Raw genomic sequence first — 134,033 nt, 5'->3', positions numbered from 1 at the left:
GGTTATATAGCTAGTCCCGTAACCTGCGTGACTCACCATAGATGTAAAGTGCCTTGTACAGAGACTGTTGTGAGCCTCTTGTTGAATCCCGTGTGGTATAAAAAGATTATTGATATGAATGTGTATATGTGTACATGGATGTATATATGTATCCAGGGACGTAAAGTTCAGCGCCCATAGCCTTTCCTCGTAGCTCATAACTCTCAGTTCTGGTGGAGAGCTAGTATCACAATTAATATGTTTGTCCTGCACACCTTCCCCCATGCAGTGGGGAGCGTTGGATAGGTTACAATCACTTAGTTACTATCTACAGTTAGCAAACTGGGGATTTGGCTAAGATTTCTGGTAGCAGATCATTTTGAATGAGATATTTGAACATTTGAACTCTGGTTTCCCCTCAAAACGCATAAATCTTTCGCCTTTTACTCTTGAACATTTTGTTATTGAATTGTCTCTGAATTCACGTATCCTTTCGCACTCCATCACATAGTGACGGAGAGTGTGCGAATAATTTTGTTGACACAGTTTACATTTGGTCAGGTCTACATCAGCAGATAATAAAAATTCCCAGAGATACTTATAGCCAAGTCTGCTAGCCGAACAGTAGTAACATCTAGGAGTTTGCTGATTTTATTGAATGATCCATAGATTTGTGGCTCTTTTTGCATGATAGTATGATGATAGATGGAATTACTGGTGCTTATTTCACTTTACCTCTGATCTACAAGATTTTAAGTTCTTGGTGTCTTTTGCTCTCAGACTGCTTATAGGCAATACAAGGTTATACTTATTTTCTCCATTAAAGGCAGATTATTTGGCTAATTCATCAGCTCTATCATGCTTTCGGAGGCCAACATGTGCTTGAATCCACATGAAATGAACTCCGTTACCATCATTAATAATTTTGTTGTATTTGTGTCTAGCTTCAGACACGGGCATGTTATTAGTGGAACCGCCTACCCGCTGAAGCCCTAAGCGCCAAAACCCTGTTGGGTTTTAAAATGTAACTTTAAAACATCCTCAGGGCAAATGGGGACTATTATTTTAATTATTATTATTATTATTAGTATTAGTATTATTAGTAGTAGTATTAGTAGTCGTAATAGTAATTATTTATTTATTTTTTCAAAGTGGGAACACTAGAGAAAACGTTAGAGTAGGAGGCGGCATCAGGGAGCGACCAGCGCATCACAGCAACAGTCTCACGCTGAGTCACGGCTCCTTCCCGCACCTCTTAAACCCCCTCTCCTCCTACAATAAAGTGCAAATACAGCCAATCAAGACGGGAAAAAGGCTCGTGCAGGCGCTGAAGGAGGAGTGTGACGCCGTTTTGAACCAGGAGGCTGCGTGGAAGTGTTCGGATTAGGGGCCCCCTTCCCCACCGGCCTCGTATTTGGCCTCTGCGCACCCTAGGCAGTAAATTTCGGACGGATGTAAAAACCAGTTATTGCGTGTGATCCAGTGCCTCGTATACTAACTACACACCGAGATATCCACCTACTCTGCCACTGGGTGTGGCCAGTAGTTGGATTGGTGACCATCACAAGACGACCCACTCGGGGCTGGCTTTGGCAGGAGGGTCAATAAATCAATTGTATCCAGAATGGTTTAATAATACTCTGGTAAGCTTTTATAGACTCTTTGGCTTTACTAATACATATATTATTATGCCAGATGAATGTTTCAAATTCTTGAATAGCCCAAATGCTTTAGTTCAATTGACAACATTTTCTTCTCTTGGAATATACAAATATAAATATTTATTCGGGTAAAGTACATACATACAAGGTGAGATACAAAAGTTGATGGATTTATAGATAGAGCTAGTACATACAATGCCTAAAGCCACTATTACGCAAAGCGTTTCGGGCAGGAAAAACACTAAGACTAAAACTTAATACTAATTGAGATTAAGCTATAAATTGTGCTGAGAAAAAATAAGAAAAAAAATGAGAAACGGCAGGGGAAAGCATGGCAGAAAAAAGCAAAAATACAATTTGGTCAACAAACATATAATTGATAATTATATTTTAGAGACAAAATGTTAATGAAAAAAGGTTGTTGGGCAGTTGAACTAAACCTATATGAACTAACTAATATATGTGGCAGCTTGTCCTTTCCTGAACAACTTTTTATACAGCTCATTTCATATTAGTTTACAACCTTACTACTGTAGCCTAGGCCTATATTACAAAATTAACATTTATCTAAGTTGCCAAAATATAAAGATTGTGATTCTGGCCTATGTATATATGAGGAAATTAAAATTTTCTGCACAATTTGTGTAAACTTAGGGGTGACCCAGGGGGACATGTGCACTATGGACAATCTTGAAGTTATCTTGAGATGATTTCAGGGCTTAGCGTCCCAGCGGCCCGGTCCTCGACCAGGTGTCCTTTTGTTACACACCCCCAGGAAGCAGCTCATAGCAGCTGTCTAACTCCCAGGTACCTATTTACTGCTAGGTGAACAGGGGGCATCAGGGTGAATGAAAGTCTGCCCATTTATTTCTGCCTCCGCCGGGAATTGAACCTAGAACCTTGGTACTACGAATCCTGAGCATTGTCCACTCGGCCGTCACCCCCCTTACATTACATGAAGTAATATAACATTTGAAATAAAATGCAAAAAACATGCAACTGTGGCAAAAATGGTATGCTCAGTATCCATGAGGTATTTTTTGTCGAGTTCCAACTGAAGTCCTGTTTTCTAGTGAAAATTAAGCTACCAGATCTAATGTAACAATACCTGTCCTATTCGACACGAATTCTCATGCCTACTTCACTCTGGCTCAACGTTGATGATGAGTGGATATCCGGATACCTGCTCCATCTGGGGACTGTTGCCTAACAGTGGGATTTGTCTCATTAACAATGTTATATAAACAATGTTATATATTGACAATGGGTCAATATATAACTGCTGTTCTTGTTGTCTTAGATTCAGCTACTAGGAACAAAAAGTTCCAAGTAGCACAGGCTATGGTTAGCCCGTAGTGGATACTGCTGTCTGGCATTCCTCTTAAACTGTATGCTTTCCGATGTCTAGTGCCTTTACTGTCTGAGGTTGCAGGGATATAGAAAAATTTTGTTTGTTTTCCTATTTTCTGGTTGGTTCTTCGGGTGGGAAATTGGTGTCTTAATGCTAGCTTAGCCTGGCGATGCCTAGCTGGTTTTTGACGGGTTCCTGGTATGCTCACAGGGTGCGATGGGCATCTGGCTCCTGCTCTGCTGGAGATCGCTGACGAACATAGATGAATTTTGTCTGGTTAGGTTTAGAGTATTTGAGGGTTATGATTTTTCTGTTTGGCTCTGGCTTTATTTCGATTATCCAGAGTTCACAGGATGCTTGACGCATTATCACATGGGGTGACAGGGTGTTGAGTGATAGTCCAGAAAGTAAGTGAAGGTTAACAGACAACTAGAAGATTCGCAGAAATAAAGAACAAAAATCTGCCTAAAAACTCTGCAGATGAATCAGAGAGGATCTAAACTGCTTGATACCTGCTTGATGGGGTTCCTTGAGGCACTTCTTGGAGGAAACAATCTAGTTTCCTCTTGAAGATGTCCACGGTTGTTCCGGAAACTATTGGCATCGCCTCAAAGGTTTCAAAATATACTAACAAGAAAGGCGATGAAAGAGGTATCAAATAATATTTACAGTACATGGAAAATACTGGCCAGGTCCCAAATTTGCAAGATAGTCTGTTATGGATTGGTCCCTTAAGCACCCCCTCGCTCGAGTTTGATGGGTACTCGTTGTCTTTGCTATCAGACAATGATCATTCTTTCCCTGCCATGCTGCTTGCTGGGTTGGTGATGCCTATGATACTAACTCCTGTGAGATATGTTCTCACTGGGTCTGTGTTTATGGATTCTGCTTCCCTGCTACTGCTTTACCAGGTAGGTTTACTTGAGTTAGGTGTTTGCAACATATTAATCCACTGGATGCCCCAGAGTTGGCCTCTATGGTGTTTAGGGACTTAAAATTGGAGGTGTTGGTGACTCCCGCCTGGACTAAGTCCACACTTTCTCTTCCTTCCCCTGCAGGTGTGGTTCTTGCTTCTGATCTTGTCCATCTTTCCCACAGTTTGGGCTCCGTGGCATCTGAGGGTTTCGGAGTCGAGTCTAGGTTTAGCTCGGGGTGTGGTTCGGCCTTTATCGGAGGTGGTCCCATGCATGTTGATGGCAGAGACAGTTGAGCCCTCTGGTCCCACAAGGATTTTGGGGCATTGGGATGGTGGTTGTTAAGCCTTCTTGGGGAGGACACCTTCCTGTCTCAGGTGTTGGGCAATGACTGACTACATGGTCTCATTCCTCCCCGCTCATTCCGACCGGCTCCCTTCCAAGGGAGCCGGTTGGCCGAGCAGACAGCACACTGGACTTGTGATCCTGTGGTCCTGGGTTCGATCCCAGGCTCCGGCGAGAAACAATGGGCAGAGTTTCTTTCACCCTATGCCCCTGTTACCTAGCAGTAAAATAGGTACCTGGGTGTTAGTCAGCTGTCACGGGTTGCTGTTACTGTTAACCCTCTTTTTTTTGGGAGGTGGTGGTGGCATTTGATTTGTTCTGCCTTGAGTCAACAGGCCATGTTGGCCTGTTCTTCAGATCAGCTTGGTCTCTTACCTTTTTGGCCACCTCCCCCTTTTCTCTTCTCTTTCCTAAGGATGGTGTTGCACAGGTTGTTTCCATGGCTGCTTTTCTTACAGCCCCATTGATCGATTGTTTTCTTAGGGTTCTGCCCCCTTTTGGAGGCAGAATGGTTCTGAGGAGATTTCCTTTTTTGCTTGATGTTGCAAATCATGCACCACGGAAGGATTGTTCTGCTTTGGGTTCATGCTAGCCCCTTTTGCGATTTACTTCTTTGATGCTGCCATGGGGAAGCATCTGACTCATTTTGCCAGCTCCTGGTCCTGTGATTCATAGGTCATTTTCAATGGCCTTCGGTGGAGCTGGTCAATTCCTTTTTTGTATTTGGAGTTGGGCTTTTTGGGTCAGTCCTCTTTTCCCTGTACTACATTTGGTCAATGCAGGTTGGTTGAACTTGGGGACATGGTCGAGATGGCTTTGTCACTTCATTGTGTGTTCCACTTGTTCTGGTCCTGAAGAGGGATTCGGCAGACTTACAGTACATCCTCACTCTCGGGTCTGAACTGCTTCATTTTCCTGTCTGACTTTCCACATGAACACTTGGGCCCAAGTTCCAACCCAAGTTGGGCCCCAACCTGTGCCCAAAACGATATGCATACTAGTGGCTGTACAAGAATGTAAGAACTCTTGTATTGTATATATAAATAAATATATAAGTAAAGTTTCCTTACTATCACAACCTGGAGCTTGGATAGTGTCTCTGGACTTTCAGGATGCTTATTGGCATGTCCCAATACATCCCAGGTTTAGGGACTAGCCAGGTTTTGTTCTGGGACATAAGGTTCACTGTTTCAGGGGTCTTCCCTTTGGCTTGAATCTGTGCCCCCCCCCCCCCCCTCCCCTTTATGTTTACCAGGCTGGTGCAAGTCATTTTGGCCCAACTACATCTGTTAGGGGTTCATGTGTTTGCTTACTAAAATGATTGGTTGACGTGGGACCCAGTCAGTTCATGTGTGTCAGTAGAACAGAAATCTGGATCTTTCTCAGCTTGCCAGGTTTGGGTTCCTGGTGAACTAGGGGAAGTCCCAGTTGGTTCTGTCCTAGGTTAGGAATTGACAGGGCCTTGTTTGGGACTCACGGTCAGCATCTCTTTGTCTCCCTTGGGCAGTTTTGCTCTGCCTGCATCGTCATTGCCATCTGGGGTTGCATTAGCCCCAGGTGACTTGCTTGCTGGTTGAGCAGTTGTGCAGGGAAACCTGAACTTTTCCTGCATTGTCTTTTCTCTGGGCAGGGTTTGGCTACAGGCGTGTTACAGGTTTCTCTGGTTCTGCCCTTTCCACCGCTTCCAGTGTAGGAAATATTCACCTCTATTCCAAAGGAAATAAATGCGAGTTCAAAAAGACTAAAGCAATGCTGGTAGTATAAAAATCTATTCCTTCCAGAGTACCATAAACTAATAATAATAATATTATTTATAATAATTATAAAACAAATGCTAAATTAATCCTGTTTATAAGATTGGTTAAATGAGCTAAACAAAATTGTCTTAGCTGTTATGATGAAAGAGGCAGTTATATGGACTTATTGAAGTAAAAGTTCCTTCCTGGAACTACTAAATATTTAATTGGGGTTGGATTTAACATCTACATTCGCTGACCACTGCTACCAACTCCCTGTGAATAGGATTTTATAAAGCGACTTGATTTTTGAGATAATATGTTGTTTGGTGGGGCACTAGTTTGTAATTATCTTTCTAGTTTAATCCAATAAAATAGTCAGTAATGTTTTATCCACAGAAGATTATTATTATAGTACTGTACTGTTATTAATTTGAAATGTATATTGACAATCAAATCCTGATTAAACACATTGCATGGAATTAATTATTTCATTAATAAAGATAATGATTTGAATAATGACACTGACTTATTAATGTATTTTAATTTTCCATCATGACTGGGCTACTATTTAGGGTTAAATAGTTAGTGGTTTGGCATCCAATGGAAATGATACCAAATCTAAGGACAATAACAACCAAAAACTGCCCTGATAAGTCGAAGTCTGGAAGCCCCGAGTCTGTGGATGCAACTTGCAAGCTCAATTCGCTTGACTTCGAGCTGGGCTTGATATTGTGATGTTAACTGAGATGAGTTATGGCGTCTTAACCACTGTACTGCGCTACCTGTGGTATCATGGGAAATGGAGGGGGTGCCACCCTACATTTTATTTTTATTTTATTTTATTTATACAGTATATACAAGAGTTCTTACATTCTTGTACAGCCACTAGCATGCATTGCATTTCAGGCAAGTCTTTAATCCTAATTTTCACACATCCCCAGGAAACAGTTCGTAGCAGCTGTCTTAACTCCCAGGTACCTATTTACTGCTAGGTGAACAGGCTCATCAAGGTGAAAGAAACTCTGCTCATTTGTTTCCGCCTCTGCCAGGGCTCAAACCCTTAGGACTACGAACCCCAAGCGCTGTTCACTCAGCCACCAAGCCCCCAGTGACGTTTGTTTGAATAGCGTAAGATTCGAAACTCCTGCGGGGCACACGGGCTCACATCCTGTTCTTCAGGACTCCAGTAAGCAGATACCATTTGGAAAAAAAACAAAAATGGCTGCATCCTTCCTGACTGAGAGTACCTCAGTACTGCCAGAGCAACAAAGGCTGGTGCATGCAGCTGGAGCTCACAGTACAGATGTACAAGTCAGGGCCACACCACCACTTAATAATCATGAATAAAATGAGTAACTGCAATTATTTTGTGATGATAGTGTCATAGGTGATCTTGACTACAATAGAAATTGTGTACAAGGTTCACATATCAGTGAACTTACTGCTAGTTATGATGCTTACAGCAGAAGGCACACAGAAGGCACTCAACCCCTGCAAGTACAATTAGGTGAGTACATTCACAGCACATAGCCGAGGTTTGTGAATGTACGCATCATGCAAAAAGACCTCGTGTTCCTTTAGAAAATAATTTTGTGGAAAATGATTCATATTCATGATTTAGTCACAGGAATCTAATAATAATAATAACGGCAGTGTTAGAAGTAATAATAAAGACGTACTTTGTATATTTCTGGGTAATTTGGTGTGCCAGGTAACCTCAGCTGCTTGAGTCACCTGGTTATAATGTGTACCTCTATATGTACTATGCTAAGATTTCATTACCACACATCAGAATTACTTTGTGGTGCTTTACAGTTTATAAAACATAGATAAATGTATATAATGTGTGTGTGTACTGTAATAAGAACAAAAACACTGATCTTAAAGTATAAAATGTCATAAGATAGAAGCACCATATTTTTTTGCATAGCGATGTTCCACACACACATTTAACTATACAAATTCCTCAAAATTACACTATTGAATAATATTACAGCAAAAGACTGAATATAAAATGATTAAAAGATCTTGAAATAATAATGTAAAAATATATTTGGGGCAGCCCCTACCACACTCAGCTGTCAGGTGCTAGGCTGACCTTAAATTCGTTGTTCTGTGTGTATAAACTCACAGCAGACCATCTCGGTGGTTTGTTATGGTGCACAAAAATGCAGATAGTTATATAGACTGTAATTGAGTGTATGTAGTGTAATAACAGCGAAAGCACTGTTTGATCTCGGAATATAATATACATGTTAAGGCACTGCAGGTATTTCCGCTTATGTTATTTTTCCTGTCTATTGTAAACTAAGTGTCAGTCACTATGGTATATTTTTCAATGCGTTACAGTACACTTTATTAAATAAATCATAATGTTAAGCTCTACTAGCACTTGAAAGTCACAAGATATCTTGTGTTGTTCACGGACACTCGATAGATCTTAATAGCCGACTGTGTGTGTGTGTAATGAGCAGTTGGAACTAGAGGGTAACCTATCTGCTACTGAGCAGATTGTGTATTGGTTGGTGGCTGCTATTTTGGTGAGGATGATCACAGATTCCTTCTCTCTTTGCCTCTGTGAAGGGACCAGGTTTTGGCCTTGATTCCAGAGGAGGATTTGTTCCCCAGTAGGCTCTTACCGACTCACAAATGTCTGATGTGACTGTATAGGAGAGGAGCTAGTCAGAGCAGCTAACAACAGAGAGCCACCTTGGACCCATCTGGAGGCGTTTCATTTCATTCAATGCTGATTTTCCTCTTCGCATTTAGTAGTCTTGACACTCATCCAGGGTTAATTGCATGTAAACCTCTCTTGCACTACCTATCAATTTGCTCTGTTCCAGATCATCCTGTTCTGACTGGCCACTCTCTCAAAGTCCCCAAGCATTCAAAACAACAACACTCCTTATTCTATTATAGATAGATATCTTGTTACATGTAACTTACATGCAAGTTAATTTCACTCATCCAATTTGTTAGAATTTACTGCAGTGTCACTACCCAATTAGGTGGTAGATTTCAAAGAATGTTTCCCAAGTAGACCAGAATCTGTTCTACCTGAACTCAGTCTGTAGGTGACTTGAACCTTTCTACCATATCTCGTAGTGAATTTTGCAATGTGATGTGTTCAAACTTATATGTGGATTACTCTGTGTATAGATGTGCAGAGGCTCTTTGTCTCTTTCCATCATAGAATTTAATTGGATATACTTCACCCATTCAAATCATATTGAAACTTTTATATCTGGAAGGATTGTAATTACAAATAATTGAAACAGTATAAGGTTAATTTTGTTTGATGTCTTATGGCACAAAAAACTTTTGTTTGATGTGTTATGGCAAAAGAAATTGAATATCTTAACAGATTACTGATGATGTTTTCTTTTTTGCAGCTCATCTCAACACCAGAAATGTACATTGAATGTCAACACCCAATCATAACCTCCAGCATTTGACAGAAATACTGGATGCATATGGTATAAAAGATTCCAATGATGATGCGAAGCATATATTAGAAATACCACAAATGCAGTATCGGCATCCTGCATCTTGGTCGTTATTTTAATCTGCTGTAAATTACATCTAGTTCATGTAAGTTAATTTCACTCATCCAATTTGTTATAATTTATTATACTATCACCCACTGAAGCACAAGTTTACGCAGTCACCACATTGACATAAGACTTGTATCCTAAAGGCCATTATGTTACATTGTGTATGTAGTTTGTTACATTTAATAGTGTTGTGATAGCATTGAGATCCTAACTTTGTCTCTGTACTTGCTAACATCAAATAGTTTTGTTGTTAATTTTTATACAGCTGTGTAAACCTATTTTCTCCATGAAACATTTCTGATCCTCATGAATATTCTTCTGTTTTCATTTTTCATTGGCTTATTCATGATTGATTCATAATTGAATGATTCTCAGTATGAGAATGATAAAAATAGGATTTTGAAGAAAAATACGAGACTTAGACGGCATTAGAATTTTGACAAAACTGAATTTATTGCATAAAATAAACAATATGCAAGCAATGTATCACTTAAACAATTAAGGATATATAATCCCATTCAGTAACTACTGTAGTTTTCATTACTAGAAAAATTTAGTAAACTATTTGTACTTTCATTGAAAAGAGAGCCTAGGCCCTTCATGGTAAATCTCTTGAAAATTTATGGTAATTGTTATAATTCCATGTATTGTTCATGTATTTTATGTACTGTGAAATGTATTAATTTATTTTGTACAGAACACATGTGAATGTTGACTTTAAATATAAAATTATTTTGGCACTGAAGTGTAGTGTTGAAAAAATAATTATTTTGTATTCAAAGTTAAGAGATCTTTCAGAAAAAACATCTTTAGTGGAATATATAAACTGTGTATTTATATATATATCTATATATAGGTGACATCCATTGCTCAGTATTTCAAGTCTTCTTATAAGTTATGCTTAGTAATACATGCCAAAGTTTGTAGATGAGAGGAATAATATCAACGTCAAAATATTCCTAAGAAATATAATTTAGCATACAAGTAATTTAAGGCAGGAAATTGTTTACTATATTGACATTCTTCATGTCTGCCATAGAAGCCAATTTAAGAGTCCATATAGAAGAGAGAACATATTTATGTTCAGAATGTCCAAAATTCTTTTCGAACAGCAAAAGTCTGGCAGCACACATGAGGTGTCACCCTGTCAAGAAGCTATATCCGTGTCCAGTGTGTCAGAAAATTTTCAAACACAGTTCTAAGTTAGCTAAACATAGTGTAGTTCATACAGGTGAAAAACCTCATCAATGTTTAATTTGTGGTAAAAAGTTTTCATTCAATTATGAACTTGTTCAACATACAAGAATTCATACAGGGGATAAAAGATATCAGTGTCCAGTGTGCTTGAAAGATTTTTCAAACAAAATTGCTCTAGTAAGACATAAAAGAGTACATACTGGAGAGAAGCCATATCATTGCTCAATATGTCTGGCAGCATTTAAACAAAATGGTCATTTGCAGATACACATGAGACGCCATACAGGAGAAAAACCATACCAGTGTCCAATATGTGAGAAAGGTTTTACAGTAAATACTAATCTAGTAAAACATATGAGAGTTCATACAGGAGAGAAGCCATATGAGTGTTCAGTATGTCCTAAGGCATTTCCCAAAAAAGATACTCTAATAGAGCATATGAGAATTCATACAAGAGAGAAACCATACCAATGTTCTGAGTGTTTGAAAGGCTTTTCAAGAAAATACAGCTTAGTATTGCACAGCAGAACTCATACACGAGAGAAATCATACCAGTGTTCAGAGTGTTTGAAAGTTTTCTTACAGAGAAACAGTTTAATTAAACATTTAAGAGTTCATACAGGAGAAAAACCATTTCAGTGTTCAAAGTGCCTGAAAGAATTTGCAAAAAAGGCTTCTTTAGTGAATCATATAATCATTCATTCAGGAGACAATCATAGTGTCCAGAGTCTAAGAGCTTTCAGAAAGATTTCATCAAGCACAAGATGAGAACTCCTGAAGAAAATAACCAAAGGTAAATTATAAGTTGTTATTAAATATGCCATATTTGCACTAGTGTAAGTGAATTACAAAAACAATCTCTTAGAGTTCAGCAATTTAATACTTAGGTCATTAAATATTTTTAGGATGTTTACTATTAACACACATAATATTCAGGGCTGCATACACTTTGAATGTTAAATCTGTTTAAAGGTAAATATACCTGTGTTTCATAAGATAAAATTACAAGCAAATGATATTTTTTAAAACTAAATATATTTGGCATTTGGATACAACAATTAAAAGCCGTCAAAAGGAGAGAGATGTTATTTGAATTTTACTCAAAATGTGATTTAGAACAAGAAGCAAAATGTTATTAGCACATTAAATAGCAAATTATTGGGAGAACTAAAGAATGTTAATTAAAGAAGAGAAGAAGAGTGGTATGAATAAACACATTTACAGTAGAATCTAAATTGTGAACAATGTCAAGTTTATGGAGACCTCATGAAACATGGAGTTCAAAAAAATAATGATAAAGAACTTGATGGAGACTTGGGTTCTAGGCCAATATTGAATATTGGTACATAAAATAAATTATGTATTTAATGTAAAACATAAACAATGACAATATAGCTCTTAAAAAGCAGAATAAACTTTGCTGATTTAAGTCAAAGTTATTTTCTTTATAAAAAAATAAAAAGAGTAAAAGGAAATTGAAGGGGTATATGGTGACATTATCTTCTGTTCAAGAAACAATCAATGAGAGAGAGAGAGAGAGAGAGAGAGAATGATGATGCTAGGATACAAGTATTGAACATTTATGTAAATAACAATTTCAACCACACTACATGGAAGTGTTTATTTCTAAAATAGTGTGGAAATAAACACACTATTTCCACCATAAAATGTGGAAATAGACGATTTATATGACATGGGCAGGGATCACTATGCCTTGGACCTAAGCAGTGGCTGGGTGAAGTATAAAATTTCAGATGGGCAGTGGTTTGCTGCCTCTGAAATTTTTACTATTGTAGCCGTCTAGAGGTAGAGCTCTTGCCTAACACTCATGGGGTCAAGAGTTTGAGTTTCCCGGAGCCCAAGCGAATGAAATTTTCTGTAAATGCTTCCTCAGTAGCTCCTTGATGCTTATGCATTGTTACTGCTAAGCCAAAGGATCATGATAGGCATCTGACACCCACACTGTTGCAGTGAGACATAGAGCCAGAATCTTTCTCTTCAAAGCGGGGAGATCTTGAGGATCAGCAGTCGACGCAAAACTGAGGAAACCACCAGAAAGGTTAGGTGAAACAAAAATCTTAGGACTTGAAAGAAAAGGAAGGAAGAGGAAAAGATAACAAGCAATAATTTGCTGTAGATGAACAGCCACACTCATTTGGTATTGTTTGGCTCAAAGGCTAGAACCTACTTCCTGTTTCCTTATCCACAGTGTATAGCTTTTATTTTGATCCAACTTTAGACCAAGGTTCTGTTCCATGGTGGTCAGCTTGCTCCATGAGGGCAAGTTGGGTTCTCTGAGGAGTTGGGTTCCTTCTCTGTGGGGTCAATCCTTTTTGAGTCATCTTGCTTCTAGGTAGTGTGTTGGACTTTCTTGCCACCACAAGGCCTATTTGTGATGAGATGCAGTTAGTTGTATGGTAGTGTGTATGTTGTGACTGGTCCTGGGTTTGGGATATTCCCAAACATTTCAGGGTTGGTCTGGGACCCCAGGATTACCTTCCACTCACCAATGCTGGGATCATGTAGTGTGGACCCTGTTTTGTGTTGTATGAAGTCCTCATCATCATTTTCTCTGTTTTTCATGGTTCAATCTCCTCCTCCTTTGTTCAAAGTGTTCAAGTGAAATTGACTGTTTTAAGTCCATCATGGACTTGATTTATCAAGCCGAAACTGAGGAAGAAAAGGGAATAAACTATTATAGAGTAAGATTGGTGGCGAGGTGCAAAAGGATGAATGAAGGCATGAATACCTGCTCAGTGACACCCAAAATATTTATTCTCTTACAGTTTTGTGTTATTGTTTAGGTTATTATTATAAATTTGGTGTAAAATTATTTACAATTATTTATTCTAGATTATATATGTTATATAAAAAAAGGTGTATTGATAATAGATTATGCATGACCACTGAATATACAATGGTTTATGAATATTTCAACATTCCTTATTTATTTGTCATCATGGATAAAGAAATTGAAATGTGCACTCATGATCAGTCTATGTAACTGTAAAAGTAACACAACTTTTATACTACACTGTCAGGTAATTGCAATTAACTCAAAAAAATAACACAGGAGCAAAAGAATTATTGTCTTGACTGATGGGAGGTTGGCCGAGGTGTGATCTGGTTGGTCTTCTGATACTTTGGCTTGTCCCCTGATAAGCTCTACCCACACACTGCTTATGTGTTCGAAAAAAAAAAAATCTGAGATTATGTGATGCATTTTAGCATAATCAGAATGTTGACTGTTGAAGTATGGGTGACTCATTTTAGCATCATCAGAATGCCTAAGTATTAAAGTATCTTGTAGAACATTTCAGTAAAGATTCCTGTCCTCTTGCCTCTTTTTCTTATGGTTCAACACTGCTTGCTCTTAAGAGAAGCTTGTCCTCCTTGGCCTTCCTCCTACCACCATAATTGGCGGTGGAAAATGGCTCTGGCGAGGTTACATATTGGCCATTCAGGTTTAACTCACTAGCACTTAATGGAGCATTGTCCTCCTCCTTATTGTCCTAACTGCATTGTCCCTCTTCCAGTCATGCACATCCTTGTTGAATCTCCTGATTTTCAGGACTTGCATGTACAGTATCTTCCTTCCTGTCTGTCCCTCGCCATCACTTGGCCTTCGATAGAATCCTTGGTGAATCCGATATCTTTGATATTGCTCGCCTTGTGAGCTTTTGTTCTTGTATTGGCATCCTTTAGTGATATTTGGCACCTTTTGATTATCCTGAAACTGATGGTGCTGCATAGTCTTCCTGGCTTGGTGTCGCCTTTTGATAATTACTGTACTTAATCAGGATGGACCAAAACGTTCTCGTTTCTCCATCTTCTGATATGTGGTTTGGTCATCATCTTTCTTAATCATTAATGCCATTCTTTTCAGATAGATGACCTAATGTCCTGCTCTTGTGTTTGTATATTTAATAGTATTTCATTCCTTTGATTTAGTTCATCAAAGTACTATTCCTATATGGTCATAGTGGCGTGGCACCTTTATTTTCTAAAATGCATTCCCATTTTTTCCTTATAAATTGGAGTTTATTTGTCCATTATTTGATTGTGCTTAAAGTGTTATTGCAAAGCATGTTGAATGCTTACTGTATCATTGCTACTGATGGCTAATAGTGTAAAGTCAACTTGTATTAGGATGACAAATACTGAGCCATGTTATGGAGAGTAACCATCACATATTTGCAAGGTTACGTTTCTACAGATCACATGAAATGTCACGTGGTGAATTCCATTGTAGAAAAATTTAGGATTCCATTGTCTTTGACCTAGAGATCATTCATGTAAATGTCTGTGAATATCATATTAATATATCTGTTGATTTTCATTTTATATTGCCTATATTGATCCATTAGCCACTGTCTCCATTCAACCTGTCCTTCTACAAAGAATGTCGCTTCACTCGTGTGCGTTACACAAGGCCAAAAATTGTCATACTAGAAAGTGAAAGCGGCTCGCAAAAGAAACGTACTGTTCCATTTTCTGTTCTCAGGTAGGTTAGGAGAGGACAGTTTAAATTGGCCATTTTCTTGACGTTGGTAAACCTTAGGAGGACGGGCTGCTCCATTGGCTGTGTTGAGGATAGGAAACACAAGACTTGATATCATATCTTCTGAAGGAAATTTAACATAAGACAAGGGGGTTTTCCCCAGAAAAAAAAAATTTCCCACCACAAAGTCATTATACTGTACTATTTTCACAAGTTCATTGAAGGATACCCTATTGTTTCACAATAACATCAAGGTGATAATAACTTACTTCATAGATAGTGGGGCGAGACAGGAGCAGCTGATGTGCCACACTCTTGAAAGATGATGGGAGTGATATCTTCTCAAATTTATCAAAACCAATCTGTCCCCGGAGACCTCACAGTCTCACATCCAACCAAATGTCTTGGTGCTCACAGGCACGGTCCATGCCACAAGGATTCATAGATTTAATCAAATATATTGTGTGCCAACCAATTTCAGAACAAAATCTGCTGTTCAGGGCATTGCACTGTGATGCACTTGCTATAAGATTTGTACTATTTTAGTGTAATAATTGTTAATTTTGCACTGCATAGAATTAATGCAATAATCAATAACCCATTAACCACATCATTTGATGATGGATTGACCAAGTGACGAGTTAACTTGAACACGATGATTGACTGGGAGTAACTTACTGAGCAGAAACAGGTACAGTAGTTGCAAAAGCATGGGTAATTTTAAATAATTATATAAATAAAATATAGTAATAGAGAAATATGAACAACCAAATAATCAGTTGGGTAATATAATATATTTTACAGTTAGTTCTGACATTAATTTAGACATGTATTATCATAATATTTCCAAATACAGTATCTGCATATGTTGAACACCTTTTACTACTTTGAAGGAATTATAAAATATAGTACTGTATTAGTTGTCACTACTTTTCTTTTAAATATCTTAATATATTCTAATAAGTATTAATTGTATAGGATTGTAATACATTGGCATTCAATTGTGTAGAAACATGTCTCCAACTCCATGCTGGAACCTCATGTCTAAAAGAAACATTCACAAGAACCTTGCAGTAATATGTGAGTAAAACTCGATGAGTTCTACATGCACATTTAACATTGCCAAAAACTTTTGTACGTTCAGTATTTACAAAACTAAAAGCTGGCAATAAATTAACCATAAATAATCATTATATACAGTACATTACATGATCACAAGTAAATATGTATTTCATGATTGTCCATTAACCATAACTAAATTGTAGTTATGAAAATTGTTAACAGCTACAAGTAAATTTTTTTTTTTTTTTTTTTTACACTACATGATCACAGTTAAAGATCATTATATACATTGCATCATTGAACATTATTTAAAAAATGAACATATTACAATTATTTTCCAGATATTTAGCGGTGTCTTGTCATTTTTATATGCTGTCGGACTTGTATGTATTGTTTACATGACTTACTAAATACGTTCATTAATTTTGACCATAGTTATTTTTGGAGAAATGTTTGACTCGATATATTACCTTTATCGATTGATAAAAATGTCCACACATTGCGGTCCCTATTATGTCATACAGAATTTAATATATATGAACACCAAAACTTATTGTATTTCTCTCCTTTTATAAAACAGACATCATGGCCACTGCTTCATTAATAATTTTCTACAAAGTTTTACGTTCTATTCCAGAGTGTTATAGCAATATAAGTGAAACTCTACATATTGCCTGCCAAAGCCATAAATGCCCAAACACTCTTGAATTCTAAAATACAGCTGGAAAAAATCATCAGGGCAAATGGGACCTTTGACAAGCCACCAGCTTCCTGTCCCCATCAAGGCCACTAGAGTGTTAGTGGCTCCTCAGGTAAATATTATAGATGAAAGTCAATGGAATTATAGTTTGTCCTCGACTTCATAATACTGTATGTAGCATCCTTAGAAGCTTTATTGCTGTTCCCGATGGTAAAATGCACTAGAAAGATGACCTTAGATTATAAGAGTGGGGAGATAATTGACTAAATATAGAATAAAGCCATAAAGCCTCCCTCCTTACTCACTGTATACATATATTATTTTAAAATCTAAATGAGCTAATCGATACTATAAGAGTGTGTGAGTGTGTATTTGTTCAAAGTTGGAAGCTACACAGTTGGGGGCCAGCCTCACCCTTATTGGCAGAGAGAGAGAGAGTGGTCTGAGGTAAAGGATGAACATAGGCTGGTTGGTGGGGAGGGAGGGGGGGGTTTGGCAGAATTCAAAAGGGAACAGGATGTCGGTGCTACATTCAGAATGCCATGACAATTTTTGCCACGGCCCACCACAGCTAAATATTTTCAAAACTTAAAAATTGTTTAGAGTAATATGCACCATTATTCACTTATCTTGTGAAAATTTCCAGTAATTTGCCCATACTCGCACAAAACATGCCACTGATGGATGGGTAGAACGTCTAACAGATAGATGGAGAAATAGAGGGATGGATAAATAAATAAGACAGATGGACAGGTCAGAGGCAGACCTGAGCAATGCTGAGTACCCTCTTAGTATAAAATATTAAAATACACTTCAAATAAGAGAGGGAGCACCAAGTGAACCACACAATTATTATGAAATATGGGATTCAAACAAACCGGCAAGATGTGCATTACATTTATTTTGAAAACACAGGAAATGGGACATAACTGCACCTTCCCAGTCTCTTAGAGAAACTGAGGTAAACAACCTCGCAACTGTAAGGTGGGTGGGTTCCTCAAGAGCACAACCACACCACCTCGGATATGTCACGCCCAAGTCGTGTGGGGGCTATGCACTGGAAACGTACTTAAGAAATTCTCTCACACAACTCGACAATGGCAAATAAAACATAGCAATTAACATTGACAAAATATCTCCCACTTTGGTATATATTTTTAACTGAAGACAATTAGTTTAATAAAAATAAAAGATTCACTTTACATACCAGTCATTACAAGGTCTGTGATGATTTATCTAAATACTGTAATCATGCTCAATAAAATCTGATGAGAGTAATCAAAGGAGAGAGAGATATATAATGTTATTCACTGATCTATTCTCATCTTACTGTATTTGTGCCTGGGGATCTACAAACTATGGTCCTGGTGGTACAGTCGGGTTCGTTCTCAACTCACAATCTGGAATTCTAAGTTTGAATCCTGGCTGGTACAGAAATGGTTGGATGCATTTCTTTTCACCTCATTCACCTGTTCACCTAGCAGTAAATACGTGCCCAGGAGTTAGTCAGCTTGTTGTGGGATTGCACCTTGGGAAGGGTCAGTAATTCGACTGTGTGGGGGAAGGGGAGACCTCAATATAAGTGTAATGAATATAGGCTTGCTGAAAAGACTCGCCCAGATAAAGCTGTAGCAGGCCATTGTATTAACCTTTTTAATGACAATGTGATGTCTCACTACAGATAAGTGTTGAAACGTAGAGAAAACAAGTCAATAGACAGATTCTTAGTAAGACAAGCAAGCAGTGAGCCAAAGCCCAGGTCCTAGTGGTATGCCTGCAAAGAGTATTCCAGAAATGTCATCACTGCCTGATGTTATAATGGAAGGGGACTCGCCTTCCAAACACTAGCACCTCTCCTCCTTCCCCTTCCTCTTCCATACGGCAACAAGAGTCCTTGATGAAGGTAAGGTACCTATATAGTAAAAGATGTGAGTGGTATTCTGTATAAAATGTATTTTTAAGTTAATATTTTTGGGCGTGTGTGGAACGGATTAATTCAACTTACATTATTTCTTATGGAAAAATTTGTTTCGGTTTACAAATTTTCAGTGTATAAACCTGATCACGAAATGAATTAAATTCGTAAACCAAGGTTCCACTTAAAAGCACTGCATACACTCTCAGATGTATTTAGTATCTATAAAACTCTAAAGTGTAATAATAATCTAGACTTCAAATGCTACTTAGATAGCTGTTACTGCAGCCTTCTTACGAAAAAGCATTTAAGATCAGAAACAAGCAACAAATCATCACTTGATATTCCAAATGTATCACTAGATCAAAGCAGAAAGTGTACGATGCAGACAAAGGCTTTTAAATTATGGAAAGACCTCCCAAATGCAATAAAATGTTTTCCTATTCATTTTAAAAGGAAGAAATACCTAATTAATATCATGCTTCATAATTCTCACATTTCTTCATTCTAATTAGTCAATTTGAGAGTTGTTTGTGTAAACAAGAAAAACTATTTGTGTTATAGTTATCTCTAAAACTTGAATCTTAAATAAAGTAGTATATATTTTTCATCATAAATACTAAGGAACTACTGTTTCTTAGAAATACTGTGTTGTGTACTACTGTATATGCAAAATTTTCCTTAACAATTTACATGTACAGAATTAGCTTGCTTCTCATATTGTATCAAGTATTACTACCTCATTTAGTGTCGGGAATTAGCCCAGACTCTGACCAGGCATTCTGGTTGGTGGTCTGGTCAACCAGGCTGTTAGATGTTGCTATTCACATTTAAATTAAAATTAAAATCTTTATTCAAAAGAATTCATGCACAAAGAACATATAACTAATGTACAATTGTTGGGACAGGAGTTACACAAACTAACGAAGCCACTATTACGCAAAGCGTTTTGGGTTAAAGTTTAAATAATTTGGAATAAAATTATTTCAAGGTGTGAAGGGGTAAACATTTACTACTAAAAGAGAAGCTAACAAAAATTGAAAAAAGCTCAAGAAAAATAACAGATGAATACAATAAAAACAGGCACATATAATAAATAAAAAAAGACTAGAATGGATAAAGCAATGGTTAAAACAAGGACAACAAAGAGGCATGCTAAATGGGAATGAATCTGATTTGGAGAAATGTGGCAAGTGGGGTACCACAGGGGTCCATTTTGGGGTCAGCCCCATTTTGTCATATACATCAATTACATAGATGAGAATATTACAAATCACATCAAATTGGCAGATGACACAAAGATTTGTGGTGAAGAGGGAATGATAATGATGTTGAAGCCTTAGAGAGAGATCTACATGAACTGCACAAATGGTCAGATGACTGGCAAATGATTTTTAATATCAACAAATGCAAGACCAAGCACATGGGGTATAACAACCCATGCCACAACTATCAAATTAATGGCATTACTGTACATTACAGCAGATTGGTGAAGAAAAGGACCTTGGAGTCGGAATCAACCGATCAATGTAAGTTGCACAGCAGGTAAAGGCAGCAATAAAAAAAAAGGTAACCAAACACTTGGAATAATCAAGCAAACCTTTGACTAGTCAAGAAGTATCAGTCAGGTGCATTTCTCAAACAATCTGAATAGAATATTTTTGTAAAAACTCCAACTGACAAGGTTACTGCACAGTAATTTCAAGCTGAAGCTAGCCATTAACAAATACAATACTTTAATGAGAAGTTAAACTTCTCTTATACTTCCAGAATGCTACCTTAATGCTTTAACACTCAGTCTAGTAAGATTAACATGGATGCTATGTCTCTTCCTACATTAGGGACACTCAATGAGGTTTATCACTCATATGCATTATCTGACAATTTGTCAAATGTCCAAGATGATTCAGTCTTTTCCCGCACTCTACAGGCTCGTGTGGCCTCTCATTACATCCATTTATAATACAGTGGCACCTCGATTAACGAGCATTTCGAGTAACGAGTAAGCCACTCGCAGAACGTTTGTCTCTACTAACGAGCTTTTCCTCGATTTACGAGCATTTCCGCTGGTTCTCGGATACCTTTTACGACAGTTTTGTTGTTGTTTCGCAAGATGAGTTTTCCACATGACGAGTTTGGTGCCGGAACGGATTAAACTCGTTAATCGAGGTGCTAATGTAGTTGCTTAGCCATAATATTTGTGGATTAACTTCAGTGCATTATTTACTTCACAATCAAGTGTAAACAATAACTTTTAAGCAATGTTCTTTTATTTTTCAAAATATATTTCTGGGTTATCTTCATTATCAACAGTTGACTATAAACTTACCTGAAATTGTATTTAATATTTAAAAGAAATACTAGCTTTTTAATATTTTTTATTTCTCATACTACAAACCCAACATTTTGTAGATTAGAATGCAACAAATTTGCTTGTATAATGCCTTTGAGCAAGTTTTTTTTTTTTCATACTTGTCATATTTTCAGTTGGTTTAATGTTGCTTTGTGAGTCAAGTTGCTGTTCATATAAATTCTTTTGGCTCGCAGAACTGTCACACGATGATCACAATGGATTGAGCTTCTCCCAGACATTTCCTATGAGAAAGTAATATATAAAATCAGCATTAAATGAAATGATATGCCATTTTCTGGGTGAGCCCCAATGGCTCCCTGAAGGTAACATCTCTATTGTGTGTAATGTCAAAAAGTTACCATCAGTTGTGGAGTTTTCTGGCCTGATGGAGACTCGGAGCCAGAACCTGGCCTCCTCACAGAGGCGTAGGGAACAGTGGCATTAAACTTTTTTTATATGCCACCACCAGGGAAGGCACCCCACAAAGTCAGCAAAGCAAAACAGACCACACTTGGCTACATTCTATACCTGCAGACTTGAGAACGGCAATAGAACTCGCCCAAAAGTAGATAAACAAACAACCAAAAATGTTTTGATCCCGCTCACATTTGGTTACCCGCTGCAAGTCAGTCAGTTCAACAAATGATGTGAAGCACCTGACTTCCTGTGAAAGGGAGGGTGACAGGGAGCCACTGGGGCTCGCCCAGAAATTGGCATTTCATTACATTCAACGCTATTTTCTGGGAAAAGCTCCATGTAGCTATCTACCCACAGAGAAGAAAAAGGAGGACAGACCAGGGAGGAGGGAGCACCGCAGGTAACAGAACGAAGACGAGATGGCCGGCGTAGAAAGCTAACCCAGAGCTACCCAGGGAAGCTGAGCTACAGGAACAAGAACACAAAAATCTGGCTGCCAAGATCTATGGTTGACTGCCAAAAATCCCTGCACCCGAACACCAAACCAGGACATAAAAGCAATGAACAACTGAGAGGACAGCCAATGTGCAAACGTCACAGGCACAAGGGCAGACTGCAAGTCAGAGGGACTGAAAACAAGGCAGACGACTTGAGAAAGATGAGCGTTGGAACAGGAAACCAAAGAGACTGGAGGAACCCCCAAGGTATCCATAAAAGCAAAGCATAAGAACATAGACCGCTGTAAAACCACTACTAGGCACAAAACAGGATACAACTCTGGCTGGAATAACAAAACAACAAGAACCATAGGGACCCCTTTGGAAACCAAATGACCCCACTGAGCCAGAAAGAAGGAGCAGGCTGGAAATGAAGAAAGTGACCACCCGGACCAAAAGAACAAAACCACTGGCATCGAAGGAAAGCCTGAAGCACCTCCACATGGTAGCTAGAAATCAAGAAGACCTAGAAAAAAAAAAGTCTCAAGAAAAGAAAACCGAGAAAGAGAGAAAGTGAAGAGCAGGAAAGAGGGAGCACCCAGTCCAGAGACCAGACTGACCCTAGTGGCACAAGAACAGTCCAGAGGGGAAACAAAACACGAAATAACTTGCAAAATGGAGCCGAGATAGTGTTGACTGTATGCAAGCTGCAGCGGCTCTGCCAGTGCCACACAATCCAAGGCAACAGTATTGGCATGACATGCTGACCAAAAAAAGAACGATGATGAAAAGGGATGATACAACCAAGAATCACGTATTAACGTCTCAACAAACTCTGCAGGCAGAATGCCTTCTAAGTGCCTATGCAACACAGGGGGGGGAGAGAATACCCCCACACCAGCAGGACTATATGCAAAGAGCAGAGGAGACAATCGACCTACTAGGGTACTGCTGGCCGACCTTCAACCAGAGGCGCACCCCAAGAACCAGGATTGAGCCAACCATCAAGGAGCCAGAAACACTCGACTTCCATGGCCCTAAAAACCAACTGGGGCAGCTCCAGTGCATCCAATTGGGCACATAACCTGGACCACTGTAACCCAGAGAAATGAAGACAAAGAGCCATCTGGCAACAGGAGGGCTGGGAAGAAGAGACATGATGGGAACACGCCTCGCACGACTCTGGGTTGAAGGTTTCAGTGACTCAGCAGGCAGAGGTAGGGCTTATGAACATCGTCCATGGCACAGACAATGTACATTCTGAACCTCACAAATAGCAAGGAAGGGGTCAACAGGTACAGTATACCCATATGGACCACTGAACCCACTGTGGATTTCCAGGGCCTGAAAGCTTGAGCTAAGCGGGGAAACCCAGTCACAGGGACACAACACCGGTCCTCTAATAAATTAACCCAGCCTAGACCATTTGGCTAGGAAATCCTACCTCGGTGCACTGTGGTGCAGCTACGAATACCTAGTGATGCCCCACCAGCCAAAGATGTTCCAAACCGAGGGAAATATGGAGGGTGAAAGCCCCCGACTTGCCCCAAGGCGAAAACTACCACATGCGAGGTAGATCTTCTAAAGAACGTCCCTAAACACTCCAGAGAAGAGAACCTCTGGCAGTGCAAGGGAAGCACTAGGAAGTACACAGGGTAGGGAACTCTCAACACATGCAGCTCCAAGTGCACGCAACTCCTGGCCCACGCACACTGGAAGTAAAAGGAACCATTACCAAGGCAAAAGAAATCCAAGAAAAATCAGAGCCCAGAGTGACTGTCGCAATCTGACACATCAGAGGAGAGCTGACCAATTCGCAGCCTGGGAGCCATGAGCTGCTCATCCCTGTCCCCCAAACAAAGGGGAGGGTGGGTTAACTGAGCGCAAGCTGGATCAAAACATTTTAGATTTTTTGTTTATCTATTTTCAGGGAGCTCTGGCCGTTTTCGAGTGTACTGGTATAGGAAGTAGCCAAAGTGCCACTGCTCCCTGTGCCTCTGTGAGACCAGGTTCTGACTCTGGGTATATAATAGGCCAGAGAACTCTGCAGCTGACAGCAACTTTTAGATTTGTAATGTCTACAGACAGGCACAAGGAGCTCACCCCATAAATATACTGTACATATATAAATATAATATGCAGTACATATATCTATATATAAAAAAGCATGTTTATCTGTGTATGGGAATGGTCATAGAAGAGATGGGGGTCAGATGTGCAACTACTCAAGTGTAGTTACACGATGAAAGCTATGCTTGTGGTGTTCCCTCTTCCCGGTAATCTTAGTCATATAAGGCTTTGAAACTACTGGTCGTAGCATCCCCAATGTGTCCTGCTGTGATGAATGGTATATAAAGTTTAGCTTTTGTTGTTATTAATGTAAATGTTTCTCATAGTTAAAATACTAGTTTGTTTTATTTGTGTTAAATTTTATGTTTCATTTGTAAGTGTTTGACAGTATGTAAAGTTGAGCAAGAGTAAATGTGTATACTTCGGTGTGTGAAAATTTTTCCCACACGTTTTAATGAGAGTATTGTCCCTGCCACCCACAAGGAGAGAGAAGTCCGAGACTACACACACAGGTTGTGCGAGCTCGTGAGGTGCCCACCTCACTGTGTGAGGTTATTGACCTCCATTATATCTGAGTGACTGGAATACTGTCGTTAATCTGGTGAGTGAGAAATTATTCCTTGGTAGTGTATTGTCCCATTTCCTGTGTCTCAATAAATATAATGCATTGCATGTCTGTCAGCATCGTTTTCCTTGCCTCCAGCAGCCTTGACCTAGCTACAGCACTGCCATCTGTTGGTGTTGAGTCGGCCCTGGGTGACTCGACAGTTTCCTGAGCAGTTGTGTGGGAACCTGAACTTTTCCTGTGTAATTTTTCCTTTGGCAGAGTTTGGCTTCAGCAGCTATTCTGGTATCTCCATAGCAGTTCCTTTTACTGCTGCCACAATTGCTAGGTGTGGGCTCAGTTGGCACTTGACCAACTGCTGAATTGCTAGCCTCCTTGGATTTTTTTGGGTTCGGTTCCCTGGTGCCTTCTTGTACCCTCAACTTGATGTCTTTACAGATACCTCAGCCCTGGGTTGATGCTTTGTGACTAGCACTCACCAGGCCAGCCAGGGTCATTGGTCTTCTATTTTCATCAAGCACACAGTACGGTGCGGGAGTCTGCGACTATGTAGTGTGCACTACGGATTTTCTGTATTCCCTCAGGCTCTGTGCTCTTACTCCATTTGAACTGTTTTCCTGTGGTTTATTGTCTCAACCATAGGGAGTCACTTCGGTCCTTGGCTCTTTAGATCTGGGCACATCGAGTAGCTCCTATACTGGGTTCTTGCGGATCTCTTGGTTCTCTGTGTTGTTCACTTTTATGGAGTGTCCAACGTACTCGTGGACGATCTGTCTGTTCCTTCCATTGCCATGGCGTGAATTGTTGATGCCACCTCCTTCCTGTGGCTTTACGAGGCAATTGAACATCCCAATGTAGACCTCTTTGCATCAGCATGGAATCGGTGTCTTCTTTTGTACAAGGCTCCATTCTCCAATCGCGAGGCTCTCGCTGTGGTGCCTTTCAGCTGGACAGGTCGAAGTGGGGTTTCAGTACCTCTTTACCGCCGTCCAACTGTTGCTCCAGATCCTGGCCAGGTTGAATCTTGAATAAAGGTTAAATCTTAGTAAACACACACAAATAAACGCAGGTCAGGGCAGATGAGTCCGAGCAGTGTGAGGTAGCTGACACCACATACTCTCCCTCCAGTCTGTTTACAAATGCTTTGTTTCTATACAAAGGATTTTAATGGTAAACATCACATTAAGCATAAATCTAGTTTTCTTTACAAAATGTCTCGGAGCACAATTCATGGATCTAATGGTACAAAACAGGGAAAAACTTTCTTGTCCAATGAGAAGAAAACTGACCTGGTAAGAGAAAGCTGCATGTATTTATTCGCTTGCCAGGTTGACAAGAATTTAGCACGGCTTACATCATCATCTGTGATATAAAGAAACAAAAAATATACAGTATTAGGAAATTTCTTCAAAGTAAAAGTCAAAGTGCAGCCCTAGGCAATAATAATAATAATTCAGTGTCGGGGAACAGGCAGGCAGTGTATGTTTGTACATGTAAGGCTTATATCGAGATTTCTCCCTTTCTCCCTGAGGTTGAATTACAAACCCCCTGCCCAGGATGCAACCCCACAACAAGCTGACTAACTCCTGGATACTTCCTTGCTGCTAGGTGATCAGGAGCATTAGGTGATTGGAAATGCGCCCAACCATTTCTGTACCGCCCGGGATTCGAATCCAAAATTTTTTATTGTGAGTGACGACAAACTCGAATGTACTGCCAGGACTCTATTAAATAAAATACTGAAATCTGCTAAGCATACAAAGTTAGACAAATTGATATATAAATGGTTCACAATGCATATATATACAAGGACCACCCATTTCAGGCTATGCCATTAAATGAGTAGTTTAAATGCTTGTACCAAAGCTAAGCATTGCACCAATGCACAAATCATTGGTGCAGTGCCTTAAGGCCAGTGCTGCTTGATTAGCTATATTTAAAGGAAGGAATACTACTACTAATAGGAGATTGCTAGTGAAACCTAATGTGCAGATGTGGAAATGCTGAAACACCTAAGTATACATCTTATCAGTATATGATAAACCATTCATCTAAACCAGGCTCCAGTGATTCACGAGCATCCAGAGATCAGGACCAGCAAAGATCGGGGATCTAGGATCACCAAAGTACCCAATAAAACAAATACAGGTAGAATGCAACAAAACAGACATGGTAAACATTTACAGTACTGTCTATGTAAACAATCATTACCTGGCCAAACCACTGGTCTGTCACTCGTGTGCATCACCAGGTGGCAGTGCTGCCTTGAGACCATACAGTGGGCCCAGATATCCCTAGTTCAAGCCTGGGAGAAATGGTGCAGTTGTTCCCCCACCACACTGTCAAAGGACCCTCCCACAAGATCCGTGGTTAGGGCAACAATGGGCCGCATGTCCTACACCCACAATGCCCTGAATGCTAAATTGAGAATTGAGCTTTCTCATAAAAACCCAGCTCAGCAACTGAAAGGCAGCCCTACCGCTGCAAACACTCAGGAAAACTTTAACCTCCAGACACGGACACAAAAAGGGCATGGTAAAGTTGAAAACCAAGGACCATTTAGAATCCTAAATCTGCGATAGCACTGCATGCCAACAAGTCAAGCAGACCACATAGATTATTGCCATGCATCCCTCAGGAGTAAAGTGCACAACTTGGGCACAAAATCCACTGAAAGGTCCCAAAACTGCAGCCTCGGACACAGACACCAGAATGTCCAAGCACACACAAGAGTTGGCCAGCAAATAGCTCCTACACAGTCAACAGGTGCAAGATAAAAGTTAAATACTTGGTTCACTCAGAAATCATCTGCAATCTGGGAAACAGCTGCAGCAGACTGATGTATAACAGCCATGTCTCAACATTACATGGCAGGGCTGGAGCAAATAAAGTTGTGTTTACCCCCCTCAAGTGCAAGTTAGGATACACTGTATACACATAGACTTGTGCAAAGAAACAGCGTTGAATGTAATGAAACGCCAATTTCTGGGCGAGCCCAGGTGGTTCCCGGAAGCTATTATAATGATTTAGCAGCCCGTCCTCCAAAGACCCAAAAGTGATTCCATGCACCCGCCAAACTCCCTGTTTATGAATGGAAAGACAGTTTACACACGACTCGACAGATTTTGTTTGAACACTTCTGGAACAAGTGCTTCACTGACGAATTTTGTTCCAACCACAACGCTGTGAATGCTTCACCCACGTACTACTAATACAAATAATCACCAACAGAACCTAAACACCTAACCTAACCTTACCTATGCCTATATATGCACAATATGCTAATATATTATAATAATAATTTATATTTGAGAAAATTCTAGTTTTGAATGAACAACATGTAAAAATTGATGAGGGCATCTGTGGGGTCGATTGCTGGATGTAATGGACTTGAGTCGAGGACGGGTTGTGATTTAGTGCCAGACTACAAGGTGCCATTAGATGCAAAGTTCTTATTGGCCTACCATGCACCACAAACCAGAACCTGGCCCCCCCTAAGAGTCTTGCAGGGAGCAGTGGCACTATGAAAACGTTTATTTGTAAATTTACTTCTGTCTTCCATCAAGAAAAGAAGGCACCGAGAAAGTCAGCGATATAAAACAGACCACCGCTTGATTAGAAATGAGACTGCAGCCTCAAAACAGCCAAAAGAGCTCCCTCACCAATGCAATTGAAAATTTGTGAAACTAGTGCGAGCTAGTTTACCCCACTTCCTCCCCGTTGTTTTGGGGGAGGATGGAGGCAGACCAGGTCAGCCAGCTGCTCCACCACCAGTTCTCATGATGATAGAAACCACCCCAATGCCCTGGAGAGGGAGGGTGTCAAGGCACCACCAAGGCTTGTCCAGAACTAGGCATTTAATATCATTCAATGCTGGTCTTCTGGCAGTAAACCCCTTTGTGGCTTCCTGAAGCTATCTACTCATGGAGCAGGAAAGAGCACTTATCAAGGAGGAGGAAGCACGGCAGGTATCGAGATGAAAAAAGAGGCCAACGGTCGCAACACATGACCCAAGACAACACAAGGTCGCTACAGATCAGGAACGTTCACAAGATATCACTGGCTGCAGAGATCCAGTTCGACTGCCAAAACCACCGTGCCTAAATCACAGCCCATGATATACAGTACGGTATAAGAAGAAAAAATATTTGTTGGGAATACTTTATTTTTGGCACACCACTGCTTTGTCACAATTAAGGCAGTGAAGTACCGGAATAAATCCAACAAGAACAATTTTAATACTTAACCTTTATTTTAAATATGGATACCAACAATTCACCCTGTTATCAAATGTGACCTATCCAAGTGGTCTTTAAACTATCATAAAAACTGGAAGTGAGAAACATCTCTGGCTAGGTTACATATTGATCACACAAGATTAACTCATGGGTGCTTACTGGACCAGAGACTTGTAATTACTTAAGTGAAGTTACAAGATGAGAGCTACGCTCGTGGTGTCCTGTCTTCCCAGTACCGTACTCTTTGTCGTATAATGCTTAGAAACTACTGACGGGTTTTGGCCTCCACCACCTTCTTAGTCAACTTGTTCCAACCTACCACTCTGTTTGCAAAAGAAAACTTTCTAATATTTTTTTTAGCCTTACTGTCAGTAAGTAAGTAATGACAGTAAGGCATTTTCTGTGCCTTATTGTTTAAGATGCACTGAACCACTAAGAACTGCTCAGCTCAACATGGAATTCCCTTATTTTGAGAATGTTCAGAATTTTGCTTTCCAACGAGCAACATGTCACTCGATAAAATCCTTGGTGAATTTGCCTTTGTTTCATATTACTCATCTTTTGTCCTGCTCTTATATTGGCAGCCTGAATAATATCTAGGAACTCTTGAATATTCTATAAATCAGTGTTATACAACCATACTGGTCTCCAAAATCTAGGTATGATATAGGTGTATTGCTTAATATTATGGAAACAAAGGAAGGTATAATATAAACTATATTATTCATGGTTATACTGCAAAATTCCTTACAAATGGATGATCAGTATTGCTGTCTGGCAACTGATGCCTGGGTGTCCGGACACTAAGATGTGCGACTAAATTCCGAATGTTATTTTTGGTTAATATCTGTATGGGTAGCGCATAAACAGTGTTTATTCTAGTGTTATTTTTTTAAGTATTTTTTCATATTACAGTATTAGCCAAATATAAATCTTTATTAGCTCATGTGTCGATAACCTTTCCCAAGTGTCCAGAAACCAGTGACTTCACCCAAGCAAAACCTTGCCAGAGCCTATTTTATAATACACTGTACAATATATTTCATAAAAATGGTTAAAATGTTAAGCATTATTACAATATAGTACAGTATATGTAAAAACATGCTCTAAACTTTATTTTACTCTGGAAAAATACACAAATATTTTTTTATCTAACTTCTACAAGAAGAGACCAAAATATGACAATACTACATACTATACAACTTTTCTTCCAACTTAAAAAAAATATGAAGACAAAATATGAAAGCAAAAATACTGTACCTTTGTAGAAAGTCCATCTGACAAGGTGATAGCACAGTATTTTCAAGATGAAGCTCACAGTTACCAAATAATACATTGGATTAGTGGGAAGTTATTGTCTTAACATGTATCTCATAGAATACTACCAAAATGAATGATGCTATTATGATTCAACAAATGTACACATCATATATATATATATTTATATAGTCATTAAAAACCTATTTGGCTACTAGACCTAAGTCTTTTTTTTTTATCTTGATACACTATTGAGGCTTATCACCTGAATGTGCTATTATGTGCCTTCTCATACTGTTACGATGACGAAATCTTTCTCCACATTTAGGGCATTTGTGAGGTTTATCATCTGAATGCACTAACAAGTGACTTATTATACCACTACGTTCTCTAAATACTCTCCCACACTCGGCACACTCAAAAGGTTTATAACCTGTATGCACCATCCTATGATTCTTCATAGATGCATGTCGAGTGAATTTTTTTCCACACTCTGGACATTTGTGAGGTTTATCACCTGTATGCACCACCTTGTGGGCTTTCAGGGATCCACTATAATTGAATTTTTTACCACACTCCAGGCACTCATAAGCTTTATCCCCTGTATGCACAAGCCTGTGGGTCTTCATATAGCTACTACTAAATCTTTTCCCACACTCGGGGCATTCATGAGTTTTATTATCCATGTGCCCCAACCTGTGGCGCTTCATACTTCCAATGTTACTGAATCCTTTCCCACACTCTGGGCACCTGTGAAGTTGATCAACCAAATGCACAAGCCTGTGAGTCTTCATATATCTAAGATGAGTGAATCTTTTCCCACATTCAGGACAATTATGAGGCTTATCACTTGTGTGCACCATCTGATGAGCCTTTAGATTTCCAATATTAACAAATGTTTTCCCACACTCAGTACACTCATGAGGTTTATTACCCGTATGTGTCATGATGTGTGTCTTTATACTTGAAACATGACGGAACCTCTTCCCACACTCTGGGCATTCGTGAGGTTTATCACCCGAATGAACCCTCAGGTGAATCATCATGTTTACACGACGACCAAATGCTTTTCCACACTCCGGACACTCATGAGGCTTATCACCCGTATGCACCACCATGTGATCCTTCAAATGCCCAAGGCGATTAAATCGTTTCTCACATTCAGGGCACTCGTGAAGTTTATCCATCTTTGTGCAGTTTGCTTCAAGGTTATCTTTAACCAATGACTGCAAGAGTTGTCTGGTGAAGTGGAGTGATTCCTGGGGAAACAACAGTCCAGCAAGATAATAATAATAATAATAAATGTTTATTCAGGTAAGGTACATACATACAAGAGATTTGATAGATTTATAGATAGAGCTAGTACATACAATGCCTAAAGCCACTATTACGCAAAGCGTTTCGGGCAGAAACGCTTTGGTCCTTCTAGTCTGCAATACGTGCAATGTTAATTCAACTTGTTCTTGCGAGAGCTTGGCTGTTGTTGCTGTGATAGCGTTGGAGAAACGCTGTCCTGTGTCAACGTTTCTTCTTCTTGGTTAATGATCTGTGCAATTTGCATAAAGGTTTTCTCGAGAGTGTGCGAGATGTGTTGTACAGGAACACGTCACAGTGGCACGCAAATGTTTTGAGTACATGCAGTTTGAATGAAGGGACACAATGTTGTTGTGAATTAAGGGTCGACGACGATCGTGAAGGGACTTAATGCTGTGCGTTGAAAGCTTTGTGTTGTGTTGACAGCGTCAGCTGATCGCTACCGATTCTTTGCTGTAAGATTCACGTTTTCTATGAATGTTTGTTCGGGTGATTTAAATAGTAATGAGAGATCAGTTGTGGGCTTGTTTTTAAGTCATTCGAGATACTTACCTGAAAGCCACTAATACTAATGACTAGGACAGGAAGCCGATAGCTTGTCAAAGGTCCCCCCAATTTGTCCTGAAAGTTCGAGGTCTCCTCCCTCTAAAAAGGGGATATTAATAGGATATTTAAAGTATCAACACAAGACAGAACACGAAACAATGGACATAAATTGGATAAGTTTAGATTTAGGAAAGACTTTGGGTAAATACTGGTTTGGTAACAGGGTTGTTGATTTGTGGAACAAATTACCATGTAACGTGGTGGAGGTGGGGTCCCTCGATTGTTTCAAGCGTGGGTTGGACATGTATATGAGTGGGATTGGATGGTTATAGATAGGAGCTGCCTCGTATGGGCCAATAGATCTTCTGCAGTTACCTTTGTTCTTATGTTCTTATATGTCTTTGACATATGTTGAAGAGCACTTTTAAGGTTGTTGTTTTAGATTTAGCTACTCAGAACGAAATGTCTATGTAGCACGGGCTATGGTGAGCCCGTAAACTTTTAAGGTAATAGGCTCATGTTTTATACTGATTCTGCCACGGTGATGTGTTTGAGCAATGGAGTTTTTACCTATATTTACCAGAGGGCCACTAACACTAACGACGAGGACAGGAAGCTGGTGGCTTGTCAAAGGTCTCCCCCCCCCCCATTTGCCCTGGTGATTTTCCAATTGGGTTTTAAAATTTACGAGTTTTGGCATTTAAGTCATCAGTAAGCATCGGTGGGTAGGCGGTTCTATATGTTTCTAACCTTGTCGGTGAAAAAGCATCTTCTGTTCTCAGTCCTTCATCGAGGTTGAGAGGTTCCTGGTTCAACCTTGACGATGAGCAGACGTCTGGACTCCACCTCCGCCTAGGAGCTACCGGATCACGTTGTTTTCGCGATTTTGGATTTGATACTACCGTTTGGCCCCATATTCAACGGTTCGGTTTATACGACGCCTGGCGCACTTATCGTCTTGGGTCACCGGATTACCTGCTTGATGGGGTTTTGTGAGTTCTTTTACTTCCCAAGCCCGGCCCGAGGCCAGGCTTCACTTGTGAGAATGAGGGCGATAGATTTGCGAGACTTGTGAGAATGAGAGCAATCTGATTGTTGTTAGATTTTGAACATTTTCTGGCTGGTTCTCCCAGCGGGGTGACGGTGTCCTGCGCCGGCTTGGCCGTGAGGTGCCGGGAGTTGGTGGGTCTTGGGCTCCTGGTGTGCCCTCAGCCGTGGTGGGCTCCTGGTGTGCCCTCAGCCGGGGTGGGCTCCTGGTGTGCTCTCAGCCGGGGTGGGCTCCTGGTGTGCCCTCAGCCGTGGTGGGCTCCTGGTGTGCCCTCAGTTGTGGTGGGCTCCTGGTGTGCCCTCAGTTGTGGTGGGCTCCTGGTGTGCCCTCAGTTGTGGTGGGCTCCTGGTGTGCCCTGAGTCGTGGTGAGCTCCTGGTGTGCCCTCAGCCAGGGTGGGCTCCTGGTGTGCCCTCAGCCGTGGGGGGGGGGGCTCCTGGTGTGCCCTCAGCCGTGGTGGGCGGATGGCATCTGCTCTGCCGGAGTGCAGAGCCGGTGCACTTTTGCAAACGCAAGTCACCAAATGACTTGTTTACGTTTTAGTTGGAGGATCGAGTTTTTGGTGTTGTTACCCAGTGTGTGGAGCAGGGCCCCGTGCTTGTCACCCTGAGGGACTCCTGGGGCTCTTCCAATCATGTGCCGGACTGTGCGTTTCTTTGACGCGAAGCATCTTAGTGATGCGCGTCTTCGTTTCGCCATTAGGATTTGCGATCAACCTTATACGGGTATGCCGGGGCGCATCCGATCTCACGATCGTCAACGCCCTAAATCAACAGCAACAACACTGAGGATCGTTGGATTTGATACCGTTGCTCCATGTTTGTTACAACTGACCTTTTGAAGAAAGTGTCAGGATCAACATCCTCCAATTTGTTCAGTATTTTAAGTTTCAATGAGATCCGCCCTGTCATGCCTGGGAAGAAATGACTTAGCTCTCGAATGACTTTATTTGCCTATTGTTACACTTTCTCCAGAGCAGCTATGTCCTTCTGAAGATGAGGTCTCCTTGCTTTGATAGTGATCCAAATGGGGGCACACCAGAGATTTATACAATTAAATCACTGCCTTCTTTTCATTAAAGTCAAAAGTACCCTTGATTATTCCAAGGGTTTGGTTAGCTTTTCTGACTGCTGCTCCTACCTGTTGTGCAACTTTTAGTGAGTGGTGGATTTTGACTCCAAGGACCTTTTCTTCATCAATCCTCTGTAATGTAATGGCATTGATTTGGTAGTGGTGCTGTGGGTTGCTATGCCCCACATGCAAGGTCTTGCATTTGTAATAACAGCCTTTAGCTTAAATCCTATTTTCAGGATATTCACTGACAACATCCTATATCATGGTTATGATGTTGAATGCAAATTTTACTACAATGTACCTAGAAATAATCCTCAAATTATGCTAAAATGTACCTGTTGATAATCCTCAAATTTTACTGTAATGTACCTACTAATTTTCTTAGAATTTACCTATTAACATTTTTCAATTTTGCTACAAATTACCTACTTACATTTATCTGTTAGATTTAAGGACCTGCTCGAAATGTTATGCATGTTAGTGGCTTTACAAGAATGTAAAGTCAATGCTATGTACCTTCATCAAGCCAATGTACCTTCTTGTATATAAATAAATAAATAAATCCCTAAAACTACAAACACAATACACTGTTTTTTCACCCCTTCCATCAGAATTAAACACCTATGTATGTTATCACAACAGATTTATTAAAAATTTACTGATGAGATATGGACACAGTAATATAACAAGTGTTCAAGAAATTTGTAAATGTTTAATTCAAAATAACTTGCTTCCAAAAATGTTCACCAAATATTGCCAGTTTACTAAGTTCAGGGAGTAAATATGGGTGATTGTAACATTTCCACCACTGCCCACTGGTTGGGAGGCGGTGTGCAGGATAAATATATCAATTATGAAACTAGCTCACCACATGCAAGTTGCTTATCTTGGAGACTACTTGTGGTCAGTTTCTAACTCAGTAATTGTTGATATAACACTATGCATTAAATTTTGTAACTAGCTCATCAAGACTTACTTGCTTAACTAAATTAATTTTGAGGCTCAATCCCTGACCCCATTATGTTCCTCTGCAACACTTTACACTACCATCCACAGGATAGGTATGGGGTGCATAATAACTAAACTAACTACGGCCAAGTACTTTAGGATCTAACGACCTTCCTGACCCCTATTCTCAATAGCCCAGACGAAGTTCACAACACACATTGCTAACGTCTCACAGCTCATGCCAAACAGCACAGAAAACACTTCTCATGAATTCTGGGACTACATCAAAAGATTACATGGCACCAATTCCACACAATTCAAATACCTCACACAACACTAAAAACACTGACCCAAACAAAATCATCACAGTTTTGAAGCATCACTGGGAAAACATTTTCCATCTACACCCTCCTTAACCCTCATCTACACTTTTTGTGCTTGGAAGGAAACTAGTTTGGTGTGGGACAAATATATTAACATTATTTTACATGTAGTTTATAGCTTAATTAACTTATCTCTGTCTAGAAATCTGACATTCATCTTGTAACTCATTTTGTATGCATGTATTTCCCTAAGTAAACATTATTATTATTATTATTATTATAAGTTACCAGTAATTGAATTACAGAAGTTAACTAAGCTATAATTCAAATCAAATCAAATGTTTATTCAGGTAAAAGTAATGTACATACATACAAGATGAGTTACAAACATTATATTGGATTTATAGACAGAGCTAGTACATACAATGCCTAGTTACTAAAGCTATATTGACAACAGTGGATATGAATGTAAAGTGATATAACAGAATGTATGAGTGGTCCATTCTGTGTCCCAGGTGCATCCAGCAGCTTGTGTAGGTGCTGCTGCACGATAGGCCAACAGAAGGAGGGGGTCAGCCTGGATGGTGTCCATTGCCCCCCTTAAGGAGTTGTGTGACCTTTATGTTCATACAGCTTGAACATAAAGGCTACTACCGCGAAGAAGGAGTGAATCGTACAATAGGCCAGCTCATTGTTAAGCAGGGACTGCAGGAAGTTGGCCAGCAAGTTGTGGGAGGGGAGTGCTGAGAGGAGCTTCAACGGCTGTATATACCTTGTTGCATAATTAGTGTATTCTCGGCCTTGTTGAGGGCTGCTGGAAGGCTGTAATCGTTTTTATTGTTGTAGGATATCAGACCTCAGGAGCACCACAACATGGTCGGCTGCAAGTTCGGCATTGCTGAGTAGAGTGGGTGGCAGTATCTGTTAGCGTGATAAAGCATCACAAACCCTGTTGGACTTCTCCACGTGTGTGGGCAGGAGTGTAATGTTAGTGAGGAGAAGAGTGAGGTGCCGGGCCCCGAGGCAGCCCAGGCCATGAGCAAGGAAAAGGGATGGTGACATGCCCACATGCCTATACAGTACTGTACTCGCTTGAGAAGGAGCTTGAAGAGTGGTGCTGCTGCTTTAGCTCAAGGGCTCGACACGACCTGACATGCTGTCAGTAGAGGTCATGTGCAGGGGAGGAATTATCATTAAATGGCACTTCCCTGACAACAGGTGGCATAGGTACCAGCACTGTGTGGGGTGTGTCGGTGCCACCTGCAGCTTTCACCCGAGCCCAGAGTGTCTGGAGCATATCCTGGTCATCTCTAACAAGTGCTGCTGCTTGGATGATGTCCTGCCTGGCCCCCACTTTCTGACCTGGAAAGTCGGAGCAGCCTCCACCTTGTAGCCAGAGTCATCTGACGAACTTTCTGAAGTGAGGGATGCAAAGAGGGGTGGCCTGGCCCAGCTCTTGGGCAGCTGGGTCCTCCCACTGCTTTGGTGCTGACCACAGACAGCAGCAGCAGGTCGAACTCTCTTCTACGCTGTGGGGGCGGGGCGGAGATATCGCCACAACATCGCCCCTGTAAGAGTGAAGATCATAAGGAAAAGTGAGCCAACAAGGGAACTAACTGTAAAATGGGCTAAGAAGGAAGGCAGTAATACTGTACAGACAAGGCAATATAAAAAGCAGCAAATAAAAGTCTGCACTGAAGATGATGGCAATGACAAATGCAGCCATAATGAAGGCTGCAATGAAGGGGGCATTAATGATGGCAATTAAGGAAGGCAGCATGGTGAAGGTTGCCAGTAGAGGTGCACCTCTACTTCACCTTCTACTTGAAGGTGAAGTAGAGGCTGCAAAGATGAAGGAAGCAATAATAAAGGGTGGATGGGCAGCAGCTATAAAGTAGGGGAGGGAAGGGGAAGGCAGCAATAATATGGCTGTGATAATTTGCAATAGAAGCCATAGTAAAAAGTTTGTGAATTAAAAAAAAAGTACAGCAATAATAAAGACTGAGGTAATAATGAGCAGGGTAATAAAAGCCATGAAATAAGAGCTGTGATAATAAAAGCTACAATAACGAAGGGTGAAATAACAAAATGCTGCAATAATGAAGGCAGCAAGAATAAACGGATTAAATTTGAAGACCGAGGTTACCATGTACATTAACTCACAATTGAGAATTCTGGGTTCGAATCCCGTTTGATAAAGAAATGATTGGGCATGTTTCCTTTCACCTCATGCTCCTGTCCACCTAGCAGTAAATAGGTACCTAGGAGTTATCAGCTTGTTGTGGGGTTGCATCCTGGGCAGGGCCAGTAATTCAACCATGGGGGGGAGGGGTGCCTGTGTATAAGCCTAACATGTACTGTATGTACCTGGCTTCCTGTCCCCCAACACAATGAATTATAATTATATGCAAAAATACTAGTATGTACATAAATTTTAATAAGTAAACTTTATTTTTACTCTGGTAAAAATATAAATACTTATATACAGTATATTGCTTTTAAAAGACAATACAGTATAAGATTAAAATATAACTTAAAATGCCACATACTGCACAACTTTACCTCCTAATGTAAAAATAATTGATCATTGCAAGGCATAATAATTGTTGTACAGTAATCCACAAGTTAGGAGTGAACATTAGCTAGTGAATCAAGCACTACAACAATTGACAAGTAAGTAATTATCAACGAAGGCACCAAGCCACAACAATTGACAAATGAAACGAATTATTCCGAAACGCTACGCGTACTAGTGGCTGTACAAGAATGTAACAACTCTTGTATATATCTCAAAAAAAAATGATGGTTGAAAGTACAGTACATGTTAGTATTCAAACTGTGTTCACACATCGAGGTAAGGTTAAAGAGATTAAGACCGCCTTAGTGAACCCAAACCAATGTTAAAGCCAAGAGGTCACAAAGAGTGACCCAAAGTTCTTTGAAACAAGGAGATGTACATTTAATCTGATTATACCCTCCTTTGGGGATGCTGGGTGTGGTGGTGGAGGCTGTAACTTGCTGGACAGCAGTCTTGTGGTAGCCACAGTTCTAGCAAGTTCTCCTCTATATCCATCAATGGCAGCGACGAAGTGAAACTGACCAAATGTGGGGACCTGATATGATCTTGTTGGGCGAGTTGAATCTGCAATATGTGAGTACTGTATGAGAGACTAACTGGGTGTGAAGTGGTGTACTGATGATTCAGAATTAGGGACTTAGGTGGAGGTTACGAGTTTAGGTGGTGACCAGGAAGGTCCAATGAGTTTATTTGTATGGATAATCAATTTAACCAAGTTGAGTATGTTACTGTGTTAATTACTGTATGTCTATTTTATATGATTAAATTTTACAGTAATTTGAAAATATAAAAGCAAAAATACCTTTGTAAAAAATTTCAGCTCACAATATGATGGCACAGAACTCTATTTTCAACATAATGCTCATATTTTCCAAATGGTACATTTTATTAGTGGGATGCTCATGTCCTCATATGTATCTCAAAGAATACTACTGAACTGAATGGCAGTGTTATGATCCATCAAACATCCTCACCATATAGTGCCTTTTAAAGCCAATTTGGTTACTAAGTGTATGTTGTAAGTTTTTTCTCAGGACACCATTAAGGCTTATCACCTGAATGCGCTAATATGTGCCTTCTCATACTGTTGCGGTGGCGAAATCTTTTACCACATTCAGGACATTCATGAGGCTTATCATCTGAATGCACTAACAAGTGACTTATAATACCACTACGTTCTCTGAATACTCTTCCACACTCTGCACACTCAAAAGGCTTACAACCTGTATGTACCATTCTGTGAGTCTTCATAGATCCAAGCTGAGTGAATCTTTTTCCACATTCTGGACATTCATGAGGTTTATCACCTGTATGCACCACCATGTGAGCTTTCATTTGACCACGATAACTAAATTTTTTACCACACTCCGGACATTTGTGAGCTTGATCACCAGTATGCACAAGCCTGTGAGTCTTCATGAATCTAAGATGAGTGAATCTTTTCCCACACTCAAGACACACATGAGGTTTATCACCAGAATGTATTATCTTGTGGCTTTTCAAACTTCCAAGGTGACTGAACCCTTTCCCACATTCTGGACAATAGTGAGGTTTATCACATGAATGCACAATTCTGTGACTTTTCATACTGCCAAGGTGACTGAATCTTTTCCCACACTCAGGACACTCATGAGGTTTATCACCAGTGTGCAAAATCCTATGACTCTTCATATTTGCAAGTTTGCTAAAAAATTTCCCACACTCGGGACATTCAAAAGGTTTATCGCCCGTGTGCACCATTCGATGGGTCTTCATATTTCCAAGATGAATAAATGTTTTCCCACACTCTGGACATTCATAAGGTCTGTCACCTGTATGTGTCATAATATGAGTCTTCAAACTTCCAAGATGACGTAATCTTTTCCCACACTCTGGACATTCATGTGGTTTATCACCCGTATGCACCCGTAGATGAATCAACATATTTGCATGACGACTGAACCCTTTTCCACACTCAGGACATTCATAGGGTTTATCACCCGTATGCACCACCATGTGATTCTTTAAATGCCCAAGACGATTGAATCTTTTCCCACATTCGAGACATTCATGAGGTCTGTCCATCTTTATGGATAATGCAATTTATATTAAGGTTATTTCCAAGCAATGAATGTAGGAGTTTTCTGGTGACGTGGTGACGTTTTCTGGAGACACAACACTCCTGCTGGAAGACTCTTCTTAATAGTAAGTGCAGTGGGAGGATCTTCTTATTCCTTGCTATAAGCGTAATTTGTTGTTATTTTTCTGCAAGGACTTTGTTGTTGTTATAGCGTCGGACGATCGTGGTCCCGAGTCGAAGGTTCCGTCTTTGTTAATGCATTGTGCAATACACCTAAAGATTTAATCCTCTCGAAGACTGCACGAGATGTTGTTACTTATGTTAGGCGAGGACACATCACTGGCAAATCAATAATATTTTTTTTAATGAATTTCACGTGAATTCTTGACAAATAATTTTTAGGGGTTGTGTCAATGGCGCAGGATGGTCGCTTATGTTGCTGTTGTTGTAATGTTCACGTTTTCTATGGCTGATTATAACGTTAGTTTAGTTCATTTATTATGCACCCCATACCCATCATGTGGGCGGTAGTGAAGAAGATTATATAATGGGCTCAGGGACTGAACCCCTCAATTCATTTAGTTAAACAAGTTACAATCTTGATGTGCTAGTTACAAAATTCAGTATAAGTCGTCACAATCATAAATGGGTTGGAGATCGACCACAAGTACAGTTTAGAAATTAAGCAACTGACATATGTGGAGATTTGATTGATGAAGATTAAGCCACCTAAAAGGTGGCACGGGCATGAATAGCCCATAAGTGATGGCCCTTTTGAGCAATTACCAGTATCAACAGATGATACTGGAGATCTGTGGAGATGCGACTGCACCCTGCGTGACAGAAGATGTCTCCCCCGTGATATATGGAGATGTTGTTGTTATTATAGATTCAGCTACTCGGAACAAGTTCCAAGCAGCACGGGCTATGGTGAGCCCGTAACTTACCTGGCACAGGAGCGGGGCAAGTAGCACGGGCTATGGTGAGCCCGTAGTGGACTTACCTGGCACAGGAGCAGTGCTGTGTGTGTGTATGTGGAGAGTTAGTGTCATAATTAATATGTTTGTCCTGCACACCGCCCCCCATCCAGTGGGCAGCGGTGGATAGGTTAGTCACTTAGTTACTACCTACTATAAAGGTAATTTAAATACGCAACATTTGTTCAAATGTAATCAAATTTTTGGTGGACTAGAAATATTTAGCCTATTTAGATTTAGAAGGCCTATTTGTAAGTGATATATACCAATATTAGATTTCAACGTAGTGAGAGAGAGAAAGAGAACGAGAGAGAGAAACGGAGACGGACGGGGAATGGGGGGGGGGTGGGAGGGAAGAAAGACAGACCCAGGCACTGCCGGATACCTCTTCAAGTGTGGGTTTATTTAGAAGGTATTCCCTATAGATGTTTATAGATGGATGCTATAGATGCATACTATAGATGTAGATGTATTCCCTATAGTTTATTTAGAAGGTATTTCCTATAGATGTATCTATAGATAGCTTACCCCCGCAAGGTAAGCAGTCTCCGTGGCGCAGTGGTAAGAAACTCCCTCCGCGCTTTGTGAGCGATTTAGCCTGGGTTCGTTTCCTGGCTGAGGAGGATTGACTGGGCGCCAATCCTTAACTGTAGCTGTTATAACCCTTGAAGCTCATAGATTCGTAACAGTAGCCTCTGTTTACCCAACAGTAAAATGGGTACCTGGTTGTTAAACGATTTGGCGGGTCGTATTCCGGCGAAAATTAGGATTAAGGACCTGCCCAAAACGCTATGCGTGCTAGTGGCTGTACAAGAATGTAAGAACTCTTCTGTATATAAATAAACAGTAATAGATAGATCGATAAATAGATAGACAGCTTTCAAATATTGCACCAGCAAAGTAATGGGGAGAGAAAAACTATACAGTATACATTACATTTGTAATTAATACTGGATGAATAGTAATAAATGGATGTACATTTGAGTGTATACCAGACAAAGTCCATTTAGTAGAATTTAGTCATTTTGTGTAATAACTTTTATATCTCATATTTCTAATTTAAAATAAAAAAATAAAAATGTTTATTCAGGTAAAAGTACATACATAGAAGATAAGTTACAAATATAACGTTGGATTTATAGATAGAGCTAGTACATACAATACTTAAAGCCACTAATACGCGTATCGTTTCGGACAACTCTTCATTATACTCGTGATCGAAAAATATCATAGTTTTGATATACAAGAGATGAAACAGAAACCCATGAAATAGATCAATATTCTGAACGTTCCAGATAACGTTCAAAAGGAGGCGGAGTTTCCAGCAAATACCTTCCTGTGATTGGCTTTGCGGGGAATGCCAACACTCTTTTTTATTAAGAAAATGTTAACTAAGAAATACGATCTATTGCACAACAACTTCCTTGTTGTTCAAAAGAACAACAATTTATGTTTTGTACCTGACAGAAATGTCCATCTAACTGAATAATTTAGTCTATTGAAGTCTCGTAGTTTAGTTTTAAGAAACCTTGGTAGTTCTCAGTAAATTATAATCATTAGTCTATGAATTATTATCTGTAAATATTTCAATTGGCTCCAAATTAAAATATATATAATAGATTATGCTCTATGCAAGTTAAAAAAAATGAATCGTCAATTATGTGTTACAGAAAACGTGTAACGTAGGGTACACTACACTACCGCACACAGGATGGGTATAGGGACCAATACCGTTCACAGAATGGAGGATGGGAATAGGGACCATAACACCCACAAAATGGGTATTGGGTCCAATACTACCAGCACATTTAATCTCTACCACCACATGCACCTTGTGCTTCCATATACCGGAGTTACATATACAGGAATTACTACCGGGACCCAGTGCTTTAAGGATCCCGGTAGAAAGGTCGGGTTCCTTCTCGACGCACAATCGAGAATTCAGAGTTCGAATCCCTGGCAGGACAGAAATGGTTGGGCACACTTCCTGTCACCTAATACTCTGTTCACCTAGCAGTAAAAAGGTACTCAGGAGTTAGTCAGCTTCTTGTGGGGTTGCGCCCTGGGCGGGGTCAGTAATTCGGCCTGAGTGTGGGGGGTGGGGGAACCTCGATATAAACATAACGTGAATGAATACATTGGGTAATATATGTGAAAAAATTATTAATTAATAATTACCAAAACAATCAATTTATTATATAGTTCGTGCATCCTGGGAATGGTCAGTAATTAGACCTTGTGGAATATACAGATGACAGCACGGAGACCTTGTGGGACTGAGCTCAGAGGACGGCATGGAGACCTTGTGGGACTGAGCACAGATGACGGCATGGAGACCTTGTGGGACTGAGCACAGAGGACGGCATGGAGACCTTGTGGAACTGAGCACAGAGGACGGCATGGAGACCTTGTGGGACTGAGCACGGAGGACGGCATGGAGACCTTGTAGGACTGAGCACAGAGGACAGCATGGAGACCTTGTAGGACTGAGCACAGAGGACGGCATGGAGACCTTGTGGGACTGAGCACAGAGGACGGCATGGAGACCTTGTGGGACTGAGCACAGAGGACGGCATGGAGACCTTGTGGGACTGAGCACAGAGGACGGCATGGAGACCTTGTGGGACTGAGCACAGAGAACGGCATGGAGACCTTGTAGGACTGAGCACAGAGGACGGCATAGAGACCTTGTGGGACTGAGCACGGAGGACGGCATGGAGACCTTGTGGGACTGAGCACAGAGGACGGCATGGAGACCTTGTGGGACTGAGCACAGAGGACGGCATGGAGACCTTGTGGGACTGAGCACAGAGGACGGCATGGAGACCTTGTGGGACTGAGCACAGAGAACGGCATGGAGACCTTGTAGGACTGAGCACAGAGGACGGCATGGAGACCTTGTGGGACTGAGCACGGAGGACGGCATGGAGACCTTGTAGGACTGAGCACAGAGGACGGCATGGAGACCTTGTAGGACTGAGCACAGAGGACGGCATGGAGACCTTGTGGGACTGAGCTCAGAGGACGGCACGGAGACCTTGTGGGACTGAGCACAGAGGACGGCATGGAGACCTTGTGGGACTGAGCACAGAGGACGGCATGGAGACCTTGTGGGACTGAGCACGGAGGACGGCATGTAGACCTTGTGGGACTGAGCACGGAGGACGGCATGGAGACCTTGTAGGACTGAGCACAGAGGACGGCATGGAGACCTTGTGGGACTGAGCACGGAGGACGGCATGGAGACCTTGTGGGACTGAGCACAGAGGACGGCATGGAGACCTTGTGGGACTGAGCACGGAGGACGGCATGGAGACCTTGTGGGACTGAGCACAGAGGACGGCATGGAGACCTTGTGGGACTGAGCACGGAGGACGGCATGGAGACCTTGTGGGACTGAGCACAGAGGACGGCATGGAGACCTTGTAGGACTGAGCACAGAGGACGGCATGGAGACCTTGTGGGACTGAGCACAGAGGACGGCATGGAGACCTTGTAGGACTGAGCACAGAGTTCTCCAAATTTAGCTAAATCATTTGCTCGTAAAGAGGAAATTTCTTACCATCTCTGATTGCTTCTGAGCAGCCTGTGGTCAGCAATATTCCCAGAAATTCAAGAAAATCTAGTTAACTTGAGGCAAAGATAAATAATGATTAATTAATTAAATTAAATAATTAATAATTAAAATTATTAATTAAGATCCTCTGTGTCTGCCCGAAACGCTGCACGTATTAGTGGATTTACAAGATTGTAAATACTATGCTATGTATTCTCACAAACCCAATGTACCTTCTTGTATATAAATAAATAAATAAAGATTTATAGTTCACCTATGGTATACACAGCTACCACCTATGGCTCTTTATTTTAGCATTTTGGATGATTTTTAAGGTTTAATAAATAAGATTGTAGTGAAGTCGTCAGTGAAAATGATAGCTGTTGACAGATGAATGCTCTCTTTACTAATATCGAAAGTTTTTTTTTTAGATATATACAAGAGTTGTTACATTCTTGTAGAGCCACTAGTACGCGTAGCGTTTCGGGCAAGTCCTTAATCCTATGGTCCCTGGAATACGATCCCCGCCGCGAAGAATCGTTGTTACAACCAAGTACACATTTTACTGTTGCGTTAAACAGAGGCTACAGTTAAGGATTTGCGCCCAGTAAATCCTCCCCGGCCAGGATACGAACCCATGACAAAGCGCTCGCGGAACGCCAGGCGAGTGTCTTACCACTACACCACGGTAGTTAATAAAAGTTATAATAAGTCAACATTTTGTGTCATGATATTTCAACTCAAGATTTAAACCACTATTCAACAGTGCATACTGTTGAAGATTAGCACTTAGGAGAACTCTTGGTGCTTCTCAGTAAATTATAATAAGCACTCTATAAATTATTACATATAATAATGATGCTGTTGCTAAACAACATTATATACATTAGTATATGCTTTGAAAATCTTAGAGAATGAATTGTATGAACGTTAACAGAAAACGACGCGACGTTGAAATGTCTATGGGGTACACTACTGCAAACATAACAGATAAAGGGTCCTCGACAAGGCACACGCTGTTTATGGGGTTTATTACCACCCAAAAGGATAGGTATTGGATCCAATACACCTGTTGGATAGGTATTGGGTCCACTACCACATGTTGGATGGGTATGGGGTCCACTACCACCCACAGGGTGGGTAGTAGTGGGTTCATTACCGCCCACTGGATTGGTATGGGGCTCACTACCACCTATTGGATGGGTATGGGGGGTCTACTACCACCCACAGGATGGGTATGGGGTCCACTACTGCCAAGAGGATGTTGAAGGTGTGTGTGGTGACTCCCAAGCTTCTGTACTGAAGTTAACTGAATCACGATGGAAATTATACTGGTGATTACTCGATTGATTGATTGATTGATTGATTGATTGATGAGGATTAAGCCACCCAAGAGGTGGCATATTCATAAATAGCCCGTGGATGATTACTTGCTTCTTGACTGATTATTGGATCACACTCACCTCATCATTCACTAGCAGGTTGGAAAGAATGTTAACTGTAATTAGGGAAGAGGTATGAGTTTCGTCATTAGTGTGTTACTCTCATTAAGCTAATGAGAGCTTGGAGCGAGTATATTATTTACATAATATACTCGCCATAATATATATTATTTACATAATATACTCGCCACATGCTCATATATAGTTCCTATGCTGCTAATGTTTACAGTTTCCCTGTGGTAGATTTACAGTTATTAGCTATCACCAGGCACCAACCCTTCCTTACGTCCCATAGTACCCGTACCATTGTACCCGTCCCATTGTACCCGTCCTATAGTATCCTAATCTACCCAACAACGTAACATAATTATACGTTACAGACATTATGTGACAGAAGAATTATGGTTTGCCCGAAACGCTATGCGTGCTAGTGGCTTTACAAGAATGTAAAATCAACTTCATTTCTATGTTCTCTCTGTTTCGCATATGTTCTCTCTTAACCCCAATGTACCGTCTTGTATATAAATAAATAAATATATAAGTATACCGAGGACAGGTTGCAGTCGAGGCAACCCCACTGATGACGTCAGAAAATAGGTTGCCAGGGCCATTTTTTTTATAATTAAATATAACTCAATATTTCAGGCTTTTTACAGCCTGAAATATTTTATTATCACTTTATTAACACTTCACCTTTTGGGTAGACTAAAGTTAAAGCAGAATGTCATAAGCAGGGCTGGTGTACTGAACAAAGATAATTTATTAAGTGCATGGAACCTTAAGTTGATCCCTTCCGGTGATTGGCTGTCGAGGTGAATGTCAACAAAGAGTTTCTACCAATCACAGGCCAGAACGGGAATTCTTCAGCACAACAACCCGCCTTGTGGGCTGCTGTTTGGCTATTGATAGTTCAATGTTTACGCAACAGATGGCGCCAGCTGTATTTTGTAGGCTGGCGTGTTAATAGTTTAATTTGTTGTCAACAGATGGCATAAGCTGTATCTTATTGCTCCTATTGACCAGCCAGTTGATAGTGTCCTTTTCTGCCGACAGTTTCTGGCGTCAACTGTATTATTATTACTTTAATAATAGTATTACTTGAATAATAATGTATTATGATTAAACACTGATCTATACGTCACGTAGCTTATGATAAGATTTTATATCATGTTGGTATTAGGTAACTTTGATTATCTACTGTTAAGTATATGTAAGACAAATGTAAATTTTTGTTTAGGTAATGATGATAGAGTTACAAGATACGAGCTAGATGGTGTTGAGATAATGCTTTTCCTAGTTCGTTTTGTTTTAAATTAAGACCAAGGGTTCATTATTGGGAATGGGTATGATATCTAGGGAAGCTGCACGGTATATGGCACCGTTATCCTACACCAACTCATCTGTAGCTTGACCCTTAATACTCGTTATTTAATGAGTTTATTGTTAGATTTAATTAGGAATCAACTTTTTTGAAGGCGAAGTTTCTACCAAATACCTTCCTGTGATTGGCTGTTTCGGGGAATGCCAACACTCTTTTATGAATAAAATGCAAACTAAGAAATACGACCACAACCTTGTTGTTGTGCAAGGAACAACAATTTATGTTTTGTAACTGACTGAAATTTCCATCAAATAAATAATTTAGTCCAATAAGGGGGCGGTGCATTGAATCATCGATGTTATTTGTGTCGCGGCAACCCCCACTGATGACGTCACATTAGGTTGCCAGGCTATTTTTTATTATACCTAATACATCCTGCAATATTTAATTATCACTTTATTAACACTTTTAGGTAATTAACACTTCACTTTTTGGGTAGATTAAAGTGGAAGCAGAATATCATAAGCACGGCAGGTGTGCTGAACAAAGATGATTTATTAAGTATATGAAACCTTTAGCTGATCCCTTCCTGTGATTGGCTGTTGTCAAAAAAGAGTTTCTACCAATCACAGGCCAGAATGGGAATTCTTCAGCACAACAACCCGCCTTATGGGCTGCTGTTTGGCTATTGATAGTTCAATGTTTATGCAACAGATGGCGCCAGTTTTATCTTGTAGGCTGGCTTTTTAATAGTGTAATTTGACGTCAACAGATGGCATAAGCTGTATCTCATGGCTACTGTTGTCTATCCATTTGACAGAGTTCTGTTCGGATAGTGTTCTTTTCTGCCGACAGATGGCATCAGCTGTATTATTATTACTTCCGAGCTCTCTTTAATAATAATAATAATAATAATTTTTATTTAGGTAAGGTACATACATAAAGAGATTTTACAAAGTTTGTTGGCTTTATAGATAGAGCTAGTACATACAATGCCTAAAGCCACTATTACGCAAAGCGTTTCGGGCAGGAAAAACATTAATGACTAAAGCTTAAAACTAATGGGTAAAAAGAATAAAATGTGTTGAGAACAAATAAAAAAAGAGGTAAAAGAGGGGGGAACATTGTTGAAAAACACATTTAAACATTTACATTTAAACACCGATTAACAAATCCCGTAGCTTATGATAAGTTTTTATACCATGTTGGTGCAACTGAAGTTCTGTAAATACTCTTTTTTTTATCTATTGTTGAGGATACCATCATATAACATTCTTTTTCTGATCAGGGAGAAAAAAGACACAAACAGTATGGGGGGCTTATTTATTAAGTAGAAACGAAACACGAAATTATAATAATAATCCTATGTTCCCCGGAATACGACCCGCCAAATCGTGTCCCCATTTTACTGTTGGGTTAAACAGTTAAGGATTTACACGCAGTAAATCCTTCCCAGCCAGGATACGAACCCAGGACAAAGCGCTCGCGAAACTCCAGGCGAGCGTCTTACCATTACGCCACGGGGATTGCAGGAGGGGCAACAACAGCACTTTCCTGCACCCTGGGAGATTACTCTTTACCAATTTTAATCCCTCCCTTTCCACCCAAGCCTCGGGACCAAAGAGCCGAAGCTCACTCCCTGCACAAGCACAACTATGTGAGTACAGTTTCAAATGTAGATATGATAGAGCCCAATAGGCTCAGGAATCTGTACACCAGTTGATTGACGGTTGAGAGGCGGGACCAAAGAGCCAGAGCTCAACCCCCGCAAGCACAATTAGGTGAGCAATTAGGTGAGCACAGTTAGGGGAGCTTGATAGCTGAAAGGACAGCGCTTTGGACTCGTAATCCTAGGGTCCGGGTTCGATCCCCGGTGATGGCAGAGCTTCTTTCACCCTGATGCCCCAGTTCACCCAGCAGTAAATAGATACCTGGGAGTTAGACAGCTGCTACGGGCTGCTTCCTGGGGGGGGGGGTGTCGGGGAAAAAAATAGTAACAGTTGATTGATTGACAGTTGAGAGGCGGGCCGAAAGAGCCAAAGCTCAACCCCCGCAAGCACAACTAGGTGAATACAGTATACTCGTTTGATTCGCTGGCGGTCGGTTACTTAACAAATATGTACTCCCCGAGTATAGGCAAACCCTAGAGTGGCAACACTCCATCAGACTATTCCACATTAGTCCAGTAACTTCATAATGGGCTAACAACAAATTCATTTCACCAAGTTAATAATAGAGGAATGACAGCGGCGAGATGTGTACAAATATAAGTATATATCAAGAATTATTCCTAATGTAAATTGAGATTGTGGCACCGATAGGTAACTGTGCTTAACCTTGGCAAGCTGGCAGCCCCGGCCAGGGTTGCCAGATTGGGCTACAAGTAGCGAATTGGGCTACTTTTGAGAGCCCCGCGCTCCCGAATTTTTTATTTAGCTACTTGCTACTTTTTTGGCTAATTTAAAAGCAAGATGGGCTAATCTGGGAAGCAGCACAATAGCTCGTGCTGCTTGGAACTTTTTGTTCAGTGTAGCTGAATCTAAAACAACAACACACACTAGGTTACGGGCTGTTTATGACCGTGCGACCACCTCATTGGTGGCTTAATCTTCACCAATCAATCACAAACAAAGAACAACGATTTCAAGTTCAACAAGCCACAACGTAGGACAGAAAACAGATGTTTTTTTCACCCATGTGGGGCATAAAAATGCACAAGTACCAAATCATTAACATTATCTTGGAGTCAGAATCCACCAATCACTGACAGTTGTACAACACGTGGAAGCTGCAGTTATAAAAGCAAACCAAATCCTTGGAATAGTCAAACGAAATTTTGACGAAGGAAAATGTAGTTATACAACTGTATAAATCTTTGGTATACTTCCACTTGATTATTATATCCATGCATTGAGACCTCATCTTCAGAAAGACATAGTTGCTGTGGAGAAAGTTCAACACCGGGCGACTAAAATCTTTCCCGAACTAAGTCAACTTTCATACCGGGAACGGTTGAGGGCCACAGGGACCAGACATGACAGGGCTGCTCTCAGCAAAACTTTTAAATTACTGAACAATTTGGGAGATATTGACCCAGAACACTTCTTCAAAAGGCTAGATGTAAGACCAACAAGGAGCAACGGTTTCGAGCTCAACAAGCCACACTGAAGGATGAAAAATATTTGTTTTCACCCATAGAATTATAACGTTGTGGAAACGCATACCCGCCGAAGCCGTAAATGCCGAAACATTGCTCGATAAAATCCCCAAAACAAATGGGAGGAGCCTTCGACAAGCCAGACAACCTTCCTGTCCTCGTCGAGACCACTAGAGAGAGATACCTGAATTTGCCCGAGGGCCACCCTCGAGTAAATTCAGGGAACCAGGGAACCACCTTCCCGACGAAGCCGTAAATAATAAAATATTGCTCGATAAAATCACCAGGGCAAATAGGGGACATTTGACAAGCCGCCGGCTTCCTATCCTCACTGAGAGATAGTGACCCTCTGGTAAATTCAGGTAAATCTTAGCTAATTAAATAATCCTGAAAAGTTTGCTTATTGAAGGCAGGGCTGTGTTAGCAGCATTATACTCTCTGAGCAAAGCAATGTTGCCCTCCAACCCAGATGATGGGCACTGAGACCCATGTCTGTGGACCTATACTTACAACCACGTTCTCGTCTGTGGACCCTCCCTACCTTGGTACGGCTCTCGGTCTGCTTGGTAGTTAGGGCGGCGTTTGTCTGGTTAGGTGAGGTCAAGTTCAAGTATGTTTATTGAGACAAGAAAGAAATACATTTTGTAACGTACGTTTATGTTACGTTGTTGGGTAGATTAGATAAACATTGTTTAGTGAGTTTTCATATTTATTTAGTAGTCTTGATTACAGTAGTCGGTTGGTAGCATTGTCGTAAACGTTCAGACGGAGAATTGGAGCAGAGCAGAGAGCTGAGTGAGGCCGGAGTCGCGGGGCTCTATGTGGGAGAGCGTGGCGGCTCGATTGGGAATTGCGAGTGTCTGAACTCGGGGAGCGAGAGCGTTGTAGCTGGATGCGGTCGTAGTCTGCTGTCTGCTCTGTGTCGAAGCTGTAGCGTCTTGGGTTGATTAGAACTGCCTACGAGGAGTGCTACATTCTTAACTGGAGATTGTACTGTTCGCTATTGCTCATATCGCTTGCTTATATGGTGATTACACCTCAGCTCCCTCCAACAAGATGAGAAGACTATTACCTGTAATTGGGGAAAGGATTGTAGCTTCTGTAATTAGTGCTAATTAGTTATGCTATTAAGATGATGAGATAATGGAGCGAGTATAAGTTTACTCGCTACAATTTCAAAGGGATAGAGTAGCTTAGGCTATTTCTACCCCCCTTAGGTGAGGTGTTTGTTTGCTAGGCCTGTGGGTACACAACGGGTCGGGCTCTAAATCAAGCGCCCGGCTCTTCGCCAGCCATATACACACAGCCCCGCTCCTGTGCCAGGTAAGCTACGGGCTCACCATAGCCCGTGCTACTTGGAACTTCGTTCCGAGTAGCTGAATCTATAACAACATCTTCGCCAGCGCTTTGACCTGCCGGCCGGGAAGGACTGACCGGGCGACAATCCTTAACTGTTCATCCAGCAGAGAATAGATTGTTTGGCCTATTTGCCGGGTCATATTCCGGGGGAAAAAATAGGATTAAGGACCTGCCCGAAACGCTATGCATGCCAGTGGCTTTACAAGAATTTAAGAACTCTTTTTATATATTAATAAAAATGTCATATAAAATTACATTGTCATATAATTAAAAAAAAATCCGCTGACGAATCATTTTGTGTGCGATGAGACTTGTATCTGGCATAATTAAAATATTAACTTAAATAATTCGTTTGTTAGACAATATATGATATTCAGATCTATAAATTACTTTAGAAAGGCCTATAAATGCATATATAAATATTAACTTACTCCTGACGCTATACGCTAGGAATTTCAATATGGCATTCAAATAATTTTAGGCAGAGGGTCTCTGGGTCGGTTGGTCGCTACGGGTCATCGACGACCACCCCGCTAGTCGTCAGGAAGCAGCGGCGGCGTGATTATGTCGCTCCCGTGTAGGTAAGGCTGATAATTTTTTTTGCTATCTGAGCAGTTGAGAGGTACGCATGAATATATAGTCTATTTCCACCTACAATGCTTAATGCATTATACATTTGTTCGCTATTATAACATTGAGTTTTTTTAATGTCGCCGTGGATTATTGCTTCCGTATTTTTTTTTTCATCCGGGTTGTGTAGTGTTCAAATGTTTATATTCCACTTATGTTAAATAGTCCGTCCTCTTTCGGATATTGTGGAAGATTTTGAGGATCATGATTTGCCAACATTATATGGGGTAGGATATTATATAGAATACACTTCCCAAGTGTTAAACCACTCGGTCGTCAGGCTAGGCTCGTTAACGCGGCAGTTGACGACCTCCTCCCACCTCCCAAGACGCATTTATTATCGACTTTCATGTACTGTGTATTAAAAATAGTTTTTATCGTGTATAAATTAATGTTATATTCTATGTTTAATTAGGCGTATAGTAGGTTCGGTATTTAGGTTCTGTTGGCAATTATTTGCACTTGAAGTATACGGAGGGTGAAGCATTTACAGTTGCCTGTCCTCAGGCCAGGCTCGCCTACGCCGCCGCCCAACCCAAAGCCGCATTCGTCAATTTTTCGCAGTACGTATTCAGAATTATTCTCGCGTATAAGGTAATATTATTTCATCAAGTTAATAGTTTAAATACTAAGTTTAGTGACAAGCGACATTCCATTGTACTGCAATAGATGAACAACTTTCCAACAGGAAGGAGCAGGGACACCCCTCCAGGAACTGAATTTACCTGAGGGCCACTAACACTAGTAGCCTCAATGAGGACAGTGAGCCGGTGGCTTGTCAAATGTCCCCTCCCCCCATTTGCCCTGATGATCTTTTCCAGCTGTATTTTAAAACCCAGAAGAGTTTCAGTGTTTACGGCTTCGGCGGGTAGGCGGTTCCACGGGTTTACAACCCTGTGGGTGAAAAAGCATCTCCTGTTTCCTGTCCAACATTCTGGCTTGTTGAGTTTGAACCCGTTGCTCCTTGTTCGTGTAACATCTGACCTTTTGAAGACATTGTCCTGATCGACATCCTCCAAATTGTTTAGTAATTTAAAGGTTTCTATGAAGTCCGCCCTGTCATGCCTGGTTTGTAGTGTTGTTAGCCCTGTGGCCCTCAACCATTCCTGATACGAGAGATGACTAAGCCCTGGTATGAATTTTGTCGTAAGACAAAGCTCCATAGCTCTAAGAAATGGCTCCAGAGCAGCTGTACGTGTCTCTCTGAAGATGAGGGTCTCCATGCCTGGATGCAATAATTCATGTGGGGACGCACCAGAAACTTATACAATTGAAGGACTACTTTCTTTTCCTTTAAGGTAAAGGTACACATGATTATTCCCAGGGTTTGGTTTGCTATTTTACTGCCGCTCCCACTTGTTGTACAACTGTCAGTGATTGGTGGATTCTGACTCCAAGATAATGTTGATGATTTGGTAGTTGTGACATGGATTGTTATGCCCCACGACGTGCAAGGTCTTGTATTTATCGACATTAAAAGTCATCTGACCATTTGTGGAGTTTATGTAGATTTTGTAGGGTTTCAATATGGCTTTCACTTCCCACTTTACCATAGATCTTAGTGTCATCTGCAAAGTTGATGTGGTTTGTAATATTATCATCTATGTCATTGATGAATATGACAAAAAGGGTTGGCCCCAAAATGGACCTTTTTGGCAACACACTTAGCACATTGGTGGGGGTTGGGTGAGATATTTGCTTGCTAGGCTTGCGATTACACAGTACTGGTCGGGCTCCGGGGGTGTGTCTTGTTGGGCTTCTAGTTGTTCATGGGCGGGCTCAGGATCGTGCATGGTTGTGCGCAAACAACACAAGGTTGTGCACCAATGGTTAATTGTGTACTAGTGCTCCAGGTTTGTTTGCTAGGCCTCTATGGTTGTATGTTTGCTAGAAATCCGGGTTTCTTTTTTCGTATAGAGCTCAATTTTTGTTTGGTATAGTAACACAACTGGTCGGGGTTTTGGTAACACAACTGGTCGGGGTCCAGTTACAAAACTGATGGGGCTCCATTTACAAAACTGGTTGGGGTCCAGTTATGCAACTGGTCAAGCTCCGGTTACATAATTGTTTGGGCTATGTTGTCATTTGGGCTTCGGGTTTTGCATAGTCGGGCTTTGGTTCGTGCATGGTTGTGCTTCAGATGTTGTTTGTTAGGTTCGTTCATACTAGGCTTGTGGTTAGACAACTGGGCGGGCTCCGGTCACACAACTGGTCGGGCTCCGGTCACACAACTGGTCGGGCTCCGGTTACACAACTGGTCGGGCTCCGGTTAAATAACTAGTCGGGCTCCGGAGGTGTCACTTGAGTTTCGGGTTGTGCATGGTCGGGCTTCGGTTCGTGCATAGTTGTGATCCAAAGGTTGTTCGCTTCGTTCATGCTAGGCTTGCGGTTACACAATTGGTCGGGGTCCGGTTACACAATTGGTCGAGCTTCGGTTACACAACTGGTCGGGCTCCGGTTACATAACTGGTCGGGCTCCGGTTACACAACTGGTCGGGCTCCGGTTACGTAACTGGTCGGGCTCCGGGGGTGTCACTTGGGCTGCGGGTTGTGCATGGTCGGGCTTCGGTTCGTGCATGGTTGTGATCCAAAGGTTGTTCGGTTCGTGCATGGTTGTGATCCAAAGGTTGTTCGCTTCGTTCATACTAGGCTTGCGGATACACAACTGGTCGGGGTCTGGTTACACAACTGGTTGGGCTTCGGTTACACAACTGGTCGGCGTCTGGTTACACAACTGGTCGGGCTCCGTTTATGTAACTGGTCGTGCTCCTTGGGTGTCACTTGGGCTTCGGGTTGTGCGTATTTGGGCTTCGATTCGTGCATGGTTGTGCTTCAGAGGTTTTGTTCGGTTCGTTCATGCTAGGCTTGCAGGTACACAATTAGTCGGGCTTCGGGGTGCACAAATAACTACCACTCGCTGGTTGAATAGGGGATGCTTAATGAACAATACACCTCAGGCAGAAAAAACAATTATGAAGTGTGCAACTACGGTCTAGTTGCAAACATTGCAAATAATCCAATGGATTATTGCAGTTGTATTGTTTGCACCATCTTGAGTCTATTCGTTGTCATAAGAGACAAAGCCCTCGCTGATAGATAATAATAAGATATACAACAGTATAAGCAGTGCGCTAAGCACGTCAGCCCACATATAATATCTATATAATAATAATAATAATGTTTATTCAGGTAAACACACACATACTGTATATATATGCGCGTGTGTGTGTGCGCAGAAATATTAATAAAACAATTAACATCGTGTAGTGTATTCTATATATTAAAATATATTACTTTGAAACCCGTATCAGTCACTAAAAAAAATTGGGCTACTCTTGTTACAAATTCGCTACTTTTTGACAGTCAGCTCGCTACTTTCAGCAATATTTGGATCTGGCAACTCTGCATGGCCCCGGCCGCCAGTCAGTAGTAAATTGGTGACGAGAGGAGGAGGTGCTCTGGCCCCTGGTTCGGTAATATCCTCCACTTGAATTATCTTTGTGTTCCACTTTATACATTGCTGTGTTAGTGTTTTACTTTGCAGTAAATGTGTATTTACAGTTTTATGTCTGTCAGTGTGCCGCAGACCTATTATGCTTCGTATGTCTTTTTTTAGTATTTTAGTTTAAATAGGTTGGTAATATGAATGGGATATTTTAATTTGAGTAATTGTTGTATGTTCTAAATGCAACCTGTCCTCTGGCTAGGCTCGTGCAAGCGGCGGTCCACCCCCCCTTCCCCCACCAGACACATCAATTTTAACATTAATCAATTTTAACATTCATCAATGTTATTTGCGTAATTTTATATTTGATTTCATAAACCCTATCAAGGCAATCTTAAACTCTGAAGACAGTGTATTGCTGATAATGACACTATCTCGAGCCCTCAGATTGTGACGTATAAGCCTTGTCGCCCTTTATATAATGCCTGGTCTTGCCTTTATATAAGAATGTTTGTCAAGTGGCAGAAAGTGAAGGGCAACTTGACTAGCTGAGCCGTCAATACAGATGTCCACTTGAGAAACTGCAATACTAGATGAATGACAGCGATCCTAGTACAGTTGACTTCGATCCTACATTACGGGATCCTGGGTTCGATTCCGGGCGGGACAGGAATAGTTGGGCACATTTCCTTTCACCTAATTCTATGCCTCTCTTCACAAATATATACATATAAACATGTATACCACTGTATTACGCAGTTGATTCTAATAGATTTTTCACCATGTCATATTAAGCACATACACCGTCAAATATTTTAAATCACATTATGAAAAGCAACAGTTAACATCCCTGACAATCTCCACATGCACTTCAAGCACAAAATATGTGATTGGTATCAGTTATATACAATTACCAATGTCAGTGTTTTATATGAGGACTTTGTTAATGAGGTAACATAATACTATGTTAAATGGTGCGCTCCCATTGGGATTACTGTATCCGAGCATGGAGACCACCTCTTCAGAAGGAAACAGCTACACTGGAGAAAGTGCAACACCGGGCAACAAAAGTTATTCCAGAGATAAGTCATCTCTCGTATCAGGAACGGTTGAGGACCACAGGGCTAACAGCACTACAAAGCAGGCATGACAGAGCGGATCTCATTAAAACTTAAAATACTGAGCAATTTGGAGGATGTTGATTCGAACGATTTATTCAAAAGGTCAGATGTACCACAAACAAAGAACAACGGTTTCAAGCTCACAATGTAGAACTGAGAACAGATGTTATTTTCATCCACAGTTATAAACCCATGGAACTGCCTACCCGCCGAAGCCGCGAACGCCAAAACTGTTAGGTTTTAAAATCCACCCTATCATAAAGGCAAATGGTGGGGGGGGGGGGACCTTCGACAAGCCGCCGGCTTCCTGTGCTCGTCGCCCTCGGGTAAATCACGTAAATCAAATGGGTGAAACCTAATTGGCCAAGAACAAGGCCAATACGGTCCCCTTGGCGAATTGGTAAGACACTCGCCCCGTGCTTTGCGAGCAATTTGGCCTGCGTTCGTATCCTAACCGGGGAGGATTGACTGGGTACCAATCCTTAGCTGTCGCCTCTGTTCACCCAGAAGTGAATGGTTGTTAAACGATTAAACGATTTGGCGGGTCGTATTCCGGGGAAAATTAAGATTAAAGACCTGCCCGAAACGTTATGCGTTCTAGGGGCTATACAAGAATGTAAGAACTCTTGTATATATAAACAATATATATATATATGACAGCGGTGGTTGTGTGAGCCACGCCTGCCCAAGGTCATGTCCATGCATGATCATGCACTTGTTGTTGAGCATTTCACAGCACACAAAACAACTTAATCGCTCAATACATTTATCCAAGCCAACTTCGCTTTCTGGGAACTGGAAGAGCAAACACAGTCAACACTGGGAACAATTCTTGCAGCATGAACGATTGCAAGATTGATATCATGCAATCGTTCAAATGTTGGGTAAAATTTACAAGATCTCCAAGCCTAATACTCCTCAACTTGCGTATCACTCGCCAAAGTGATTAGCGTGGATGAAGGCTAACATGTATGAAAACACACTGGCTTTCTGTCCCCCGAGACATTGAACTATTATGAACAGTCTCTCCAACATTTTAATTCTGTGATTGCTCTGTTATCAATTATTTCAGACCAGATAATGTGAGGTACTTTGAGCTATTACTATTATATACTATTATATTATATACCTTGAGCTATTACTATTATATACTATTATATTATATACTTTGAGCTATTTGAACTATTACTCACGAATATTAGAAGATAATCTTCCTGTACCCAGATTTTGCTAGTGGAAGCTAATAGATCAGCAGACTGGCATTTCATGTTCTCTCCTGATCCCATGTATGACAATCCATCCTGCGAGATGGTGATATTAGATGAACTTATAGCTAGTTTTTTTATCTACATTGTGTAATAGGGTAGTAGTACATTGCTGTGAATAACAAAGTTTGTTATTTAAAACTAAATGATTTGTTTTTATTGAGAGGATTATGTAATTAATATCTGAGAAATTTGTTGGGGGATATTATAATGTAATATAATATATATAACATAATGTTTTGAAAGTAAATGTGTATTTTGTGTGTATTGGAAATTTGTGTAGGTCCGTGACTGCTTATGACGTCACTATGTAAACATGAGCTGACTGCAGTAAGAAATTAGCGGCGGGAGTACACACATACACACACACATACAGATATATATATATTCGTCTTCCTTGGCTGTAAAGATTCGTACCAAAAGGTGATTGTGCAAAGCATTTGAGTGACAGTTGCCATGAGTTAAGAGGATCTTTAATTTCACCCTAGAGCCGTAGATAATATACAAAGTGAGACAAAATAATTTGTTTTGAAAATTCATTTTGCATCTTAAAAAAAGTACATTAGTAAACAGGTAATTTTTATCACAAGGCATTTTTTGTTTGTATCTAACACTTTATAAGCAAAAGGTCTTTAATCGAACCCTGGACCTGGGCAGGTGGGAAGACGAGTACACCGGTCCCTTGCTATAGCTAAACGAATTGTGGGGTTCAGTCCCTGAGCCCATTATGTGCCTCTGTAACCCTTTCCACTACCGCCCACAAGATGGATATGGGGTGCATAATAAATGAACTAAACTAACTGTTCGTCCCTGTTCATCAACAGTAATTGGGTTACGAATGCGGTTCATATTATTTATTATTATTTTATTATATATACAAGAGTTCTTACATTCTTGTACAGCCACTAGCACGCATAGCGTTTCGAGCAAGTCCTTAATCCTAAGTTCTCCGGAATACAACCCCTGCGAAGAATTGTTTAACAACCAAGTACCCATTTTACTGTTGAGTTAAACAGAGGCTACAGTTATGGATTTTGGCCAAGTAAATCCTCTCCAGCCAGGATATGAACCCAGGACAAAGCCCTTGTGGAACGCCAGGCCAGTGTCTTACCACTACGCCACAGAGACTGAGAACTCAGACTCCTGTAGCTAGCTCGCTTAGATAGCTCTACACAAGTCACATCAGTCTTAGGAGTTCTTAATGGCCTACTGGAGACTAGTGCCAGAACCTGGTCCCTATCTCCCTCCCCTCACAGAGGTTCAGGGAGTGGGGGGGATTATTACAATCACTCATGCCAGGTAACAATCAGAAACTCGGTTTTCACAGAGAGAAAAGAAACTATAAAGCAAATGATTCACCTAGCAGTTAGGTTGAAACCATTAGTTACAGCTTGCCACTACCGGGTGGAAACACCACCGGTAGGCCCAACCCCGTGTCAACAGAGGTTAGTCCTGTTGCTGATGTCTAGTCTGTGTGGACCACTTTTTGAGTGGTCAGCCCGTGGGCCCCAATTTCTAGATAAGTGTGTGCATCCTTTGGACTTTGTCCTGTGAGAGCCTTTTGCATTGTGTGCTGTTGCAAGATTTATTGATTGCTTGCTTCACATGTGCATTGACTAAAGTCCACACACGCCCCACTTGTTGTGTGGACTTTGGTCAGTTTTCACCTCAAGCTGTATGAGTTTGTGGTTGCCCTTCCCTCTGCACTTATTTAGTATTGCCCTCTACTCTGATACCGAGTCTCCTGGTGGGTTCTGGAGTTTTACCCTGAGAGACTGGCCTACAGTGTAGGATGGCTTGCCCAGGGTGGTGCAAGAGGTCTTGGACTTCTGTACAAGGCTATGAGGTTGGGGGAGTTTAGGGGTTCATAATTAAAGTGTGCTTGTACATATGGCATGCTGGTAACACCCCTTTGCAGCCACATTTATTGTCATCTGTATTCAGTGTCAGTTCATCCAGTAAGCATTCCTAGTACAGTACCTAGGTGTTTTGCTTGGTCCTTACCTTCAGGCCCTGTAAAACCATGCAAGTCTTTTGGCATGGTTTGCCATGGATCGGCCCACTGAGACTAGACTTGCTACTTGAAAGTTCAAGGAATGTCTGTCGTCATTGTTATATAACAATGATCATTCATTCTGTTTCTGCTATGCTGCCTGTTGGGTGGATAATATCTTCGACCCTGAGGCCTGCAAAAGTTTGCATTCACTAGGTCTCTATTTTTTTAGAGCCTCCTAGCTCAGAGGCTTATTATGCAGCTGCTGCTTTATGGGTTTGGTTTTCTTGTGTTTGCTGATTCAATGGATGCCCTGGATGGATGCTCAACACTATAGGGGCCTGGAGTTGGCCCCTATAGTGTTGAGGGAACCAGAATTGTGAAAAATATTAATAATAAATTTATAGAAGCAATAATGTGGTTGGCAAATAATTTCTCATGAAGAGAAATGGACAATATGGAAGGCATAAAGAAAGAGATGATTGGAAGCACATATAAGTTAAAGGGTAGGAGCTCTTTGGTCAGATTATGTGCATACATGAGGGAGCTGTTTGTGAGGATATGGTTTAATGGATACAGTAGTGAATTGTGACTGGAGCTATATGAAGTCTGGAGGAGGAAAGTCCACAACAGTAGCTGTAGATTGAATAATGAATGCACTTTATTTAAGCTGTAGTTCTTATTTACTCAATGCAAAATAATGTGCTTGAAAACTAGCCTATCTTTGATGGGTGAACACAATTGAAATCAGTGTCTATTGGTGAAGGAATGAATACCAACATATGGTATTTATTTGTGAATCCTAATGTATTATATTCTTTTATCCACAGGTACTACTGTATTTCAAGAATCGTCTCGGTACAGTATTGTATAAAGCTGAAAACTCCAAGCTTCCGAGCCATACTTCTCTCAAAAGTTGAAAATTAGGACTTGACCCCAAGACAATCAACTGTACTGTACCAGATCTTATTTTAATACAAGTAACAGATCTTGTTATACAGCAAGAAATTCTTATAATACATACAAAAATATACATATCGTTAACAGAATACTATATTTTTACACTAACAAATAACTTCATTACATAGTAAGCCCTCAATTGAAATGGAAGCATTTACTGCTATACGCATGGCTGTGGCCAAGCGACCAATCGTGAGCAATGTTATCGTGTATGGGCTGCTCTACACGGGTGCAGAGTTCTTCCAGCAAACCATGAATAATAAAGTTTTGGTAAGTTATATATATAATTTGATGTTTTGTGGTTATAATACAGTTATCCTTTGCACACTTTCAACATCACAACAATTAAGTGCCCTTCTGAATGACATCAATTTAATAAAAAAAAAAATTAAATCAAAAAGTTAAGCTAAAAAAATTATTTGTTGCCTTGAATTTTTTACATAAATAATTTACTGGATTCAGAAATTTAAAAAAAATAAATAATTTACTGGATTCAGAAATTTAAGAAAATAAAAGAGTATTTACTAAAATAAAATATTGTGCACTTGATTTAAAAAAATATTACTACAATTTTTGTAGTCCATTGTATATTTACTCTAAATATAATTATTTAGAGTATTGACTATAATCTGTAGCATTATCACCCGCTTCTCCATTTATCATGTTCACTATGTCATATTCACTATTTATCATGTGACTTTTATAACACAAGGATTATATCACATTGGCTTAAATGTTATCTTGGAACACATCTGTTTTATTCCAAAATATCACTGATAAAAATTGTGTAGCATTTTCATTGGACAGTACATTGGTTATTTACATTTTACTTCTCATTACCCTACAGTAAGATTTCACAATGTTCTTGGGCGGGATCATGTAAGGTCAGACATAATGACATGTAGGCACCAGTGCCGTGAAGATTGGGTGGACATAGAGGAACTGCCTTGTATGGACCAGTAGTCCTTCTGCACTAGTGTATTCTTTTATTAAACCAACCCAGAATGACTGATAAAAGTAAATTCATATAAACTTCAAGCATAATGCACACTTCTTGGATCCCTGATACAATTGACCTCAGACTCCTCAAATGTTGCCTGTTGACTTCCAGTCTGGGACCAGATTGCATTTAAACTCTTGACTTATTTTCATTCTTGAATCTTAGTTTCTGTAGTTCAGGGGGCCATACTTGTACTGGTACTGCGTATAGTATATAATGCTTTGCATGTACGTATATATTTATAAGTCCCTGATTGTATTATTGCCTGATTTCTCAGTTTGGTGCTAGTGGTGTACTTCAGTGGATTAGCTTAATGACCTATTCCCACTTCATTCATGGGTATTTGGAACATAGATAAGGAACATAAGTATTGCTCTGCATAGATTATACCATGGTATTCAACTTTATTCTTTTCATTTTGTATATGGGTGTGACCCATTCAATGTACCCAACAAGTGATGTCTAGGCAAAATGGTTGTAACCAATAATTTTGTTTATTTTGTCACCTGTGGCATAATTATGAGTGCTTTCCAACTGATAACCTAAAGCTCCTGGGTTCGATTCTCTTAAAGGATGAGATACTAAGGCACATTTCATTACTCGCAATACCTTTGTTCATGCAGTATGAGAATCTTCCCTGGGGATTAGGCAAGTGTTATGGATTACATCCTTTAGAAAGTCGATTGTTGTCCTAGGGCAGTGGTTCTCAACATATTATCATTATTATTATTATTTTCACCCCATGCACCCTTCTCATCACATGTCAGAATGTCGTTCTTCCCTACCCGCCCTTTCCTTTCCTTTCCAAGATTATCTGACTCAAAAGTTGCATTCCAGTATATCCATAGAAAAGGAGTGAGATATTGAACTTTATTATATGTCATTAAATTAAAAGTAAAGTGTGATAACCTGTAGATTATGTACAAATCTGTAAAATTGTAGTTTGTAGAAAGATCAATGTTCCAGCAGTTTAAGTTTGCAGTTTCAATTACCCCACTCCCACTGAAATCCTAAAATCCCCCCCCCCCCCCCCCTTGGTTGAGACCCTCTTGTCAGCTTTCCTGTCCCGACAGTGGGGAAATAATCACTTATATATCTTTGTCTGATAAGCTGACAGTTAGATTAATGATTGCCAAACACTCATGCCTTGGCACCCAGGATTTCTTCCTTGTGCTGTACCCAGTTATTGGCAGAGAGGACCTGTCACACAGGTCATGTTAGTGAGTGGAACACCTTAGTGATATGCACAACTCTCTTCAGTGCAGAATACTTGTAGGTCTCATGACTAAGTAGATCTTTTCTGGCCAGCCCCCACAGAAGCTTTCATTAGCTTATGCTCTGGCAATTACTGGACACTGGTCATCGAGGTATCTGCGAGATTTTCATTGCCTTACTTGGGACGAGGCCCTTGCCATTCTCTAAAAGATGGGGGAGTGTATTATGGGAATCAGTGATCAACCAAATACCTAGGTAAACTTCCTAAAAGCATTGAAAGACAACCATTAGACCTCAAACTCTCATTCAAATATGTTTTAAAAAGTGCCAAATTATGACAAGTGATTACTACTGTACTGCACAGGAAAAAAGTAGAAATCCCAATGATTGCCCCTTCAACTCGGGTGTATTTTTAAATTCAATTTGAACACTTAAAACTTCCCTAGGTGGCCAAAGACTACTTAATCCTATGGAGAATTTGTTAATTGATAGAATTGGTAATGAGGTGGTCCTCCTCTCACAAAGGTTCTTGAGATTACTTTTGACTGTGAAGGTGATTAGTAATAAGGGCATCCTATACACAAGGTAATTACCCAGGTGCGTAATTACCTAGTTGTGTGTTGGTATCGGTGGCTTGTACTCATGGGCAGACCTGTACTTATGCATTAGTGACAACTATTTGTACATCTGATAGGTTTATGGTCACTGTAGGTCATCTAGGATTATTTCTAGGAGGGGAGCCTTCAGTGACTTCCAGAAGCTAAATACCTGCCAAGCCATGCCTTAGGGAAGTTACACCAGGCCTCTGGAGACCCACTCTAACCTATTGGGAGCCAGGACCAGAATCTGGTTCCCTCAAAGAGGTAAAGGGAGCTAGTAATCAAAGATTAACTTCAGAACCAAGAAGAAACCTATGCACCAGAAAGTTCAGGTGGGTAACAAGGCAACTATGAGTACAGGTACCACAATGTAAACATACCGATCCTGTAGCACCAGTAAACCACTAGTTGGCAGCCAAGGTCACCTGGGGGTCCCTGCTATTCCACTTACAAACTGTCCCTGAAAATCTCCACTGACCCATAGGGAAGAGGGTGAACATGGTTGAGAGGGGAGTTATTGAAGGTCCCTACCAGCAAAGTGGGTTTAATTATATTCAACATTTGATTTCTAAGAGGGGGCCTTCAGTGGGTCCCCAAAGCTACCTTATAATGAACCCTTGTCAAAGGAGGCAAGTATCACAAGAATAGATGTATGCAAGAAACAAAAGATGTGGTCTTAATATTTTAGCTTCAGTTGGCAGCTTTGGTTTTGACCTTGGGCCTCTCCAATGGTCACGTTTCTCAGACTCTGTGATGTATGAGTTTTGGGACATTGGTTAGCCAGGTGCTTGGCCATTCTCAAGGCTCTCCATGGTCTGGCTGTTAGCATGGTTTGTTCCACCAGTACATTTATGGTGATCCCTCTTTTCCAGTATAGCGAGCGAATCGCCATCCGACTGCCTTCTGTAGCATCATGTTCCATGTTTGCTGGATGGTTTTATGCATCTCTTGGTTCATTTTCCTGGATCTCCAGAATGTCTGTTAACACATTACCTTCCTTCCCAAGTTCTGGTTAGGTTGGGGTTCAGTGTGAGCTACCGCTCCTACTACTTTTGACTCTGCCATATTGTTCTTCACCTAGCCTCCAGCGCTCTTTTCCAGACGGCCTTAGTTGGTCCTCTGATGTTGCCATTTTCGGGAGATTTACGACTGGCTACTTGTGCCCACAGTCATTGGATCTCTCTGCTGGGCAGGGATCTGGTTGTTTACAATTTTGTTTATCAACTGTCTGGCTGGCCAAGATCTGGGCTGTAGTGCTAGGCTGGCTTCCTTTTCTCTACCTTGATTGTCCTTGTTATGTACTGGTTTGTTATGTACCTTGTAATAGGATGGTCGATTGACTTGGTAATGGTCCAGGACGGACCAAAACGTCGTCGTCTCGCCATCTTCTGATACGTGGTTTGGTAATCGTAGTCTTGGCCTTAATAATGTGCAAAGTACACTTTAGTCCTGTCCAACAAAAGTAAACTGATCTGACAATTGCCTTTATAATGTGCTAAGGTTGATAGACCTTTGGGGTTTTTTTGGTGCCCAACACAAACCAAACTCATCATCCTCAGAGTGCACCAGATTATGATCATTGTTCCCAGTAAGTGACAGATGGGTCTCAAAGGCCTCGTGCGTGTTGGGCTGAATTTCGTTGATTGAGCTGAGCTCGGGAAGCCACTGGGGTGCCTACCAGAAAAGGCTATTTCATTACATTCAAAGCTTGATTTATGTTTTGTAAAGTTGCATTATTAGGAAATTCATCTTATCAAAGCTACAGCTATATTGAAATATAGAGTGCTGTTAATGCGTTATACTTTTATCAAAATGTTGGTACGAATGTGTGAAGGAAAAGGTGCAAAAGATGTTCCTTCATATGAGGAAAGCTCCAAGAGGAAATGGTGAATCCAGGGGGAGGAGAAATAGATTGCAACAGCAACATTGATGGTCATGACGTGCTGCTGTTGGTGTGCGTGAGATCACATTTGCAAATTTTTTTTTTAGTCATAATATTACAATGATTTTCAAAATTTTAACACTGAATTGGAAGCTATTAATGTTAAATACTGTACCTATTTATCATTTATTTTTCATTTTGTTTTGGTAACTGGTGAAATCATTTTCTAGATTCCAGCAAGCTCTACCCCGAAGCCATACGACACAGCAACAATAGCTCGTTATGGCATCATGGGAACCTGTGTATTTCCGCATACACTCTACCATGCGTATGAAATATTTATTTTTTTAGTTTTTGCTTAAATTATCTTAGCATTTTTTCCTGCCCTCAGTGCTCTTTCTTTTTTAATATTTTTGTTTGTATTCTTTTAGCATTAATCAACTTCCTAGAATTGTTTATTTTCAAGATGTTACCTTGCCTTTAGCTTATAACCCTGGCTTCTTGTGCCTTCTCCTTAAAGTTCTCTTCAAGATGTTACCTTGCCTCCAGCTTATAACCCTGGCTTCTTGTGCCTTCTCCTTAAAGTTCTCTTCAAGATGTTACCTTGCCTCCTAGCTTATAACCCTGGCTTCTTGTGCCTTCTCCTTAAAGTTCTCTTCAAGGTGTTACCTTGCCTCCAGCTTATAACCCTGGCTTCTTGTGCCTTTTCCTTAAAGTTCTCTTCAAGATGTTACCTTGCCTCTTGCTTATAACCCATATTTCTTGTGCCTTCTCTTAAGTTCTCTTAAAGATGTCACTCTGCCTCTGGCTTACCGCTCTAGATTTACAACCACCATGGTTGAAATCGTTGCAGTTATTTTATCACGAAGGCTTATACGAGGCCTGTATGTCTTTTCTTACGTTTCATTTAAGAAACAACTCTTACATGTATTTTAAGCATTTTGTATTAATTTACCTGTGTGTCAACAGTACATTTTTCATGACAAAGTAATGAAGATCACACACACACACACACACACACACACACACATATATTACATATATACTATATATATATATAATGTGTGTATGTAAGTGGAGGAATATATGTAGAGGAATATAAGAAGTATCACTTTTGTAAACAGAGTGGTAGACGGTTGGAACAAGTTGCCCAAAACGCTGCGCGTGCTAGTGGCTTTACAAGACTGTAATTACCATATTTGTATCCTCACATTCCTTATGTACATTCTTGTATATGCATAAATAAATAATAAATAAAAGTTAGGCGAGAACGTGGTGGAGGCCAAAACCATCAGTAATTTCAAAGCGTTATATGACTAAAAGTGCTGGGGAGACAGGACACCACGAGCGTAGCTCTCATCCTGTAACTTCTCTTAGGTAATTACAAACACTTTGTACAGTTTATAAAATATATGTGTGTATGTATGTAGATATGTAGAGCAAATGTAGATATGATAGAGCCCAGTAGGCTCAAGAATCTGTACACCAGTTGATTGACGGTTGAGAGGCAGGACCAGAGAGTCAAAGCTCAACACCCCCCCCCCCACAAGCACAACTAGGTGAGTATATATGCACACACAATGGAATCTCAGTATTCTAACTTAATTGGTTCGTGAAGGCGGGACGAAAACATAAATGTGCAAATACTGAAAAAGGTTTTCCATGAGGAATAATGTAAATTGGATTAATCCGTACCAGACCACAGCAATAAAAATATTAATGCAATAATTAAAATAAATAAATACTAACATAGTATGCATTTGTCCTACACTTAGAGTTGATGGCATATGTGGAAGGTGGGGAGGCAGAGGAAAAGAGATGTTATTCTTTGGCAGGGAAGTCCCCTACCATTATCACACCTTTATCAGGGTGACATTTGTCAAGAAAACTGCACTTCCTTCCCCCATTTTGCATACATTTCTTTCACTAGAGAGCTAGATTTAGGCATACCAAATTTGGTAACGAGCAGACAAACGGGCACCACTTTCATATTTTGCTATGAGGTCTTTTTTTCACCTTTATCATGGTTCTAACCATTTTTCTTTTTGTTTGGCTTTTATCACTAACTTTCTTAGGTGACATGGTGACTTATTTACACTAAGATTATTAAAAATAATCAAAATATCCAAGAGAAAAGTGTAGCGGGTTGTGCACTGAACGACAGCTGTGGCGAGACTGACACATCAGGGATGCTTGTTTACTTGTGCATGCTGAGCAAACGGATGAATACCAAACATGAACACGGCATCCGAATGCCAAAAAGTTTGGTTTAAGAGGCTTAATGCACCTCCACCTCAATCAGTCCAATTGAAAGGCATTCACCACAAGATCCTTACGATCAAGGAATGGAGCCACGTAGGAGCAAGGCGTGAAGAGGTTCACCTTGGAGCAACCGAACATCTTGCAGATCCAGTGGAAGGACGCATCATCAATGGTCCACTCCATAAAATGGGACAGAAGTGAGAACCCATTTGTGAAAACATTGGACCCACCCTGCATGTGAACTGCGCAGAGAACCATACCCTGAGAAACTAAAGCTGAACTACTCAGTGTCCAGCTCGCTTGAAGTGAAGAGACCCCCCCCCCATCCCCTTCAGTTCAGGTAATAAATGACTGGGAAGTAGATGGAGTGGACCCAGAGCACAGAGTAGAATTCTCTTCAGGGCATGCTACACAGCCACGAACTTGCACACCATACTGTGCGCCTGAAGAAACATACCCAACCTTGAGCAGCCTAGCCAGCACTGATCACAATGATCTAACCCAGAACCGAAGCATCTGTGAATAAATTGACTAATAATAGAGAATGATACCACAGAACCGAACCTTGAAAAGCCTGAAGAGGAAGCCGGCAAGACAGGAACCCAATGAATAGCAGATGGGGGGGTCAGAACCTGTCAGTCCTAGAAGCACCGAAATGGATGGAACTGGAAAAACAATAACAATACCTGGAGCCAAACTCTATCCACGGAAAAGACAATACAGTATAGGTAAAGTTGTGGCTCCCACATAACTGCTTAACTAACTGGCAAGTCACCCAGTTCGTTGCAGACGATCCAAAATCACCAATGACGGCGAAAGAAAAGCAGACAGTGTCCCGAATAAGGCCCTACCAAGTCCGAACCTGGGATGAAACCAACTGGGATTTTCGTCAATTCACCAAGAACCTGAACCTGACGAACTGGGAAAGAATCGGATCCCTGGCTTGCTGACACAGAGGCTGACTGGGAGCCCAAACCAGCCAATTGTCGAGGTAGGCCAATACACAAACCCCTAACAGGTGTTGCTGGACCACAATCCTCCACGTCAACCTGGTAAATGCATGGGGATCCTGTTTTAAACCAAAATGAAGAACCTTGAAGTAGTAAGCCTAGTGCCTAACACAAAAGTACAAGTCCCTGAAATGGTACCTGAAAATGAGTGGTCTTCAACACGGTCTTTAGGATCATCAACTGGTACACTCACATGACAGTTGATGATCCTGAGGGATCATCACCACTGCCAAACTGGCAGTGGTGGTGTTCAGTGAAATTACAATGGTGGTGGTGTAGGCCTCACCCTCAGGACGGTAACATGTGCATCTGTATCGCTATCTGTATCACATTTAATGCGAATAAATGCCATAACGTGGCATTTATTCACATTTAATTCCATCTGCACAGTGATGCTTTAAACTGTAAACTTACTTTATTCAAGTCTTCTTGAAGGACATGATCATTATTAAGTTTCTAATCTTCCTTAGTAGCTTGGCATCATCAGCAAACAAGTTTATATAATTTCAGAAAAAAATCACCATTGACATTAAAATAAATATGTAAAAATATCTTGGCGGCAACTGTTGCACCGTGCTTAGCTCATGGTAACCGCCATGGGACGATGACTCGAACTCTTGTCAATCCAGAGAATTCTTTGCTCCATCATGGCCAAAGTATGCCGCAATTTTTTTTTTTTTTGTAAGGTGAGGTGTTGTCGTCCATAAACAGGTGCGTAGCCTAGAGGTTAATGTGATGTGTATTTATATTTAATTTTAGAACCTCTAAAATTTTTAACACAAAATCCAGTATCCTTGTAAGATTTTGGTACTTATTGACTTAGGTATTGAAGAGCTGGTGTTGGTTCTCTGGTAGGTGAGACATACTGGCCTCGACTGTTGTCGTGTGGCCTGTTGGCCCTACTGTGGTCCCGAGTACGTACAGCTAGGCAGGCTGCTCGCCAAGTTCGGTGAGGATTGTGCTTACGCTATGTTGCATTATTCTAGTTGAAACTTGTGCATGTCATAGTAGTTTCATAAAAATATTACTACAGTACTAGGAGTTGAATGATACTCTTGAGGAATGTCGATACTAGAGGATTCTTTTGAGAGAGAATAAAGTTTAGAGTACATTTATGGAACATATTAGGCATATTGTACAGTATTTGCATTTAAGAATTCTGAGTATGCATTCTTTGTATTTTAAAATTTATTGTTAATTCAAGCTAACATGGATAACCATGTTCAGTACTGTAATACTAAAGCTTACATCAATGTAGTTTTTTATACACCACGGTATACTTGCTGTTTATTTAAGATAACAATGCATGAATATGTTTGTATTTCTCAAGGAAGTAGACACCTGGAATGCTAAATATCCTACTCTATCCTAGCACTTTAATACAGGTTAGAAGTTCTGTGAGGGCATCTGACCCTCACTTGATTTTTAAACTGTTAATATGACATTAGTCTGCATTGAAACATACTATACTGTACTGTACTGTATATGAATTTTCTGTATAAATATATCTTGACAAACTATGAACCAGCCCAGTTCTTTCACCTGATTTGAAATCCGGTTGATTTTTATATTCACTATTCTCCAGACACCTGATTATCGGCATTCTTGGTGGGCTAATAAATGTTATATTAGGTACACAGTATTGCAAACATAATGGTGGGAATCAAAAGAGATGCGTTTCTATAAAATAAGACTGGAAAGGACACCGTACATGTAATAGCCATAGAGATACTGCATTAACGAATAACTGGTGGCATCTGGAACTGCAGTGTGTGTGGACTCCATGACAGTGGTCCCTAGATAATTGATTATTTAATTAATCTCTTCTGTATTTGCCGTGACATAAACCTGAGTAGCGTTTTTATTATAGAATAAAGACCGTGGGTATCTACAGAATTGGGTAAACTATTATTAACTATCATGTAATGTTCGCACACTAACCTGACATGAGATAGCCTGTAGAGTAGTTTGAGTAGTTCTGTTTGAGTCGTGTCATGTCTCATGGTCAGCAAGATGATATCCAAGTGGTGAACCACATGAGAGCTGCATAATAATGACTTGCATTAACATTTCAGTCTATGTAGGAATTGCATTGGCAATTATATCACCCATGCTTTTATGGAGTGTCATATATATATATATAACCCATGTGCAGTATTTTTGTAATTTAACAAGACTCGTGTGGCAACTGGAATGTAGTAAACGATCCTCAAACCTCTTTTAATATTCATTTACACTACCTCGGCATACTGTAAGTGGGTGTAAGCTTATACAGTACTGTACTTTCATTTGCTTATGTAGATAAATGAGTGTATGGTGTTTTGAAGTGTGTGTTGTGTTTGTGTGCCCTAAATGTGTTGAGGCATTGTTGGAATGACTCCCTGGCACTCTTATTTTGCCCCAGAAAAATAATTTACATAATGTAAAACGTGCCTACAGTATTTTGTTATGCGGCATACAGTAGCCTATTGATTTTGCTGTAGAAACTTGACTTTAACTAGACTTCAGGCATTCACAGTTGATACTGTTTACAAAATTTAATACTGATACTGTATACAGAATTTAGTGCCTTTTTTTAGTGTTCTAGTCAAAGTACATTAAATATATTTTTGTGGTAAATATTTATTAAGAATTTATTTTGTTAAATAATTTCAGTTAAAAAAATTTGCCATTCTTTACAGGTACAAATACTTAGACTCAAAGTTTGTGGGCAAGAGTTTACGGATGGTGATGCCAAAACTTGCCGCAGATGCCCTTGTTATCACCCCCATTAACCTTACACTGTTTTATGTTGGTAAGTTATAAGGCATTACCTTTGTTGCATTCATTTTATGATAGTGTGATGTGTACATTAGAATTGTACTATGTTCAAGGTATTGTGAAGATTTGGATTTGCTTTTGTTACCACCATAGATGGTGATAAGCGCCTGACAGCTGGGTGGACAGCGCTTCGGATTTGTAGTCCTGAAGTTCCGGGTTCGATCCCCAGTGGAGACGGAGACAAATGGGCAAAATGTTTTTCACCCTGATGCCCCTGTTACCTAGCAGTATATAGGTACCTGGGAGTTAGACAGCTGCTACGGGCTGCTTCCTGGGGGGCGAGGGGGGTGTAACAAAAAGGAGGCCTCGTCGAGGACTGGGTCGCGGGGATGCGTAGCCCCGAAATCATCTCAAGATAACCTCAAGATCTCAAGATAACCATTTGATCAATATTACTCTGGGCTCTGTGAGATTCTGACAAGATTGTCAGCATGTGAAAATAATATAGTATAACAGTTTGAACCTTGGCAGTGGTTCTGGTGAAAAACCTGGCAGATGGGACATGTAAGATGGAAGTTAATAAATCGTTGAATTAGTTATACAGCCTATATAAATTCATATATTGTAACAAAATAATGAATATCATTAATAATATGCTGAGTAACTTGTGGTACTGTACCATCACTTTGGGCTTCATAGCCCTCCTTCCTTCTCAAATACTAGACCTTAACCTGCAAAATCATGAATCTACCTCTTTGTAGAAGTTCCCTGTATAATAAAGAGGAACTAGTATGCACAGCTCTTAAACTTGACCAATGTGGTGGTAGAGACCGGGTTGCGGGGACCTTGACCCCTGGAATCAATGCAAGGTAACCTCCTTCCTCTCATTTGGGGGGAGAGGGTGGAGGTAGCCTGGGGTCAGCCAGCTGATCCACCCTCAGTTCTAGATGAAAACACCCCAGACACCCTGGAGAGGGAGAGTGTCAAGAAGTCACCAGGGCTCACTTAGAAATTGGCAATTCTACTGTACATTCTCAATGCTGGTTTTCTGGGGGGAGCCTCCTGTGTCTTCCTGAAGCTAACAACTATAGAGAAGGAAACAAACGGGCACTTATCAAGGAAGATGAAACACTGCAGTTAACACTACAATATTGAGAGACTCGGCTGCAACACACGACCCAAAGCCACACAAGGGCACTGGGGACCAGGAACATTGACAAGATACCTGGCTGCCAGAACCCTGTTCGACCACCAGAACCCTGGCTCCCGAATATCAGCCCCAGTCCTAATATTGTATGTATTATATATACATACAATATTAGCAAAGACAGTCAATATAGTGGCATACTTATGAACATTATGGGTGTAAGTGTAGGCTGCAGGCTGACTTGACTTGATGACACTACATCAAGGCTAAATATTGTACAATGCTATTTGCTCTGTGCCTGCAGAATAAAGCTATTAGCTCTTGGACCCTGCCTTTCTAACCAATCTATTTTCCTCTATTATTTCTACACATTTCTCTAATACACACACATCCCCAGGAAGCAGCCCTTAACAGCTGTCTAACTCTCGGGTATATATTTACTGCTAGGTGAACAGGAGCTAGAAACTATCCATTTGTTTCTGCCTCAGCTGGGAATCAAGCCCGGGCCCTTAAGACTACGACCCCTGAGTGCTATCAACTCAGTCATGAGGCCCCCAAATGAATGCTGTAGTACTTGAATTGGTGCAGGTTAATGATGATAAATATATAATGAAGGAATCTACTTTTAATGTATTTTTATGCATTATATATCAACAGGTATGAGTGCCTTAGAAGGAAAAGAAGATTGGCTAGAAGAATGGAGGAAAAAGATCATCCCTACATTTGTGGTGAGCTTTCCATCTGTTGTGTGTCCATTGTAACTTACAATTGTTATACAAAGATGAAAATGTTGAGAGTTATACAGAAATGCACCAGGTCCTGAAGTATTTTGCTTGAGTAATCTTTTCAGATTTGTTGGAGATCTGTTTATACAGTATTGTCTTGCTGATACCTCGATAGCTAGTTAACTAAATAATTTCTGATGTGCAGTATAATATGGCAGCAATAATTGAAACTACAGTATTTTATTAATTTTGATGAGGGTATTTTTTGCATTATTAATAGCATTTCAAGAAAATTGCTTCATGTGTTGTGGGTCATGCCGTCTGCTGTATTGCTTCATATGTAGGTCATGCAGTCTGCTGTATTGTTTTATACATATTCATCCTATGGTGAACTGGCAAAAGTCCAGGCTTTTTACATCCCAGGTTTAGACTTGGCTGGGCCTTGTGGGACTCTTGGTCTTGGTCTACCACGGCCACCGCCACCACTGGCGCCACCAGCATGGGCGCCAACACCACGGCTTCCTTTTCTTACAATAAAAGTCTGTTGGCCAGGAGATGTAGCTCTTCTACATTGTATAGTAGGCTGACCACAGAAAGTTGAAGTGGAGGCCACGCTGTCGTTAGTGTCATCATGGCTGGGGACACTCCGGCATTTGGCAGGGCATGCTGCCAAGACACCAAATCTTCGTCTAGAAACACCACCACCACGATAGTCACTAACACTCGGTTCATCTATGCTACTTGTATCAAAAGCAGCATCATTGAACCCAGAAAATATGATTCTTGTATAAGGTCTTTATCTGACTTTGGGTCACCAACATCACTATCACAGCTCTCTTGAAACAATGTCTTGAATTTTAACTTCAGACAGTGGTTTTTCAACTGCACGCCCCACGGGAGAGTGGGAACTCGAAGCGTGTGCATCAGCCATGGTTACTTACTTGAAACTGAGCCTACCCGTGGCTGTGGGGTATGCTGGGAATTTTGCACAAAAGGGCTGATGTTCACTGGAGGCCTCAGGCTTCCATCTGGTACCCAACCTACCACGTGCAAGTTTTGAAACTTACGATATACTATAATAACATTTATGATATGTAAGGGGGTGCACCACCATACTCCATGATATCACAAGTTGCACAGTACAGTGGTTAAATATACGTCATTTTCTGCAGCTGTCTGAAAGATTTGAATAAGATTAGAGCTTTGCTCTTGTCCTCTATATTTTCTACTCTCATAAAAATCTTGTCATCTGCAAAGTATCTTTGAGGACTGAGCTTTTCATGGAGTATGGTCCGGATTTGATTTTATTGACCATTACTCTTTAGGTTCTGTTCTTTAGGAAATTGAAGATCCATCTTCCTACTTTGTCAATAATTCCTTCTGTGCATGTCTTATATATAACACCATGGTCACATTTATCTAACCCCTTTATCAAAATCTGCGTACATTATATCGCCATTTTTCTTGTCCTGCATGACAAGTCATGTGGTAGTGGTCAAACAATTGTGAGATAAAATTGTCCTGCTTTAATACCCATGTTGCCAGGGTTATGTAGATGCAGTGATTCCATGTGTTTTGTGATCTAATTTTTTACCAGTCTTTCAAGGATTTTTAATGCATGATGTTAGTTCTATTAGTCTATACATTTTTTTGCATCTACTTTACTTCCTCTTTGTAGAGTGGCATTATCTTTTATTTTTTTTTAAGTCCATCAGGGATAACATTACTGTCTTGGCTCTCCAAATGATGATTAGAGACTGTGATAGTGGTTTTCTGGAGGGGCCAACAGTGGCTCCCCGAAGCAAACTCGTTTACCTCGGATAGCTCTCCCCTCCCGAGTCATAATATCCTTAGGAGTCCTGGATGGCCTACCGGGAACCAAAGCTAGAACCTAGCCACCTTCCCCCCCCCCCCCCTCCTTCACAGAGAGCTGGGAATTGCTATGATCGCCCTTCACTGATAAAACATCCAGAAAAAATTGAAGCAATACAGACAATTCCAAGGTTCAAAGAAAGAAAAGCAGTGAAATGGCGAAATGACTACACAAACGATTCACTCAAACGAAGTCAAACTCTTCCTTGATACGGCTAGCCACCAATAGTTATTCAATATGGGTAGTTATCCCATAAAGAGCCAAAGTCAAGTCCTGAGTCTCGAGAGTTCTGGTACATTTTTTGTTTCCAAGGTTCTTATCCTCAGGGAGCTACTGAAAGACCTACCAGAAATGGGCATTTTCTTACATTCAACTTTTGTTTTCTTTGTTATATATATACAAGAGTTCTTACATTCTTGTAAACCCACTAGCACACATAGCATTTTGGGCAGGTCCTTAATCCTAATTTTCCCTGGAATACGACCCGCCAAATCATTTAACCAGGTACCCATTCACTGCTGGGTGAACAGAGTCTACAATTAAGGAATGGCATTCTGTCGATCCTCCCCTATCCAGGCCAAAGCACTCGCGTAGTGCCAGGCAAGTGCCTTACCTCTGCAACTGTGTGGTAAAGTCTTTGATTTTAAAGGCAAGGCCTTTAGGCTAAAGCCTAAAGGTAAAGCTAAAGCCAAAGTGAAGAACTCTTGACTTTTGTTTGTCACATGGTAAAAGTACACTTTTAATATACAAAATAAAATAATTTTTACAGTAGCACTAGAAAGGGAGAGAGAGAGCATGGGAGGTGTTCCTTCCTAGTATTTGTATAGTACAGGGGTACCTCAGTTTAAGAATTTAATCCATTCCTGGAGACGGTTCGTAACCCGAAAATTTGTAAACCGAAACGAATTTCTCCATAAGAAATAATGGGAAATGAACTAATCCGTTCCTGACTCCCCAAAAACTTCAAAGTAAATTTTATACCTATTTCACCCAAATCTTCACTACAAAAGTATGTTAAAGTTATTACTTGCTGATGACTCCTGTTGGCATATGGAAGATGGTAAGAAGGGGAAAGGAGGAGAGGTGTTACTGTTTGGAATGGGAGTCCCCCTTCCATTATAACATCAGGCAGTGAAGATTTCTCTGGAGTGCAATCTCTGGCATGTTTTGCCTGCATACCACTAGGTCCTGGTTGTGGCTCACTGCTTGATTTTCTCACAAGGAAACGTTCCATTGAAAATTGCTTTTCCCTTCTTTGCAACACTTGTCTGTAGTGAGGCATCACATTGTCATTGAAAAGATTAATGCAACGGCCTACTACAGCTTTCTCTGGGCGAGTCGCTTCATGCTTATGAATGATCTCTTGTTTTTCCTCTATGGTCATTCTCACATGTGATTTCTTGCCTTGACCCTTAGCACTGGCTTTCTTGGGACCCATGGCAAGATATATAATAACTTTTATGTCAAATAGCCAAAAATCTGAAAAGAAACTGTAAATCCTTGCAAAGAATTCAGGCGGGATAGTCACTGGGCGCAAGGCACTCGTAAACTGAGGCGCGATCGCCGTGCCACCACGCACTAGGTCGGCCGTATGCGTATCAACAAACTCGTATCCCGAGGTAAAGTTCATATCCCGATTCAAATTTTCTGAACAAATCAGGCTCGTAACCCAGAAAGTTCGTAAACAGGGGTGTTAAACCTAATAAGTTATTTGTTGTGAGTAAAACACTTTCTGCATCTAAATTTTATGCAAAACTCTAATTGCACGTGCCTTTCTGTTGCAGACGGCTAGCGTGTTTTGGGTTCCAGTATCTCTGATCAACTTCAGATTCCTGCCCCCTCAAGCACGTGTAGTATTTGTTGGTACATGTCAGGTCATTTGGGTGTCAATACTGTGTTGGTTCAAGCGGCAGGAATACTAAGCTTACTCACAGTTAACTATGTAAGATAATTCTATTTATGTAAAGGTAGGTGCATAACTGACATTCACTAAACTGATTGTGACACTAAAAAAAAAATTACCTGTTGTATATTGTAAAGTAGTAGAAATGCACTGTATTATTTCATGAAATTTGTTTTTTCAATGAGTAGTGGAGTTTGTTTGTCGCTGCTCCTTGTGCCTCTTTAGAGGGGGGGGATGGTGGCTCATGGTCCCCGTTAGGACTAAAAGAACTCGGCATCTGATAGTACTTGTTAGTTTGGCACCATAGTTTATGTTCTCAACAAAATTAGTAATTTCTTGGTGAATACTGTACCCTAGTGCAGTCTTAACATTATACAGCAGTACAGGTAGTGGCAAAAAAGTGGTGGAGGTTTTGTTGAGGGGATGGAATGTGTGTCTCGCAGTAAGCGCACTAGATCTTGGGCATTATGGTCCTGCCACAGACACATGCTGATGAAGTGTTGCTCACTTTGGATACAGGATAACAACACAGTCCAATATAACGTAGTTCAGCCCAGACGATAGAGCTCTGTATTGGCATAAAAAATACAGTAATGCCTACCGAGTTCTTCAATTGCTCAAAACAGTTTACTGTCTACCTTAATTTATCTGGCTTGACAGCTTAACCTATCCAAGATATAATACTGTGTATTAGTCCCAAAAATAGCTTATTGGTAAATGTTGGATTTTCTGTTGGTTTCCAATTGAAGAATGTATAAACTGCATTTAATAAATGGCCATTTAATATGAAGACAAAGATGAGATCATTAATTTTTGTGAACAATTCTTTCTTTAATTGTTTAAATTATTAAGATACATTTTTGATAGTTGCAGGCGATGAGTCACAATAAGGCTGAAGTATGTTGACCAGACCACACACTAGAAAGTGAAGGGACGATGACGTTTCGGTCCGTCCTGGACCATTCACAATTAACTTGAGAATGGTCCAGAACGGACCAAACGTCGTCGTCTCTTCACTTTCTAGTGTGTGGTCTGGTCAACATTTTTTATAGTTGTCAGTCTCAACTCCAAAACTCAGATGGTATATGTATTTCAGATAACTTGCAAATAAATATTCAAAACACTTTCTTTTATGACTAATCTTTATCATATGAAATATCCTTAAAGGTAAATAAATAGTGTTTTAGTTTAATATAAAAGTTTTTCAGAAATAACAATTGCTCATTATTATGCATAGTTTCTCATATGTTTCTCAGAGTATAACAGATGAGAATTGTTGCTGGAGTTTCAACGTTGCAGTTCATTCGAGTTTCAACATTTGCAAACTCCAGCCGTTGGGAATGGCTAGAGTTTCAATATTGCAGTGTCAGGGTCAAGTGGCTTTTTCCCTGGAAAGTACTGTGTTGGAACCACTTAACTTCCCCCACTACTGTGCACTGCAAATTAGGTCACTATCCTGTTATGCATAAATGAAAATCTTTTTCCATTCTATATCATAAATCATTTTTTTCTGGTGTGAAAAATGAAGTGCTAATCATTTTTAGTGAGGTAAAGAAATGCTTGAAAACATCAAATTCTGATCATTTTAATGTTAACTATTTGTAATATATTTCTCCTCATCACTAATATCTTCCAGATCAAAAAATTCCTTTAAATTTTGCATGGCATAAATAGTTCCTAGCATCGGATATCTATAAATGGATAGTGATGCACCTGACATGGTGCTAGTTGTTTTTAATAGTGCCCAAGAAGGGACCTATGACTTTTTTAACTTTTTCCCCAAAATGGCACATGATTTCAAGGTCTCTAATGTCATCTGGTATCCAGAAAGAATCTTTAGGAATTTTAAGTTTTTGAGGCACACCTATCTCCCACAGGAGATAGGTGTACAGGCCCATATCTCTTGAGGGCAACAGGAACAGTTAGTTAAATGTGAAAATCAACTGGCTTATAACAGCCTCCAGGCTTCAGCCGAGATATTCCTTACATACAATACACCCACAAGGGGACACCGGTGGAAATTGAGTATCCAAATGAGCCACAGACATTAGAAATATCTTTATTAGTGCCAGAGTAGAAAACAAATGGAATGCATTAGGAAATGATGTGGTCAAGGCAGACATACACAGTTAAAAATGTAGATATGATAGAGCTCGATAGGCTCGGAAATCTGTACACTGGTTCCCCGTAAGCACAATTAGATGAATACAGTGGGTTGCATATATCATAACAACTTGGGCACCAGTAATATCACATAACTATCCAGGAAGGTTTACCTGGAGAGGGTTCCAGTTGTTGTTCTACTCACAGAGCTCGACTTGTGATAACTTGGTCTAACAGGCTGTTGCTTGGAGCAGCCTGCAGGCCTGCATATCCACTACAATGCAGTTGGTCTAGCACTTCATGCAGAAACTTATTTAGGGTAATTGCTTCTTGAATAGTTTTTCTTCTCCATTGGTACATCCCTTGCAAATGAGATCCCCGACTCGTGTGAATGTAGATTAGTACCTCTCGGCCAGTTATCCTGAGTCTCTGTACTTGCAGTATCAACAAACTCTACAGATGTCAATGATATAATCATCTCACTTAAAACTAAATCTAGTAACTTCTCTGAGATAACCCAAAGTTATAAAAAAGTCTCAAGGCATTTAACTCTTGCCATAGCATTGGTCTACAACAACTCTCTTAAGCTCTGAACCTTCCATGATATTCTTAAGAAGGCCAGAGTAATCCCAATTCATAAAAGTGGCGATTTCTCCAAATTATTATTTTTATACCAGTTGGAGAGGATTTATCAACCCTTCCTACCCTTTCAAAAATATTTAAACTAATGTACCTGTACAAGCAACTTTATTCCTACCTAGACAAACAAAATATACTTAGTTCTTGCCAATATTGCTTCATATTCCCTAGAAGCACCAACGATGCTTTAATTCTTATGCTTAACATGCGGCTCTTGACAAAATGGAGTACCCCATAGGTTTATTTGTTGACCTACATAGTCCTTTGACAGTTAACTACAGTAAACTACTTCTCAAACTGCAACACTATGGAATCATAGATCACTCCCTTCAATACTTAATCCTACCTTAGTGATAGGCTCCAGTATGTTTTGGTAAATAATGCCAACTCTCCCACTCAGCCAATTAACATTTAGTGTTCCACAGGGTAGTATTCTAGGTCTAGTCCCCTTTCTAATTTACATCAATGACTTTCCTAATGCCGCTCAAGCACTTAAAGCCAGTCCTTTTTGCTGACGACACATTAATTTTCTCTCTAGTAATCTTAAACCGGGTCAGAACTGGACCTTCAGTCAGTTCACCAGGAACCCAAACCTTACAAGCTGTAAAAGAACTAGATCACTGGTAAGCTGATTTGCAGACTGTCTGGGAGCCCAAACCAGTCAGTTGTTGAGGTAGGTAAAGATATGAACTCCCAAGAGATGTAAGCAAGCCTCAACTACCAGCAGTAGCCTAGTCAAGATCTGAAGAGCCAGATTGAAATCAAAGGGTAGAACCTTGAAGCTGTAAGCTTGATGCCAAACAAGAAACCTTAATCAGTCCCAGAACCTCGGGTAAATAGTGACATAATAGTATGCACCCTAGAGGTCCAGGACCTGGATTCACGAAGCAGTTACGCAAGTACTTACAAACGTGTATGTCTTTCCTCAATCTTTGACAGCTTTGGTTACATTTATTAAACATTTTACAAGCATGAAAATTTCCAACATAACATCATAGTTGTTTATAACAACTGTTCTTGTTGTTATAAACAGCCTCTTGGTGCTTCGGAGCTCATTAACTGTTAAATAATTGTAAACGAAGCCGCCAAAGACTGACAAAAGATGGACAGATTCGTAAGTGTTTGTGTAACTGCTTCGTGAATCTGGCCCCAGGGACATTGTCCAGAAATCCACCCGCAACACCAAGCAAACCTGAGCTAAAGTGGTCACACAAAGTTCGACAGGGAATGATGAAGTTCAATCCCGAAAGGTCGAGAATGTACCATTGGTCCACTGAGCTCCATTTGGGACCAGGACCAACTGGAACACCCACCAAAGAGGAGGTTGACTTGACCACGCTCTAGTCCAACCACTTCACAGTAACAACGTGGAGCTGAGGGAAACGACCAACTAAGCACATGTGAAGCTAAAAGGGGAAAGGTGGATCAACTCCATCAGAGACCTTGAGGAAACAATTTGTAAATCCCACACATCATTGGACCCGGACTAGGCAAAATGAGCCATGCACCCCTCCACAGTGCCATCAAGGAGTGAACCATGAAAGGGTCGACACGAAGACATGTCAAACAAAGGGGGCATCAGCCGAAGGAAGCCCATGCCCAGGAATCCAACTTCGCTGGAAGTCTACGCTGACCAACAGCAGGCGAGACCCAATCCTGCTGAATCTGGACCAGACCGCTTCCAAGCAGAGTGGACAGAGTCCCTCTGGGGGTGGGGGGGGGGGGGGCAGGCACTGAAGGAAACAAGCAGTCCTCAAGTGACACAAAAGCACCGCCCAAGAATACCTGAAAGATTTAAATAATTTTCATCCATTCTATAATCTTGAGCACAGATTATGCCAGGCCCCCAAGGAAAAGAGAGGATTGTCAGCAAGCCAGGGCAAATCGGTGCCCTCGTACCAAAGCCAAAATGCAGAAGCAGACCCAAACTCAAAGAGGTTGGGTCCATAAGGGAAGCAAGGTCCTCATCCAGCAGGAGAACCTGAAAAAGGCCTGCCTATGGTGAAGAAGATGAAAGGTGGGATGATGAAGCCCTACAGAAATATGATTCCTTGGCATCGAAAGGCACATAGAAGCACACCCGATGAGGAGCCTCAAGGAATTTAGCTCGTACACAGAAAGGGGATACGAAACACTCCCCCCTGGAGTAGAACATCCTCAGGAGAGTGAACCAAAGTCCAGAAGCGGTTGAAGGGCACCCATATTTCGCTCCCACTAGATAAACGACATGCGAGTTTAAGAAACAAGTAGTGTATTGTGAAGACTATTATTAATGAACAGCGGATCCCCTATGACTCTGTAATATCTCCATTACTCAAACAACTAGGTATTAGCGATAAGTCATTAATGTATAATGACTTACTGTAAATACTGTATATAACCCTTGAAATAGAACATTCTCTGTAACTAGCTGACATTGTAATTATAAGGTGTGAAGGATAGATGAAATTGTTAATGTAATTTTTCTCCGTTGAGGTCTGATAAAGACTTTTTGTGCCCTCTGTAATTCTTTTTTGCGCTACCGCTCACAGGATGAGCATGGGGTGCACAATAAACTAGCCGCCTCTGGTGGCAACAATCAATCATGAACCCTCCTTGGGTACTCCCCTCCCTTGGCCCCAGAGCCTAGCTGTGTGCAGTAGAAAGCTCCAGATCCTTGGTAAAAAGAAATGGCTAAACTGTCTTCGACGTCAAAATGAATGGGGAAGCCCCTAAAGGCAGCCAAGCTAAATCCTAAAAGGATTCCGAAACCCTCAGATGGCCCAGAGCTCGGACCAGGGGAGGAAAAGACAAGACAATGGGCGAACCACGCCAGCAGGTACAGGAGGAGGAGGAGGGGAGGGGAGCAAACTTACAGCACGTCAAATTCACCAACCCCTCCAATTCCAGAACATCCATATGAGCACCAAGCCATGAACCATGAATATAGGAAAAGCGTGTTCACAAGGGCTGTAGAACCTGCTGTAGAACTGGTCTAGAGGCAGTAAAGGAAAGCTAACCAAACCCTAGGAATAATCAAGCATCCCTTTACCTTTAAAGAAAAGAAGGTAATCATTCAACTGTATAACACTTTGGTGTGCCCCCACCTGGATTATTGCATCCAGGCATAGAAACCTCACCTTCAGAAAGACAGCTTCATTGGAGAAAGTTTAACACTGGGAAACAAAAATAATTGCAGAACTAAGTCAACTCTCATACCAGGACAGGTTGAGAGTGACAGGGCTAACAACACTGCAAGCCAGACATGATAGGGCTGATCTTGATCTGACCCAGGTCAAGGTGTCTGATAGGGACCTTGAAGTCAAAATCCACCACTCGATAAAAGTTGCACAGCAGGTAGGAACAGCAATCAAAAAAGCTAACCCAACCCTTGGAATAATCAAGTGTACCTTTGACTGTAAGGAAAAGAAGGTAGTGTTTCAATTGTATAAATCTCTGGTATGCCCCATTTGGATTACTGTATCCAAGCATGGAAACCTCATCATTAGGAGGACATAACTGCTCTAGAGCAAGTGCAACACCAGGCAACAAAAATCATTCCAGAGCTAAGTCAACTCACGTATCAGGAACAGTTGAGGGCCACAGAGCTAAGAACACTGTAAACTAGGCATGACAGAGCGAATCTCATTGAAACTTAGAATATTGAACAATTAAATTAAATTTGGAGGATGTTGATCCAGACAATTTCTTCAAAAGGTCAGGTGTAACAAACAAAGAGCAACAGTTTTAAGCTCAACAAGCCACAATGTAGGACTGAGAACAGGAGATGCTGTTTCACCCACAGGGTTATAAACCCATGGAACTGCCCACCCAGCGAAGCCGTAAAGACCAAAACTCTGCTGAACTTTAATATCCAGCTTGAACAAAAATCATCAGGACAAATTTACCTGAGGGCCACTAACACTAGTGGCCTCGATGAGGACAGGAAGCTGGCAGCTTGCCAAAAGTCCCCTTATTTGCCTTGATAATCTTTTCCTATTGTACAGTAGTATTGTACTTTAAAATTTAAAAGTTTTTGGCATTCAGAGCTTCGGCGGGTAGGCAATTCCATGACTCAACCCTGTGGGTGAAACGGCATTTCCTGTTCTCAGTCCTACATTGTGTCTTGTTAAGTTTGAAACCATTGCTTCTTGCTTGTGTTATGTCTGATCTTTTAAAAAAAAAATTCAGATCAACATCCTCCAAATTGTTCAGTACTGTATTTTGAAAGTTTCAATGAGATCTGCCCTGTCATGCCTGGTTTGCAGTGTTGTTTTTTATAGCACCTTGGCCCTCAGCTGTTCCTGATATGAGAGAGCTGATATGAAATGAGGGGACCTTTGATGAGTTCCCGGCTTATAAGTTAATAAGTCACACTGGATGACTAGTGAGCTAGTGGCCATCATGTTGTAACAAATGTTTACGTGCACGTATTTGGTTGGTTAGACACAAAGTTTAGTGTTTTTTTTTTTTATTTATCTAGTATAGTCTTGGTTACAGCAGTCTGTCTGTTGGCAATGTAGTGAAGTGTTGCAGTAGTTGAGACGAGTCTTGGAGCAGGGCAGAGAGCTGAGTGAGGCCTGGGATAGCAAGCTCGGATACGGGGCGAGTGTGTAGAGCTTGGCGCTCTGAATGCAGGTGGAGTCGAAGAGCTCGAGTGCGGGACGAGAGCGTGGAAGCTCGATGTGGCTTTAGTCTGGTCTTCAGCTCTGTAGTGAGGCTGAAGAGATCGATTTGAGTCAGAGAGGAAATGATTGCTGTATCTTGGGCACATGCCCCACCCCCAAAGAGCTGCATGAGGTCTTCGAACAGTGATTATTTCTAAGAGTTTATCTGAAATCCACTAACACTGTCCTCGATGAGGACAGGAAGCCGGAGGCTTGTTGAAGATCTCCCAATTTGCCTTGATGATTTTTTGCAGCTGTACTTTAAAAGTTAACAGTTTCGGCATTTACGGCGGGTAGGCAGTTCCACGGGTTAATAACCCTGTGGGTCAAAGATCATCTCCTGTTCTCAGTTCTACAATGTTGCTTGTTGAGCTTGAAACATCAACTTGTGTATTTTCTGTAAAGTGTATCACATTGTAATAAAATTAATAAATAAAAATACCATATTGTATAAAATAATATAAAAAAGTAGGGGTGGTAGGAGAAGAAAATATTGAAGTGTTCAGTTGATACGTGATTAAGTTTGATACCTAACCAACCAGGCTATGATTCATACATCAGGCTGCGAGCAGCCGCGTCCAACAGCCTGGTTGACCAGTCCAGCAACCATGAGTCCTGGCCGAGAACCGGGCCGCGGGGTGGTTGAACCTCGAAATCATCGCAAAGTAACCGCAAGGTAAGCAAGGTTCAGTGAGAATCCACAAAATCTCTGAATACTCTTTATTCTCTTCTCATAGGATATGGGTCCCTACAATTCTACAATTGCACCAGAGGTGGTACCCCCTATTATTTATATAATATATATATATGTATATGTATGTATATGTATATGTATGTATATATATGTATATATATATATGTATATATATATGTATATATATATATATATGTATATGTATATATATGTTTATATATATGTATATATATGTCGTACCTAGTAGCCATAACGCACTTCTCAGCCTACTATGCAAGGCCCGATTTGCCTAATAAGCCAAGTTTTCATGAATTAATTGCTTTTCGACTACCTAACCGACCTAACCTAACCTAACCTAACCTAACTTTTTCGGCTACCTAACCTAACCTAACCTGTAAAGATAGGTTAGGTTAGGTTAGGTAGGGTTGGTTAGGTTCGGTCATATATCTACGTTAATTTTAACTCCAATAAAAAAATTGACCTCATACATAATTAAATAGGTAGCTTTATCATTTCATAAGAAAAAAATTTGAGAAAATATAATAATTCAGAAAAACTTGGCTTATTAGGCAAATCGGGCCTTGCATATTAGGCCGAGAAGTGCATTCTGGCTACTAGGTATGACACATATATATACATATATATATATATGCATATACATATATATACATATACATATATATACATATACATATATATATACATATACATATATGTATATATACATATATATACATATATATACATATACATATATATACATACATGCAAACAAGCCTGAATGGTCCCCAGGACTATATACAACTGAAAACTCACACCCCAGAAGTGACTCGAACCCATACTCCCACAACTGGTATGTACAGGGACGCCTTAATCCGCTTGACCATCACGACCGGACAAAAAGGAAGTGATAGCCGAGGCTATTTGAACCACTTCCCCGCCGGCACTCGGATGGTAATCTTGGGCATAGCATTTTATCAAATCACCTCATTCTTTGGGGCACACGTGAGGAACACAAATGCAAACAAGCCTGAATGGTCCCCAGGACTATATACAACTGAAAACTCACACCCCAGAAGTGACTCGAACCCATACTCCCACAACTGGTATGTACAGGGACGCCTTAATCCGCTTGACCATCACGACCGGACAAAAAGGAAGTGATAGCCGAGGCTATTTGAACCACTTCCCCGCCGGCACTCGGATGGTAATCTTGGGCATAGCATTTTATCAAATCACCTCATTCTTTGGGGCACACGTGAGGAACACAAATGCAAACAAGCCTGAATGGTCCCCAGGACTATATACAACTGAAAACTCACACCCCAGAAGTGACTCGAACCCATACTCCCACAACTGGTATGTACAGGGACGCCTTAATCCGCTTGACCATCACGACCGGACAAAAAGGAAGTGATAGCCGAGGCTATTTGAACCACTTCCCCGCCGGCACTCGGATGGTAATCTTGGGCATAGCATTTTATCAAATCACCTCATTCTTTGGGGCACACGTGAGGAACACAAATGCAAACAAGCCTGAATGGTCCCCAGGACTATATACAACTGAAAACTCACACCCCAGAAGTGACTCGAACCCATACTCCCACAACTGGTATGTACAGGGACGCCTTAATCCGCTTGACCATCACGACCGGACAAAAAGGAAGTGATAGCCGAGGCTATTTGAACCACTTCCCCGCCGGCACTCGGATGGTAATCTTGGGCATAGCATTTTATCAAATCACCTCATTCTTTGGGGCACACGTGAGGAACACAAATGCAAACAAGCCTGAATGGTCCCCAGGACTATATACAACTGAAAACTCACACCCCAGAAGTGACTCGAACCCATACTCCCACAACTGGTATGTACAGGGACGCCTTAATCCGCTTGACCATCACGACCGGACAAAAAGGAAGTGATAGCCGAGGCTATTTGAACCACTTCCCCGCCGGCACTCGGATGGTAATCTTGGGCATAGCATTTTATCAAATCACCTCATTCTTTGGGGCACACGTGAGGAACACAAATGCAAACAAGCCTGAATGGTCCCCAGGACTATATACAACTGAAAACTCACACCCCAGAAGTGACTCGAACCCATACTCCCACAACTGGTATGTACAGGGACGCCTTAATCCGCTTGACCATCACGACCGGACAAAAAGGAAGTGATAGCCGAGGCTATTTGAACCACTTCCCCGCCGGCACTCGGATGGTAATCTTGGGCATAGCATTTTATCAAATCACCTCATTCTTTGGGGCACACGTGAGGAACACAAATGCAAACAAGCCTGAATGGTCCCCAGGACTATATACAACTGAAAACTCACACCCCAGAAGTGACTCGAACCCATACTCCCACAACTGGTATGTACAGGGACGCCTTAATCCGCTTGACCATCACGACCGGACAAAAAGGAAGTGATAGCCGAGGCTATTTGAACCACTTCCCCGCCGGCACACGGATGGTAATCTTGGGCATAGCATTTTATCAAATCACCTCATTCTTTGGGGCACACGTGAGGAACACAAATGCAAACAAGCCTGAATGGTCCCCAGGACTATATACAACTGAAAACTCACACCCCAGAAGTGACTCGAACCCATACTCCCACAACTGGTATGTACAGGGACGCCTTAATCCGCTTGACCATCACGACCGGACAAAAAGGAAGTGATAGCCGAGGCTATTTGAACCACTTCCCCGCCGGCACTCGGATGGTAATCTTGGGCATAGCATTTTATCAAATCACCTCATTCTTTGGGGCACACGTGAGGAACACAAATGCAAACAAGCCTGAATGGTCCCCAGGACTATATACAACTGAAAACTCACACCCCAGAAGTGACTCGAACCCATACTCCCACAACTGGTATGTACAGGGACGCCTTAATCCGCTTGACCATCACGACCGGACAAAAAGGAAGTGATAGCCGAGGCTATTTGAACCACTTCCCCGCCGGCACTCGGATGGTAATCTTGGGCATAGCATTTTATCAAATCACCTCATTCTTTGGGGCACACGTGAGGAACACAAATGCAAACAAGCCTGAATGGTCCCCAGGACTATATACAACTGAAAACTCACACCCCAGAAGTGACTCGAACCCATACTCCCACAACTGGTATGTACAGGGACGCCTTAATCCGCTTGACCATCACGACCGGACAAAAAGGAAGTGATAGCCGAGGCTATTTGAACCACTTCCCCGCCGGCACTCGGATGGTAATCTTGGGCATAGCATTTTATCAAATCACCTCATTCTTTGGGGCACACGTGAGGAACACAAATGCAAACAAGCCTGAATGGTCCCCAGGACTATATACAACTGAAAACTCACACCCCAGAAGTGACTCGAACCCATACTCCCACAACTGGTATGTACAGGGACGCCTTAATCCGCTTGACCATCACGACCGGACAAAAAGGAAGTGATAGCCGAGGCTATTTGAACCACTTCCCCGCCGGCACTATTTGAACCACTTCGGCACGCCGGCTATGCCCAAGATTACCATCCGAGTGCCGGCGGGGAAGTGGTTCAAATAGCCTCGGCTATCACTTCCTTTTTGTCCGGTCGTGATGGTCAAGCGGATTAAGGCGTCCCTGTACATACCAGTTGTGGGAGTATGGGTTCGAGTCACTTCTGGGGTGTGAGTTTTCAGTTGTATATAGTCCTGGGGACCATTCAGGCTTGTTTGCATTTGTGTTCCTCACGTGTGCCCCAAAGAATGAGGTGATTTGATAAAATGCTATGCCCAAGATTACCATCCGAGTGCCGGCGGGGAAGTGGTTCAAATAGCCTCGGCTATCACTTCCTTTTTGTCCGGTCGTGATGGTCAAGCGGATTAAGGCGTCCCTGTACATACCAGTTGTGGGAGTATGGGTTCGAGTCACTTCTGGGGTGTGAGTTTTCAGTTGTATATAGTCCTGGGGACCATTCAGGCTTGTTTGCATTTGTGTTCCTCACGTGTGCCCCAAAGAATGAGGTGATTTGATAAAATGCTATGCCCAAGATTACCATCCGAGTGCCGGCGGGGAAGTGGTTCAAATAGCCTCGGCTATCACTTCCTTTTTGTCCGGTCGTGATGGTCAAGCGGATTAAGGCGTCCCTGTACATACCAGTTGTGGGAGTATGGGTTCGAGTCACTTCTGGGGTGTGAGTTTTCAGTTGTATATAGTCCTGGGGACCATTCAGGCTTGTTTGCATTTGTGTTCCTCACGTGTGCCCCAAAGAATGAGGTGATTTGATAAAATGCTATGCCCAAGATTACCATCCGAGTGCCGGCGGGGAAGTGGTTCAAATAGCCTCGGCTATCACTTCCTTTTTGTCCGGTCGTGATGGTCAAGCGGATTAAGGCGTCCCTGTACATACCAGTTGTGGGAGTATGGGTTCGAGTCACTTCTGGGGTGTGAGTTTTCAGTTGTATATAGTCCTGGGGACCATTCAGGCTTGTTTGCATTTGTGTTCCTCACGTGTGCCCCAAAGAATGAGGTGATTTGATAAAATGCTATGCCCAAGATTACCATCCGAGTGCCGGCGGGGAAGTGGTTCAAATAGCCTCGGCTATCACTTCCTTTTTGTCCGGTCGTGATGGTCAAGCGGATTAAGGCGTCCCTGTACATACCAGTTGTGGGAGTATGGGTTCGAGTCACTTCTGGGGTGTGAGTTTTCAGTTGTATATAGTCCTGGGGACCATTCAGGCTTGTTTGCATTTGTGTTCCTCACGTGTGCCCCAAAGAATGAGGTGATTTGATAAAATGCTATGCCCAAGATTACCATCCGAGTGCCGGCGGGGAAGTGGTTCAAATAGCCTCGGCTATCACTTCCTTTTTGTCCGGTCGTGATGGTCAAGCGGATTAAGGCGTCCCTGTACATACCAGTTGTGGGAGTATGGGTTCGAGTCACTTCTGGGGTGTGAGTTTTCAGTTGTATATAGTCCTGGGGACCATTCAGGCTTGTTTGCATTTGTGTTCCTCACGTGTGCCCCAAAGAATGAGGTGATTTGATAAAATGCTATGCCCAAGATTACCATCCGAGTGCCGGCGGGGAAGTGGTTCAAATAGCCTCGGCTATCACTTCCTTTTTGTCCGGTCGTGATGGTCAAGCGGATTAAGGCGTCCCTGTACATACCAGTTGTGGGAGTATGGGTTCGAGTCACTTCTGGGGTGTGAGTTTTCAGTTGTATATAGTCCTGGGGACCATTCAGGCTTGTTTGCATTTGTGTTCCTCACGTGTGCCCCAAAGAATGAGGTGATTTGATAAAATGCTATGCCCAAGATTACCATCCGAGTGCCGGCGGGGAAGTGGTTCAAATAGCCTCGGCTATCACTTCCTTTTTGTCCGGTCGTGATGGTCAAGCGGATTAAGGCGTCCCTGTACATACCAGTTGTGGGAGTATGGGTTCGAGTCACTTCTGGGGTGTGAGTTTTCAGTTGTATATAGTCCTGGGGACCATTCAGGCTTGTTTGCATTTGTGTTCCTCACGTGTGCCCCAAAGAATGAGGTGATTTGATAAAATGCTATGCCCAAGATTACCATCCGAGTGCCGGCGGGGAAGTGGTTCAAATAGCCTCGGCTATCACTTCCTTTTTGTCCGGTCGTGATGGTCAAGCGGATTAAGGCGTCCCTGTACATACCAGTTGTGGGAGTATGGGTTCGAGTCACTTCTGGGGTGTGAGTTTTCAGTTGTATATAGTCCTGGGGACCATTCAGGCTTGTTTGCATTTGTGTTCCTCACGTGTGCCCCAAAGAATGAGGTGATTTGATAAAATGCTATGCCCAAGATTACCATCCGAGTGCCGGCGGGGAAGTGGTTCAAATAGCCTCGGCTATCACTTCCTTTTTGTCCGGTCGTGATGGTCAAGCGGATTAAGGCGTCCCTGTACATACCAGTTGTGGGAGTATGGGTTCGAGTCACTTCTGGGGTGTGAGTTTTCAGTTGTATATAGTCCTGGGGACCATTCAGGCTTGTTTGCATTTGTGTTCCTCACGTGTGCCCCAAAGAATGAGGTGATTTGATAAAATGCTATGCCCAAGATTACCATCCGAGTGCCGGCGGGGAAGTGGTTCAAATAGCCTCGGCTATCACTTCCTTTTTGTCCGGTCGTGATGGTCAAGCGGATTAAGGCGTCCCTGTACATACCAGTTGTGGGAGTATGGGTTCGAGTCACTTCTGGGGTGTGAGTTTTCAGTTATATACATACATATATATACATACATATACATACACACATATATATATATATATATATATATATATATATATATATATATATATATATATATATATATATATATATATATATATATATGTGTGTATGTATATGTATGTATATATATGTATGTATATATATGTATATGTATATATATGTATATATATGTATATGTATATATATGTATATATATGTGTCATACCTAGTAGCCAGAATGCACTTCTCGGCCTAATATGCAAGGCCCGATTTGCCTAATAAGCCAAGTTTTTCTGAATTATTATATTTTCTCAAATTTTTTTCTTATGAAATGATAAAGCTACCTATTTAATTATGTATGAGGTCAATTTTTTTATTGGAGTTAAAATTAACGTAGATATATGACCGAACCTAACCTAACCTAACCTATCTTTATAGGTTACGTTAGGTTAGGTAGCCGAAAAAGTTAGGATAGGTTAGGTTAGGTATGTTAGGTAGTCGAAAAACAATTAATTCATGAAAACTTGGCTTATTAGGCAAATTGGGCCTTGCATAGTAGGCTGAGAAGTGCGTTCTGGCTACTAGGTACGACATATGTATATGTGTATATGTGTGTGTGTATATATATATATATATATATATATATATATATATATATATATATATATATATATATATATATATATATATATATATATATATATATATATATATATATATATATATATATATATATATATATATATATATATAACCCTATCTATAGATAGATAGATAGGGTTTTAAGTTGTAATCGGGGAAGATAGGCAATGACCGGGGCAATGACTTCACCTCCTCGTCACCGGAAGAGAAAATGCAACACAAGACTGGAGACTTTGGAGATCGTTGACAGATCTCCCAAGTAATTGGGCGTAACGAGCGGGAGCCGTCAGAGTGTCTCATAATATCCATATATTTCCCGAGTTAAACCTCTGACTTGACGTAGAGTTGTAAAGTGTTAATTGAAATTGAAATAAGTTTATTGAGGTAAACTTGAGGGTTCCACTCCCCGCTGCTTGGAGGGTGACCCCTCTTTAAGGTCTTGCTTGAGTTAGTAAGGTATATGAAGGAGGAGGTGGTCCATACGAGAGTCTGCATCTCTGCCATTATTTAAAAAGTGCAAAAAAAAAAAAAAACAGTAGCTCTAACGCCTTATCACCAGAAGCGAATTAGTTAACCTCATTTATTAAATAAGTATGGCGAGCGGTGTAGTGCAAGGATTACACACTCACATAATAAATATATAAATGAAATGTTTATTCAGGTAAAGGTACATACATACAAGATGAGTTACAAAGAGAACGTTGGATTTCTAGATAGAGCTAGTACATACAATGCCTAAAGCCACTATTACGCACAGCGTTACGGGCAAGAAGAGGAAACCTATTTGTGGGGTTGAGCAAGTGAACCCCAACATTCAACTAATGAGGTCACAGCACGGATGAATTAGTTAAGCGAATGCATCAGAATACATAAGCTAAACAAGAGTCGATTATTTATATTTCCTCTCCCTAAACTTCTTGTTGTGTATCCCTCCGCTCGGCGAGCACCGCCGCGCGCCATAACCACCCTAACGTCCCCTGTGCCCCAAAGCCGCTTTTACCCTGCCACAAACCCTACATGTAGTTTCGTATTAAATACAAAACGACCATCACAAATCGAACTTAAACAATATCCTAGAGACTAATAAATAATTTAGACACACGATAGCCATAATAACACCAGGAGAGTCGAGGATAGAGATACGAAAGCTGGGAAAGTAACTGTCTGGAGGAGGGGGGAGAGACCCCCCCAGAGGGTCACTCGTCGACGATAATGGCGGAATATGAAAACACTGCCGCTGTGTTTACGTTGGTGGATCCTCTGACGGTCACCTCTCTATAATGGTTCCGTGACTTAACGCAAGGTAGGAGGCTGCCTCTGGAGAGCGGCGTAAGGCCCTCCTGGCCCTGGTAATAGCCCCAGAATACCCCTTTTCCCCCCCTCTCCTACTCCCTACTCCGTCATGCGAGACCTGTAGGAGGATGGTAATAATCTGGGTCGTCGTCCCACAGCTTTGGGAAGGTGGTGGGCCGCCGCTGCCGCCCCGCTCGTAATTGGTGGTGTTGTGGGCCAGCAGGTGGGCCCACAGTGGCGTGGTAGGGGCCCCACGGGAGCCCCACAGCGGCCCCAGCACGCCACTTTGGCTAACGTTACACAACACTAATGTTATTACGACTTGGCTTGCCCTAGACTACCCTGGGCTCCCCCTGGCCTACCCTAAGCTACCCCAAGTTACCCTAGATTACCCTAAGCTACTCTAGGCTACCCTAGACTACCCTGGGATGCCCTGGGCTATCCTGGACTAACCTAAGCTACTCTAGGCTACTCTAGGCTACCCTAAGCTACTCTAGGCTACTCTAGGCTACCCTAAGCTACTCTAGGCTACCCTAAGCTACTCTAGGCTACCCTAAGCTACTCTAGGCTACCCTAAGCTACTCTAGGCTACCCTAAGCTACTCTAGGCTACCCTAAGCTACTCTAGGCTACCCTAAGCTACTCTAGGCTACCCTAAGCTACTCTAGGCTACCCTAAGCTACTCTAGGCTAACCTAAGCTACTCTAGGCTAACCTAAGCTACGTTAGGCTACCCTAAGCTACTCTAGGCTACCCTAAGCTACTCTAGGCTACCCTAAGCTACTCTAGGCTACCCTAAGCTACTCTAGGCTACCCTAAGCTACTCTAGGCTACCCTAAGCTACCCTGGGCTACCCTAAGCTACCCTGGGCTACCCTAAGCTACTCTAGGCTACCCTAAGCTACCCTAAGCTACCCTGGGCTACTCCAGACTACCCTAGGCTACCCTAAGCTACCCTGGGCTACTCCAGACTACCCTAGGCTACCCTAAGCTACCCTAAGCTACTCTAGGCTACCCCAAGCTACCCTGGGCTACTCTAGGCTACCCTAAGCTACCCCAGACCACCCTAAGCTACCCCAGACCACCCTAAGCTACCCCAGACCACCCTAAGCTACCCTAAGCTACCCCAGACCACCCTAAGCTACCCCAGACCACCCTAAGCTACCATAGACTACCCTGGGCTACCATAGACTATCCCAGACTACCCTGGACTACCTAAAGTACAAGAGGTAATGGCCCAGCGGTGCTCATTGGTGTCCTAGTGGCTGTGGTTCATTGGTTATACACTCCTAGTTGTGCTTGTGCTGGGGTTGAGCTTTAGCTCTTTGATCCCGCCTCTCAACTGTCAATCTACTGGTTGTGGGGGCGGGGGAGTGGGTTGGTGGCCATGTTGTAAGCAAATAATAATAATAATGGCGATGGAACTGTTGTGGACCAAGTCGTATGCTCTCAATTGGGAATCCTGGGTTTGAATTGCAAGCAGGACAGAAGTGGTTGGGCATTTTACCATTTCTTGTAGTACCTCTGTTCATCTAGCTTTACCACTGATGATTAATTTACAGAACTAACCAGCATACTGTACATAAATACATACAACATATATATTCAGTCTGTACATACGTACATGTACTGTGTAATTACTTAAGTGTAGTTACAGGGTGAGAGCTGCACTCGTGGAGCCCCCATCTTCACACTACAGTACTGTCATATAATGCTTTAAACAGTTTTGGCCACCCTCTCATTTGGCGCAAAGTTGGCACTGGCTGTGCCTGGCGCAAAGCTGGCGCCGGCTGTGCCTGGCGCAAAGTTGGCGCCGGCTGTGCCTGGCGCAAAGTTGGCGCCGGCTGTGCCTGGCGCAAAGTTGGCGCCGGCTGTGCCTGGCGCAAAGCTGGCGCCGGCTGTGCCTGGCGCAAAGCTGGCGCCGGCTGTGCCTGGCGCAAAGCTGGCGCCGGCTGTGCCTGGCGCAAAGCTGGCGCCGGCTGTGCCTGGCGCAAAGCTGGCGCCGGCTGTGCCTGGCGCAAAGCTGGCCCCGGCTGTGCCTGGCGCAAAGCTGGCCCCGGCTGTGCCTGGCGCAAAGCTGGCCCCGGCTGTGCCTGGCGCAAAGCTGGCCCCGGCTGTGCCTGGCGCAAAGCTGGCCCCGGCTGTGCCTGGCGCAAAGCTGGCCCCGGCTGTGCCTGGCGCAAAGCTGGCCCCGGCTGTGCCTGGCGCAAAGCTGGCGCCGGCTGTGCCTGGCGCAAAGTTGGCGCCGGCTGTGCCTGGCCCAATATAACGCTCAGAATGTCCAGAAATGCATGGGAGTAGCAAGTTGGAAAAGGAACCATTCATTCTCATCTCTTCTGTATCATTTGCAGTGCTTTGTATTTACCAAGAGATTATACATCATTTTATACAAATGAGAATATCCAACATTTACTATGCAGTTATCTGTTAAAGTAGCTTCCAGTTATCAAAAGAAAACCCACTGATATTATTTCATATATTGCCATGGAATATGTATCCACATTCAGACACTGTGTGCTAGCAACTGTGAGTAATAATGTGTTGTTAGTTGTGGTGTGTGTGGTAGTAGTAACAGTGAGACTTCAGGGCCTGCATTCTAATAGTTTGGATTGTACGGTAGTATAAGTCTCGGACATGAAATATTTTAGGAGTGCCATAGGGGTAAATAAAGAGTTTGATATGAGTTTGAGATGTATTATTAAGGGTATGTTTGCACGAGATATATACAGTATAGTGTATTGTTCTTCACTGTACAATATTTACATTTTGTGTGATTAGGTTCTGGGATACATCCTATTTTTTTTCCGTGTCATTCAACATATTGGTACCATGCAGATCATTTTGACATAAGGTATCTTGGATTGTAAACCCTATGTAAAGTCCAAGAGTTGATCAGTTTTAATCTGTTAAACAGCTACCAACCACTTGGACTGGACAGTAGAGTGACTTGCAGGTTGGCATTTAATCCTCAACCCTCAAAGAGGTTGGGCACATTAGAAATACTTGTGCATTTTTGTAATGTCTACTTTAAATATGATATATATATTTTTAATCGAATCCATTAATTTTTTTAGTGTAGCCGCTAACATTTTAATTCTTATGTAGTACTTTAAAACTTCCCCAATCATGTCATGCAGTTTACGGATAATTAGCAAGATTGATGCCAACCATGCCACACTGGAAGGATTAAACAAAATATGTATACATTATATTTTAACGCTAGTTTGAGATGGGTTAGTTTATTGCTCCTTTACAAACCTGTCCTGCAAAAAATGTGATTGTATTGGCTTGTGCATTTTTCTTAAGGTTTAGAAAGTAGAATAAATATGTATATACATACTGTACTGTTTTAACCAACTGATGAAAGCATATAAGTTTTGTTTGAACTGTGTGTATATTAAAGTTGTGTGCTTCTACTTGTTTATCATACTGTGAATTCTTTTGCATTTGGCAGAGCACCCATCAAGATGAGTGGTAGATACAGTAGAACATATAGTCGCAAAAAAGCTGCTCCACCCCCAATAAGTCAGTTTGACAAGTTGGTGACTGAGCCAGGCAGCAGCAACAGCACTAAACCTTCAGCAACCAAAACTGCCGGACACGTGGGCAAATGGGGAATTACATCATTTACGTCGCTACGAAGCATCAATGGTGGACTAGGTACGTGGCTTCATGAATTATTTGTGAAAAAATGTTTGACGTGTGCAAATTTGATTGATTGAGTCTGAATAGGTTGCAAGGTAACTATGATATGTTGGTGATTAGATAGATGTGTGCAGACTGTGTTGAACAAGTCACTCTACCTTGACTAACAAACACCAGGACCCACTCCATATGAGAGAGAGAGAATTTTAAAGCCAACCTAAATTATCATCATTCCCAGTATAATCTGGGACAGGCAAAACACTTGTAAATTTCTATAATTACTGGAGTGTACTTGTACACTTACCTGTACATGCAGTATTGCCACTTGGTACTTTTATTATAGCTTTTTTATGCTTATGATTCCTCTTAACCATAATACTGTATTAGTTTATCTATGTCTAGAGTTCCCATAAATATTGTGTAAATTAGCCAAAATGTTTATATTTCAACACTAATTTTGTATTTTGATGGTAGGGATAATGTATCTTCCAGAGAGGTGCTCCCTCCAGTAACTTCCTACCTAGTAGGAAGGTAGTAGCAGTAGGCAGGTACTTGGTAGGACCAGTAGCATTGGTCCTATCAAGCCTTAGGAGGATGCACTAGGCAGCCAAGACCCCCACCCATACCAACCAGGAACTAGAACCAGACACTAGTGGTCTGGCAAGGGGAGCTTGAGGATTGCAGGTCATACCTAGAAATAACCTTGCTAGAATGTACTCAAACATTGAAGGGATTACAAATAAAGCAAGCCTGGCCTCAGGCCGGGCTCGGGGAGTAGACAAACTCTTGAAACCCTCTCCAAGTATGCTCCAGGTAAGTGAACTGAGCAAAAGGGCACAAGAAGAAAACCCTGATGTAATTGCACTCACACAAACAAAATTGTCAGGCATCATAACAAATGCAGTGTTTCTGCAGAACTACTATATAGTAAGGAAAGAGGGGAGGGAGATAGGAAGAGTGGCCCTGCTGATAAAAAAGGACTAGAGTTTCAAGGAAATGAATATTCTTCTGTTCTGTGAAGGATTCAGAGACTGCATAGCAGGAACCATGACAATGGGAGGGCCTAAGATAATAGTATCAGTAATTTGTAACCCTGCATTAAATGATAGAAGACCCATTACACAGAAATCACAATAGCGTGATGCATCAAATGGACAAAATCCACCCTCGTTACAGCCCTTGTGGATTTGTTCAATAAAAGACCCAGATAGGAGTTTGATAGAAACATGGCAACCATTAATATAATACAGAGCAGCTTCAGTTGCCTGCAGGAATGGATCCAGACTTTTAATCATGGGTGACTTCAACTGTGGAAAGATAGATTGGGAGAATGGAGAACCACATGCAGGTGCTGATGCATGGAGAGCTAAACTATTGGACGTGGCATAAAGAAACTTTGAGCCAATATGTTGAGGGACCCACAAGAATGAAAGGCAACGATGAACCAGCTAGACTTGACCAATAATTCACCCTGAATGAGTCAGACATAAGGGAAGTCAAATTAGAAGCTGTTGTCACTCGTTCCCCTTGGGAACGAGTGACCACAGTGTACTGACATTCAAGTATCAGGTGGAAGTAGGAATAACCTCTCCGAGAAAGGGATCAGGAAGGGATAAAGAAATGTCAATGTGAAGTTTAATTGAACCTAGAAAGGCGCAAATCATATACTGTATATATATGATTTGCAGATTTAAAATATTTAAAATAGTCCTACACATACAGAGCTTGCATTTGCTTCCTCTGGCCTCCAATAACTATCCCTCATTTTGGGGGGGGGGGGAATCCAGTCCCTCACTTTCCTTCTAGGGGCCTTGATAAGAACATGAGGACCATTGTTCACCACAACACCACCATCCAGTGTCTGAATGTTGAGGGCAGCCATAGAGGAGACACTAAACTTTTAGCAACAGCAAATGAGTGATTACCATGTATATATTTGAGTGTGCTGTATGCAATTTTAAGATTTAGGATTGTATATAAGCTAATAATAGTATGAACAAGTACATGGGGTCTGTATACCTATATTTATACTCGTACTGTATATCCATACATACTTGTATTTTCCCTTATACATAACAAACAGTACCTTTGATGCGTGCATGCAGCCTGTTAGCCATGAAAAAAGTAAATAAATAAAGTGAGAAACAATAAAAACGTATCAGCAGATATTTCTATGCAGCACCTTACCTCATTTCTACCCCAAAAAATACAACTTCTCGAAACCACTGCAGCTAAACCACAAGAAATACTTTATTTAGATTTGAAAATCAAAGCGATTTTTTCTTGCTCACATTGGATGTCGGGTATTAACAGTTAAGCAGCCCAAGGGTTAATATGAGATGTCAAAGTAATTCTTTACTGTAATTATTTTATACATATTTTTTTTTTTAGTGTAAAGTTTTAACAAATATATTAATTCTGCCCTTATCCACAGGCAAAGATGACAGTGGCAAGCGTTATGCTGATGACTCCCCACCATCCAGCATTGGTGATGATGCCTACAGCTTTGACAGTGGTAACCCTGCCAATGGAGCCTCATTGCAAGTCAGGCCTCCAATTAAAACATTCAGTAAACCTCGAAAGTTCTTCAAAAGCAGGAATACGGAGGTGGTTTCTGAGCCTCCAAAGACCCTAGTGGACAAAGCTCGGGGAAAAGTGAGCGATGGTCTATACAATATGAAAATTCCTCCTCTGTCGTCCTTTGAGTCACCAGACTCTAGTCAAGGGACAGTAAAAAGCAGCCTTGAAGCAAGTGAAGAAAGTGTGTTCGATAAGCTTGTGACTAGTGCAGTAGCAAAGCCAAACAATTCTGAGACTGTGACCAGTTCAAAGTCTAGCAGTGGAATCAAGTTAAAAATCTTTAAGAGCAGAAATGTTGCCTCATGTTCTCAGGAAACTTATTCTAGCACGGTGGAATTACCCAGTGATGATTCCCGTGCTGGTAGCGCCTCAACCAGTGTTGCTAGTTCTCCATCCACTAAAGATTTCAGTGAGGAAAACAGAGACTCTTCGGAGGAGCTAGTGCCCTCCGGCTCCCCATTGACCGAGTACAAAGAATCACAAGTCACTTTATCAAATATTTCGTCAAGAGACACTAATTATCACTCTCCAGATAGATTGGCGTCTCCAAATAGAACATCAAATACGACCATTGATTCTAGTTTTGAGTTTGCTGGACTAATGGACCAGAGAACTGGTCTCCCTGTAGATATGTGTATTGATGATAGTTTTAGTTTTTCAGGGAAGAAATCAAATAGTGAAACTCCTCACTCTAGTGTCAAAAAATCGTACAGTTCTAAATTCTCAAAATCGGGTGAATTAAACAAATATATGAGTAAAAATATAGAACCAATATCGTCTTCATCTGACATTGATACGCGACAAAACGTTTTAAGTGGCGAAGTCTGTGATGGCCCGTTGACTGACGATTTTGACATATTTAGTATGAGCACAAGTGATTTTGGAGAACCTCGGAAAATGTCACCAGTAGGTAGAAGTGTTAGTCCTGGGGTGTCCTCGGGTGTGGGAGATGGCGAGAGTGATAACTTTGATCTATTTAGCACAGACTTTGATGAAAATGAAATTGAAGACCGCACCAGCCTTGAGGTTGCTGCCTCGAGTGACCTGGCTATTAAAGACTCTACTTCTGTGGCTGAAGAACAGGAAATGGAGGATTTGCTGTTCTCAACTCAGGGTTCAATTATTTCTTCACAGGCATCCACCACTTCCTCCTACGAGTCTTTCAAGCCAGGCCACTCAACTAAGGCAGAAAGTGAAGGTGTTAAAAAAATTGAACAGCCGCCTTTGGTTAAGAAGAGGAGTATCTTCAAGAGCAGAGATGCTGACAGAGATGCCAAAAAGCGAGCCACATACCGACACAAGTGGCACGACCAGGATGAAAAAGACGACAGCTCCAAACAGGCCCCACCAGCTTTGCCCAGCAGCCAAAGTGCATCATCAGCTGCCTCTGCATTTGATGAGTTTGACTTTGAAACACCAACGTTAAAAAGAGTGCATACCTGGCCTGGAACAGGCACAGGAGATTTGGACGACTCTACGGAGGCACAATCGGTGACCAGCGTGAAATGTGCAAAGGGTGTAAAGCAGGTAAGATTTTTTTGTTTTTTGTTTTTTGTTTGGAACCAATTCACAGCGTTGAATCCTTGTGTAGCGTGTATATTTTCTCTTATAGCAGGCTTAGCACTTTAAAAAAAATAGACCAAAAACTGTTGAACACTCAAGGATTAATGCTAAAAAAGCACTAAAAAAAACTAATTGAATATAGTAGGATAGTAGGTGGGTGAAGTATATACCAGTGTGTAGGAAGAGTAGATGCTATTGGAGGAGGGTTGATGTATGACATACAAAAGAATGTTGTAAATTGAAGAATGTGCATTTTAGTGATGAGGTGGCAATAAGCTTTGGGAAATGAGATGATGCAAAATCCAGTAAGAATGTGCTGAGAGAACCCTTGCACATCTGTTTTCCTGCAGTAAACTCCCTCCTGTTTCATGGATCTAAGGTATAGGGTCATGTTAGTCAATTTGTTTTTCTTGCTCTTTGTGTGTACATTTTTGGAGAATGTAAACTGACACCTGCATAAATTTGCTTTTAACAAAATTTGAACTGCAAAAGTGTGGCTGTGACTGAATAGGAGTACTGTATGTATAGTATACAGTATCTGCAACATTCTTTCTGCCAAGTTGTCTTGGTGAACAATTAACAGATCCTATTCAACAAACTGGCTTGATGACTTCTTGCACCTGGTACTACAGTATTAGGGCAAGGTGTCCTTTTCTCAACCGATTGTTGAAAATGTTGCAAACTCCTCAGATACGCTATTGCATTCAAATAAAAAGATAGAGCCTGGTACTGTATTTTCCTTGATTGTGCCCGATTCTTAAAAAAAAAAATGAAGAATCATTTATCAAATATTAGACATTATATTTTATTTACAGTGGGAACTCATTTATCCTGGTGTTTATGTGGGCTCCCACTTTACATAGAAAGAATAAAATTTGGATGTATTTTATTATGAATCCAGGTAAAAAATGTAGTGAATCAGGTCTTATAACTAGTTGGTGTCTATGCTGGCCTAAACTTAGTTTTTTTTTTTTTTTTTTTTGTTTTTTTTTTTTTGTTTTTTTTTTTTATAAATAACTTTGCTCAAGTCAGAACATGATGTTTATTTTCCGTGTACACACAACATAACACGATCACCACAGCAAAATATGGGCGTCTCGATTAAAACTTGGAATTTATTTATTACAATAATTACTGGGCCTAAAAATGTAATGTAATTTTGAAGAATTTTCTAGAGCTAGATGTCACACTATAGACAAAATTAGACAAACTCAACTAAACTATTGCTTTGCAATACTGTATATAAATGGGCAGAAGCAAATTTTGCAAACAACAAACAGTTCGACTGGGGCACAGGCAGCAAACATGCTCAAGAGCAGTGGTTGCAAAGTTTTCTTGTTTCATGCTACAGATATATGCCTTTCAAGCCCCATTTAATATTTTACAATTAATTTCAACTACTTCATACATTGAAATCCATTTCTGAAAGCATATTTCACAAGGATGTGCATTTCTTAGTTGAATATTCTGAAACCAACAACAAAATTATACAGCACTATACAGCATTAAGATGCTATATAGTGTGAGATTTTTTTCAATTTTTAACAATTATTATAATTCCTAGAACCACCATAGTAGTTAATCATCCAGAATTGATGCTACAGATTCAGTACATAGGCAGCCATTGTTGACTCCCACAGTAATAATGTACTGTACAGTATTGTAAATAATTTTAATCAAATTCAGAGAAATTCAAAGTTTTGTGATGCCTTCCCAGTAGTTTAAATGTGACATACAACAAAATTAAAAAGTAGAAATCAGTACTATTGAATTTGGACAAACCAGAAAACAATTGTCTATTTATATTGCAAAGACAAACTAAATTAACCTAACCTAATCTAACCTTCCTAGGCCTAATACATCCTATCCAAGGCCTAATATAGTACATATGTGTGGTATAGTAGGCCTATGAATGCAGGTATAGTTTTATTTTTTAGCTTCAATTTTTCTGGCCTCTATAAAGTGGATAGTACAAAATTTTACTAATTGCTTAATACAGTATACGGGAGTCGGTCGGCCGAGCGGACAGCACGCTGGACTTGTGATCCTGTGGTCCCGGGTTCGATCCCGGGCGCCGGCGAGAAACAATGGGCAGAGGTTCCTTCACCCTATGCCCCTGTTACCTAGCAGTAAAATAGGTACCTGGGTGTTAGTCAGCTGTCACGGGCTGCTTCCTGGGGGTGGAGGCCTGGTCGCGGACCGGGCCGCGGAGACACTAAAAGCCCCGAAATCATCTCAAGATAACCTCAAGAATTACATCAATGTTTGTACTATGGTTGTCTTGAGATGATTTCGGGGCTTAGCGTCCCTGCAGCTGGTCCTCGACCAGGCCTCCTTTTTGTTACACATCCTAAGGAAGCAGCCCGTAGCAGTTGTCTAACTTCCAGGTACCTATTTGCTGCTAGGTAACGGGGGCATCAGGGTGAAAAAAGCTCTGCCTATTTGTTTCCGCCTCCACCAGGGATCAAACCCGGAACCTCAGAATTACGAATCTGAAGCGCTGTCCCCTCAGCTGTTAGGCTCCAAACATACGGTTATCTTGAGATGATTTCGGGGCTTAGCGTCCCAGTGGCCTGGTCCTCGACTAGGCCTCCTTAACCAGGTCAAGGACTGTGACCAGGTCCTCGACGGTGCACATAGTTACAAAAAGTACTACAGTATATAAATAGGAAGATGGATTGTATTGTGACAATGTGTGTGATGGTTGTAGACAAAGTACTGTAGTCTTCGTAAGAGTGTCAAATATATATTATGTACTGTTGTTTATAAAAGTAGGTTGCAGTTATTCCAAGAAAGCCACTGATATTATTTCATATATTGCCTTGGAATATGTATCCACATTCAGACATTGTGTGCTAGCAACTGTGAGTAATAATGTTGTTAGCTGTGTGTGTGTGGTAGTAGTAACAGTGAGACTTCAGGGCCTGCATTCTAATAGTTTGGATTGTACGGTAGTATAAGTCTCAGACATGAAATACTGTAGTAGTAGTAGCACTAGTGCTGTAAGGTAAATAAGGAGTTTCAGGTTTAAGTTTTATAATTAATATTAATTAACAAATTATGAATAACAGAGTATGTTTACATGAGATTTATATAGTGTATTACTGTATTCTACAAACTGCCTGACAGAGCAGGTTATTACCAGAGAAGCCAGACTCTAGGCTGGGCTTGGAGAATAGAATTTTTCTCAAAACTCATTACTGTATAGGAAAACTGCAGGCACCTAATGTGTAATCACCCTTATTACAAAATACAAATGGCAGGACATCACCAATTTATAATGGAATTTCTACTTTTAGAACTATGTATATTATGTATATATCATGCCTTGCTTTGTTTCAATACTATTAGGGAAACTTTAGAATAACATTACTGATGATTGGCCGTCTGCATGTTCGGACATAAACATCTCCCAGGTACAGACACTTGCACCAGGTACCTCAATATTCAGTGGCTTGTATTTTGGGAACCACCGATGTTTAAGATCCGATATTATTGGAAATAGAAGCGGTGTGTGTCATTGCTAAGTGACCCCATTATGCAGATAAATTGGTCTCTGGGTATAGTAATTGAAACTGGGGCTGAGTGCGCACCAAGTGTGGCGATACCAATGACCTATATCCTGTTAGCATCTAAAACTTATAGATCAGAGGTAAACAAGCATTGGGCTTAGACGGAAGAAAATTTTGAGAAGCCCCCAGCATGGGGGCACGTCCCCTCGGACCCCCCCATTATTGGCATGCAAGAGAGGCACCTCAATAGGCGAAACATTAGTTGGGCACAATTTCCAGCTAGAAGGAGGTAAAGTCTCTCATAGAGTTTTCAATATGTGACTGTAAAGGTGAGGATGAGTATAGGCCGAACTTATACAAACCTAAAAAAAAATTTCCTGCGATTGACTGAAGGTCTAAGTTGAACAAAAACAAACCTAACCTAACCAACACATGCCTTTTGATTTATAAGGAAGATCTAGGTGGGACATGAAAACATACCTAGATACACCTCTGGTTTGTATAAGGCTCCAGTCTTAAACCTAAACAAACCTAACAACTTCTCAACAAGCTCATATTGTACATGTCTGGGTCCAACCCAAAATCCAATCAAACCAAACCAAACCGAACCCAACGACCCAACCCAACCACCTATTTGTTGGATTATATTATAAAGGTTTAAACAAATACCTAAGCCTAAAAACAGGTTGCACAATTCTTGTGATGTTTGCAGAGGCTTAAGCCTAAAACTTAGCCTAGGTAAGCCCATAATATTGGTGGGTTATGGGAGCTTTCTTGCTATATGACTAATATACAAATATACATAATTATGTATACTATATATTACTGGTATATAATGTTAGTGTAAAAAAAAACAAATGTTAATAATATGAAAAAATAAAGGCACCATTAGCTGTCATTTATGATAGGGGGGGAGGGGATAGAGTATGGTATTCTTGACACATTGAGGGCTACTGCATACCTATCTATATACATTTGCATTTTTGTTTTTGTATCTGTTGACTAGAGAATTCATTGCCAAACATTTTGACACAATTTATAGCTGTACCCTTTTGAAAAACTGATAAAATGTAAAATTGATAGTAAATATTTGTCATATTGCCGAGTGGTCCAGAGAGGCCAAAATGTTGACAGTACTCGCCTAGTTGTGCTTGCGGGGTGGGGTTGGGGGGGGGGTTGAGCTCTGGCTCTTTGGTCCATTCCAGAGTCAGGTCAAGACTGTGTGGAGAGGCTGGACTTGCGAATATTCCTGGGATAAATTTGATTGTCACTGTAAACTATTTTCTTCAATTACCCCTTTTCTCTGCAATGTATGACTAAAATTCCAAAAGAAAGTGTTGCCTATAGGCCTATTTACTTTAAATGATACTTGTATTCTGACATTTGCACGAGCATGAGATATCCCAGAGCTAGACTTGATATTGGAAGGTTTTATAAAGATTGGTTGCCGTCGAGCCTTTTGTAGATCTATAGTGGTAGGAGTATACCCCAGTATTATCTTTCTTCTTTTCAGTATTACACAGTGGTAAAGAATGTGAAAAGAACACATCAGCTTCAGGAGTCTGGAGAATTCCAAGAGTTCAATGATGATGTAGAATATTTCTTGGATGCCTTACGGCCTTCCATGCCTGTATCCACCCGGTGTTTGGCTGCCCTCAACCTTGCTCAGAAGTGTATGGTACCAGCCTTTAGAATGCATCTGCGGGCACATGGTACCGTCATCAAGTTCTTCAGTGCTCTGTCTGATGCTCATTCCGATCATGTGAGTGTGCTTGTGGAGGGGAAGAGGAGTACTGCTGGATGTGTGCAGATTGACACTAACAATTATAAGTCACTCGATAATATTTACTCATGGCTTCGCCTAGTTTCTAGTGTTTTCCAGGCTGAACAGATTTACCCAATCCTTCTCGGTTTATCTATCCATTTATTGACCATAATATAACAATATTGTATTAAGAACAATCCATAAATTGTGTGAAGTGCACTTTATTGCTTAAATTTATTGGTAGCTGTCATTACAGAATAAGTTGGCATACTCTTGTTGGATAATACATTTTGGTTAAAGTTAAGACTGATTAGTTTGTGTGGTCTGAACAAGTAGAGGTAATATGTAAGATTCTATAAAAAAAAATTCCAACTATCTCCATTTGCAATGTTGCCTATTTGCATATGACAAACAGCTTGCAGAAGTTATCCAAGATCATAGATGCCAGAGCAATGACATATGATTCAAGGTGTCAACTTGTCAAGGTATATGCTTCATTGTGGAGTGCTTCCTCTTGACAGATGTCCCCTAAATTGTGGATGGTTAGATCGTGCAATACTGTTGTCTACTCGTTGTTGATTCTGGAAATTAACATCCCTGTAGCCTTGTCTCTTACCCAGGGACCAGATTCACGAAGCAGTTACGCAAGCACTTACGAACCTGTACATCTTTTCTCAATCTTTGGCGGCTTTGTTTACAATGATTAAACAGTTAATGAGCTCCGAAGCACCAGGAGGCTGTTTATAACAATAACAGTTGATTGGGAAATTTTCATGCTTGTAAACTGTTTAATAAATGTTACCAAAGGCATCAAAGATTTAGGAAGGATGTACACCCTCGTAAATACTTGTGTAACTGCTTCGTGAATCTGGCCCCAGGCCTCCTGATGGGTAGTCTGGATAACCAGGCTGTTAGATGCTGCTACTCACAGTCTGATGTATGAATCACACTTTGGTTGATCTGTATTTGTAGGTGGTGATTATTAAGTTGACTTTTGAACACCATGAGAAGTTGGCTAGTTATGCCCCTTATGTTTAGATGGACTGATGAGAAGACTCAGGCCCTTGATGTTAGCAGAATTCTCCCTCTCGGTGTACCTATTGCACCACTGCTTATCAATGGGGTTATTCTGCACTTCCTGCCATGCCTCATGATCTCCTAAATCATTACTGTATCTGGACTTTAACCAATTTAATTTTTGTCTCTTGGTCAGATAACTGATAAAATTCAATATTTATTTAATTGGCAGTCTTGTACAGAAAAGTTACCTGACCCCAAGGGGTAAATTTTATATTAATCAAGTTAAAATACCTTAATGAAATGAGAATTTCTCAAAACATTACTGTACTGTATATTTAAAATGATGAAATTTATTTTAGTAATATAGTTCTGCTAGATAGCAAGTCTTGAAATGTTTTATAATTTTAATGTTTAATGATTTGTTGTCTGTCAGAGACTGGCAATATGTGCAGCGACAGTGATGTTTACACTGAGTCAGGACCGGCTTAACATGGACCTGGACCGTGACTCTCTGGAGCTGATGTTGAATCTTCTCGACACCGATGCCGACACTTTGGAAAATGTCCCTCCTGTAGATGCCTCTTTTGTAACCCAAAATAAGAAAAAGATCATGGAACTCTGTCGGGACATGCAAAAAAAGGGCCATGCAAAGCATCTTGGTTTGGATAACATCAATGTAAGTCCTTTGCTTGCTGGGTCAAGTGTAGTGTAGTTCATATGTTGTGCACCCCATGCCTATCCTTGGAGTGGTAGTGGAAAAGGTTAGAGGTTCATTTTGGGTTCAGGAACTAAACCTCACAGTTTATGTAAGCAAGTTACAGAACTGATGATTTATATTGCAGTAAATTGTGTAACTAACTCAACAGTGGTTTCATAGTTTACCAAACTAAGATCACTGTGACCTCAAGATCCCCTAATGCAGTGAGAGTTATAGTTGAGCCAATTGCATATAATTTTTATTTGGCTATCATGCAATCTTGGTTAAGACAAATTTTGTTTTTTCTTCCTATAACACATTAAAGGCAATAATAATTAATATTTTAGTCAGGTTATGAAGGATTTATATGCTGTCTAAGCCCTAGGTAAAATAGTTGTGAAGTTTTAGTATGAATTCTGTGGTGGATATTTGGCCAGAGAATATTAGTGGAAGTGATGTTATTGTTTGACCTGGAAAACTTTAGGTGAATGAGAGCAGAGTCGTGAAAAGTGGATATGATTTATTTATTTTGTATTATTGGTATTGGAGGAAACTGTAATGCTCACTCTTGTCTCTCAGGCGGGCAATCTAGCCATGGAGACACTCCTCAGTCTAACTTCAAAGCGTGCAGGAGAATGGTTTAAGGAGGAGCTTCGGGAACTAGGAGGAGTGGAGCACTTGATACGCACCATCACAAACTGCACACAACATTTCTCGCCAGACTTGGAAATGTGGTCCCATCCGTTGTTGGAGAAGTTGTCTAAGGTCGACCGCTGCCTCAAAGTCTTGGAAAATGTGAGTAGCAGTGTACAAATAATTTATTTACTGTCTTATCCCTCAAAGTAGGCCTGTCGTCAAAATTGTCACCTTTACCTGTTCGAAAAAAAGGATTTGGTACATGCAAAATGAAAGAAAATTACCCCTCTTTCTGGTTTGGCAAGCTGCAGGAGATAGACGAGTGGCAGTGTCCCTCAACACCTGAAGTTGGCTGACTCTGCAGTATGGGACAGTGTACCCTGGAAACTGTTTTCTTGATTCACTAAATAGTTGACAACATTACACAATAGTGTTTGTGTTGAATAATCCTATTGTAAGAGCACATAATTGACAACCAGTGATTGAGTGCTTTGTTAACCATAAATGTATATTAAGGTCTACAATGTTAATATGTACAATATTTGCAAATAATTGCACATCACATCACTCGCCACAAGGAGGTAGGATTGACGGCTCTGGAGCTCCTGGATTTTTATAATTTGAAAGGGATAAACACGGTAAAAAAGTGCATACAAGTGACAATGTCAGGCACACACAGAAACCTAAAAAGTTACAGGAAGCCTAAATTGTCATTTCATTAGTAGTAGTGTGGGAGTTTGTTGTTGTTAAAGATTCGCTACCTGGAACAAAGTTCCAAGTAGCACGGGCTATGGTGAGCCCGTAGATGTGGGAGTATATGGTGCATTGTAAAGTGAGCAGTGGTTCAGGGTGTGGCAGGGACCTGACCTGAGGTAAGGCGGGTAAATGAGTGAGAGAGAGCTACCCATGCAACCATCCAAGGTCTTAGTGTGGAGGGAATATTTCCTAAACTTAAAACATGCAACATTATGAAATAGTTTAACATTAAAACAGTGAAAGATTATCGAAAAGAAATGAAAAAATGAGGTAATTAACCCCTGCACTGCGCACCTGTTACATGAGACCCTCTTGAGGTGTGCATTAACAATTTGATTATTATTATTTTTTCATTTGGGAATTTTAATTGTCATCCAGAAGGCACCACAATCCAAGCAAAAGTATCTCTTGGGGTATCTCTCTCTCTTATCCCCCTCCCCCGCTCTCCCTTTGATAGGTCTTGTCCTAATGACTGGTTTACCTTCATAACTTTTCAATTTCCTGGCATTCCTAAGAACTTTCGTTTGTTTTACTGCATTAAATCTCACCCTAAGGTGGCAATACTCATTTACAGTATTTATTTATATATACAAGAGTTCTTAACATTCTTGTACAGCCATTAGCACGCATAGCGTTTCAGGTAGGTCCTTGATCCTAATTTTTCTCCGGAATACTACCTGCCAAATCGTTCGTACCCATTCACTGTTGGGTGAACAGAGACTACAGTTAAGGATTAGCGCCCGGTCAATCCTTCTCGGCCAGGATACGAACCCAGGCCAAAGCGCTTGTGAAGCGTCGGGTGAGTTTCTTACCACTTCACCACGTTGACTGCTTTGTTGGTCTTTCGCTCTCTTGTATTTGCCTATCCTCTTAAAATCATTGATATTTTCCTTTGACGTGAGGCCCTCTGCAACTGATGTGCACCTGGTAGTTTGGCATTGTATCAGCACTGTGGCTTCAGGAAGCCACCGGGCCTCACGCAGAAACTAGCATTTCATTACATTTAATGCTGGTTTTTATTTTTATTTTTTCCATGTAGGTGTTGCCTCATTTTTATACAGACTCTGGACATTTTATACTGATCTCGAAGTTTTTGTTGCCGATATCAATGATTCGGGCTCCTTAGTTTGCTGTTAGTCTTGCCAAAGTGTGAATCAAGAATTAAAAGTTGATACTATTTACTGAATATTGCTTGTAGTTTAAAGCCAAACCGTTCAGAGGCAATGTCACCCCTCCCCCCCCCTTGCTGCCTGCTTTATTTTTGTAATACAACTTTACTGTGTACAAGTGACAGAATGCCAGTAGATAAAGCATGCTGCCTTTGACTGCCACATTGCATTTTCTCACATTTTGATCTTTATGGGCAAAAGTTGGCCTTGTCTGACTTGTCAGAAACCAGGTTATGTATATCCCATGATTTATTTACTTGCATTGTTTGCACATGTGTTGTCTGGTGTGTTTTACATAAAATTTTGAAAGAAAGTGCATATTAAATTGAAATGAATGAATGAATTTCCTCCTAATTCTACAGAACACTAAGGCGCACTGTAAATAGCTCCCTCACTTAAACTTTTCAGTGGTGAAAGGGGCACGAGAGCGATTGTATGCCTTAAAACCTCAGTGTCTGTTGAAAGGTGTGTTTGTCTCACCTCTGTAAGGCTGCCAATAAAAGTAACAGGTAGGTCTAACAAGATCCCCGGTGTCTAATTGTTCACAAGAGAAGTATCGCATTATAAAGACCATATAGTCTCTGCCAAGTAATATTTGTTCTCTGTATTGTTGTAACTTTAGTTTAACTGTTTGTCGTGCAGGTAACACACCAGAACACGGCCAACCAGGAGTATCTCTTGACATTCCAAAATGGGATCTTTCTGGAGAAGCTGATGAGCCTGTACCGAATGTGTCACGTTGAGGTGCCCCTCTACCCTGCGTGTGAAACGCAAAATCAGAAGTCGGCTTCTAGTGGGGTAGCAGCAAGCCAGTTGTTGGTAAAAGCTCTTCTCACTACCATCAAAGTTCTCATCAATCTCACACACAATTCTGGAAAAGAAGGTACATATAGATGCAGTATTTATTTTCAACTAGGTAATAACTTTATATATTGATGTAATGTGTTGGAGTTTTACCCTGGGACCCCGTTACTGGTGGGTGATCATGGATGATCAGAGGGGAAGGAACAGGGCTGCTTTGAGTCGGGTTAGGCCTGTGGTGCCAGCATCACCCCCCCCCCCCAAATTATTATAGATTTGTTAATTTGTATGCAAGGGGTAAAAAAAAAGATAATAAGTAAATATTAATCATTTCACTTGGAGGCACTCTGAAAGGTTGCACAGTGGCTGTGTCTGGCATCTGCCAACACCCGGTGCTCGACTTTACTGATGCTTCCTGTGTTATTCTTTGATGTTTCACAATGTTTATCACTCGTTTCTCTTTATTTACAAGTGTGTGTGTTGAATAGCTTGATAAATCACATCATTCATAGCACATGATAAAGTTTCAATTGATTGGTTTACCTGGTATGCTCCAGTGGAATTAAGTAGTGAAAAGGATATGAACATAATATTCACTGGTGTTGGGCTCGGATGATGACATATAGCCTAATTGTCATTATATGAGGGAGAGTATAGAGTGAAACAAGCCACCATATAGCACCTACAGATAATACTCGTCATATAATGATAGCCACAATTACCTAGTAACATGACTATGAAATGCTAGCTGGATTTTTTCAAGTGTCACGGTTATCTTCTTGAGATCTTGAGATGATTTCAGGGCTTAGCGTCCCCGAGGCCCGGTCCTCAACCAAGCCTACTTTTTGTTACATAACCCCAGGAAGCAGCCCATAGTAGCTGTTTAACTCCCAGGTATCTATTTACTGCTAGTTGAACAGGAGCATCAGGGTGAAAGAAACTCTGCCAGGAATTGAACCCGAACCCTTAGGACTACGAATCCCAAGCGCTGTCCATTCAGCCATCAGGCCCCCATGTTACATCCTCATCGTAATGGTAAATGGTAATGGTAAACTCATTACATCCACATTGACCTATTTGCATCATGCATGTCAAACCCAGACAGGTTTCCAGGGTTTGTTTTTTCTTGTAATATGTTTAGGACGAGTTACAGCCCCGCTCCTGTGCCAGGTAAGTCCACTATGGGCTCAACATAGCCCGTGCTACTTTGGAACTTTTGTTCTAAGTAGCTGAATCTAAAACAATAACATGTTTAGGATTTATACATTTTGTTAATTTTTCCTCTAATTTTGTTTTCTCTTGTCCCTACAGCTTTAGGAAGTAAATTATTGGGCGACCAGCAAGATGTATATGACATTACACTCTACTGTCTCTTGATCATGCCCAGATACTTGGCACCAGATAAGAGATTCGAGTTGCTCATCTTGGTGAGTAATACATCTAATCATGAAACTAATGCTATACCTTCCTCCATCTTATATTGTAGTTCTGTTATTGAATTAGCAGATGATAATGCCAAGATTTAACCCTTGCACTGCACAACGGGGAAGGGGTGGGGAGTTATTTTGTTTATTGGTGTTAAAATGGCTTCCCTGATCATTGAAAAAAAAATGCAAGTCCTGATATCCTCAATAAATTGTAGATAGTGAAATGGTGAAGTGCCAATGATGGCATCAAACCATGATCACTGCCAAGCAGGGGCTATATTCACGAAGCAGTTGTGCAAGTACTTACGAACGTGTATGTCTTTCCACAATCTTTGACGGCTTTGGTTACATTTATTAAACAGTTTAGGAGCACAAAAACTTCTCAGTTAACTGCTGTTATTGTTATAAACAGCCTCTAGGTACTTCGGAGCTCATTAACTGTTCAATACTTGTAAACAAAGCCGCCAAAGATTGAGAAAAGATGTACAGGTTCGTAAGTGCTTGCGTAACTGCTTGGTGAATCAGGCCCCAGATTCCTGGCTGTGCCACTCCTGCAGGAGTGTTGGATGTGGATGTACACACAGGCTGTTGTGTGCATTTAATATATTGGGTTTTAATTTTATTTTTGTTATGTTTTTCTATTTTTATTTTTTCAGAATGTGTGGAACATCAGTGCACACAAATATTAGTCAGTAATGTGTGCACATTATTATATTCTTGGAACAATAAAACATACTGTACCCTACACGTTATAACTATTCACATGTTAATGCACCTTTACAAAACACTAAGCTGTTCTGATGGGTGTGATAATCTCATAACCAATGATCCAAGTACACCTTAGCCCCATACATTTTGCACAAAGTTTTTAACTACATATATAACTGTTGAAAATCAAAATTGGCTTGATTTTTTAATTTCTAGTGCAGTCATGCATCAGGCTGTCAATAATGTTACTTATATCACAGAACGTGTTGACCATCGGTTGCACAGATATATTCGTGCCACTAATGTGCACACCATAATGTAATAATAGAAAACGAAAGCATTATTTTTGCTGTTATTACACTTTATAAACATTATATATATCAACCTGTTTAGTGGTTTGCGTGTGTGTGGGAACACTTGAGGGAATTATTCTATTGTGAAGATCTGTTGATGCAAGAACTCGAGGGTTTCTCGTCAGCTCAGTTTACCTTGCGTCTTCATGGGAATTGAAGACCCCCCCCCCAATATTTAGGGGTGGGATTACATATACTCTTCCCCTTCCTCCCTGCTGCTCCTCATTACACCTGACCAGTACTGTTACAGACAGGAATGGACAAATTTTGTCATCTGGTGTCATTACATCTATTTGTCTACCTTTGACCAGACCAAAGGTCGTCGTCCCTTCACCTTCTAGTGTGTGGTCTGGTCAAACTACTTCAGCCACGTTATTGTGACTCATCGCCTGCATATTTGTCTACCTGTTTATGTTAGCTTCTAAGCTAGACTGTTTAAAGTAAATTATAGTACAGTATTTATTTTTATTTATTTTTTAAGTGTTTTTAGAAGAATCAGTTTTTTGTTGCTTATTAAATGATATGCACTTTTTTCAGGCTTGTTGTTTACTGCTTAATTTGGTGGAACATAGTAAAGCAAATCGTAATGTGCTAATGAAAACTAAAGCTCCAGACATCTTTGAGGAAGAAGATGAAAGATTATTTTGTGGTAAGTAATGGTAATTAATACTTTTAATCAACATTACATACACCATTATTCGTGTAAATTAGTTGCGAGACATTGCAGTGCCGAAACTAGTCTCGTTGAATTGAAAATAGAATTGACTCGAGAGATTATATTTGAATTAATTTGTATTATAAATAGCTATGCCTGTTTCAAAATGCATATCGCACATTATTCTTGTCTCCATATAGGACCAACAGTAAAAAAGGGTGCGATGCAGGCCCTGATAGAGCTGTTTTATCGTAGCGAGGAGAGTGCACGACAGCAGGAGGCTCACACCAATGAAATCATTGACCACGACCTAACAGAACAGAGCAAACAAAAAGAAGACGAGAAAAAGGAAGATGAGATAGAAGAAACTGTGGCTAAACGTGAGTGGAATGCATGGTTTAAATATTGCTAGAGAGACGATGTCACAAAAACGTGGCCGAAGAAATGGGCACATTTCGGAAGATGGGTTGATACTATAATACAACTTGTATTATAGTACTGTATATAGTACTATATACATGTATTATAGATGATACTATAATAAAACTTGTATTATAGTACTGTATATAGTTCAGTTTTATATAATTTTTAAGTATAGTACTGTATTTTGTGCTTTTTTTTTTTTCAGGAAACGAAAAAGTTTTGTTTTCAGTACCGTACGAATAGTGTACAGAGTTTGTTAATAATATAAAATTAGCCCTTATGTACTGTACTGTACTGTACAGTACTTAGTTTTCTGTAAGTACAATAGGCTTCCACATTATTTTCTCTTCTTTGGTGAACTTCAAAAACAGAACTGTTTGCCTGTCTGATGTTAAATTTATTTAACTTCTCTGATGACAAAAAAAAAAAGACAATGTTACCTGGGGCAATATTAAGCATGGCTCACCATAGATTTATAATACACTCAAATCCATGTGTATTAATGGCAATATTGGCCTTTGCACATTACTTTATTGGTACACTTGACCAATACTATGGCATAAGAGAAGCTTTTATTATTTTTCCCATTTCTACCATATAATTTGTTATAATTTTTGAAAGTTTTTTCTCAGTAATAGACTTTTTAGTAGGAAGTGAAGAGTAGAGGTGCCATAGGCACAAGAGAGCATGAACATCAGAGGTCCATGGCTGATCAATATCCTCCCAGCAAGCACAAGAAATATTGGTAAAACATAGGTGGACCTGATCAAGAAAAGATTATACAAGTTCCTGCAAGAAGTGCCAGATGAACCGGGTTGTAGTGGATGTATGGGCCTGCAGGCCACTCGAGCAACAGCCTGTTGGATTGTGTTATCAGAAATATTTTTCTGTGTTATCAGAATGTGGTTATCAGAAAGCCTGGCCCCAGGCTGGGCTTGGGGAAATAAAAGAACTCCCAGAACCACCCACTCCAGGTTCATTACTAATCCCCCCCCCCTCCCCTCCCCATCCCCATCTTACCCCTAACGCCAAATATCCTTGCTTGGCGATTACAAGAAAAATTTAATTTTCAGTTTGAGAATTGTTTATGATCAAGATCTCGTTTCTTTTTCAGTGCTACAAAAAGCTGGACATCACATGGAGGACACGCTCATAGCGGCATACACCGCCCTACTTACCGGGTACTGCATAATGGAAGACGAGGCATGTACCAACACTTGTTCTTAGTTCGTGGGGTATTACTATTTGTGGTATTGCTCTTATATTGAATTAATACATTCAAATAATTGACATTTCAAAATGACACATTCTAGGGTTCGTTAACACTTCAGACCCGTCGACACATACCCATCCGCTAACATTCTGGACATCTCAAGGCCCCACTCAATAGCACCTAAAATTTGTATACTCTCTCTTTTTAAACTTTTCTAAGTTTTGGGTTATAACTCTAAATTTGGTGTCAATGTTCAGAAATGAATTTGCTGGAGTATAGCTGCAAAACAAAATGTGTATTGATAATAGAGCAGTCATGACTGGCCTGAATATATGAATGTTTATGAACATTTTAACATTCTTCATATATTAATCAATTTATTTTTCAACATAAAAAAGAAATATGGGAATGTACATTCATAACTGGTCTGTAATTATATATATATAAAGAAAACAAGCATAACTTTCATACTTATCGGGCAGATACTTTTCAAAACATTGTGAAAAAAACTTTCAAGTAGAGTTTTTGCAGTAAGTCGGAGATCACTCAAGACTTAGTCTTGAGTAGTCTCTGGGTGGTCCCCCTAATCAACTATGTCCACTCTTAAAAAAAAAATTGACATTTTTGGGAATTTGGAGATAGATGGCATCATGGGTATGTTTACTGCAGAGGTACGGATGACACGTCAAAGTCATTGTCAGAATGCTAACGTGTCAAGATGTCTTTGAATGTAATTTTTATGTTTTGGTGTTCCTAATAATATATTTGTAAATCATTAGTTGGGAAAGTAGTTTGGGTGAAAGAGGTGGTAGCTTAATTTGTGTATAACAAAAGAAGCCTAGAGTTCAGATTGAAGCTGTACAGTAAATGATTAGATTTTGTATTTCTCCATAATTCATTAGTGATACATTGCCCCTGAGGAGCATTGATACATACTTGATTTGATATTGTTTCAGGAATGTGAGGCACAGATTCGTGCCATGCTTCCTGAGGCTAACTTTAGCTTAATGGTGAATGTCTTGAAGAAGTTCCTTCGCTTCATGGACTTGACAGCCTCTGTAAGTTGACAGTTTCTGATTGATTTATATCTTTGATGCAATTATCTCAAAATTATGGTAAAGGTAGCTGTGCCAAAATGTATATACTGCATTGGTGGTGCTCCCAATATTATATTTTGTTGCTTTGATAGAACATTTTGCATGAGGTAATTCCATTTTTTTCCTTACACTTTGTGATAGTAGAATCAAGGAAAAGAAGCTTGGCTGCATCACGTGACCTTAGTCCATGTTATAAGGAATTATTATTTTTTTAACTCGCTGTAATAACATTTACTACATCAAAACAGGCATCTAGACCCAAAAAATGCTGCCCTCTATGACAACAATAAAATGTTGCCCCATACAGTAATGCTGAAATCGGCAATTTTGCTTCCTGCAAACCCTCGTAACTATTTCTAAAAATGTTTGTACTTAAGGTATACTACTGTGTGATTTGCATGATGTAACAGGTTGTGTACAGGAGAAATTGGTCTACTGTGTAATGAGTAGTTTACATTAATTAATAATATTTCGTAGAATTATTCAAGTCTTACACAGACAGTGAGGCTGGTGTCGTAGGCTCTAGCTGGATTAGTTTCATATCTAGATTCAACATTACTTTTCATTTCTTAGTGAAGGTTGAGCTGCAGAATGCCTGGGAAATGCCACGATACAATAACATCGGAAATGCTTTGAAATTACGCTTTGCGTAATTTCATGCTTTAGGCATTGTATGTACTAGCTCTATCTATAAAGCCAACAAACTTTGTAAAATCTCTATGTATGTACCTTTACCTAAATAAAAATTATTATTATTATTATAAATGTGTTCATAACACAAGATTACTGGGTCGTTACAGGCTTAGAGGAGCTCTTATTTAGCATTCCGTCGGTTCAGACGATCGGATTGGAGACCAGTATTGGGAGCCTCATATACTGGTCCGGCAGTTGATAAAACCGTAGGTCGGTATTGAGTTTGTTTTGGCATCGGCACGCCCTCACATGTAAGCAATGACTGACCTCGATCGTCTGGTCATAATTAAAATTGTAAATACTTTAAAAAGAATTCAGTTTAATCCTTAGGCTGCAGTCAACGTCAACTGTCGAGTCACAAGGTAATGCTGTTATCATCATATGAAGAGTTAAATGATTATTGTCAGGGTTTTACATGTATGGTGCAAATATAGATGTAATAGTTTACTTTGACTTACGGAGGAGAATCCTGCTACCATTTCATGGTACGAATGCAGTTATCATGAGTGTTACTAGGGGGAATGCGGTCGTTGCCATACGATGATTTAAACAATTATCTGGATTTTACATAGATGATGCAGATATGTATATAATAGCTCTCCATGGATGTCAATAAATAAAAAGTAATAAAAACAATGAGACATCCGAGGATAAAATAGGAAGCGTCGGCAAAGTGGAACACCTGGTGTTGACAAGTGCCAGATGCAGCCTTGCAAATACCTCCACCCAGTGAAGTGATAAATATCCACTTTTGTGTTTTTCTTAGTGTGTATACTAGTTATAATCCTATAATGGAAAAATTGTTTAGGAAGTTTTTATTTTTTGTGCATAGGCGGGTATGACCCCTTTCTCCATAGCCACTGTCTAAGGGTTAATGAAGCTAATTACAAATTACTAGTAAGAAAATATGTACTGCAATTATTGGTAATGCCTCACCAGTTATTGATGAGGCATTGGTTACTGCACTACAGTTATTGTTAATATGTTGGTTACTGTACTAGACATGTTAATTCTTTTTACTCATAATGTTACAATATATTTTCTGTTTCAGACAAGCCTTTTACGGAGCCTGAAGCCCACAGAACGAGTTGTAAAATATATGGAGAAACTAGATGCCAGCGAAGAAGAAGCAGAAGCAGAAATTGAAAGAAAAAAGCAAGAAGCCAAAGAAATGGAATTTGACGCTTTTGGTTTTTAAGGCCAGGAACAATTGCCTCTCATCAACTTCTGCTCATAGGAAATTTATTTTCTCACGTTTATAAATTCAAACTCCTTCATATTTGAGACTTGGAATGTGTGTTTGTCTTGAGGCATTGTGACTTAAACAAATTATTCAAAACATGAGGTTTTTTTTGGATTGTTGAAATTAAAGTTTCCATTAATCGGTGGAATCTTTGTACCAGAAAAATACGAAGTATAACTTACAGGATGGCACAGCACAGCCTTATCTGGTCTAAAATAAGTATAAACTATGCCAGTTTCTCTTCCTCCTGGAATTTGTCTGTGGCGCCAAGAGTACAATTTGCATTTTTCTCCCATGCATCTAATGGTAGCTTAGGGTAGTTAGTGCAGTTCACTGCAGTGTCCTTTACTCTGCCATTCACTCTTTTACTGGCCAACCAAAACCAAAGATAGCTGCACCTGAGCTGCCCTCTGAGGCTTCACAATGATGGCTTGGGCAGAGTTGTGTTAGAAAAGATCCTGCGGCGAGGAATGTCAATCCGGGAGCGCAGAGACGTGTAGCTGGTAGCGTTATTCTAGTGTGTAGTATAATAGTGTCTTTTTACAGTTTTAAATCTGAATTCCTGTAGAATGACAGAGACTATTTTTTTGCCAAACAGAATTTTCTGTACATGTCACTTATGCAATGGTGACTTGGTTCCTTATTGAGAGAACTCGCTCATAAACTCGGGATGCCTAACTTGTGCTGCTACCCTCTCTAGATAGTCTGAACATTCAATAGTATCATAGTAAATATTTTGATATACTTGCATGATAAAACTACTTCAGATGGATGACAAACAGTAGGACACCCTGGAAGTTTAGTGGTAGTGTAGTGGGTTGGTAACCGGTGACGCAGTGCGTTCTCCCAAAATAAGGACCCAAGGACTGCATGTTTTTAATGGGTGCATTGTTTTTGCTTGATACAAAATGGATTCTGCACTCCTTTGCATGAGCAAGATAAGTGAACTGCGGTGTGAGTGTCCAGAAGTACAGGATCTTCAGAAAAATTCTACCAGTGACCTGATTTTTTTAGTGATGGAGTGCATTCATGTCAATAAGGGTTATTTTATTTCTACTTGTGTGATAGTTGAGTATGCATGCTGTTATCATTGTCTCCTACATTTCCACAAACCATATGACCCTGTTTTTCTATTTGCACCTGATGTGTATATATTTAATGGGTTCCAAGTGTGAGCCAATAATTCCTTTTATGTAGTAACCTCCCAGAGATCTCAGAATATAATATTTTATGTTGATTATTTCACCTGCCTTTTTATATTTTACCCTGTCGGTACTTTACATTGTGTAGTTGCTCCTCGGCAGTTTACAATCGGTTATGATTGTCGTGGCATTTATGCCATTGTTACACACAAGGGGGGGGATGAAGGGGTGACATGTTTATTTTCTCTTGTTTTCATTTTTGATCATATTGTTAGTGCCAATTTTCACACAGAATTTTCACATTTTTCTTGCTCATAAATTTAGAGCAAAATTTCTTTGATTTTTGGAAGGTAATTGAGAGTGGAAAGCTAATATTCAGTACAGTATATGATCATTATCATTCATTATTGTAATTATTTACTTCTTTTTATGAGAAATCTCAATATTTTGTAAACTATAACTTGCAATAAATGCAATTTTGAACGTGGAAAACTCGGTGTTAATACTGTATATAAAATTGACAAGTTTGATATTTACTGAAAATGGGGTCATTACGAAGCATGTTTGTGATCCAAAGTAGAAAGTATGGTTTCTAAGAAAAAATCAAATGAACAAGTAATGTATTTTGAGAGGAACATGTCTTATGAAATTTGGTTAGTGGTTTGCGTAAACAAAAAAAATTGTCCCCGAAATCTAAACTCTTGCTCACATACAGGCATTTCATAATCTGCTTCTTGAAATTTGAAAAGCCTCTAAAAGTTGAGGAAAGGTCTTTGAGGCATCACTTGTATATCAACGCTGGAAGAGACTCTTGGAAAGATATTTGTATTGCTCCGTTGTGCTCGGAACACTGTAAATGATTGGTCACTAAACGTGTGCGTATTGTGTGTCTTCAGGATAGCTAATGACTTTTTAACTTAAATAGATTAATTTTTAAGCTTGGAGTTACTGTATTATGAATATAACAAATTTAATGGGTTTTAAAGCTGAGTTCTCACGACAACTACCAAAGAGAACGGTGAAATGCATACACTTTTAATGTGCTTGATTTTGTTTGCATTTCCGTATAATAACAATAACATAACTGGTTCAATGCTCTTTTTATCAATTTGCTTAATAAGTATTTAGAGAAACAAAATTTTAAAGTGTAGCTAAGATTAACATTGTTTTTTCATAATAGATACATCAATAGCTTTCTTTAATCACAGATGTGTACCTGGTGCAGTAAAACTGTGTGTGTGAACTTAGTCACTCATTTGACTGACTTAAAATTCAACATGTGTTTTATTTAACACATTAAAATTGTTAATTCAATATTTGTTAAATCTTAAATATCTGCTGCTGCTTTTTTCTATCTCTTAATTATTTTTTTTTTTTTTTCACCTTTCTTGTTAGCACTTTCACGTTCCTACGTCGTCCACTGATTTTACTTGATAAGGCCGACGAGGCATTATTGTTTTTTTTATTATGCCTGTTATACGATAGTGCATTTCATTATGCCAATAAATCATTAATGCACATCCCAATACAAAGTCATTGTTTTACTAAGCAATATTTATACGTCATACTTGTACTATGACATCTCCTGCATCTTACACACCGAAATCAACGTACAAAACCTATAAATAGTTTGTTTGCAAAGGGGTATAAAGCTTTTGACATTGCACCACATACAGTCGATTGCTCTGCTCACGCACTATGGCTCGCCTGCAAAATTTGTTGAATAAATATTAAAGTAATATGTTTCCGAACAATGATATAGATTCCTCGGTTGCGCACATATAAACAAGATAATATTATATACAGGTATATAGGGGTACATTGTACAAATCTTGATCGTTGTTTGTATAGTGAGTGGTGTCTTGCACACCACATATTGCCACATTTTTGTTTGTGCCTTTAGCAAGAAGCATTAATTTCCAAACACTTTAATACCAGTCATTGTATGAAGTAGGTGTGATTTAAGTCATTTTTAGATCTTCCTACAACATTGTAGATCAATACAATAGCATTGTAGATCATTTTTTCACAACGAAAAAAAAATTAACATAATAGTAATATTATAATTGAAAAGGTGTACAATATGAAAATGCTTATTAATTCTTAAAAGCAACATTCTTAACACCCAACATTATATATATTTTACTTTATAAAGCCTCACATACCTGGTATTGTTAATCAAACACATTAATTTTCCAATATTTTGATACAAAATTCTACAAACTGTTCGTATATTAAGCTCGTTTCCAATTTTATTAGATATGTATCGTTCAAATAATTTTCAGTCTGGCTACTGTGATAGAATTTTGATGTTATGAACATTTCTACATTATGTAGAAATGTGAACTTTTGCAATCTCGGCAGTATCTCCTACACCTGACATTGCTTATCTAATTTGTTTGTGCCTGTACGAAAAAATATTAATTTTTTTAATGTAATTTTTTAATGTAACTGAGCAGCAGCCAAAATGAGAGGGGTTGGGAACTGTGTTCAAGATGAGAAAATGTGACCCCCCAAACCCCCCCAACCCTTCAGAACGTGGAAGTGTTATTGAGGATTTTAGTATCTCGTTTCTATCATACTGTAATTAACCAATTTTATTACAAATTATAAAGCAGTGTACCACTATTGTTTTTAAGCATCCTGTGTGAATGCATGAAAGTGGGTGTCTTTACTTCAAATGTCGGTGGCCAGTGGTTTCTAGTTACTTGCATGCTAATAGCTTCTACTATCTGTACAAGTGGCCAGGTTCTATATTCTTGTATCTCTACAAAATAAAATTAATATATGTTGAGAGCATATATACTGTACAGCATATACTATTGTAAGAGTGAATTTGTTCAAGTTAAACTGCAGAATTGAGGGGATTTATGCATTTCATTGTTACGAACCTCACGTATTTTTAAGAATATGGTAATAACATTGCAGTGTGCAATATATTTATATCCTTAGAATTGTGATTTTAAATTTTTTCTGTGATCCTCATTAACACTGTTTGGAGGAATTTAAAACAATTTTAATAAAGTTTGGTTCAGTTTGTATTTTACATGTACAGTACTACTGTATTGGTGTATTGGAATACTGCAATGTTAATTAAATTAAAGTGGCTTTTCATGAGTTGGCAGAGTTCCTAACTACATGAAGACTTAATAGTCTACACGAGTAACTGCAATCTCAAGGATGGTAGTTGGGGTACGTGTGGAAGAATTGTAATTGAGAAAGCTTTGGTTTAACCCCGGAGTACAGTGGCACCTCGAGTAACGAGTAAGCCACTCGCAGAACATTTGTCTCTACTAACGAGCTTTTCCTCGATTAACGAGCGTTTCCGCTGGTTCTCGGATACCTTTTACGACAGTTTTGTTGTTTCGCAAGACGAGTTTTCCACATGTTTGGTGCCGGAACGGATTAAACTCGTTAATCGAGGTGCTAATGTAGATGGAAGTCACGATATCTGCTAACTTGTGGAAAACCAGAAAGCGTGCAAATATCTAAAGTTATTTATAAATTTTTTTTAAAGAAATAAGCATCTATATTGGAGTTTGCACGTGTGTTAGGAATAACTAAATCCCTGTGATTGTGTAAATGAGTGAGCAAAGTTTAATTTAATAGCTTGTGCTGGCACGCACATTCCTCTCGTTATCTGTGTTATGAGAAACGCCAGTATTAAGCAACTGTCAAGGCAGGTTAGCGTGGGTACAGTGTATGTGCAAGGTATCTTTTTCACTCTAGATCTTCAGTTTGTCTTTTTTGTGTTCATTTTAAGGGATAAAAGTTCTTTATATGTATATTTGTTAAATGGTATATTTGTCATTCTTGTTCCATGATAATCCCTAGAAGGGAAAATCTTGGCATACTTTCCTTCTCAAAATTATTTTACATTTGTGAGAAATTTAGTATGAAATACTTCATTCATGCATCAATTTTGAAATGAAATAGCTTTGGCTATTTGAAATATCGAGATATTGGTTAGTGAAGGTAAGATCCCAACTTGCAGTTGACTTAAGCTGGTGTCTATTCCTGTCAACTACAAAGGAACTAGGTAAGACAACATGTTGAATATTTTACTGACAGATACAATATAAGGGAAGGGGGGGGGGGGATGGAGGGGTTCCCTGTGAATCATGGTCTTCATGTCTTTCTATTTTGGGGGTCAAAGGTCTTTTCACATCATTGTAATTTGTCCCACCTGGTGTCGTGGACCCCGGGGAAGGGAAACCCTGTAATGAAATATAAAAGTTAGATATCACACACATGTTTTAATTTACATAGGTTAGCTAGAATTATTTATATTATTTATATTTCTAGGTGATAATGGGTCCAATAGTGTTACTCTTACATTGGAATGTGGATAAAGCATTGGCACACGTAGATATAAAATGGGTTGTAACCCCTGGTCTTGGCTACCAGTATATTCCAGCTAGTAGGTCATTTCCGGGCTTGGATGTCTTTCACTTGGGAAGATCAAAATTTGCATTGATAATTCCTTTTCTTTTTTTAAATTAAATATTTTTATATTTTTAATGGTATTGTTTAGTAGATTGGTTGGCTTAAGTTGCCTGCTGAAATACCACCAAGGGTGAAATAAAAACCTATTAATTTATCTTACCTAGTTATTTTCTTTAGTCATGTAGCATGCCTTTTGGTGGCTTCGAAAAACAATAGTTTCCGTAAACAAACTATTCTTGTGTCTGCTATTTAAATTGGAAATAGTACATTTGTAAGCACTGCAAAATGGCATGTGTATTTGTTGTAAATTGAATGTAAATGTCATCAAAGTTAACATGAACTATGGTGTTTGACCTTGATTAGTGGTAACCCTAGCAAATGCAAGCTGGTCTGCCACTATGACGTATTATCTAAACTATACCACACCATTGCCTTTATTAAATGTTCATCTGTATACTTTTTAGTATTGCACTAGATGAACTACACCCTTTGGAAGATGCTTGGCACAGCAGGTGCTGGTCATTGAACGTTTACTTGTAATGAACGTTTATCTGTATTGAACGTTTACACTTGCAAGCAAGTGCTTCTAAGTGAATGGTCCTCCATAGGAAGCCTTGTTTTGAGGGCAGTAGAAAGTGAATGGTTTCCCCAGTGTTGATCCTCGTCTATTCACTATTCTCTCTCCTTCCTCTTCACCTCTGTATTGCTTTTGTAATAATGCTGTTTTCTCCATTAAGTAACTTGTCGAGACTTGTACCATTTTGTATTTGTCACAAATTGTCTTTAAATTACGGAAATTCTATTTCTTTTAAAAATGTAATTGCAATCACGCAGTGTCAATGCTAGTGTGAGGTAGAGGATGGCCGTCTCCACTACAGCTTGCAGTAAAAAACATTATATCCCAGAAAGCAATACCATTTTCAGTATGATACAAGATAACAAAAACAATAACACATCAACACTATGATTGGTTGTGAAAACAATGGAACAAGGGAGGTATGCACAGAAATTGCCTTATGAGTTAAAGCATAAACACACCACCCAGCTAAAAAAACATTTGAAATTAAGGCAGATATTGTAATATGTATGTATAGTGTTTAAAAACACAAAATTATGCATGCATACGTGGATAATGTGGGCAGAAGATCTCAAGAGGTCACTGCTTATATATCAACACTGGAATTTTTGTTTTTGTTACATTTTGGTCATTTTACACCTTGCAGTTTGGTCATGACGCTTTGGCTTCGGAAAGTGCAATGTTATATCCTCATTATTGAGAGTTGTGCCATATTGAATCCACTTGCAGTTCCCTATCCATTTGTTACATAAATAAGTGATGGCCACCCTGCATTCTCAAACAACATACCCAGCTCAGAGACATGGCGTCAACTACAATGATGCTTGGCAGATGCACTCTACCCCATTTTCCTCTGTCTCTACAATCATTTTCCATTTCTTTGCTCTAATTCTGGCTGTTTCTTATCTCTGGCAGATTTAAGAGTCGAATTTTGTAAGGTTCCCAGCCATATTTGCAATTACTGTACCTAGAAGGAACTTTTGGATACCGCTGCCAAGGAGAACATTTGTACTTGCAACATTTCCTGGAAAGGGATTTCTTATTTGGATTTCTACTAGGCCATCCAAGCTGCACTCTGCGTCAGTGTGGATGGTTATTACAGGTAATAAACTGTATGCTCTTAAAAAGTGACCTTGCCCCTTCACCCATAATAAACTACGGGAAATGGCTTTAGCTAGATTACATATCTGCCACTTCCTCTTTACTCGTGGTAACTTAATGGAACAATGTCCTCCTTGTTATCCAAACTGCATTGTCCCACTTAGTTGTGCACCTTGTAGAATATCCTGAGTTTCAGGATAATTGTACTGTGTCTTGCTTTCCTAGAGGCCATTTGTCCCTCTGTAGAATCCTTGGTGAAGCTGATACCTTGGATAATGCTTGTTTTGTCTTTTGTTCTCATATTGGCATCCTCAGTGATATTTAGCTCCTTTTGAATATCCAACAACACTGATAGTGCTACATATTCTTCCAGACTTTGTACCTTCTTTTGATAATTACTTCCATGTTATTGTGATAGCCTTTGACTGAGGTGCCTGTATCTCCTGCTTGATGGGGTTCTGGGAATTGTTCTACTCCCCAAGCCCGGCCCGAGGCCAGGCTTGACTTGAGAGTTTGGTCCACTAGGCTGTTGCTTGGAGCGGCCCGCAGGCCCACATACCCATCACAACCCGGTTGATCCGGCTGATCTGCTGCTACACCCCAATGTCCTACTGGGAGTGACCCTTAATGCCCCCACGTTACCCTCGACATGCCCAGCCGGTCTAAACCCCGCTTCCCTCATTGCCTAGTTGGGGCTCTATCTACAGTTCACACTTGTCCTTCCCACTTCGGTTTAGCCGCCCTTCCGCACCGAGTCACAGCTTGGTGATTCTTCTCTGTCGCTCCCAGCATCATTCGCCACCTGAACCTGATTATATCAACTACAATGAGATCACACACTTTCTACTTTGTACCACCCATCTTCCAGACAGAAACATCCAGATGTCTTGTCTTCTCCCTTAAGGGGCAAGGAGGTGCTTGTCTCAAACACCCTTGTTCTGGATCCTTGTTATATAGTGTCTTGGCGGTCATTGTAGCACTACTGATTCTTTAATGCAGAATAAGTTTCCTTTTCTTCCTTTACATCAAATATTCATTCTGCCACCACTCGTATATTCCTGATTAAATGGTCTACTGTCTGTTCTCTTGATCTTCCACGTCAGATTGATTTCTATAATGAATGAATTTTAATTTGATTCTTTTTTCTTTCATGCACTGGTTCTCTTTTTAAGTGAATTTTTAACTGGAAATACACTACGGTATTAGGCTAGTCCATTACTGATACCCATGGTCATCGTTTTGGAACTATTTATTTTTTATTGATGTGGCTTTTGAACACTGGCAAACGTAGAATCGTTCACTCGCCTTGACCTCTATAACACCCACCATTTTTTCGTTATGAACCTAGTGCTACATAGCCTTCCCGGTTTGGTGCCTTCTTTTGATAATTCTTTTTCTCACATTTTTCTTTTTCCTCAGGTGGCATGCTAACAGTGGATTTTAATGTTGTATTCTTTTGCCTGTATTCACTGAACGACGCATCTTCTCGTTCTTCGATCCCCCTCTGCTCTTGTAGCTGATGATGGCCTGTACTCCATCCAGTGGTATGCTCCCCAAAGCTGAGTGAAGTGTATTCTTGAGTGGAGTTGATGCTCTGTGCCTGACACACAGAAATCACAATAGCGTGATGCATCAAATGAACAAATCCACAAGGGCCGTGACGAGGATTCGAACCTGCGTCCGAGAGCATCCCAGACGCTGCCCTAATCGAGTGAGCTACGACATAAGCAACGTCTGGGATGCTCCCGGACGTAGGTTCGAAGCCTCGTCACGGCCCTTGTGGATTTGTTCGCTCTGTGTCTGCATTGTATGCTGTTAGGGTGCAGCCTGAAAGACTCACATAATCCAGATAACAGCGGACTCCTTCATTTTATGTAAGAACGCCAATGCTGTGCCCCACAGGAGCAATTATGCCAAACAGGGGAGACGTTGCTGTTTTAAAAAAGTAAATTTAAATTTAACGTTGCTGTTCTCAGGTCTCCACTGTCAATATTAACCTCCACAATTCCCGGTATACGTGCAAAGATTCACAAGCTTGCTGGTAAAATTCATTCTTTTGGGGATATGGGGTTAGTTTAGTTCATTTATTATGCACCCCATACCCATCTTGTGGGCGGTAGTGGAAAGGGTTACAGAGGTACATAATGGGCTCAGGGACTGAACCCCACAATTCATTTAGCTAAGCAAGTTACAATCTTGATGAGCTAGTTACAAAATTCAATATAAGTCGTCACATCAACAATGGGTTCGAGATCGACCTCAAGTACAGGTTCTAAATTAAGCAACTGACATATGTGGAGAGCTAGTGTCAAAATTTATGTTTGTCCTGCACACCGCCCCCCATCCAGTGGGCAGCGGTGGATAGGTTACAATCACTTAGTTACTACCTACAGTTAGCAAACTGGGGATATTTGGCTAAAATTTCTGGTAGAAATATATTTGGCTAATCTCACCCAAATTATGAGGATAGCTTGAGCTACCTCATCCCTTTTGTGTGCGTGTATACCTCCATAAACTGATTTTAGTTTCCATTGCTGCCCTCGTCACTGACGCATCTATGAAAAAATAGCGCTTACGGCAAGCACTGAAATAGCGCCCCTGTTAAAACTTCCAACACCATATCTCAGATATTACGGGCTCACCATAGCCCGTGCTACATGGACATTTCGTTCTGAGTAGCTAAATCTAAAACAACAACAACTATCTCTGATATCTTTATCGTAAAATAGGCTTAAAAATTACCAGTCAAGTTCGTTAACCTTTTAATTGACAAATTATGACACTACATGAGAATTACAGCTGAACCTTCCTTGCTTTCACTGATGCAAATTAGTCCAAGATTTTCCAGTGTCTTCTCTACACTTAGCAGAGCAAGATGACAAGTCTGGCCTTGACCCCGTGGAGGCTCTCCTTGAGGTGCTTCCGGGGCTTAGCGTCCCCGCGGCCCGGTCCTCGACCAGGCCTCCTGGTTGCTGGACTGGTCAACCAGGCTGTTGGATACGGCTGCTCTCAGCCTGACGTACGAATCACAGCCTGGTTGATCAGGTATCTCTCAAGTACAAACGTGTTAGATCTAACTTGATGAATGGTCTGTCATAGCTGGCGAAGGAACCTCATTACAACACTGGTGGACAGGCATTACAACACCGGTGGCCAGTCATTACAACACCGATGGCCAGGCATTGCAACAAAGATGTCAACCCAATTTGAGTGGTCATATATTATAAAGATATAAATATGCACTTGGGCTGTTCGAACCTGTTCAGTCTCGCGCCTACTCTTTCCCGTAACTTACTGACGCACCCCGAACCCGGGTCTGGCAACATGCAAGTCCACGTCTGCAGGTCCGGCAGGAATATATTAATCCCACATTCAGTGCCTCTTTATTCTTGGGTTGTTTTGTATAATGATGTGTGAGGAGACATGACTTTTTTCTGAGTGGTGACACACTCTTGGGCACCGGGAGCCGAGCGGACAGCACTCTGGACTTGTGATCCTGTGGTCCCGGGTTCGATCCCGGACGCCGGCGAGAAACAATGGGCAGAGTTTCTTTCACCCTATGCCCCTGTTACCTAGCAGTAAAATAGGTACCTGGGTGTTAGTCAGCTGTCACGGGCTGCTTCCTAGGGGTGGAGGCCTGGTCGAGGACCGGGCCGCGGGGACACTAAAGCCGCGAAATCATCTCAAGATAACCTCAAGAAGATAGCCGTTTTGGGGGCCCCATCCTCTGGGATGATTGTGTTCTTCACATGATGATTATAGGTCTATTGCCCTAATAAGTTCACATCAGGTGAAGAACTTATGATGTGAGGGATGTGAAGAACACATCCCAGAGGGATGTGTTCTTCACGTGATTGTAGGTCTATTACCCTGATAAGTTAGGGACCCTCTGGGAACTTTTATGTTCTTCACGTGATTGTCTATTGCCCTGATAAGTTATATCTACAAATTAATGGAAGACAGACGCTAATAATTCCCGTTTGTCGTAGACAGGAAGGCTGTACAGGAAGGATTCGAACAGGAAGACTGATCATCGGGGTCCCTATACGTCAAGGCCAACTATCTGATGTTCCCCAGAATTCAGCCCACAAAACTAGCCTAATTCTCGCGTACATGTTTCACTTTAGGTGAACAGAGGCATCAGGTGAAAGGGTAAGTGTTTCTGTTTTCACTGGGGATTGAACCCTGGGTCTCTAGTGAGCTGATATAATCTTGATATCTTTTAAGGATCCTGCCGAGTCCTTATATAGCTTTTTATATATATATATAAGAATTTATATATTCTGATGTTTCAGCATCTATATAATTAATTAAATACCTGTTGGTACTGTATTTGAGTACATTGAACTGTCACAGCTTCATTGTTAATCATTGTTTTGTTTACAAACATGTTTAAGATGCCTTAAAAACATTTAAATGTTTGTTCTTGTATTGAGTGGTATGGCGGCCCGGGGCACCTCAGTGTCTCTGTGACTGTGGTCGCGGGTGGATGTGTTGCTGGAGTCCTCCTGCTGCCCCTGTCGCCTGCTCCAGCTATAGTCCCATATCCTAAGCCTGCAAATATATAGTAAGTATAGGCCTACTACTTGCCGCTAAATACCCTTTATTTGAGTTCATTCATAATGTACTACATACCATAAATAACCGATAGTTAAAATCTATATAGGTAATCAATGTATTCCTTTTATATGAAATGCGAGTAAACTGCTTAATTAAAAAATCCATATTCATATTTTAATTAAGGATAAATGCCTGAGTGTTTTGGTAAATAGCAAGTTATCTAGCATTTAAAATGGCATTGACAGCTGCAGGATAATGGTCCCTTCAAATATGCAATGTCCATGTATGTATATATGTGTGGGGGGGGGGGGGTTACTACTATTAATTCACCTAGTTGTGCTCTCGGGGGTTGAGCTTTGGCTCTTTGGTCCCGCCTCTCAACTGTCAATCAACAGGTGTACAGGTTCCTGAACCTACTGGGCTCTATCATATCTACACTTGAAACTGTGTATGGAGTCAGCCTCCACCACATCACAGCCTAATGCATTCCATCCGTTAAACTACTCTGACACTGAAAAAGTTCTTTCTAACGTCTCTGTGGCTCATTTGGGTACTCATTTTCCACCTGTGTCCCCTTGTTCGCGTCCCACCCGTGTCCCCTTGTTCGTGTCCTACCCGTGTCCCCTTGTTCGCGTTCCACCCGTGTCCCCTTGTTCGCGTCCCACCCGTGTCCCCTTGTTCGCGTCCCACCCGTGTCCCCTTGTTCGCGTCCCACCCGTGTCCCCTTGTTCGCGTCCCACCCGTGTCCCCTTGTTCGCGTCCCACCCGTGCTAAATTGTTTCTTTATCTCCTTACAGGTAAGTAGACCCTGTCAGTTGCTATGAGAATTTTGTATGTGGTGATCATGTCTTCCTTGACTCTGCGAGGTTTAATTTCAGTAGCCAGTCCTCGTAACTCATACGTCTCAGCTCTGGGACTAGTCTGGTGGCATACCTCTGAACTTTCTCTAAGTTCATCTTGTTTGACTAGATACAGACTTCAGGCTGGAGCTGCATACTCCAGGATTGGTCTGACATAAGTGGTATACAAGGTTCTAACTGATTTTTTTCACGTTTCTAAAATTAGTTCTTATGTTGGCCAACCTGGCATATGCCGCTGATGTTATCCGTTTGATGTGGACTTCAGGGGATAGGTTTGGAGTGATGTCAACCCCCAAATCTTCCTCTACTTGATTCTTGAAAGACTTCATCTCCAACCTCCTGCTCCCTACACCTATTTTAGAAACTTTACACTTGGGGTTAAACTCTAGTAACCATTTGTTGGACAATTCCTTTAATTTGTCCAAGTCATCTTTTAGTCCCGTAGAGAGGATGAGAAACCAGGATGATGGATGAGAGTAAAGTGATCACTTTACTTTCCATGTCTTGCTCATTACCCGCACAAAGATAGTCTACAGATACAGGCGAGGAGTCACAATAACGTGGCTGAAGTATGTTGACCAGACCACACACTAGAAGGTGAAGGGACGACGACTTTTCGGTCCGTCCTGGACCATTCTTAATCGACTTGAGAATGGTCCAGGACGGACCGAAACGTCGTCGTCCCTTCACCTTCTATTGTGTGGTCTGGTCTACAGATCAGAACTGGGTCTCCCACCAGGCTTGAATCAATATGCCACATCGGGGCCACATCAGTGACATTCCCTCTGGCTCCCTCATCAACACTCCGCATTATGCCTTGGCTTGTCGTGCTCCACTTTCCGCTGTAGTTTCCGGTTGCACGCGGCCATTGAAGTTACCGTCAGCCTCTCATAACTGCCGGAAACTCTTAAGAGAATCCGGCATATACTGGCTTTGCAGTATTGCCGCCAAGTTCACCATACACAGCCCATACATACAAACTCAAATGCTTCCGCTGGCCTCATACTTCGAGAGAGCCTAAGTGATTCCTATGTAATTCGGTCACAACAAGGGAGGCTGGGAGGGGGTAAGGGGATGTAAGGGGCTTGGAGGTAATGGGTAGGAGCGGGTGAGGGATAGGGGATAGAGGCGAGGGGACGCCAGGCGAAGATAGTCTCCACACAGTTGGAAGATGGTTATTAGCGAAGAGATCCACAATTGCCGTGACGAGGATTCGAACCTGCGTCAGAGTCCTCGTCACGGCCCTTGTGGATTTGTTCATTTGATGCATCACGCAATTGTGATGTCTGTGTGGTTATTGACGAGTTTCTTTAGTGCTGTTATGATATTGATTATTGAACAAATCCACAAGGGCCGTGACGAGGATTCGAACCTGCGTCCAAGAGTGTGCGATATTGATTATTGTTATTGTTGGGGGGGGTAGAAGGCGTGGTAGCC

The 134,033-nt window shown here is 40.7% G+C and overlaps 6 protein-coding genes across 12 annotated transcripts; 3 read left to right on the top strand and 3 right to left on the bottom strand.

The window, feature by feature from the left end:
- The first annotated feature begins 1,148 nt into the window (after positions 1-1,148).
- On the top strand, positions 1,149-20,534 carry LOC123763195 (zinc finger protein 271). 3 transcript variants are annotated; one of them, XR_006773406.2, is made up of 4 exons: positions 1,149-1,622; positions 9,382-9,580; positions 16,941-17,115; positions 20,401-20,534. XR_006773406.2 is itself a non-coding variant. In XM_045750222.2 (2 exons), the coding sequence occupies exon 2, from the start codon at positions 10,570-10,572 to the stop codon at positions 11,506-11,508; it is 939 nt and encodes a 312-aa protein (XP_045606178.1). In that variant the 5' UTR covers positions 1,150-1,622; positions 9,382-10,569; the 3' UTR covers positions 11,509-16,852. The 3 variants fall into 3 exon arrangements, 1 of the variants encoding a protein (XP_045606178.1); XR_011222447.1 differs by having other exon boundaries at positions 1,150-1,622; positions 9,382-17,115; XM_045750222.2 differs by lacking the exons at positions 16,941-17,115; positions 20,401-20,534 and having other exon boundaries at positions 1,150-1,622; positions 9,382-16,852.
- LOC123763194 (zinc finger protein 98) lies at positions 17,886-32,707 on the bottom strand. Its single transcript, XM_045750221.2, has 4 exons — positions 30,521-32,707; positions 30,259-30,275; positions 26,050-26,122; positions 17,886-21,513 (listed from the first exon to the last, which is right to left on the bottom strand). Exons 1-3 carry the CDS (start codon positions 31,440-31,442, stop codon positions 26,111-26,113), a joined length of 951 nt encoding a protein of 316 aa, XP_045606177.1. The 5' UTR covers positions 31,443-32,707; the 3' UTR covers positions 17,886-21,513; positions 26,050-26,110.
- Positions 32,708-34,861: 2,154 nt separating this feature from the next.
- On the bottom strand, positions 34,862-40,578 carry LOC123763193 (putative zinc finger protein 66). 3 transcript variants are annotated; one of them, XR_011222446.1, is made up of 3 exons: positions 38,887-40,572; positions 38,464-38,648; positions 34,862-37,074 (listed from the first exon to the last, which is right to left on the bottom strand). XR_011222446.1 is itself a non-coding variant. In XM_069303127.1 (3 exons), exons 1-3 carry the CDS (start codon positions 40,146-40,148, stop codon positions 36,817-36,819), a joined length of 1,257 nt encoding a protein of 418 aa, XP_069159228.1. In that variant the 5' UTR covers positions 40,149-40,572; the 3' UTR covers positions 34,862-36,816. The 3 variants fall into 3 exon arrangements, 1 of the variants encoding a protein (XP_069159228.1); XM_069303127.1 differs by having other exon boundaries at positions 38,481-38,648; positions 39,318-40,572; XR_011222445.1 differs by having other exon boundaries at positions 34,862-38,648; positions 38,887-40,578.
- Positions 40,579-52,457: 11,879 nt separating this feature from the next.
- Positions 52,458-78,869, top strand: LOC123763192 (mpv17-like protein). Of its 3 annotated transcripts, none has more exons than XM_069303126.1 (6): positions 52,458-52,536; positions 61,240-61,639; positions 66,296-66,393; positions 72,019-72,131; positions 73,902-73,972; positions 77,627-78,869. In XM_069303126.1, the coding sequence occupies exons 2-6, from the start codon at positions 61,514-61,516 to the stop codon at positions 77,762-77,764; spliced, it is 546 nt and encodes a 181-aa protein (XP_069159227.1). In that variant the 5' UTR covers positions 52,458-52,536; positions 61,240-61,513; the 3' UTR covers positions 77,765-78,869. The 3 variants fall into 3 exon arrangements, with proteins under 3 accessions (XP_069159227.1, XP_045606170.1, XP_045606171.1); XM_045750214.2 differs by lacking the exon at positions 52,458-52,536 and adding an exon at positions 55,975-56,058; XM_045750215.2 differs by lacking the exon at positions 52,458-52,536 and adding an exon at positions 58,710-58,839.
- A 14,958-nt stretch (positions 78,870-93,827) lies between these two features.
- On the top strand, positions 93,828-123,919 carry LOC123763191 (wings apart-like protein homolog). Its single transcript, XM_045750212.2, has 13 exons — positions 93,828-93,967; positions 97,409-97,614; positions 100,034-101,706; positions 106,768-107,016; positions 108,473-108,715; positions 109,316-109,531; positions 111,940-112,180; positions 113,410-113,525; positions 115,124-115,235; positions 115,442-115,621; positions 116,779-116,867; positions 117,834-117,935; positions 119,719-123,919. Exons 2-13 carry the CDS (start codon positions 97,422-97,424, stop codon positions 119,863-119,865), a joined length of 3,561 nt encoding a protein of 1,186 aa, XP_045606168.1. The 5' UTR covers positions 93,828-93,967; positions 97,409-97,421; the 3' UTR covers positions 119,866-123,919.
- On the bottom strand, positions 95,643-96,275 carry LOC123763325 (uncharacterized). The gene has a single exon (XM_045750478.2). The coding sequence runs from the start codon at positions 96,273-96,275 to the stop codon at positions 95,643-95,645; it is 633 nt and encodes a 210-aa protein (XP_045606434.2).
- Positions 123,920-134,033: the final 10,114 nt, after the last annotated feature.

The sequence above is a fragment of the Procambarus clarkii genome, chromosome 49 (assembly GCF_040958095.1).
Source record: "Procambarus clarkii isolate CNS0578487 chromosome 49, FALCON_Pclarkii_2.0, whole genome shotgun sequence".
Taxonomy (NCBI): Eukaryota; Metazoa; Arthropoda; class Malacostraca; order Decapoda; family Cambaridae; genus Procambarus; species Procambarus clarkii.
This window is presented reverse-complemented; position numbering and strand designations above follow the sequence as displayed.

What these genes read in the sequence shown, in the direction of transcription:
- LOC123763195 (XM_045750222.2), top strand. Translation starts at nt 10,570, where the DNA reads ATGTCTGCCATAGAAGCCAATTTAAGAGTCCATATAGAAGAGAGAACA.
- LOC123763194 (XM_045750221.2), bottom strand. Translation starts at nt 31,442, where the DNA reads ATGGATAAACTTCACGAGTGCCCTGAATGTGAGAAACGATTTAATCGC.
- LOC123763193 (XM_069303127.1), bottom strand. Translation starts at nt 40,148, where the DNA reads ATGGACAGACCTCATGAATGTCTCGAATGTGGGAAAAGATTCAATCGT. An exon ending in CTATGAAGACTCACAGAATG is followed by an intron (nt 38,649 to 39,317) that starts GTACATACAGGT and finishes CACATATTGCAG; the next exon opens with ATTCAACTCGCCCAACAAGA. An exon ending in CCCAGCATCCCCAAAGGAGG is followed by an intron (nt 37,075 to 38,480) that starts GTATAATCAGAT and finishes TCACTCTTACAG; the next exon opens with GGGCGATGTTGTGGCGATAT.
- LOC123763192 (XM_069303126.1), top strand. Translation starts at nt 61,514, where the DNA reads ATGGAAGCATTTACTGCTATACGCATGGCTGTGGCCAAGCGACCAATC. An exon ending in CCGCATACACTCTACCATGC is followed by an intron (nt 66,394 to 72,018) that starts GTATGAAATATT and finishes CATTCTTTACAG; the next exon opens with GTACAAATACTTAGACTCAA. An exon ending in CCTTACACTGTTTTATGTTG is followed by an intron (nt 72,132 to 73,901) that starts GTAAGTTATAAG and finishes ATATATCAACAG; the next exon opens with GTATGAGTGCCTTAGAAGGA.
- LOC123763325 (XM_045750478.2), bottom strand. Translation starts at nt 96,275, where the DNA reads ATGGTTCCTTTTCCAACTTGCTACTCCCATGCATTTCTGGACATTCTG.
- LOC123763191 (XM_045750212.2), top strand. Translation starts at nt 97,422, where the DNA reads ATGAGTGGTAGATACAGTAGAACATATAGTCGCAAAAAAGCTGCTCCA. An exon ending in GTGCAAAGGGTGTAAAGCAG is followed by an intron (nt 101,707 to 106,767) that starts GTAAGATTTTTT and finishes TCTTCTTTTCAG; the next exon opens with TATTACACAGTGGTAAAGAA. An exon ending in AGATGAAAGATTATTTTGTG is followed by an intron (nt 115,236 to 115,441) that starts GTAAGTAATGGT and finishes GTCTCCATATAG; the next exon opens with GACCAACAGTAAAAAAGGGT.